This window comes from Osmia bicornis, chromosome 3 (assembly GCF_907164935.1).
Source record: "Osmia bicornis bicornis chromosome 3, iOsmBic2.1, whole genome shotgun sequence".
In the NCBI taxonomy this organism is placed as follows: domain Eukaryota; kingdom Metazoa; phylum Arthropoda; class Insecta; order Hymenoptera; family Megachilidae; genus Osmia; species Osmia bicornis.
Genome location: NC_060218.1, coordinates 491,852 through 613,747, shown reverse-complemented (window position 1 = coordinate 613,747; position 121,896 = coordinate 491,852). Strand labels below are relative to the sequence as shown.

At 36.8% G+C, this 121,896-nt stretch overlaps 2 protein-coding genes and 1 long non-coding RNA gene across 3 annotated transcripts; 2 read left to right on the top strand and 1 right to left on the bottom strand.

The window, feature by feature from the left end:
• The first annotated feature begins 2,045 nt into the window (after window positions 1–2,045).
• On the top strand, window positions 2,046–104,636 carry LOC114876047 (peroxidasin-like). Its single transcript, XM_029187054.2, has 7 exons — window positions 2,046–2,185; window positions 5,983–6,056; window positions 6,785–6,934; window positions 16,459–16,672; window positions 52,798–52,975; window positions 90,760–90,899; window positions 100,633–104,636. The coding sequence occupies exons 1-7, from the start codon at window positions 2,107–2,109 to the stop codon at window positions 100,731–100,733; spliced, it is 936 nt and encodes a 311-aa protein (XP_029042887.1). The 5' UTR covers window positions 2,046–2,106; the 3' UTR covers window positions 100,734–104,636.
• A 7,685-nt stretch (window positions 104,637–112,321) lies between these two features.
• Window positions 112,322–114,948, bottom strand: LOC123987658. Its single transcript, XR_006829249.1, has 3 exons — window positions 113,457–114,948; window positions 112,612–112,735; window positions 112,322–112,538 (listed from the first exon to the last, which is right to left on the bottom strand). It is a non-coding gene; the product is annotated as an uncharacterized LOC123987658 (long non-coding RNA).
• Window positions 114,949–117,319: 2,371 nt separating this feature from the next.
• On the top strand, window positions 117,320–119,446 carry LOC114876044 (UPF0602 protein C4orf47 homolog). The gene is made up of 4 exons (XM_046285117.1): window positions 117,320–117,383; window positions 117,558–117,748; window positions 117,958–118,222; window positions 119,064–119,446. The coding sequence occupies exons 1-4, from the start codon at window positions 117,320–117,322 to the stop codon at window positions 119,444–119,446; spliced, it is 903 nt and encodes a 300-aa protein (XP_046141073.1).
• Window positions 119,447–121,896: the final 2,450 nt, after the last annotated feature.

Below are 121,896 nucleotides of genomic sequence, written 5' to 3'. Positions count from 1 at the left end.
GCGATGCAGAGGAAATTTAATAATCGGAAACGAACCGATGGTAATACGTCGTCAAAGTAGGGGACGTGCACAAGTGGCACGATTCAGTTATTCAGCGATTCACTAGAAACACCCTAATTCCTCGTGTGCCCAATGGTTTACACGGGGGCAGCCGTGCTACCAATGCAATTAATAACTTCCAGCTGGAGAGCCCGCGGCTAATAGCGGTTAGTTTGTCGGGTCCACAGAGGTTTATTGAGCAAACATTGGTCGAAACTACAATTGCCCGAGCTTCCACTGCCAGAACCGATCGATTCGTTGCTACAAGACGTCCGCCCAGAAAAACATTCAAGAGTAAACACATATCTGTCCATCTTCCTATCGGAAATTTCCATATCGGACGCTTCCATAAAGATCCGTAGATTTCATACCCTCTCAAAGAACGTCTCAGATCTAATTAGCCTCGCTTAATTTATGTTTCTGAATTCAATCGATTAACGAGCATGAAAATGAATAAATAAAATTTTTCAAAATCAAAAATCTAAATTCGAATTTTTCAATTTCGAAATATTAAATCCCCAGAATGTTAGAATGCTAGGATACTAGGATAGTACAGCAGAAGCAAAGGAACTATTGGTAAAAGTTAAAAACACGTGTACAAGTGTGCAGTTTATCATGAAATCGATGGTAAAGACCAATTTAACCGTTCGTTTCGAATAATTCGTGACAAGAACTAGCTCGTCAACCGGACAAAGTGAGTCGCCGAGAGGTAAACCACTTTGAACGACGTATGTAGACTCAAAGGGCACGGTAAATCAGACGGTCTGCCCGAAGTCAAATAGAAGATTGTTACCACGAAATTCCACGTGATTCAATTTGACCGGAAGTTCGACCGAAAACACGATTCTCCGTCGAGTTACCGGTGCCGTCCTAATGAATCTATCGGCAACTCTTGAACTTTCAATCCCCTTCACCTTTCTCCCCCTTCCGACAACCCTTTCATCGACTCCATCACCCCTCGTATCCCACCTTAACGTTCAATTCCAACGTGTAAGCGGGAGCTTTTGTACCCGTGAGCCAGGTACAAGCAATTTCTCGCATCGTAGCATCGAAACAGCTGTCGTTTCTCTTTAGACTTTCGAAATTATTTCAGTGTTTCACGCAGGTGTTGCTGGCGCACGGTGTTTCCCAGTTCAGACGAAAGAAAAACTTTCTTTTCTTCTGTGCCTCGCGAAATCCCTGCAACCTGGCGGACTCTGAAGAACCGCGATAGAGACAAAAAGTTGATGATCAAAGTTTAGACGGTCTTTTGTACCTGATATATATATCGCTACGATTGCTTCTGTCAGCGGACTTTACAACTTATTATTAGAAGATGGATAAGTGTACTTCTACATACATATATCTTCAACATGCTCGTGTTTAATCTAAAAGAAGGACATACTTCAGATTTTCCAAATGGTGTAAATCCGAGCCGAAAGTGGTTGGGCAGTTTTTCTAGGACACAGACATTGTGGATGGTCGTAGTAAAGCATTGATCTCTGCCTAGGGAGGCTTTGTGTCTCCGTGAACCCGATTGGGTCAGCCCCAGGCAACCGGAGGTGTTATTTCGAAGTCCAGAGGGATTTCCGTAGGCTTGCTAGGATCGTTTGACATTGTAGACCGAGGAAACCGGCTATAATTAACGACCGCATTCGTCTTGTCCGGTGCTTTATCTTTAATTATCATGCGATAAGATTCAATTTCAGATATCAATTTCGACCCTCCTCGTACGTTGCCCTTTATAACAAATTTATTTCATGTTTCTTTTCTTCGCTGAATTAGAATTAGGATTTATGCAGAACGTTTTGCACAGTATGGGAATAAATAAGAATAAAAATAATAATTATCATAGATTGTCTTTTTCTCGTTAAAATTAAGATTAACATAAACATTGTAATACCAAATGTATTTAACAGAAATCATAGAATATTTTGTTGATTTTTATTAGAGAAATATTAATAAAAAATGATTCATGAAGTAATGAATTTCGATTAACGGTTGTTGTTTTCGAATTTTAGATCAAAAAGGGAACAGAGGTGCCCTGTTTCAAATTTCGAAACAGAAATGAGCTGAGAATCAGCTACGATGTTGAGTCGTCTTTCGGCCGTGGTGGCCTCCATTTTGGTTCACCAGCTACACGTTTTGTGGGCCGCCACTTCATTAGGTGAGTAGACAACACTGTTTACTTTCAAAAATAATTATGCTATTATTTTAATTAATATTTGCAATTCTAAAAAAACTCGTTATTTAGAAAAATGATGCCTTGATTGGAAATAGTGATTTGAGTCACTTTACGTTGCGCGGTAAGGTGATATAATAAAAAGAAAGTTTGATTAGAATTTGATTCATCCTTTTAGTGGCTGATGGTCCTGGTTAGTCCGCGGTGTCCCTTATCGAAAATATCGAGGTGCGGTCGTGAAAGTCGGTTACCCAGTGAGGAAGCAGATTATACACGTTGAATAACGAGCCGTAGGTCGAACGATCGGTTTCCAGACATTGTCCTATAATTTTCCAATTAAGGCATTGGATTCCCATAAATTCTATGACCACCGATAGGATCCATAAATTTGAAGGTGTATTAAGCGACAAGTTGCGTTCTGTCCAAGCCACTTTTCAATCCAAGACAATTTTTAATGTTGGGGATAGAAATCAAGAACAAGTATAATTGAAATTTTTTTTCTTCGAAAAAGAAATCCTTGAGCAAAATAATTTTACTCCATTTATCTTAATTTTACACTGTCCTTTTAAAAATTATCCTTCCGATGTATGAAACTGTTTCATTTCAAAATTATACATTTAACTTTAGATTAATATCCTTGTTAGATCTTTTCTATAGTATAACTCCACAAAATGTAGCAGTTACATCTCGCCATGATTGTTCAGGGATTTCCGGGAACATGATAAAAAAAATGTGTCCATAAAAATTAATCGAATAACGGTAGCTTTTAGTCGCTATATGTTGGAATTTAAAAAATTTTAAAAAAGATTTTTAAAAAATTTTTCGATGCAAAGTTAAAGCTATTTTTACTTTTTTAAACGATATAAATGAATTCAACGACCTACTACAGTATGTCCTTCAAGCGAACTTATCATTATCGTGAAAAATTATTTTATTTAACGTCTTGACTGAAAAATAGCCTGTCGAGGAACTGTCATATACTCCTTTTAGAAATCCTCACATAATTGGTTAATACTTTTTGTAAGTAATATCAGATTGTCTATTCCAAAACAATTCTCTTTAAATCGCACGCTCTGCTCGCGCTTCATTTGGACCCGTTGGGTAATCCCACGGGCGACATTCCCAAGACGTATTTCGAAATCCTGACCGGTAACCGGGTTTATCCTTTCGTAGAGATTATGTGCTTCGTCTTTTCTAGCGGATATTAGAACTTCCTTCCTTCCTTCCTTCTTTCCTTCTTACCTCTGTGTGGCATACCGTGAGAATTCAGTTCGCGAGATTGGTCCTGCCAGAAAAAGACGAAATAGGGGCCAGTTCTTTGCCGTGGCTGATAAATTTCTCCAGGATTATCCCGTCGTTCTTCAAGAAATAGTTAGAACCTGGAGGAAAGAAGCCAGAGAGGAGATTGAAAGGGTCCGAAACCTGGGGAATCAGAGCGATCAGCCGAGGAAAATAATTTTCGGACGCGTTAAAGAAAAAGAAAGGTATCTCCTCGGTGTTCGAGCTGATGAAAAGTATTCGTCGCTCGTGTTCCGGAAGAAGGGAAACCGTTCGAATCGCCGAATTCGATGGAAAAAGATATTGCCCTTTTCGTGTGGTCTTTCGAATTCTACTTTTCTTCCCTTTTATTCACTGTGGTTGGCCTGTGTGTCTCTTTCGACGCGCCTTTATAACCGACGAGATTGCTCGGTTACCACGGTTCCGGTTCAAAGGAGCAGACACGTTGGAAACTGACTTTATTACTTCTTCCCTTTCGATAGTACATAACGCGCCAAGAAAGGTGTGAACCTTTCTATGTTTGAATCGAACGCGGTATATTTTATTTTCTCAAATATGGGAAATGGAGTCTAGGTTTAATTTGAATATGGAAAATTGGTAAAAGTAAGTTACATCAGTAGATTACACTAGTGCCAGTAACTTAATTAGGCCTTCTGTTCCCTTACTATGTACTCAGTTTTTCCTCCCTTTGCTTAGAAACTACATATGTATTTACTTACCTACCTTAGTAAAAATGTACAACAGTGCGATTAAATGTTCAAAATTTATTCAAAGAAAATTTCACGAACGCTTTCGTGTCGCACATTTCAACCGAAATGATAATCGGTTATGCTTTTACGGTAGCGCTTAACACGGTTTTTAAACGTTTCATTGAATCGAGGTGGAAATATACGGAACATCGAGTCGGAATGATAGCATTAAAGCGTGGCGGTTAAATTAACAAATGGAGGCGAGTTTCTCCTGGCTGGAATACAAATGGAAGAGCACGCGCGTGTTTCAATTTCGTCTGTGGCGAATGCTGCGCGCGATCGCCGTGGGATTTATGCAAGAATTGTATCGATGTATGCACGAGCACACGCGTGTCGTTATGGTTGAACCGACCAGAGAAGCACGCAGCTGCGAACTAAAGGTGATTGAATTAACTCGCGCACCGTGTTCACCGACAAAATTGAATCGTGATGAAAGAACGATTAGTCGGAGAATCTACCGAAGAAAGTTTCAAAAGACGATGGTACAGTTGGAAAATTATAACGAGTTACTGCGCTAGTGTATCTTTTTCTCCCCTCTCCTACACAATAATATTTTATTTACTTATTTTTGAAACACGCTGTACATCTAGTGTTTTCTTCAAGCGTACCCCAGTTCTGGTATCACGAAAGTCTCAATAATTGTACGGATCAGGAGGAATATCGACTGCTGTCATGTTTCATAGATACATACATATATTTTTTCTCCGGTTCGCATGAAAACGTTTATTTTAACGAAAGTTCGCTGTTGTTTCTCTGCTATCTGGTTCGTTGTGTAACCTTCCGAGGAGAATACATTTATGTGCATCGTCTTGGAAACTCGCAGCAGAGTCGCGTGTGCTCGTTGCTGATAAGGCCATTCTATCCGTCGACAAGCGGCGAGCAGAGTTTGCCTTCTACTCGGTGGAAAGTGAAAAACTTTTCCACTGCAGTACACTCGTTCTCCCAAGTTCGCGATTGTTTCCATAGTAATTCGATTTTCTGCGTCTGTTACGCTAACGACGTGGTCGCCGCTCGCTGTTTGCCTTCTCTACAAACATTTTTGTTGCACCGCATGAAAATACGAGATAAAGTCACGTCTGACATTGATCACGACTTTTCACAACTTAATTTATAACAGTGTCGCCTGAGAAGTTTTATTAGCTATCATTCTTATCACTCTACTTTGTCCGCATTTCTTCGCAACATTGAAGTGTCATGATAGATGTATTACTAATCTTCGCAAGCTGAATCCAGGATTAGTTTGTTACATATTTCTGTAACTATTGAATATTATAAAATTTATTCAAATGAATTCAAATTTCAAAGTCTCCAAATTTGAACCTTCGCTCCTGGAATGTTGGGTCATTTTGATTTAGCATAAATGATATATTCTTATATGTATTAATCAATTATAATAACATCGTTACGGATCAAAGCAACCTTATATCGCTCATAGAGAATCCGTCTTTTGAGGGTTAATGAAGAAGTGATAGAGCTTTAATTAGATTTAATCGAATTCAATTACCGTGACATGTTTCTTCATCTTTCATTAAAATCTTCATTATCCGACGGAAGTTATAGAACATGGTTCGATTAATCAAGCCTCCATGATTCTATTCATTTGAATAGCTGAGAGTATCGTGCATTAATTATAACAGGAAAGGGGATGGGATAGGGAGTAGTAGTAAATTTACCGGTACGTTTTAATTATATCGTCGTACCTATGTGATATAGCCTTGGTTAGGACACGTATAATCTGATTTGAAATTGTTTCAGGTGCTAAGCCGTTTCCCGGACTGGAAAACCTGCCCAAATCGTTCTGGGATGAGCTCAGTTCGCCTTTTACCGAGGTAAGTCAGCTGTATAATCGAAATGAGCAATTCGAGTGTCTTTTCGTAAGAACACCAAAGTATTTTTAACACCTCTCTGTTTATCTTTTCTTCTCTTACAAAGCAACATCCTCTTCCTGACACCTTTTGAGATCTCTTAAATATTTATGTAACCTTAAAATAATAAAGTCCTTTGAAGAGTTTTATTGAAATTTCAATTTAAGTAAAATTCATCTGTCAAATGCTTATTATTGAACTTTTGATAGAATATATTGTACAAAAAAATGGGTGAATTTTTAAACCCCTGTTCAGGTAATTTTCTAGCAGTGTCTTTCTTATGGTTGCAAAAAATCTGAAAGAAGAATGATAGAAGAGTATATTAAATTCAGCTTTTTGTGCCATCATTTTTCTCCAAAGTATAATATAAAACCGAATCCAAGCGTGTGACCCACCTTGAAACATGTTATCCCAAGTAATATGATTTCCTTGGAAAAATATACTAGTTTGTTTCAGAACCACCTGTAGCACCAGCTAATATTATTTTCCTCTTTCTTTGTACAGTTGAAAGCTTTTTGTCCAGACCATGACATTACTTCTCTCTTCATAAAAGTTTTAATAAAGAAATTTTATTTGTATTTATCACGCAACAGAAGAGTTCTTTCACAATTACGAGAAACGATATTTGTACGAAATGGCAAAGAAACGTTGGCACGTTTGATAAACTTTTTGTGTTCTCTTTTAACTTACAGGTATACGAGGTGGAAAGTTTTGCGACAGAAACTAGCGGCACGCCCGAGCCAAGACCCTTTTTCGAAGATCCAGAAAGCAACATAACCGTGCAACTCGGTGCCAAAGTGTACATGCATTGCAGGGTGCAGAACCTGCAGGATCCTCTCAAAGTAAGTCTTTCTGTCTCTTTCCTTTTTCTCACTTTTTAGCAACCATCAATTCGATTTGCGCGAACAGTGGAAACAAACGTTGTTACACTTTTTCAAAATACCAATAGTGGAAGTAATTATAAATACATAGGTGATCATCAAAAGACTCGTTTACAACTGGGGGGTAGGATTAAATTTAATATAATAATTCTTTGTTCCTAATTTATCCCGATTAGTAACGTATGTATAAATTTATGAAGAGTAAATTTAAATGTTATATAGGAAAGTTGATAGATCAGATATGCTCTGATTCTTTCGTAGCAAGTTCTCAACTATCTTCTCTGTTTTCTGTTTTCCTGCGTTACTAAAAGCTTTGCGTCGTTACCTCTGTTTTCCACGAAGATATTTCGTTGCGTTTTCTTCCGTTTCGCATCGTCGGGTCTTTCTCTTCAGATAGGACTGGCACTTTAACCCGTTACGGAAGTTGCAACGAAGAAAATTCCACAAATGGCGACCCAAATATTTTCCTCTTAATTTCGTGGCAGATCGAGTAGAAAAACCTTTATCGATGTTACATACTCGTGTACCTTTTATCGAGGTAAATGTAACTGAACGGCGCATTACCCACAAGTTAGAGTGGTTTTATTTTATTCTAATGGAGCTTGTATCGGAATGAAGAGAAACTGTTCGTATCGATTCAACGTCAGTTTGGTTTTAATCGGAAAGATAACGAGGTTGATTGAAATTGAAGCGTGAAAATGGTTATTAATTCTTTGATGAAGCTTATCTATCATGGTCTTCTCAATTTGTTCAAATTACAGGTTAATTGCTTAAATTTAAGGCGAATAATTACATCATTTTATGAATTAAACTTCAATTAGGGATAAAGTTTCTAATACTTCTAATGAATTAAGCGAGTAATTTACTTAGTCAATAAACAATTACTTACAGTTTGAGTTAGATTACTGATTGTGAAATTTCAATTTTAATGTTTTGAAATCTGAATGTTATTAAGAAATTTTCAATTGATATCAAAACTTCGCGAGACAAGCAAAAGTTGTTTCCATTGTCACATTGACGGTTCCATAGGACAGAATGACGATAAAAAGACGAACGGTGGCAAGAAGAAGGCAGTAAATGTTTCTGTGCACTTATTGTTGTGGCATGACCGATAAATCGTCGAATTCAGCAATTCTGTACAAAGTCGTAACGACGATGCTTTGGAAGCTGTCTCGAAACGGGGAACGCGGTTCCGTTCACGATTGCTGTTTGGAATTCAATCTTTCTAAGTGGAGGAACGTTAGATCGATCGATCGAAACAGACTGTTTCATTGCGTTTGAACGAGAACTGCCAGCTTTCTGTTTAGTCTGAAAATTTTGCACAATTGTTTCCGATTTCTAATAGAACGAATGGTTCCATCAATGGACTTGGAGAAGTAGTTTTATCCAATAATTGATTAAGGGTGACTGATAACAAACTTTTCTTTTTAATTTAAAGTAATTAATAAATATTTCTTTATAGTCTAATTGAAATGTTTGGTAACAAAAAAATATATCTAAGGTGGTATATAAAAATCGAAAAACATTTTGAAATTTTTGAATTTCCAAATTTTCTGTAATGTGATTTTTACCAAGTTAATATTGTTCAAAATTTTACACAAGGTTTAAACAATGTAGCAATAATATTTTCGTCTCTGATACTTTAAAACATCATTTTTCTTTGAGTATAAGATAAAAAGAACGTGATTTTCAACTTCGATTGAAATCAAAACTTGGCAATGTACCAGGAGGAAACTTTACTCTTTGTTCCAATTATCCCGTCGAAAAAACTTGCTTCATTAACACAGAATAATATTAATGGTGTTGTTGATATCTGGATTGTAGTTACGCTCGGATGAAATGTAAATTTTCTTTCGTTATAAACTTCGAACTACAAACAGAAGTTAGCGTCGTTTTGCTTCGGGCAGTTAATAATTTAAAAACTGCCTAGTTGACTGCGAGAAAAATCAAATTAACTTAATTATTCACGGTATACGAATTACGTGGCGGGATCATAGGAACTGGATATTGAAAAACTTAATAAATCTGAGATTCTCTGCTTTACCAACTTTGTTAAGAAGTCAAGCAAACAATTATCTCGGCAGCACCGACGATATTCACCTCATTAAAAAGTCCATAAATTCAAGATTGCAGTTGTTCATTCTGTCTATTATTCGTCGTATTAAAATCCTTAACGGACAATTAAATTATATTATAGAGTAGTAAGGGCGTACATTCGCAGGCACTAATGAATTGTCAGTTTCTCAATTTGAAAATGTACCGTGCAGAGATGGAAAGAAAAGCTAATATAGCTTGACAGCTAATATTAAGTGTCCATAAACTCTCTCTTCAGCGTGCACTTTCATAGACCATCTCTTTCTAATAACAAAATTCTCAGAATAGATTGTCATTAATTGCCGATCTCTAAAAGGACTTAAAAGTTTCGAATAATAGTAATAATAATAGAAAGTTGGCAAATCTAGAACACTAGTTGCAGAAGCTCGAGTTTCCTAATTATGTATCGCAGAACTTTTCACAAAACCGTAGACAAAGTCTTCAGGTCGTCTGCTGCCTCCTAGAAGATACAAGTTCCTGAAACTTCTTCCGCAAGTCTGTCAGTTGTCTTAAGAGGTTGGAAACGCGATTCTATCTGAAACTTCATTAACAGCAACAAAAGACCGTACTCTACAGCGACGATCAATAATTTTAATATAATGGGACACTTTAGACCCGGCTGATCTCCTGTTATGCCCGTGTTTTGATTGACTCACGCGGTGGGAGGTAATCGACCCATGTCTGAAGTTCGTTAAATGTCCTAGTGGTTTCTCATTATGTTCGTAGAGGTGATTATTTAGCAAATGACAATGCTGTTATTTGTCTATACTAGAATTGGACAATTTGATAACAATTTTAGCTCTTTATACGAGAATTTGTAGAAGTTTAAAATCTACAAATTTTCGATCAAAATCTAACGAATATAATAATAGGTACATACATGTAATACTAAAATGTCAGTCCAAAGTAGAAAATCAGATTAGACGAAGAATCAGCATGATTGGCTAAGTACATGGATCTCATGAACTGATGTTGGCAGTGGAAGTCACTGGAAACTAGCTACTTTCCCACTTATAACGACCAGAGGTGAACTTTTGACGGTCCTCTCGTCTAACAGCCACTAGAAGTTTGTACACGTGTAATTAGCTTAACAAGTAAGCCGATGCTACGTTAATTGCCTGCGAGCGAATCGCAGCGATGCAAAAGAGAGAGACAGAAATACTGGTGAAATTGTTACTGTGATGCTCTAACTGTTGTTTTGTTCTCTACCAACTTATGCAGTAGCACAGCTAGAAGGGTGAGTGGAGAACCAGAAAAATCAGCTGCCCCATATTAAGAAATTAAAATTTCTTTTCCGTATATACTGGAATGTTTCTGAAAATTTTAGATCACATTGCTATGAATAATCAAAAATAAAGAAAATCGGATTTAACATTATAAGCTTTGAAGAAAATTTGAAAAAATTTTTTGTAGGAATATTTTTAATTAAATAAATACAAGAATTTCTGATATCATGGGTAATGGATTTCTACGGAATTGATAGTCAACATGTTAAACCGCAAATTATAAAGCCATACGGATGATGCTTCTTTTTCTTTCATCCATTTTTCCAGATCAACAGTGGTTAATGTGATTTATGTTAATATTGACCGTGTGGTAGAAACGTCGGTTCAGAAAGGAGAGGCGGTATAGAGGGTGCTCGAAAGAAAAGATATGACTGAGACGAGGGTGAGGTTAAAGAGGATTCGGTATCTTTGTTTGCTGCTGGATTAATCCGAGCTCAAGACTACTTTTACTCGGACCCATCTCTGATCTTCTCTCATCCTTTGGATTTTTTTTCATATCTCGTTTTCGCTTCTACGGTTTAGGGCTACCCTCGTACCGAAGGATTTTCCAGGACTTCCTTCATCCTGCTAAATTCTGTCAGTAGTTTCGAAGATATTGTGTGCAGAAATCATGATAATTATGAATTAGAGAAGTTTCTTACAAAAGTTTTGTAGAACAATAGTTGGAATTTTATTCTGTTAGGAAGAATTAATGAAAGAAGAGAGTCAACTTTATTTACTTTTTAGTGGAATACTGTATTTTATTTGTCTGTAGATGATAGCTCGGAGACCAACGATTCCACAAGCGTCCAATTTGGAATTTATGACCCCCAGGCTGTCCAACTTTAGATCTAACCGTACGACCTCGAGGTCATTCAACCTGAGGCTACGATTTCGTTCCAAATAGTTCATTAACTTGATTTATAAAATCTATAATTAAACTATTACCGAAAATAAATTTTGTCTATTCATAAAAGAAAAGAATCATCGAGTATCAAATTGTAAAATCTCTTCATTTTTTATTTCACGTGTCCTGGCCACAGATAGGAAGAGTTAAAAGAGTCGGACAGATTTATACCGTGGAAGATTCATGTCAGACAAGTTCCTATCCTAGTGTTTGCGTTATATGTATCAGTGCTGTCGATCTCGGCTACGGTATAATTTTGCCATAAGCTAAATTAGCCGTCTCTGTAAATTGTTTAATTTTATATCTCTTCACCGAGCGTAGGTAGGTACTCATATTCCATCTACTCGCCACGTCGTCAAATTTTTCATCTCCCTGTGTCCATTGGCGTGGATACTTTTTTCGAAGGATAATTCATAACTCCAGTGATAACAACCGCGATTCCATTATGCTGAAGTACTCTCAGAAAGAAAAAGACTGAGAATTTTTTCCAGCGAGATTGAATCCATGACACAAAGATAACTTTGTCAGCGGATTTACCGCGTTGAATATCATGGTAGAAATAACCATAATTGGTAATGGAATAAGTAGCATAATATTGATTAACAAAAACTGTATTTATAAATTATTATATTTCTATAGATACTTCAGTTTCTTTGCATTAATTCAATGTGTATAGAATAAACTAATTTCAGTAATTACTAATTAGTAAAAGACTAAATGTATAACGTAATTAAACAGAGCCTCGAATAATTTGCAAGATCAAAGAACCGTTTCTAAAATTTTGAATTTATACTTGTTTTGTAGCTACAGTTTTTTTTTATATTAATAAGTTCGGCAAGGATATTAATAAGTTGGCTTAAGAAGGAGTTGGAAAGTTTTGGTTATCACCTGAAAAGACTTAAAGTTTCCTTTTAGTGGTTAGCAAAATTTCTCCCTTACCTAAACGATGCTTGATTTATAATTTATAATGAACTTACAAGGATGTTGCATCTTTTGAAAACACGAACAAAAGTATTAAAAATCATCTTTTTTGTGTTTAACAATATAATAAAAATATGATCTTCTACTGAGAAAAAACCCCATGCAAGCGCATCACTGCGTTACATTGTCATTTTCTTCGGGACATTACTATTTTCCTGGGGGAGCCTGATTTAATTGCAAATGTACAACGATACTGATGGTAATATGTGGCGATTTCCAATTATGTATATTGAAATATTTAACAGTGTGTGAGAGATACTGATCATCATCAGAGTTAAAATTATTCCAATATAATGACAAAACTATTTCAATAAACCTGGAAAATTTAATCAAATCTTCTTCCATTAATAATTCATTAATCATACCAATTCATTATCGTTATATTTCAATTTCTCAATTGCTGTTATTGAATGAAACTTTGTCCACTACCAAATACGAAGTCTAAACATCTAGAAATTATTATCAACGAAAAGCATCCGTTCCAATTAAATTCAATCATAAAATTGAGATTGTAAATAATTCGTAAACAGACAATTTGGAAGATATAAATCAGAGAGTCAAAGGAACAGCCTCCAATGAATTTAATTATTTTAAATGAAATTTAAATAACTGCAAAAAGCAATTTAATATTTTTGACCAATAAAATTGGAATAATTTCGATTTTCACCCTGGGCCTCGCAATCTCTGAGTTATAATTATAATTTTTATCGCACTAGATTATTAACGCACCGTTAATTGGACAATTGTTATGTACAAAGTGTAGGTTCAAACAATGTAAGATTTAGTCGAGGGAGTAATAAAGAGTAAAACAAGGAAGAGCTTTTAAATCGTGAAACGAAGATAACCTTAGCATAATGAGCCTATAAAGTTCTAATCAACCACCGAGGGCTGAATAATAGTTCGGATATAGAACGCCTCAAGGTGCTTCTGCAAACTCTCAAGGAGATTAGATGGGACAGCAGAGGACTTACAATAATTACAATGTCGTATCCAGAAATACACTTCCATTTGACTTTGAGATATTTGCGTGCGTCGAACGAATTCACCTTCCACGATATAATTAAGCTGATTAGATGGATCCTACAATAGACGCATCAATAACGAGAGAAACGTACGTACATAAATAGAAAGTTACTCATACTAATCCCTTCCAAGCCGATAATTTGTAACGAAGCAGTATTTCATTAATTAGAAAAAAAGTACATATATGCTATTGGTATGAAATAAGTTTATTTGCAAAAGTCAGTGGGTAACCTTTTTTTTAGGGGCAGGATTTTGATAAATTGCAAGGTTCCTTTGAATGGAGCTATTATTGCTGTAACGATTTTAATAGAAATTAATAGGAATTCTAATATTTTATCGTTCTATCCCAGTTTTGCACCATTTTGTTGTCGGTGTCGCTGGGTCACCATCGTTTCTTTGCTTTAAGAACGAAGTTTCTCAGCAGTTCGTCAATAGAATCCGAGAGCTAATTAAAGTTTTCTGAACACTATTCGATTGGTCGATCGTCTCAAGGGATCGACCACTTATTTCCAGGTATTTCTAGGTACAACTTTACATAACATTGAATCGAGTAGTAAAATGCATTAAAATTCATAATTTCAATTTAAAATAATTTCATTTATTCATAATCAGCTTGAAAACAATGCAAACAACTCATAAAATTTGTTGCTGGCATTCAATAAAAATGTACTTAATTAATTATATGAAATTTTAAATTTATTAATTACCGAGTAATCATAAATTGTGGATAGTAGTATAACCGAGAATGATTTTACCTCGTAAAACTCTGTTTTGATGTATAAAATACCTTTGGGACAAGCCTGTATAGTACATTATGGTCAATAATTCGTTTTCTCAGGCTCGTTTAGTGGACGTGAGGGTACTACTCATTTCCAGCAGACAGGTCACGTTCGGTTATAACCGATCAAAGATCGATACGATCGATTCGTTCCAGTTTCATCGTAGCATCGCGTTTTATCGGATCTGTATCCTTTCCTTAGCAGAGATCGTTGTCTGATCTCTCGAGTACGTTCAGCTTTCCGTCGATCTCGCATTTTTAAACTGCTGATTCGACGGGCGACGATTTATCTCGGACACTGCAACGACAGGCAAACATTATTACGCCTTGTTATCGAGACTCGAAGCTCTACGTGCTGTACATCGTTCACTTTCTTTTTTCCTTTCCCACCTTTTCACCATTATTTCCCGCCTAATGACGACAGTGCTGTTGCTTTTCACTTACGATGAAACGCGCTGGAATATTCGTTTCTGATCTTTTAAGCAGGTGAAAATAAATAGCAAGTATTCTTTTGAAATTACTGGTTAATTTTTAGAAGACGGATAACACATAAAAACACATTTTATAAACACATATTTTTCTAATTTTTTATTATTTTATTTGGAAATATTAATCTTGCGGAAAAATACGTTACAATTTTGTGTAATTATTAAATATGAACAAAGTCGGTTTTCTCTTTCTTTATAAGAAAAATGAATGGACCAAATGCTCCGAAACTTTTTAGAACACAATGTATATTTATCATCACATTGAATAGTAGTAATGAAATTTAAAGTAAACTTTTCACTCAGCCAGACTTGTCGAGGGTCATTAAAAAACAGAACATTAGATTTCAATTAACAATTTCCGTTACTGTTAATCGCAGCAACCGGGTCAAAGTGTCGCGCGTAGGAATCAAGATAAACGTAACCGGTAGGTAGGTACGGGCTGGGCCAAAGTTTCCTAAGATGTAATTATTCACTGCTGAGTCCTTTATAATAATGACAAATGACTGTAGATGCCCGTTTCAAGCTATCCTTTGTGTCGACGACTAGAAATAGCGGAATTTCAACGATTCGGCTGCGCCTAACGATCCTTTAATTCGTCTGTATCAAACTACGGAACACGAGTACCGTATTAAATCGTACCAATGGCATTTTACTCGAGACATTTTCGATTTTCTCGAAACTCGAACGGTCACAGGTGCTTTTAACAATACTAAACGACAGAATAATAATTGAATTATTGAATACGTATATAGATTTTGTCAAATTATTTTAATAAATTCTAAGGAAAGGGTTTTGAACGTCACAAAAAATCTCATACTTTTTTTTCTATTTTATTTTTCTATAGTTTCATCATTTTCCTTTGCTTATTAAAAAACGATGTCAATCGTCTCGTCCTTAAGATGCAAGATATATCTCATATTCTTTGATATCTGAAGAAAAAAGATCAAGCTTGTATTCTTTCGGCCTTCGGTTGAAAACTAGGACACTTTGAGGGTTATTCCTTGAGGGTTTTTCTGCGTACTTGGGATGTAGCTGTCCATGGCGTACTAGCATTCTCTTTGAAATGTAGTACATCTGAAAAGTGATTATCTCGGAAGGTGTGCATCAAGAGAGTGGCTGTCGTCTATCCAGGAAAATGATGTTTGAATTCGAGTACATACGAGGCCAGGATGTCCGATTTACATTGAATTTACATTGCTATAAGCCGTCTTTGTATTTCAAATTGATACGTTGCAGTAACTCTTACGTCGTAGAATCTCTCAGGAATAGCCTTTCATGTGATATTATATTGCAAGAAAATCTTAACTCTTTTAACCAAATGATCGTGGTTCATGTTTCGCTTCTTTTCTCCATTTATATATTACATTTAGATTCTGAAATTTGAAATTATTGAAAAATTGTTATGATTGGAAGAGATATATGAATTTATCACAACCGGGCCGTTCGGATTGGTCGAACATTTTTTATCCATTGGCTACCAGCCGTCGAGTCCCTAGCCGGGAGCCAATCAGCGCGCGGCAACCGATCCGGTGTCGGATCGTTCTGAAGGTGGTTGCGTTCAATTGCGTCGCCATTACGTTCTTTATGGCGTTTGTCTCTATGCGTTACGTTTTATTTTGTGGCATACATACATTTAACAAAAGTGTTGCCCTTAGCAAACGTTTTATTTTTTACCGGAAATAGTGCTCCAAGAACACGCATTTGCCAGAAACACGAGGTGGGTCGCTGCAAGTTAAATCGGGAGGTTCTAACCTCCCGAAGATCTACCAGCGATGATCGAATATCAAGGTGAATTGATTTTTTTTTTAAATATTCACAAAAATGTTTTAGTGTTGTATTAGGAAATTCTGTTGTACAGTATCGAGCACAGTAGGCTTTGTTAAGGAAAATATTATGCCTCAGCATTCTATTCTAGAACACCTACTAATAATCAGCTTGTATGATTTCAGGTGTCCTGGGTTCGCAGACGAGGCGAGGAGCTTCACTTGCTCACCTACGGTCCGGACACATACTCAAACGACGCCAGGTTCTCGTTGGAGTTTGAGAAGCCGAATGATTGGCGGTTGCTTTTGAGCACGGTGACCGAACGAGACGGTGGCCTGTACGAGTGTCAAGTCAGTGCTCATCCTCCATTAGTCAGAACTGTCCATCTGACGGTATCAGGTAAGTAACTATCTGTATACGTATGTCTGCTAGTGTGCGTAAATGTACTGTTCCCGCACCAGAAGAGTTCGCGCCAAATTCTTTTCTAATAGGTCCACTACGTGACGAAATACGCGAACGAAACTAAATGCGACAAATCGAGTATCGCTGTCTCATTCTGCTAGGTCAAAATTCAGATTTAAAATGTTTTTTTCATTTCAAAGCTTAAAATCGAAAATTCTAGAATTAAATTTTTCGTGCTTTAAAATACAAAATTTCATGCAATATGAAATAAATATTCACTTTCGACGTATATTACACTCTATCCATATTACATTCAGCTTTTATTACATTATATTACCTGCATTCTTTCAAACCATATTACATTTTACTATAAAAGGGTATGCTCGTATACCGAATAAATTTCTCTCTAGCTTGTACTTCCTTATTTGCACGCAACAAAAACATGCATTTGCATGAAGATTCATTGTCTGGTTATCAGGATCGACCAGCAATCACGGTTGCAATTTCTAGCATGGTCGTTGTAGAACGTATGCCCTTTGATCTTGACGACTTCCGTGTCACCGATAAATCAGCCTCCACCCACCTGGCACGGGCACTGTTCAAAATCAGACAGTTTGACGCGATAGATCTTCGCTAATCAACCGTAACGAGAATTTGACGTGGGAAGGGAGACCGTGACGATTATCGGTTCTCCGTTTTTCGTTGCTAGATAACGGGGAATAGCGACCACGTTTCAAATGATTCTGACGCTGATCAGGCGTTAATTTCTGCTTTAAAACGGTGGAACGGTGTTACGCTCGTTACACTTCTTTCGCTCTCTCGTCTTTGATAAGGGAGGATTTGGAGTAGAAAAGGGAGGATGTGAAATTAGGTCGGACCGGTTTGCCAGTTTACGTCTGTTAAGGTTTTTCTTATGTTCTGCACGGAGATTGGATCTCGTGCTTGTTTTTATAGAGAAAAAAAGCACTGTTTCTTTTCGCTTTCGTTAAATATTTATGGTACATGTATAATTTATTGCAATAAATTCAAGATTTCTTTGGAAATTAATGGATCGAATAGTTTCTGAGAGTTATTATTAATTCTTAAACGATATAACAATTAAGTTTTGCAAACGTTTATTTATTTAAAGTTTAATCTAAACACTTACCATGATTTATTAAAAGGCACCTATGACTCAAATTACAGCACGTGTTACTTGGTGGTCCTAATAAGGGCGCAGGGACCATTAAATATTAAACTGCTATGTTCCAAGTGACCACGGGGGTTCGGTTATTAGATACACGCGGTGGTTCCCCGTGGAAACGTTGTAATTTTGGGTTGTATCGTCGAAATTATAATTCTCTCCAGTATCGTTAAATCGGCCCAACTAAAATGCCAGATAGTGTCTCAGTCCACATTTTTGTAGAGGGGGGTTTATCAATTTTCATGAAATATATTGGAAATTTTGAAAAACAAAGGCTCAGGTGGTTAAGTTTGCAAAATATCACGTTTAAAAAGGTTAAACGGTTAATATCAGGCTAGGTATCTCGTTCGTGGGTGTGAAGGAGTTAATTTAATCCAGCTAGGTATAGTTGGTAAAGTTGACCGTTGGATACATAATCCACGAAGCGTTCTGCGGAACATTTTCTGGTGGATCATAAATCACGGAGGTTCGAGTCGTTAGGGTCGTCCTTGTCGTGGCATAATGGCGATCTTGGAGCTGTAACGATGTCCTTGTGGCACTCACGACCCCACGGTACATACACCCCTTAATTGGAGTCCCGTCTGCTCTTTGCCTTTCACTCCCACCTCTTGCTTGCTCTTATTAATCCTGCAAGTTTCTGCAAAAATCCTATGAAAAGGGAGGAGAGGAAAGATTTAACAATGTAGAAATATGTGTTACGCTCATTAAAATCAAGTAAAAACGTTCTGGAGATGTGAGAATTTATTCGAATAGAAATGGAGATGTTTTCATGGGACTCCGAGGGAATTAGAGTTTCTAAAGAAGAATTAATGTATGTTTGAGAACTTTAAATCCTTTTCATTTATTTTCACCATCGTGGTTCGAATAATTTCTTATCAACAAATAAGTCTGCCATTTTTCTAGTATTTTATAATATGTTAGGTCCTATAATAGGTCCATAAACGTGACACGATCAGAACATTCGCTAAAAAATTTGTTGCCTCGTGAAACATTTTTCCCCTGATATTTTCGAATATTCCATTCACGAAGTTTAATTCAATCTGCCGCTAAGCTGGATGGTCGTTAACGAAAAAGTGATACCCAGGAGACGGTTCACAAGCGGTCAAATATGTATGAATTCTGGTGGAAAGTGAAGCAATTGAATGGCACGCTAACGAAAACTCTCGTAGATGGTTCGTGTATGTACAGAGATGTGCGTGCAACAACCGCTGTATTGCTTGCGGATTCAACGATGCGTGTCGTAAAGTGGCGGTTTACGATGGCAACGACTCAAAACCGTTTGGTTCAACTGTGCTACATAAGGATAATGTGTCTCGCTACGAGTCGGCCATTAAACTTCACGTTTTCGTACCCGGGGGTTAATATTCCTTGACCCCGTTTCTCTTCCTTCTTTCTCCCGCTCTGTTTCGCTTCGGTCAGCAAAACATCCTGCTTGCACAGTGGGTGAAAATCACGAAACCACTGGAAAAATCGAAATCTAAACAAAACTTTAGTAACCAGGAACAGTTGGGGGTAAATTAATGTATTTCTTTTTGAAACGTAAATAACTTTTGACAAATATTAGATATCATCATTACAAATAAATTAATCTAATTAGGAAAATTTAAAAATATAGGTAATCACTTGATGTTATATTCTATTATTGGTCAAGTAAGAGCATGGAATTTTTAAGTTGTTAATTTTCTTCTGTTCAAAAGGTGTAGAATTATGATTTTTTTACGGGACGGAAGAACGAACAGTAGAACAAGATTTAAACTGAAACTATGTTTCATAGTCAAAGTGGAAAATGAGAAAGAGCAAAAAGCTTTTGTCGCTAATGAACGTACGCGTTGCCTCTCAAAGTAAATCATTAATTGTGTCGAAAAGGGGAAGAGAGCGTGCATTTTCGCGCTAGACTGACTTCCATAAATTTGGCACACGTACCCACATGGTAAATCGCTTTTTCGATCTTGCATATAAATTAAGAGAATGTTAACGCGTAAATAATTTTAGACGAAAATCGGAAGATAACGATTAAAATAAATTAATTTGTTCATTCAGTTGTGAATTTTCATTTAAAATAAGAGTTAAATCGACGATTTCGAAATTTTCGCAAAAATTACTAACAGGAAAACGAACTTTATTTTATTTATAATTCCAAACCTTTTACGAAAATTTCTAATTAATCATATCCGTAGAATAGAACCGTTTTTTTAAAGTAAATATTCTGAGATCTTGCAAATCTGCATTTTGAATTTGAGAATTTTTTTATTTCACTTTGAAAATTTGAATTTTGATGTTTAACTTAAATTGCTTAAGTGGTACTGTTTAAAAACCCCTATCATATTATTCGATTTATGCATTCAAAATAATGAAATATACATTAGAAGCAAGAAATAAAAAAGTATAAGGGTCTTGAAAAAGTGAAGGATTTGAATCAATCATTATGAAAGTGTTTGATCGCTTATAAAGTGCCACATACATGTAAGAATCACGTAGTTTCGAATCTTTGATACTTTGCTAGTGAATAAATCGTCCATTTATCATGATAAATTGAGTATCTAACCGTAAAAGAATTTTCCAAAGACTGTTGAACGAGACAGGAACACGTAACCTTGGGTAGTTTTACATCTTATGTAAGAAACAGCAATCCGTTGGAAACGTTTCAATCTTCAGCAGTACTTTATGTAATCATCGTTTTATTTTATCTCTTGAAAGAAGAAAGTCAGATAATAAGCTGTCATTGAAGAAAACAATAATGAACAAATATAAATAAAAATAATTTGATTCCGATATGTAAGAAACAAGTATTTAATACGTGATAACCAGTATATCAATTACATATTCAATAAAGAAAAATTAGTTGGGTCTTGAAGGGGTTAAGTCAGATTGTTCAATGAGAAGAGTCACATATGGTGGTATTATTACGATTGGAATTATCGAGAAAACGAATCGATACATCGTTAAAATAGTAATACGCATATTATCAGCTGTGTATCGAGGACAGTTTTAACGATAGCCGCATTGCGAAAAAAGTGGAAGCGAAGTGTAATTTCGCTCGTGGGATTATTGGACGGAATATTCGCACGAATCAACCGTGTAATGACGATTATAACCGTATCGAGGTAATTTTACGGTGTATCGATCGAAAGATTTGAAAAATTGTAGTTGTCCCTTTGAATGGTTTTGCTTTCAAGTTATAGACGGCTTAAATAAGTCGGTTTTTTACATTAAAAAATTATTCTGTCACGAATACTGGTGCCATTACTTTGTTACATATAAATAGTTTATGTAACTTGGAAAGCTATGCTCTTGGTAGTCGGTTAGCGTCAGTGGCAGTTAGTTCACGTCAGAAATTCGGTAAGTCGATTTAACTGGAACTCCGTTATGCTTTGTCCTATCACAAGAAACTATAACCAAAATATGATTTATGGTTACCATGTAACTTGCTATCTGCTTCGCTTGTTCGGATTACCATATAAATTGAAGGTTCAATCTTCTTTTCGTAAACATCCTCGGAGATTCTTTCACTATAATACTTTTCTTCCAGAAAAACATCATTATTTGCATATTTAATATATCGTGTATAATAATATTAGAAATAACATGAAAAATAAACTTCTCGCAGACCAAGTTTCGAAAGTGTTAATATAGTGATTACTGTTGAAAAATAAAAAAAAAATTTTATAATTCAGAATTACAAAATCTGATAATTCAAATTTTAAGATTTTAGGATTTTAAAATTATAGATTTATAGTATTTCAAAATTTTGAATGAATTATTTGCTCATATCTAAAGTTTTGTTCCGACACCTCCAATTTCACTGCGTCATTTAACGTATTAATCATCCCTAAACTCATCTCGCTGAACCAACAAGTTTTATTTACCAACATTTCAAATCAACCGCTCCGATCAAGTGACCGTGATAAATAACGAGCGGTGCAATAATTTCCAGACGATTCGTTTGTTCGTGGCTGCATCGTTTCTCGGAGGTAGAAAAATTTCGATCTCGCCGACGTCGAGACGCATTACGACAAAAGAAAACGCCAATATGCCAGCGATCGTGGCTAAGAGATGGTAGAAACGGACGAATAGGTGGAAGCAATAAGCACGCCAACACGGAAGATATTTTTCCAGCCGGGATCGACGCGATAGACTCTTACGATGGTTATGAAATATTTGACCGAAATACCAGGTGCGGGACGAGCAGAATTTATGCTGTTCCTTCGCGATATAAACGGGGACGTTTCGCGTGTTCAAATGGTGGAACGAACGATCGTGTCCGCGTGTTAACCGTACGTGAGGATATAGGATATTTATCATTGCCCTTTCTATAACCAACGATTGTTCGTATCGATTCCGCTGGAATCGTTGCTTTTTAACGATACGTTGATATCTTAGGTAGCACAATCGCTAAACGATTGCTTGTAGTTCTTCTGTGTCAGCTTTCAATCAGAAAGGATATCACGAAAGATATCGGCCCGTTGCGACGCATAATTACTCCCTAATAGAATCGAGTCGAGAGCCGATGAACCAAGCTAGTACTTGAGTGACGATAAAACCCTGTTAAGCGAGATACGGCTCGTCCGACGATTCTGGATTTAACAACGATCGACTTTTCGATTTACGGCGACAAAGGGGCAGCTTTGCTAGATCGTTGACCTACTTTCCTATGGCGGCGTTCACGTGGGAATCGCAAAATTAAATGATTCGTTCCGAGTCAGGGGTTCTTTGGTCGTCTTTTAAAATTTCTAGTCTACCAGCTTCTTTCAGAAAGTGTAAGCTCCCTTGTGACGAACGTTCAAATTATTTAATTCTTTAATTCTTACTGTTAATGATACACAGTCGCGCAATTTTCAGAAATTAATATAGTTCTGAAACTGTCCGTATCATGAATAAAACAGCGATGCGGTGGTAGACCAAACGCTAGTTCCATGCAGTTTCAAGGTTTTATGTGGACAGAGGAGGGTACCATAGAAATGTCGGGCAGCAGGCATACATTGTCGGTGGCAGGTTCGGCGCAAGTGGTTCCTTGAAACACGTTTCTTCAGCTTTGGAAACAAGCCGGGGGCTAGTCGGGGGGGATACGCACAAACAAGCATCCTCTTTGTCTTTCCGTGAACTTGCGAAATAATTCCTCGCCGGAAGCTTCGCCAGAGACGTGGTCGGCGAGCTTCTTATTTTTGGCAGACGTTCAAATAGTTAAGGAAACTTAAATTCCGAGCTCCTTTTCCCGACGGTGCAAAACTGGTAGCGGGCTCTTCCTCTCGTTCTCGCCTCTGCGAACTTTCGCGAGCCATCCAGTGATCGGATTTCGATAATGGCCAGCTCGTCGATTGATCCGGACACCGTGCCGGTTGAAAGAACGCGGGAAATTAGTATGGAAGAGAGCTCTCTAAGCGCAATCGATGTTCCACGCGCAACCGATCCGACTCACGGGATGTTCTTATTGAGCTGTGAGGTGATTGATCGACTTTGCGCCGGAATAAATTTCATGCGATCGGATTAATCCTGTTATTGTTGAATTAAACTTCGTCCAATTGCCGACAGTCTTATTGATCACCCTTATTTTCATTCAAATAAAACGATCTATTGATCGCAATGAGAATTTCTTAGGATTAATCTTGTGTATGTATTATTAAATTGTCTTCGAGGAAATTCCAAGAAAAATGCAAAAGGTCTCTAGGAATGTCTGAGAGTTCCAAGCAACTCTGAAAATTCTAGGGATTCTTAAGAAATCTACAGAGAAATTCCAAACATCCCTAGGAATGTCCAAAAATGCAGCAAATTCCTAGAAATGTCTAACAGTTCTAAGAAACCCTAAGAATTCCAAGGATTCTTAGGAAATCCTCAGAAAAGTGCAAAAACTCTTTAGGAATGTTTAGTCTAAGGAAGTCCAAAAATTTCGAGGATTTCCAACAAAATCATAAGAAGGATAGAAAATAATGTCTAGGAATTTTCATAAGTGCCAAGGAATCTCAGCAATCTCATGGATTCCTACAAAATCTTCCTTGCTTCCACAGCATAAATTCGAAAAATTCATAGAAATATCTAAGAGTCCAAAGGAATCTCAAAATTATACATTTTTCTAAATGAAATTCCCAAAAGACCATGTTTTTTTATTCTTCTAAATTTTAAACAGACATAATCCTTGAAAATCATTGAAAAACCAGAAAAATCTGTCATTTGCTGTAGAAGAAACGTGTTAATACACGTGTCGTGACCAAAAACGAGGGCGTTTCATGGCTCGAAACGAGAAAAAAATAAAAGTGTAAAAAGTAGAGAAAATGGTGAATGCAATTTCATCGAGGGAAAACTGGTTGTCGCGTTTCGGAAACGCCGGTTAAGAAGCGAATGGCGATAACTGGCCCCGAAGTAACGAGCTCGAACGGCGTGGAGTAAAGGTGGAAAACGAAGGGACAGGATTGAAAGAAGAAAACGAGGCGAGCAAACCCTTTGTAAATAAAGGCGACGAGTGACGGGTGGCAAGCAACGTACTCTGTAATAAAAGCTCGTAACGCTTGGTATTGGCAAGCCTTGATTTATTCTCAGCAACTGTGCCCGAAGCTTTGACCCATTTTGCGTACGGAATGCGAAAGAGACTATCGCGTTTCACCCCTTACCTTCGTTCACCATACCTTTGAATTCTATGCCCTTCGACCATCTGATTTAATGCCCTTGGAATGATCTGTTTTTGCAACCTTTAAATTGCTCTTAAACTTTCCACGCCGAATGCAACGTTACATTATTTTCCAGATGTTTCCATATTACGCTTACCATCGATATATCGATAATATCGTTAAAGTACCATTAAGTAAAGTTCAGCCAAGTTACAACCTCGCCACGGTATTTAACAGTTAAATAACTTAAACTAATTAACCCTTTAATCGAGATTTATAATCATTAATTGTAAAATCGGCTTAGAAAAGACATAGACGAAGCTTCGACATAGCGCTCAGCAATAAACTTCCATCAAGCACTTAATTTCAATCGCAAGGAGGGTGTGCGTTACTCGAAAGTAGGGTGCAAAGTTCGCCGTCAAAGTAACCGAAGTGAAAAGTTTCCTCTGTTTTCGACTTGTTCTTGCCTGTTCCACCGGTTCGAGCACACGTGTAGTCGTGCTTGCTTACACGAACCGAAACTTGAGCCGAATTCCTCCGGTGGCACGAGGGGGTTAGAAAATCGCAAGCGCCGGCAACCACGGTTAGAGCTTTAATAGCCGTCCGTGTTAATAATGACGCTGTTACAAGCACTTTCCAAGTTCACTGCGCCATCGTTGCCGGTGAAAGTAGATCACTGACATCGTTTGCTTGTCAGAACAGGGATGGAAAACGTCCTCGTTTGCTCGTGATTCTAATTGCTAGGCACCGTCCCTCTCCGTTTATGCGTCTTCTAATTTGACGCGGCTGCCTTTCCCAGATTCCTTGATTACTGGCGGCAGAACTTCAAGATATCTGTTTGCAAACTTTCAAACAAGTCGAACATTCTATAATAAATTTCTGAAATTTTTTTAAAACTGAATTTTGCACTTTAAGAAATTTGAGTTTAGTGATTTTGAAATACAATTGGGTCGTATCAATATTATACATCCAATACTTGATTTTACAACGTACGGACTGTGACATGAATAACATATCGTGTACGGCATGTCAATTCGAAGTTTAGAATTTAATGAAAATTATTGTTTAATCGATTCATCAATGCTCCCGCTACAAAATGGCCAGCACGCAATCATAATCAATGAGACGTGTTATATTAGCCTGGCTAATGTTTAACAATTTGATTTTCAATTGTTTATGTAGATATACTGCTACTAATTGAATAGTAAAGCAGAGTGATCTTTCAATAGCAGAATCTATCCCATCGCTAATCTCATGAATATACCGCGTTTAGCAAAGTTCCATTATGGAATATTCGTAGGATAATAACTGTGATCTCCTAGTGATGCTATCGTTATTATTAACTTCGCATTTCGTGTAATGGGCATTAGCAGTTAATAGAATTATTCTACCTATTATATTCTCCACGTCTATAGTAAGATTTTCAAGAATATCTCAGTTACATCGTTTATAAATTTTATTTTATTGCTATATTTGATCAAATTTTTACTAATTCTTTAACGTTAACATTAAAATTAAAATTACAATTAAATAATGAAGTGTATTATTTCTTCTTAAATATATATTAGGCCATTTGATTCATTGAATAATTCTATATTAAATGATGTTATGGACACATTTACATCAGTATCGTCCAGGATATCAATGAGTGGAAATTTATTCGAAATTATATGATAATGAGTAACTTTATTTAATGACGAGGACCGGAACGACCTGTGTAATGCAGAAGCAAAAACAATCGTGCTGAATGTTATAAATACAACCAAGCTGTGATATTAATATTCTCATGGTAGCTGTTTTTGTTCGAAATAGTTCTGGTGGGTTAGAAATTCTAATTGTAAGTTTGATAACCACGGCCCCTAAAGATCATCTTAATGCGGTCCTGTATTAAAAGTTACGGATTCTAAATAATAGAATTATTTCATTTGTCGTAACTTTTAAATCTGATTTTTGTTACACAACCGCGTCAATACATTTGTTAACAGTTCGTCGATTTAGAGCGTAATTTATCAGCTTTACCGTGTCAGCAAATTTTAATATCAATGAAACGATTGCAGAATGTGATATTGATTTTATTTTAACGAGGAAAATTACTTTCTGGATATAATGAATTGGCAGACGGTTGATTTAATGACGCCACGGTCTTGCTTAATTTATAATGGGTTAAAGAAAAATTATTCTTCGGATGCTGGGTTCGCTCATTAAATATCTCGTATACTCGTTAGAAGGGAATATGTAATTATGCAGATTATTTTATGAAGATGCAAACGAGGGAAATGAAAAATTGCGAAATTCTCGCCGTTTTATGATAAATCACTTACCGATGATATTACAATTATTTTTATATTTTGCAGTAATAAAATGTATGAAATACGATATCTCTGAAGCGCTAAACAGTGAATTATAGTTATTACAATACATGATACGCTAACTTTTAACTCTTTGAACTTGATTTGTTTTCAACTTGTTATTGCGCTTCAGCTGTATGTACCTATGATTAGAATATTTATGAAATATAAATTGTTCATCTTAGAAGTGTCATAAGCGTACTTACTTAACGTTATAGCGTGAAGCGTAATGCAATTTAAACGAGCATCTCAAGTTTCATCGAGAGTAGTAGTAGTTCAAAGTTCGATCTTCTTGCAAATACATAATCTGGAGCATAAATTTGTCCCGGTGATAACGGGCAGAAAGCCTCGTTTACACGAGCATTACGTCGCATAATCTAATGCGGTGCTATGCAGCCGAGTAGACGGAAGAGATGCATCTCTCCTTACTTCGTGGAATCTCGTCGCATTATCGGCGTAATGTCCTTACCTCTGTTCCCCTTCATCGAGTTAATGTTTAACTTTAACTTAACTATCAAGAATTTTTACTCTAGAAACTTTCATTCTATTGCAAATTACTCTTTCTCCACCTAATAGGTGATTCAGTGTGGTGTAAGACATACCCTTAGGAATTGAAAAATGATCGTATTACAAACCCTTGTTCGGTGTTATCGATCAATGTACGCAGAAAATATGGTTACAAATACGATTACAAATTGCCTACGTACTGTTACTAACGAGGGAACAGCCGCAAACGTTCGCATAGATCATACGATGCAAATGAACGATACAGGTAAATTACGGGTTTGGAAACGTTAGCCATTTCGACTTCCGACATCGATACCAGGGATTCGTTGCATTGTTACGGTTAATTCTTTCGTTGCGGCGAAACAACCGAATGATTATCGAATTAACGCGTCACTTTACATTTGCGAATTATTTCTGATCCATGTAATATGATTTTATGCTACAATGGATTAATTTAACACGCGAAATAATTGATCTCCAATTGGGTATTTCGTTTCGGATCATTACAGCTGTTTCGAAATTAATACAAAATTGTATAAAATAGCAAATTACAATTTAAACATTTTTTTATTTTAGAAGTCAACAATTTCAGAATTCGAAAGTTCTAAAATTCCAAAATTTAAGAATTCCACAGGTTCAGAATTCAAAAATTCCTAAGAGATCCGGTCCATTAAATCTTGTTAAATCTTCAAGTATCTCTTCGCCGAATATGTACAAAACAACGCGAAGCTTTCTCATTAAATTGAACTACGCATTTGACCTGGTATTATGTATGAAAGGGATTCATTTTTATCAGAGAAAAAGTTTTTGCATCTCGACGATGTCCGTGTTCTTTTACGTCCCGTGCAAAACTCGTCGCATTCTTTGACATCTCAGCAGAGAAACTCTTTTGCTTTCGACTCCTTTTCTATAAACTGTCAGCGAAAAATTCTCCGCTCTTCTCTTCAAACGCTTCACTCTTAATCCTTCAGATGCACCACGCGCTTCTTATAACGGAATCTTTCTTTTCATCCTGCTTAAACGTACTTCCAGAATCCACTCGTATGTCTTCCCCCTTTTTTTCTCTCTCAAAACACTTGGTTTGTTTTTATTGTGACCTGTGCGAAAGGCATTTTTAAAAATGGTAATTTTGTGAATGGAGGTATAGAGTGGCAAAATATGTAATTCAACTACAACGAGGACACGAAACGCAATTAGTCCGTCTTGTTTTTGTCAATTAATGACCGATATCACAGGCGGTCGACTGATAATTCGATTGATCACCGACAAAGGTCCGCGATTTCGAGTGCTCTTGTTGACCTCGCCATTTTCAAATTGCCGCAAAACGGCTATAGGCCTTGTCCCCTAATAATCGGTATCCCTCTAATGGATCGTTGCTGTTTCGCCACGCGTAGTCGAGTATCGCGTTCCTCTAACAAGATTATACGATCGCTTGCGAGAGTACGTCGCGGGTCTCGATGATACATGGCTGTAATTATGCGAGAATGTATCAAGAAACCGTGTGACTAGTTGTGGATCCTCTATTGTGGTTTGGCGACATTTAGGTTTCTGTCGAGATGAGAGATGAACGTAGGTTACGAAGGAAAACATTGATCAAAAACGCTTAACTGCTATGGTGGAATCTTAGGGTATCCTACGCAATCAAATATGTAACAGATAACACTAAAAATTGGAGCATTAAAATACTGGAACACTAAAACATTGGAACATTATATTATTGAAAAACCAGAACACTGGAACACTGAAACATAGAAACATTGGAATATTGGAATAAGTATTTCAATGTTCCAATATTCAAATATTCTAATATTTCAATATTCGGCTGAACTTTAGTTTGAAGGAAATAAAATTATTAATTTTTTCGTTTTACTATTCAATAATTTTCTAACATTCTTCTAATATTTTTTTATTCCAGTATTCGAAAATTTCATCGTTCCAGTACTCAAATATTTGAACTTTCAAAATGATCGAAATGTGAAAATTCCAGTTCTTACAATTCGAAATTCCAACACATCGTACTCATTCATATTCAAAATGATTGAAATTATTCAAATTTTACAGACTGAAAATGTATCGGGTCTCTGTTTTTTTTCCGATCCACCGTATACAGCATCAGAGACAGGAAAGGGGTATGGGGCAAAGCGTGGCCATATTTGCCGTTAAACTGCGAAAGTTGCGAATGTAAATCCGGCTTCTGCCGTCGCGATACACGTTGTCGTGTTGCAAACTGGCACGATTTCGTCGTATAGCCGCATCTGGCCCCCGTTGACTCCCCCGGATCTTCCATAAATAAATGCATGAGCTTGTACACGTAGCAAACCGTACCCCCGTCTACAATGTATTCGACATATGTTGCGTACGTAACGTTCCGATGTTGATTGTTGTGCACGCTGACACACCAGTTGTATTCGTACGTGCAGCGGTACATAGAAACAATCGGTACGCGCATTGCGGATGTGCCTGTATCTATCCTCGGATGGATGATGCATGGTTAAACAATGAAAACGCAATCAATTGCTGCGAGATGGATCCCAAAAGGTCGTTGAGAATTCCTTTATTATCGTGCAGCAAAGAAAATGAATGCAACCGGAACAAGTTGATGAGTAAACGAGATGAATAAGGAATGCACGTTTCTTTGTGACTAACGTTGGGGTAACCAAACAGAGGTCGGGATGAGACTGACCTCCGTAAAAATGTGAATTTGAACAAATTTTAATCTATTTATATACTATAATAATTCAAATATATTCAAAATTTACCTGATCAATTTATAAACATTCACTTATTGATACGTATACTTTCATTAATAACCGTTTTTTGAATCGAATATTTACCATTTACTACGAGCTACACATTTAAACTTTATTAACAATTTTCTTCATATTGCTGCAATTTTATCATCTTTTATAGTATTTCTAAGAATTCTTTTCCTTCTTCTTTTTTTAAAATCTTCAGACACTTCGCCTTGAGTGAAAACATTCTATCTGTATTATTCCTAATTTTCCAATAATCTTAAAAGAAAAGTTAAACAGCGTAATTTTACGAGGAAAAGTTCACTCGTGTAATTTTATTTTCCGAGAATTTTATTGTGATATACAAACTTTTAAAGAGAATGGCTCGTATCCGAAAGCTTTGCGTTAAAACATTATTCATAATGGTTCATTAATCTTAAAAAGAAAATATTTGGAATACTGTTGGTAATTAACGTTATCTGATTTGTAAGACCACAAATATTTAGAAAAAGGGTTAAATTTTGTTAGTATGTAAAATTTTTTCGTTTCTTATGATTTTTCTAAGAATTTTCGGCGGTTTTAAAAGCTCCAGGCAGATTGCTTGTATACAAGAGCGTTCAATCAGAATTTCGATTTACATTTCTCATTGTCAAAACGTTGGTTGGATCGTCAAAGAGTCAAGGCAACGTTATTTCACATACCTACACACGCGTCAGCCTATCCAAGTTTTTGCGGCGATATATTATGCGTTATGGATATATGGATATATGGAAATATGAAAATACCCAACGAAACGTGCATGTCACGCTCGACGCCGAATATGTCGATAGTTCAGCCGAAACAGACCGCCTTTGTTCTCGATCAACGAAATTTTTTCTTTTTTTTCTTATCATCGTGTTCATCGTTTGTTGAATCAAAACGGAGCGACAATTTCAATTCTTACTTTGTAGTTGATTTGTTGACGGATTCATTTGAATAATTTATATTTCGAAACTCCTACAAACTTGTAAGAAATCCCAAGGAATTTCAAAGAATTCTAAGGAGTTCAAGACGAAAGCCATGCAATCCCAAAAAATCCCAGAATTTTTTATTTATATTCAAATCTAACTCAATTTCAAGTAAACTATTTTACTGAACTTTTATGTTATTCAAACTGTATCAGACTGTTGATGTTCTGAAATCTATTACTTAACAAACAACTATCCAATAATTAGTCTATAACCAGTCGGTTAAAAAGGGTTGAAAAATGGTGGTGATTGTTAATCGAGGTAAAATTTCGTTGTATGCAGATTTGTAGATTGACACGGCACGATAAACAGAGAATTTTCGAAATGTCAGTGACGATTGTCACGAGTAAATTGGCAAGTAAATTGGTCGTGGAGCTTGTTTATTTCGAAGTGGTCAATTAAAAATGCAGTTGACAGCTGTGAAATGGCTTGAAAAATATACGACGATATTCTCCGCTCAATTATTTACCCGTTTCCATTGTTTTATACTGCAAATACATATAACGCATCTACATTACAGTTCAAAAGTTTGAAGCCACTTGTATTAGAATTCTAATATTTTAAAATTTGATACCTAAATTTTACAATTCTAAAATTTGAATTTTCAAACGCAGATTCAGCGTGCGCGAAGATCATGAAAATTTGCAAAAAGAATTTGATTTTTTTTTTAATTCAGCAAATGATTACAAACTTTTGAGCAGTAGTGTACCACTTCCGAAATTTCAATCATCGGATTTTCTCTGGAAATTTCTCACTAAACGACCGAGCCAACGTTTTGTTCTACATTCTAATATTATTTATTTGGTTTTTCTTTTTTATGGTGCGGTATGTTTTTGTACGAATCGTTATCCTGCACGTCGCGTCGCGTCGCTTTGTTTGAAATTTCAATGTCGTTTGCATCTCTGTATTATCACAACTGGAAATTCATTATTTTTATGATTTTATAACCTTAGTAAATTTGAATATTTTACTACATTTTTTTAATTATACATATAATAAGTGAATTAATAATCAGTTATGGAAATTGAAAAGGAACGAATTTCTTTGATACTTCGGATATTCAATTTTTTTTGTATTCACCTTTGATTAATTAGAAATTGTCAATTTTATTCATATAATATTTTTCGTTCAATATTTACATCGTTAATGGACAAAATTTTGATATTTTACAAATTTTAATTAGTAATGAAAATATAAAAGAACAGAATTTATTGAGAAAATTTGGTGTACATTTGCTTTCTATTCAGTTTTGTGTAATAAAAAATTGTCTATTTTATTGGTAAAACATTGTTCAATTAATTTTGAATATTGCACGAATTTTAATTAGTCACAGAAATATAAAACAAATGAATTTAATTGGAATATTTTCTACAGAAATTTTCTGCGTGTTCAGTTTCTCGTAACTGAAAATTAACTTTAGCGATAGAATGTTTTCAAACGGTATTGACTCATTTCATCTTTGTTAATGATCAATTCTTTCCGTTTCCAATCAATCCAATCAAAACATTGGAAATTTTATCCAACACTGTATAAATTTCATAATTTATACATCAAATAGCGATTTCATTTTTTTTCAAATAATATTTCACTTTTAAATTAATGAAATAAAATGAAATTCGTACTTTTATAATATATAATACAAATATAACTTCGATTATATTTAACAATCAATACTGCACAAATTTTATTGAATTATCGGGAGTTACGGGACACCCTGAACATATATATGTTTGTGGCCTCCCACCATCGCGTATAAACATTTACGTGAGAAAATTTTAATTGTTATTTGTATTACTATTCAGATTTCTTAATTATTGTATGCCCGTTTGAATTGTTCAAATATTATAGAAAGTAGATTGGTATTTATATCATACAATATTTTTGGTTTAAATGATCAGCCACCATGTATTTTCATACCAATATCTTTTGTCCACATTTTTCCTTACAAATATTCCCCTTACTGTTCTCTACGAGTCAGTCAGGCATTCGTAAATTGCTTTCCAATCGATAGAGTTCCACATACGCGTTCCAGTTCTAAAAAAAAAAAAAAGAAAAAAGAAAAACAGGAGTAGAAATAAACAAAGCAATGGAAAGCTTTTGCGCAGTCGACCATTATATGCACTTCGATATAAATTCGATCACGATTCTCTTTTTGTCGTTCGAAAAGACCGGAAAAGTTTCTTTTAACTTAATGACCCGTGAGCTTGTCTTAATTCAGTTAGTTATTCAAATCAGTCGAGAACCAGACGCGAATTGTATCTTGCATTTTAAAATTGACCAAATCGAATTGTGATGGAATTCTTTCTTCCATTTATCAGAAACGATTTTATCCGATCGGCAGCCTCTGGTTATTCGTCTTCGTAGATAAAATTGGAATTATGCTAGCATGAAACTGGCTACTCTCGGACCGGTCAGGCGATTAGTAACCAGCGATAAAGCAATGGGAGTTTGATCGATGGTACACCATCCAACAAGATATCGAATTTTCTGCGAATCAATTTTTCTTTTCGTACGTTGTTTCCAACGAATCGTGTTCTCTCGTTCGTGAATATCCTCGTCAAAACGCAGGCGAAAATATTAAAGAAAGAAAAAGATTAGATAAAAATCTTTCATTTGTAAAAATTAGTCAAGATTGTCGTAATTTTAAAGATTTATGCCCTTGAGCAATACTTTGAGAACCGTTCAAAGTTTAAGAAGGAGGTTCGGTAGATTCGGTGGAAAAAGAAGTAGCATCGGAACGATAGGAAATGCAGGCAAAGAAACGAGAAAAAGAGAAACGATTCAAATCGCAGGACAACAGGGAAGTCGTGAAAGAGTGGCGGTCCCTATTACCGAACTTTTAGTGTTTTCAAACGGTATTGTCTCTACGATGTAAGATGGAATGCCGCCATTTCGTTTTCTTCGACGAGGCAGTCTGGTCTCTGTAAGCTTTTACAGTTTCTTGATCCTATTTCACGCCAGGCCATTCTATTTCCATATCAAATAGATTGAATTACTTTCAAACTGTCCCGATACTTTAGCGTAGGTACACAATAGCCACGAAGAGTATTTGTCAGTTTTCAAGAAAGTTGAATATCTTAAAGACGATCACGTAGCAAACAAATTGATATTTCAATTTTCAGTTGCTTGTATTGTTTGTTCATGATCGTCGTTCGAACGTAATCAATAGCCAACACTCTCGCGATTCAGTCCGCGCTCTATTTTCACGGTGTTTTTCCTTAATAATTCAACAAAAACGAATCGTTAGCACTAGATTGCCGGAGCGAGTCAATTTGACCAATATTCTGGGACACCCTGTATAACGTAGGAAACGTGGCCAGGATCAAGATGTCGTTTTGACATGGAGCACGTAACATCCGGCAAGGTATTTGCTAGCTGCCCGTTCCATGGCCTGACATGTACATGCACTCCTGGATGCGACGAAAAGAGTTCCTTTCGAAAAACTCCTGGCAACGCAGTGCCACGGACAACGCGAGAAAGCTTCTTCCTTAAATGCGTCGTGATGGAAAATCGGACTACAGCTCTATATCTCTTCTTCGATCTACATCCGGTTCTCGCGGATTCAATGAAAATACGAGATGGGTTTATCGACAATGGCTCGTATTTCGTGTATTACGTTGTTCAACTGAATTTTTATCGCTTTTGTTCCATAAACTGAACATTAGCTTGGTGTTTATATTATTTTATTGTTTATCTGAATGTTAGTATATCTAAAAAATTAAAAAAGAAACAAAAATAGAGAAAAAAATTCAAAATCATTTTTCACTATTATTTTGTGATGGAATGACCCTAATACGCTAGGAACTTGAAGGACCATATTTAATAAAAATACCGTGTCTCGAAGTATCAGGATTCTCTTTTGAATAATCCTGTATCTACATTAAAGAGTATCGGGGGAGAAACGGTTCTTTCCTGACAAATTTTTCGCATCAAAGATGTAGGAGCTTTTGTTTTCACAGAAGGTGAAGGAGAGGGTGGGCGCTGGGGTAGAAACGCGATCCGTATTAGATGAAATCTTGATTTCGAAACGTTAAGGGTTGGAGGGGTGGCGTGCTAACTCGGTAAACTCGGTAACGTATTTTCCAGCCCCTTATTGGCTCGAGCAAGGTTGTCCCCTTGGTTATCGAGGATTTATCTCTCGGATGTGCGCCAGCCATCGATTCCTCTTCCTTAACGTAGCGGAGTTAAATCGACCGTCCCACGCGGCTCCTGTCAAACTACCTTTCTTTCTTCCTATACCAGCACCTTTATTTTATCCCAAAGTATTTTACTCCTACCACGTGCCACCCGCGACAATTTTACCAACGAAAGGCAAATATAGAATTTTTATCTTCTTTTTTTTTTTTATATATTCTCAATTTTAAAAATGGCGAGAAAATGTGGTATTCATGGATAGATGGAGTGGATCTTGATTCGTGTGAAAATATTATCATAAGAAAGTTCTTGATAGATGGAAATATTGAATAGCTGTGTAGATGAGGTTTGAAAGGTTAACGTTTAAAATTTTTTAAACACATCTTAGTAAAATTCACGATCATTACCCATCAATTTTAATACATTATACGTCATAGATATATATATATAATATCGCGACAGTATGGTCGATGGAAGGTGTACGGGTTGATATAGTAGTACCTTGGACAATGATACAGTCCACACACGGTATCCGGAGGAGTTACGAGCCTTTGGGGGTTGATAATTCCATCCGTCCTCGCACAATGCTCTCAGACGACGGATACACTGTTGCTGAACCGTGGGTTCGCTAGCCACAACCCCCCGCCCTTCTAGTAACCTGTATGAGTGAAATTACCCCTGAAATTTATGTTCCTATTGGGGGATGATCATTTTCCTCGTCAAACTGTTGTTTGAAAGCTGTACACTGTACTACCTTCATCGTTACCTACATACTTTTTACCAGCTACATTTGATACATGGAACGAATCATTTGTTGTTAATTTGAAGATAGTACTTACGTGACACCCGAAAAACCCATAAAACATTCATAATGGATATCGATGGCATAATTCACAGCTACAAATATAAGTTTCCGATGGATCTGATAAATGAATAATAAAATGGATGAAATTTGTATGGTTGGGAATATTGAGATTGTCAGGAAACTACTGAAAATCTCGGTACGATCAAAGTACCTTGTACAGGGGAGCGCAAACTTCGCGCAGGCCACAAAGCCGTGTGTAATCCAAAAGTTCGGTAGCTTCAGCACCGCAGTAAATCCATCACGATTCGAGTTATCTCTCGATCGACTTCGAGTGGCCGAAATTCAGCTAGGTGCTCCATCTAAATCCAGCTAGGCCAAGTACGCGTCTACCCCACTGAAATATCGATTAACGATTCTTTTATTGTCGATTCTCCAACTATACCATTGGTCTCCATGTTGGAATTTCTCTTTACTCATCCCCTTTATGACGTGTTTATTGTGAACAGGTACCTAGTTTTAAATCCTTTAACGTCGTTCTTATTCTTAGTATTATTTATTATTTACTTTATTATTTATGAGGGAAGGGGCCACTCCTATTGTCTCCCTCTGAATCCGTCACTGCTATCGCAATTTTTCTACTCGTTATCGCTAAAACGCAGGTATTAAGAAAAGTTTTTCGTACGATACGAATAGGTTAAAGAAATTAAATGCAGGTACTTAATAATTCTGCCAGATTTATCAAAAGATTAATTAAATAACTACATACAATTACGGCAAGATACGAATCAAGTTCAATCCGAGACGATGATTTAATCTTGATTTAAAACGGCCGATATTTATCGCAGTGAAGAAAGGGAAAGAGAAAAAAAGAAACACGACCGTAATTCTCACGGCCTTATCGCATTATCTCGCGTCGTGTTCGCTTAATGCGGCAGACATGTTAAATTAATCGTTCTATCGAGACAAAAGATCACGGTTTAATTACGTAGAGAGCGTTTCACTGGAACTACTGGGTCTATGTTGAAATGTCCGCTGCCGCACGCAAGGCTATTGTCTGGATCGTTTAAAAGCTCGAGTTTATCAAGCTTGCTGCTCAGAAAGGTTCTTACATTCGACTCCATTATCCGTGGCGAATCAAAATTATTCTCTTCTTTTACCTTTTCCCTTTGCGCCTTTGCGGCACGGTTAAAAACCAATTAAGGGAACAACGAACACGCGTCAAGATTTTCTACAGTGCTATCGTCGGTTTGCAAGAATAGCGATACAACTAAAAAATCATCAATTACGAGATACCTGTTTGGAAAAATAAACTTTAAAAATATTTTACCTCGTGGTAAACACGACCCTGTCGTGAATAAGTAGAATCTCTCGTTATATTGCTGCAATTTTCTGTATTTAGTTAAATAATTCGAGCAAAACCTCTAATCGTATTCAATTAACTCGACTTTGAACACCAATCACCGATGAGGTTTCACGAATCCTACAGTATGCCGGAAACTTCGATAGTTTCCTAAGTAGCGGGCAAGATTTTCTTGGAAGTCCAAGAGTTTGGTAAAGAGCCATGAGCCATGAGCCATGATGGTTCTGATAGTTGGGCGAAATCCCAACTGGGTTTCGTTTCGAAAGTCCAGATGTCTCAAGGGTATATAGGAGCAATCCCGGTGGTTTTCGAACCACCGGAAGTCCAATGTGTTTGCCCCGAGATCTTGGTGATCCACACTATTACAGAAACTGGCATATCGCTCGTATATCGTTGTCCCATGAGTACGCGTATGCTGATATCGAGTTACATGCCCTAGCAGATAATCCATATGGGATTTCACGAGTTTCCGATTATCCTCATTAACTTCCTCAAGTTTACAACCCATATTCATTCGGCTTAACTAGTTCGCAAACTGTTTTATCGCGTTACCAGTGTTTTTATTAGACTCGGCTAGCTTACCAGGATTAACAGGTTGATTGTAACAAGGGTCGTGTGTAATAGGTGCCAGAACGGTAAGAAAAAATTTGTACAGGTTTCTGAAGAAGTTCAGAATTCAATAATTCAATATTCAATAATTTACTTTATACATAGTGGCAATATTATTAAATAATTAAGTCCATGAATGTCAAAGGATATATGTAAACCTCTGTAGGATCCAACATACGTCAGGAGTATAAATCTGCATAGGGCTGCATATCTGCAAGTAATATTAACTCACGTATAGTCAGACAGATGTAAGTAGTACGAAGCCGTGTGCAGACGGCCAAATGCAAGTGGTACGACCGCGTGCATGTTCAGCCGCTTTTAAGTAGTACAACCACGTATACAGTTCTCTAGCGTAGGGATATTATACAAATGACTACGTAAACAAGTATCTAAAGTTGTTTTAATGTATCATAACATAATACAAATATTGATATCTAATAATAAAGTGTAATATAATAACATAATATTGAAACATATTAAGTTTAATTATAAACGCTGCATAAAACATTTATGTTGACATTGCAAATTTTATTTATTTCTTACCTGCTTTAGCATGCTGTGAATGTATAACCGGATAAACGAATTGCTTCAATTCATTTATCTCCTCAAAACTGCTAACTGTAGACGTTCAAGTTGCAGTTGGAATTATTTATCTTAGTAGCTGGTGATCTCCATGACCGATTCAATGTGCACCGTGAAATTCAACCGTGTCCGTCACGTAACCGTGCAAGTGTATTTGCAGCAATCCCTCTTGACACAGTCGGAATCGCTAATAAGCTGTCGTGGATACGTCCACGGGGTCGAAGGACCCTTTCCAGCTGACGTTTGAAATACGTAATATCCGATGGCAGGCTCGGTATCGTCAAAAGGTCGTCTCTCATCGAGGATACGTCGATCCGATTCCCTTTTGGAATCGTTCAATTTACTCTGATGCAGCAATTTTTACTTTTTACTGCAGAATCGTTTTTCTGTAATTCGAATTTCTTTTTTCCTGTCCAGTGATGGTCGACACAGGTTTTTTTTTTCTTTTACTAGATCTTCTATAAATTTATTCACGTTATATATTTAGGGTTCATTTATTTTGAAAAATACTCGAAAGTTTTCTTTGTTTTGGGTTGGCTGAATCACTTAACTGATTAATCAGTTAGACGGCTCAAGTATTGTATAAGTTAGTTGCTTCTTACGTCTGTACTATGTAAGCAAAGTCGATAGTGATGTTACGAGTACCTTGGTAAATACAAATTGAACAAAACCGAAACGTTGCAGAAGGTTAGTTTACGGGGACAGACAGCAGTATGTAGAAAGGTGTCTGGAAAGGGCCTCGGTTGGTGAACCGCATCCGGTCTCATTCCAGAAGTTCGTTGAATCGAAGCATGCGGCTCCACCGCAAAGTCGAATGCATTTTCATCGTACCAACGTTGGTATGTTCGTTCCCCCTCGAATGTGGGGAATGAGGACTGGAATTTAGATTAACGATCGTGCGTGACTTCAAAATCGTCCACGATGCCGTCACACCTTCCGTTTTATATTTTTCTTCTTTTTCTCTCTCATTCTTTCGTCGTCCTCGACATTCTCCTTCCTCCTTTTTTTTTTATTCGTTCTCACATACCGTCACTTTTCTGGTTTTCTGTAGTGTTCTGAATATTTCCTTTTGAATTTATGGTTTAATGAAAATAAAGTTTCTTAATAAGTAGGAAACAAACCTTTTGCCGCGAAAATTGTTTATTTTTGAATTCTTGTGAATTTACAGTGACAGTCAACAGAGACGTTGACAAGTTGCATTACTATATTACGTATTTACATCCACAGAGCGTGCTTGATGCTCGTAAAAGGAAAAATGCAAGTGACGAGACTAGAAGGAAAATAAGGAGACGGTTTCATACGAAACGTGAGTAAGATCTGTCGTGATACTCGACTCAACATATGAGATGTCACTATTCAACGTCCATAAATCGATTTAGTTCTTCAGTATACGAGGAGAATATTTTTTGAAATTCAATAATTAGATAGTCTCATTTCTATAAATAATTTTTTTAAGTACCAGTAAAAGTCACAGCGGATGTATTGGATTTTATTCTACTAGTAATTACGTGTATCAATTTCATACTTAAATACTCGATCAATTTAACTTAACACCATTTTAATAGAAGCCTTAACGAAAATTTTAAATGCTGTGCGTCATTTAAATGCATTACGCTATAAATGAGTTAAAACGGCGATAAATGAATATTATAATTGACATTTTCTATTAATCATTTTAATACCTCCTTTTAATCACTGTTTAATGTACCGTAAAATTAATAACTGCTACGTGCTGACATATATTTCTTAATGAATATTATAAAATTTCAATATTTAGATAATTTTTCGAGTATATGTTACCAAAATTAGAATAAGCTACATTTATAGTAAAAAGCATTATTTCATTAACCTTCCATTGCACTAATCTTTTTCTAGTTTAAAAAATGAAATCTTTTGAAAACTGCACTACTACAGTTTTCTTAATAAATTGAAAAGTTCAAATGCATCGATAAAACCAATTCCCTATTAAAAAGCAGAGAAACATTACTCTTACCGTTTAATCAGTATAACATAAAATATGATGGAAAATTATCGCGCAAGTATAAATTTCCATATGAAAGACAGGCTACAAAATGCATACAAAGGATCAGTAAATTGACTTGGTTGTAACATTTTTATCGCTAAGGTTTTCGTTGCATAAATGCGCTATTAATCATAAAAGTGAATGACAGGTACACGACACGAACAACGTGCTTACGAGCGAAAATACTTAATGGAGAAATTTAAAGGGTTGACACGTAACCATCAATCGTTGATTGATCAGATATATTTATCACGAGCTCGTTAACCATTCGCGATCCGGCCGTGAGCTATCACCGATGCGTGATTAAAGTACCAGGCTAATTGCGTTTTCATTTAATCCTGTTATCGAAGCGATACAATTGGATTCTAATTCGATTCGATGAGCACTAGAGCATACTCGACTAATTACTAATGGGATTCTGTTACCGTCTTCGAGTCTCTAACACCAATTTCCTAAGCTTCTATTCAACACCTTCTTTTTCTCTCTATTATATTTTAACCCTTTAACGACCGAAGCCTGAGCCGATCATGATTTAAATTTGCAAAACATATACAAGAATATTAATTCCAAACTCGAATGTAGCTGTAACTTTTAAACGAAGGGGTTTCATATATATTAGAAAAATAATTTTAAAAGAATATTCACATTTAATAAATTTAACAATTTAAACTTATAATAATATCAGTAACAGTAGTGCAATTATATTTAAATCAGTAATTATTTTTTTAGATATATTAGTTTTTATATCTTTTTTTTTAATTTTTTGCTGTTACTCAAAGCATAAATATGCAGTAGCGTTGCCAAATTAAGAATGTTTTATGCAAACAACTCGTTCGTACGAATTCTTGTCTCTTTTATACAGAAGCTATGAAATTCATATCTGTCTTATTAAAATTATAGACAGTGTGTTCGCTTAGAACGAGGTGTTTTTATTAAAGCTTTTATTAAAGTCTGTGAATATAAAGTGATAGATAAGCCAAAATGAAGAGAGAATTTCCGACGGTTAATGATAATAAGGAACGAAACCGTAAACTTGGATTTAATTAATAATGGATAAGACTGTCAAACTAACTATTTTTTCTAATACGGTATTAGAAGTACGATATGTACTTCACGTTCAATTATTCAACTTCTGTTATTTAAAAATTTATTTTGAACATTTTGTTGTAAATTATGGTCGACATTATTGAAAATATTTAATTAGGAACAGATAACCTTAAAATAGATTCTAATAAAACTATACCATAGCGCACGTTGAATAGATTGCCAGTTTCAAATAAATCTTGCAAGGGATTAGCTAGTCGTGTAAGGCACTAAGAAGGAAACAAGAGGAGGAAAGAAAAAAGTAGAAGGAACGGCGCCAAGTAAATGAAGGTGAAGGAAGAAACCGCTTTATGGTAGCCCATATAAATTTCCTTTACAAGAGGAAAGGGAATGGTAAGAATTTATCGGGTGTCTTCTGTGAGAACAGTTTTAGAGCAGTCGAAAAACCTTTGATCCGGTTTAGAACCCTGATTTTTCTATGTATGTTCATTATTTTCTCGCAAGAGTCATTCGCATAAGATACATAGTAGGTTGAACAGTATCAATTCTAATCGCGAATTTGCGAACATGTTCCTGTATTTGTATTCCGTGAATGTTCTGCTAGTAGTACAGGCCGCGGATGTACGTATCAATGATCGGCTATTGATTATTCGAGCCGGAACGCTGGTACACGCGTACAATCCGATCTGTGTACCCGTCTCGTTCCCTTTATCAGCCTTGATGATTGAAGAACCATACGTGGGAACGATCGAATTCAGTTTCCGGTTGGATCAAAGTTCTCGTTCTGTCCGATGAACGACTATCTCACGCGGAAATGGAGTTACATAAGCTTTTCCTCTTACATTTCGATTCGCCTGTTGGCATTACGCGAGCTCTCGCACTGAATTTTTCTTTTTGCAATACCTTCTTATAATAATACCTTTATTCTTTATCCTTCATGCAAACACAGAAAACACGTTCTTCGCTTCGGTGTCCTAATAATTTGAGTAGCCATTGTAAATTCATGGGTCCCATAGAATATACGAATTTTGTCGACTGTGTTCCACATCGCCAGTCTTTCACAATGGTCCGATAAACAATGGATGGTTATCGTGTATGATTCAGCTATAAGTGCAACACTCGAGGTATTGTTATACAGTCTTGTATCAAATATGTCACGATTCTATGCGTACATTCAACGCACGTGTACTCTTTTGTTCGTTGGACACGATCACAAACAACAGGAACGATCATTTTCCGTACGTAACAAAGTCATTTCGTTTCTCTTTGTTAGAAAAGTCCCCTTGCCGAGATTCCTACTCGATATCGTACTCATATTTCCACGGATTCGCTGAAATCAACTATCAGATTGGGTTTCGAAGGGATGTGTACAAGTTTGTAACTGGGTCAAGTTGCTATCTCTTAACTAATCCGCATGTATAAACATTTGTTGTTTTCTTTTTTATAAATGTGTCTGGAAAATTCTGCCTTCTTATTTATTAATAATATCTTCTATTTCTTCTATTTCTTCTATTTCTTTGTATCCTTATATCAAGGTTTATGAAGTTTTGATTGCAAAATTTGTAACATAGACAAACGGTGATCTAGCTCGTCTAGTATTGATTCAGTGTACACAAGGCACGTGAAATTGTAGTTGGTTCGTCGAATAGCAGTTATGGCTGCATTGTTTTCAGCCATGGTCGTTCAACATTCAAAGCTGACCATCGAATCGACCATAGATTGATTGCTGCGGTGTTCCAAATCATCTACATTGTTTAACCGTCTAACACCGAGAGAATAATTATGATTGTTGAACTTAAATATATTTTAAATTTTATATCAAATTTTGATCTGGATTAGATCATTTATTTCTCTGCTCAAAGATTAGGTTTTTTACTCAGAGTTAAGTCTGAACATGTCCCTAATTTCTTTGAACAACGGTTTTATTTTTTATTACCTCGATCGCGAATTAGGTCTGTGTTTGATTAAATAGTAGCCTAACGAGGAAGTCCCTAATCGGCTTATTGTTATAAATTATTCCAAGAGTCGATAAAACAAGAAACGTTGACAAGAAACTGGATACACTTTTTGCTTGAACGGTTTGTTCTATACACGACTAACCGCACGGACAGCATAGGGTGCATCCTCATTAGTCTACTCTGACTCGGTCTGGTTAACTGATTGGCTCGCCAGTCATTATCTCCATTTCACGCATCGCGGAATCCAGTGTCTGGTATACTCACGTTGAACATTAATAGCAACCGTGTATCGCAGATCGATGCTGTTCGGTACAGGTGACAATGAATGCGCTTAGTAGTTTTACCACGAAAGAATGCTGTGGTCCCCATTCAATTATCTACTAGAAAACTCTATTTCCTGCCTCAACTTCTACATGTGATTGACAGATCCACCTTCCATAGCTGTTAATTTCTACATTCACATGAGATTCGTTGCAATTTTTGAATCTTCGAATCTTGCAAATTTAGAATTCAAGAAACCTAAAGTTTTTGAAAATATTAAATTGAAATTCCAGAATTGTGTAAATCTGGAAATCGGAATTAAAAAGTTTTGAAATTATTTTGTAGAATTAAAGAATTTTAGGATCTTAAAATCTCAGAAATTTAGAATGATAAGGAGGTCACTCTTTATATACATATAGAGAGAGACGGCAGTCCACATTTTTGGGTGGTCTAAGCCTTAACCTAGTTATGCCAATGATAAAGCATGACTTTACTCATCCAGATAATTTTGCAATTCATATTCAGAGATGAAAAGGAACCGTGTCTTACGTCTAGAAAGGAATATGGTAATACGGCATTAAACCTGCTGAAACAATTAGAAACTCGTGCATCTCAGAGGATCGCCTGGTGAACGAGGATAGTTTAACAAAGAATTTATATCTGAAAGCTTAATATCAATTTTTCTGAAGGAAAAACTCGAACAGTGGATAAAACTTAAAGAAGGTTGGATCATTTCCTTTTTACTTTGCATTCCATATTTTATTGCGAAGATACTTCAACCGAGACTTTCTCGTCTACGTTGCGTCTTAAGAATTTTATTAGCTAAAGGAGTGTCCTACAAAAGCGAAACTTTGTCTTACATGCAAATGGAGTCATTCTGTTAGGATAATTATACTTTCTCTCGAAGAATCGTTTCACAGAAAGTTTTCTTAGCTATTCTGATTCTTCGGTTATTCAGTACTGGTCAAGAACTTCTGATCGCTGTCTTCTAGCACCTTAAATATTCTTTTGACTTTTGATTAATTATAATTCCCTCATCGTATATTATTGCGACAGAAACTGTACTTTCCAACACTATCACATCCAATATCATCACTAACACGTCTTCCAGTAGTAGTCTCTGACGGAACTACACTTTCCCTCATTGTTTCTTCTTTTCCGTCTCTTTCAGTGCACAGCCACAATACACGGAAAAGGTTCCAGATGTGATTGTTCACTTAGCGGTGGTCGGATTTGAATTCATTGTTTGAAAGAGCCGGTTACAACGGCTACCCGTGGACGATATATTATCTGTTATTGCAGCTCGGCCCGAAGCCACAATGGGTTGGGCTTTGCCGTCCGGCTTGATCTCCATATTTTAATTAAAAGCTTTTCGCGACGCGATTGCGTTCCGCAACGTGCGTGCGTTTTCCTCGTGAGTCGTTAAATGAAAATTCGAATGCATATTCTAGATGTACGGTATATATACCTACAATACTTCTTCGTTGAATCTCGCGTGAATTGAATCGGAACCGACTATATCCAGCTCGGCCTTCGCTTCGGTGTAAGTGGAAAATGTAATGCCGAGTGTAGAGGAGATTTGCTACGTGTATAGAGATCCTCGGAGAAAAGGGATCCGAGGATTTCAAGACGTTCGAGTATTATTGTGAATGTAAAGAAGGAAACGATCGGTGGAAATCTGTTTCCATGGCGACTCTTATCGAAACGGGGACAAGTGTTCATTATAAGGGAAGGAAGATTCTGGTTTCCATTTCAACGGTAGTCTTCGGATGTATTTTACCCTTGAAATCTTTCGCAACAATGAATGTCGTAGACAATTTTCGTATATTTTGACGGGGAAATTAGGTCAGGTTTCCTATCCGTATCGTTTCAACAGAGATGACGTTTTAGGAAAAAAAGGGGTTTCTTTTAACATTTGTAAAAACCTATAAAAACGTACATATTTTTGAAACGTTGTTGCTCGATTGGACCCGATTAGCCGAATAGTCGGCGTCGTCTCGGTACAGCTAGCAATTTCTCGTTATCTCGGTTCGCGTTTCTAATAAAAGTAGGGTGGCCTTGCCTATCGAACAAAGAACAACCGTTTCGAAATCCGGCGCTACTCCGCGACCCCTCGTCTCGCTTTATCCCATCCTTCGTTGAATAAAAAACTTAATCTCTCAATTGCCATTGGCTCGCAATTTCCAGCATCCCCATATATATATCCGTAGGAACGCTTACCCGAACGATTTGCGGTTATCGGCACACATTCAATCCGCAGTTATCCCACTTTTCCGGGGCTCATACAGACCCCGGCAATGCATCCACGAAAGAATCTGCTAATGGATCGTTCGGAACGATTGCATTCAATATAAAGCATCCGAATGAGCAAGAACGAGAAGCTAAGGACGCTGAGAGAGGAAGACGAAAGCCGATCGAAGGACAAAGGGGCGTGAAAATGGAGTAGTACGAGGAAGAGAGGGTGTCAGAGCCTAAACCAGAGATTAGTAATTTGCTTCCTGTGCGACGACAGGTGAATTCTAATCGAGCTTCTCCGGGATTTATATTCTATAACTCAATGGGTGGGAGGGGGTGAGGGGGTTGTATCGTGTAACTTGAATCTGAGAGCTTCCAATTACTAGTACTCTGCTTCTCACGGACCAATGGATTACCTTAGGATTTTCTGTATCAACTTGGAACAAGGTTCTATTCACATATTTATTTGTAAATTGTACAGATATAAATTTAATATATAAACATAAAGAGGAATTAAAACGAAATAGAAAAATAAAAATATGATATAAAATATAGAACTAGAAATAAATGTAATTACAGAAAAGTTAAAATTAAACATTGAACGGTGTCTGGAGTCTGGAGTCTTGGGTAAAGATTTTCTGGTTGTTAGAGTGATAATTAGAATGAAACGATAAATCTTATCTTAATACATATTTTTTAATAATTTGTCAAGTGAGAACCTGACGAATTCACTCTTGCGCGGGGGACGGCAGTTTCGAAGATTAAGTATGACGAGCACGAACTAAGGAGACTGCTCGTTTATATCCATTGTAAAAATATGTCTGAAATGTCCCATATATGCGAAAATAATTGGTCGTAAGACTGGAATGTCTGGACGGGGTGATCGTAGAGGGTGTGGCTAGACGTGTAGTTCAGGGGTGAGAGGTGGTGGCATATGTCTTATACGGCGCCAACGTGATTCCCATGAATACTCTCCCCCACGTTCCCCAGCGAGCTGGCGTACATCTAGACCTTGGGTCATCCTTATGCGCTTGCATTTGAAGGGTTCTAATAAATTTTTCGGATTCAGTAAGCATTGAAACTCTATAATAACGATATTCGCTTAAAATCAATACCAATAATATTACTCTACAACAGTGATATTTAACTTAATGATAAAAATGAATAATTAGTAACAGAAAAAATCATAGAAACTCTGGTCAGCGATAATATGACGAAGAAAGGCTAAAAAAAAACTTGCTTTGATTGAATATTTTTGATGCGTTCGTTTAAAAAAAAAAATTATTATTATGCCTTGAACATAAATTGTTTCTATGTTCTCTTGTAAATGTTATGAGATATAACATACGCTTTTCCTTTAGACACTTATTCGTTTTTTTTTTTTTTTAATATATCTTACTACTGATGTTTATTTTAACTGTAGCAGTCAACAGTAATTTGTCGAATTGGAAAGAAAGAGGAAATATTTTCGAGAAAATACACAGGCACAGCCGTGTCTACGATAGAATTGAAACAGGTAGAACGTCAGAAACAGATATGTGGAAGCGATACGGAAAAGTTGAAGGCGTAAACTTGAAACTGGTTGGTGGCTGTGGTCTATGGATGCTCGATAGGAATTCCTGATATGTTCTTGTTTCCCATCGAACTTCTAGACTTCTCGTGTGTTCCGTCTTTTGTTCGTGTCCCAGTACATATGTGCTTCTGGCTTGTCGTCTCGATATAAGCAATTCCTCTTTTCCCTGTCCCTTCCGCGTTACGTTCCTCTTGCTCGTTCTTCTGTTACCTTAATTCGATTCTGTTTAACGAAAGCCAAGACAAGATAAAATGAAATTTAACAAAAGAAAAAAATTATATTATCATATTTAGCACACTATAATGTAACACTGAAATTTTCAATCCACAATAATTCTGTAGAAAGTTTAAAAAGGGGAAATCAAACTTAATGTTTTTATCGATTTTAAGTAAAACGCGGAGATAATAAAAAAGAAAGGGTAAGGTTAGGCAGGAAAGAAAGAAAAGAATGGAGATAAAAGGAAAAGGAGAAACAAGGAAATCCGGTTGAAGATAGAAGATAGGAGAGACAAGTAAAGTATAGTAAGATAGAGAGGGTAGTTTAAGAGGAAAGTAGAAAGGAAATCGGGAAGAAAAATAAGCGAAGAAAACGAGAGGCTGAAGATTGAAAGAGGTGAAAAGGAAGGAAGAACACGTGGTCTTAATGAATTCAATTCGCTTCTCGCGAACATTGCAATTTCACGAGCCCCGCTTCCATGTAAATTCCCTATTCGGGTTACCGTTGCAATTATTGAGGATGAATTATGCGCCCCGAAAAGTTTTTCTCAATTTTCCACTCGATGGCTGCTGAGATATTACATGAATACTCGACCTTGCTCGTGATTCTCTTAGAAACTTTCTATGTTATAATAATGGTGATGGTATTAGATAATATGTAGAGGAAACTATCCAAAAATGGAATACCATTTTATTTTTCTAATGTCATTCTAAACAATTTACATAAACAATTTACAATGTTGATCAAAAATTAAAAAATTGCAAATATTTGCAATTAAAAATTTAACTTAAAAATAATTTTTAATATACTTAATGATCCATGTTGTGCTTTAGGCATAGTTGTTCCTACTGTGTCAGTGAACGTGTTAATCCTTTCCTCTTTAGACAGTTCTCCTCAAAGAACCGATTTAATCGCGTCACGTTCTCAACGATATGCTTTCAAGCACTGTTTCAGGGAGACATTACACGTAGTGCTTGTCGCAGATATACATCTGTGTAGTGTAATTCGCACATTTACTGGTCTGAGGTTGCAAATCTCGGGTCATAATTACGGGTATGTAGTACCGGCATGAAATCCAGCCTCGTACGTGTCTCAAATACCGTGACAACTGTTCATACATTACAACAGAAATAAAATAAAATTTATTACCTTTAAACTGTACGTTGAGTGTTTAATAATTTGCATTTCATTTAATTGAAATATAATTGCTGGGGGATTTAATTATGATTGACACAGAAATAACAATTCAATAATTATTTTATCCGGTAAATAAAATGGTTTAAAAAATACATCATTTAAATTTTGTAAATATTTGTTTTAATTAAATAGTACTTCAGTAATAAGAGTATATTGATTCAAATGACTGAACAAATTAAATTTCAGTATCGTGTTGTCCCGTTTGCAATATTATTATATAATAAAACGAAGCAATTCGTGACTAACGAATCACTTTTTAATCCAATAATTTTTTAGTAATTGGAAATAACCTGTAATTTCCCTTTATTTGGCATTTTTAACAGTAATTTTTATTCTGAAATCGTTCATATCTATTATCTTTTATTACGAAAAGCTAAAAACGAGTTAATGGACAATGTCATACAACTCACCGGACAACCAATTTAACAGTAGATACACAGTGTCGGTGTCATTGAAAGAAAAAGAAGTATTCTTTATATTCGAGTGCAAATGGGCTGCTTTTTCGACTGGATGTTTTAAAAGTTTGCAACTGGGAGGCATTGTTTGTCCGACACTGAGGGAAACCGAGGGTCGAGGCTTTGATTAACTGGTGCCAAGAGGAGAAGCCCTTTTCGCGATTGTTTGCCACCCCTGGTTTGTCTTCCTTTCTCTTTTATACCTTTTCGCCTTTCCAACGTGGCGTTTGTCGTTTCCGGTGTTGTCCTTGTTTTCTTTTATTTTTTTTTTCTATTTTCGGTGCAACAGCCATTGATTCGTTTCTTCTGTTCCTTTTCTTGGCTTTATCTGTCGCCTTTTTTTTCTATATTTCTCTTTTTCCCTCGGTGTTTGAGTTGCACGTCTGACGAGATACTTCAATTAAGTTCAGTCTAGAAAGCAAGTGAAACTACTTTTCGTACGCATCCGGTCTGTTTGTAAGCTCCGGTTGCCTCCGCTTCGTGAGCTGAAATTCATTTAAACCTGCCACGTTCTAAGCGAAGCGATTGATTAGTTCCCGGCACTTTGTAACCGGGCTCATGAGTAATTTCGTGCGTGGAATTATCCTATTTTGAGATCTTCGTTTACTGTTGCCTCGTCTTTCAACTGATGCTGGGGTCATCAGCATTTAAGATAGTGGCCTTAAGATGAATCTACCGAAATTTTAAATATTCTACGAGTCTAGGGAGATTATAGAAGGAATCTAAAAAGCACCTACAGAACTTCCCGTTCGATATCTTTCAATAACAAAAACATTAACACAATACTAATAAACATCCGTTTTTCCTGGCTAATCTTATTTTTCATTTAAGTAATTTCCATTCTATTGATCTCACCTCCATTTTCTTACCATTCACGGCGAATCACTTCCTCTGTATTATTCTTCCTTCCATATTTCCAATTTCTGTATTCAATGAAACTAACCGAAAATAAAGGAAACTCGTTTCCTATGCGTTTTCTTTCTCCTTCCAAATTTCGATGCAACTCCGACTCGCCCTCTCTGATCGTTTCATTTACTCGAATTTTCCGCGAACAAAAACGGCAATGTATGAAAACAGAAGCAAAAAGTGGTTGGAGCGTTATTTAAAAAATCAAAACTCTTTCAACGAAGCGTTCCCAAGCTATTTTATTAAAAAGCTGATACAATTACGCTCTTGTTTCCCCGTTTTCGACGTTGTTTCGAGGCAAATTAAAACGCGTTTCAATTTTTGCGTTCAGTTCGTGTTACACGTTAGTACCGTGGAATAATTGGAAGCAATTTTCACTTGACCCTTTGCACGTAGCTACATAGAAAGTGGCGGCCATTAAATGGTAATGACCGCTTAGCCGAATGAAATTACGCCGGTTAACGTACATCCAAAATTATTCAACTTGTTCCTGGGGATAGTAATCTCTCTCTCTCTCTCTCTCTCTCTCTTTTTTTTTTTTTAATATCGCGTTCCATCGATTCAATTTAATAGTAGAAAGCTTGACAGAGATATTCCGCTTTTTTTCCGTTTGTGGAAATTAAACTCGACTCGTTGTCGATGTTTATTCGACGTACAAAGTCGATTTTTAAATTTAATATCATGATAAAATAAAATTTCTAAATTATGACCTACTTTTTTGTATAGCATATACGGGAATCAAAGGTATGTTTCGTTCCTTTTAAGAGCAACAGGTTTGTTAAAATAATCATTCCAGTTATTTGGGTTAAAGCTTTAAATATGAAAATTCATGATTGTACGGTTAATTTTTAAATATTTCAATGTGTCTTTTCTTCTGTCCTTATCAAAACTTTTTTCAAGTGCTTTTGGGCAACAAGAGTGTTTGGAAATAAATGTAAGACTCAAAACTCAAAAATTTCACAATTCCAAGCTTCCAGAATTTCAAAGTCGAAATAAGCATTAGTCAGTTTCCTTAGGCCGAATTTCATCGGCGAAGCAACAGTTGAAAAACGGAGGAGCGAAGATAAATTGATAGTCTTATCAGGATAAAAGAATCCAGGATGTTTGCTTTTTGCTGAGAGTCGGGTTTTAATCTTGATCGTATAGAGTCAGTCGGTTTCCTGCAGTTCTCAGGCTCAGTCCATCCTCAAGTTCACCCGCACGCCGAAATTAATTCCAGATTGTTGCTTCCAGCAAACTCCATCGAGGCGTGCACTAACTTCGTACTCAAATGGGCCGTTCCATTATACTTGCCTGCATCGACAGTTAAACGAGCCACACATTCTGCTGATCTCGTGTCAATGGTTAAAGATGGCTGGCCTCGTCCATTGACTTCTAACTCTTTAATCCGTTTTATTTGACTTTTCAAATAATGCTCGCATAGATTATTATTTAGGTAATATCATTTTTCTTTTTTGCCATTAGCAAGTGGAAACTTATTGTTCCACGACGAACGTACTCGCTCGCGATCCTTTCCATTTCTTTCTTTTTTTCTGTGGCTCTGTTTCTAACGGATGCTTCGACACTGAGAAATTTCAGCAATTCCTCTCGCAGTTAACAGTTCTCGGGCACGTTTCTTGCAAGCTGCCTCCGAAACGAACCGATGACTGGAAGAAACAACTTATTTTCTAGGGAAGTTGGGGTCCTCCACGTGAATGCACTTTTTCTTCGGAGTTTTGAAAGGAGCTTGTAAGTGACCGTTTGGAGAACTTGAAGAATGAGAATGTTTGCGTAGAATATACAAAATATTATTCAGAAATATATCACGTTCAATTTTTAGAGTCGGTATACTATTTTTGAAAGCTACTGTACCTTTTTAAAAGTTGTTAATTAGCAAGTTCGCTAAATTGCCAATAAATGTTTTGATGTGTTTCTTATAGATTTAGTATTTGAAAACTGAGGGTCCATTTTGTAAAAATTCGTGAAAAATAGGGACTAATACTAATCTCAATATTCGATGGTTCTGAAGGTTTTCTCAGTCCTAATCGGCCATTTTTCTGTGACAGGCATGCTCAAACGTTCATTTTGTTTTAGTCTTTCGTAGAGCCTTAGGTGCTCTTTTCCTATTTCTTCTTTCCACTTCTTTTGATTTAGGGTAAGGATTTTTTCATTCTTTACACTTTGTAGCAGTACTTCAGTTAGTTATTTATTGTAAGTAATTTTTCTCTTGATACGTATAGGTACTTTTTTCGCAGTAAAAGGATTAATTATAATTAAAATTTTCTTTCCGTTTTGTCATCAGTGACCATCATGAGGTCATTTCAATCTCCCACCGTTTGACTGTTAGAAATATTTGCAAGCCAAAAGGCAGAACGTAAATTGATAAAAATGATTCGTTGCGTGTTACAGTACCGAGGGTAGAAATTGTGGATGAACACGGCGCGACGGCAGGTGACAAATTCTACAAAGCGGGCAGCACGATAGAATTGAAGTGTGTGGTCAGCAATATACCGCAACCCACCGGGTACGTTACGTGGCGGCACGGATCCCGAACGCTAAATTACGACATCACTCGTGGAGGAATCAGGTGAGTCTCGAACATACGATTTAATGGCACAGAAATTGATTTCACTGCGCACTCGGCACCAGTTATAATTTTGTGGATATTCGCCCTGTTATCAGGCTGTGAAATCGAAATTATGCCACTGCTGGAATTTCATTTTCCCATCATTCGTAAAACTATTGAGAACACCTATACGTTAAATACCCCCAGAAAAAATTAACCTTCGGTAATATCGGTAATTAAAATCAATTTAATTTTTAATTTTATCCAATCATAAGAAAAAAAAGTGTGAAAAAATTTGATTATTATCTGCTTCAAGTTTGAGTATATAAATACATATATTAAAAATTTGCAGCTTCGGTATACGTGTATATGATTTTCTCGGATGTATAGATTATAACGAGCGGTACAAAAATTCGAGTTCCCTGAAAGTCGGATCTCATTAGACGAAATCAGAGACTTGTAGTTTTTTTATGAAGTTACAAGGGGGTAGCATAAAGTTTCGTTCCGAGATTGGAGAACTTTCAAGCTACTCTAAACTGCTATTGTAAATGTGAATTTCTAGTTAAACTTCAGATGATCGTTGGGTGGATCGAAAATGCGATTGTTAGGGTTTGTTAGCCAGGAATAAATGTCTTTCGTTAAAGTGCAATCAAACAAGAGATAATGGAGATGCTTCAGTTTAATATTTATAGAGCAAGATATTCATATAAAAATGCAAATTCATTTTAAATGGATAAATGGATGCTACAGAGTGTGCCAAAAATTTAGTAATTATAAATACAATGATTATTAATTGTTATGTGAGTAATGGAGTATATTCGCGATCAGATCTGACTTCTGTGGGGAGGATAGCGACATAAGGGAAGCAGGAATTCTCAAAATCTTCCTTTTAATGATATAGCGATTTAGAAACAAAATAATATAATTTTTAATTCTTGAATATTATAGAATTTAATAACCATTTTTTACTATTTTATTTCTTTTCTTTAATTAAAGCAAACCAGTTTGATGCAACATCTGACCGCATAGACAATATTCAAATATGATTTGCGGCCAGCCGATAGTTTATGCAGGCTGCATGGGAGATTCTAATTGCTTCGATAAAGAATGGAACGTTCGTTGAATTTTGAGAGGCTTTCATTATAGTTCTGTGAACCGGCAGACGTTGATCGTCAACGTGTGTGACCTAATTGGTTATAGATATGACAGAATTCATGAATTTTAAATAGCTTCGTTCGGTTACTCTCGGCCTTTCGATCACGATCAGATCCGTCGATAAATCGATTCGCGGCCATGCATCTCACGTTTTAATGCGTTCACTGTCACGCGAAGGCGACTTCCTTCTCGTCAATTTCGAATTTCAACGAAAACCGTTTGACGTTCTTCTGACGGAACATTAATCGTGTGTCTGTTTCGTCAGTTTCCTACATTCTGACCACGTATCGACTCTTTCCATTTGTCAAAAACTTGTAAGAAAAAGAAATGTAATTGTAACCCATGATTTTTCGATTTTGCGATGACAAAAGCAAAGACCTGTGATTAATAATATTTATGAATCAACAAATGTTGATTGTTATTCGAGATATTACAATTTTTTTTCTTACACGGTAATAGCACAGTCTTTGTTTTGATACAAGATACATGCAAAAAAAAATCTACCCAACTGGGCTCGAATAAGATCAATTAATCATCTTCAAAAATGTCTTCATGAGATTATCGATTCGAAATCTTTCGATTATTTTTCATTATTTCAAGTTATTTTCATACGTTTATTCCGAGATACTCTTGTCACGGGCAATATCACCGTCAGCTAAAATTCCATTTTTCATTTCATCGTCGATGCATACATGAACTTATTAACCTTTTTTTCCCTGCGTGTCTGGTTGGACGCGTGCTATACGTATAACTCGATTTAACCTACCCACCGTTCGAATCCGGGATTTGCAATTTATTTGCTGAGCTCTATTCACCTTTAATCCGCCTATGATCAATATCAACCTCGCATTCATTTCAAACTTCATTAACGACACGCCGCCTAATGGCGTGGCGAGAATTCTTCGATCTTTTCATTTCCACACCGACGATGCTTTCGATTGGAAATAATCGAAAATAATACGAATCGAGAAACCACCCAGTTTCATTTCGATTTATCTTTAACCGTGTGATTAAAAGAGTAAGAAATTCTTCTTTAATAAATTATATCGGAATATTGGCCATTACAATAGATTTCTTATAATTTTCCGCACTTGGGGCTGTAGGGAAGGAAACTTTTTAGGAAACGAAAGCTGAAAAAGTGTCCTCATCATGTCGGACAGAAATACTCGGTTGTCGTGTAAAGAAGCTCGGAAAATTTGTAGAATAATTGGAATTTTTTTTTGTTTTTGTCAAGCTTTACGTTTGAATGTGGTCCAGTCAAACGATTGAAATAATGGATTTATCCAGCCTCGCGTGGCCATGTTTTTTTCCAACTGGTATTTCATGAAATAAAAGACATCCGAAAAACCGCTGCTCTTTTAACGTCAACTTGTGACCGGATGGGCAAATCATTTCAAAAACAATCGTTCTTTTATAAAAGTGGGTATGAATTAAAAAAAAATTGACGCAGGGAAATGGTTTTCAAATTGTTCATTGTTACCAAAAAAAACCTGTACTGATACTGGTATCGTGTTTTCATTTGTTGTGTTTGGTTAGTAACAATTTTCACTGCCTATACTGTGGCATTCTATATTTGTTTGTATTTTTTTTTTTTTTTTTTTTTTTTTTTTTCTACCAGAGAACTACTAAATGATTATAGGTACACTTCTCTAGGGAAAATAGCTATATGGGGAAAGTATGAATTCTCAAAATATTTCCATGATTTTCTCTTTGGTATACCTTCAGTCTTCTCTCAGCCTTATTACCGATTGATACCACCTAGCCCGTGTATATTCTCCTCGTGCTCAAGCAGGGTTTGTGCTTCTGTATAATTCACTACTACCTACTAAAGATTTTCCCACGGGATCAGAGTATCCAGGTATTCGTCCATTTCCGAGAATCTCTAGTTCTCCATAATATAATTCTATGCAGTTCCTTGTCACGGCGTTTGCGCCGAGTATGGAGCCAACAATGCCATTTTACCTCCTTAATATAATCTTAATTTAACCGGTTAGTCCTGTCTTAATATAGCAGTGACTTTAAAGGATAAGATTACTCGAGTCTTAGTGGATTAACGTCGATCGTCCGTTTAGTTCGTGAACTTAGCGCTAATGAAGATTCGAACCATCGTTGCTTCTTGGATTTTAATTAACCTCGAGCATTAAACCTCGAACCTAACTTCTTCTTAATGGTTGATTCTTGATTTATCACTGTTTGCAACATTCTATTTTCTTAAATAATCGTATTTTGAATATTATTTATAAAGGTCTTAAATCAGATGAGTTTCACGTGTTTATAATTAAAATCTGTATGATACAATTGTATCATTTCTGTATGATTATTCACACCTCACTTGTGCTCTTAGTTATTATAATTCAGCCGTCCGTGTCAATTAAGAGTTTCTGAGAAGTTATTAATCGCGAAATTATGTCGTGACGTTAGAGTCATCCAACTTTCTCTCCACGGACCGACAATTTTAAATGTTTAAAGTAGTTCGCAAAGTAGAAAGCGTACTGTTCACTTCTCTATTCTACCTATAAACTCAAGTTAACAGCTTTCAGTTCTAATAACAGAATTAAAGCATAATTTCAGCTTAACAACGGTACCTGGTTAATATCACTCGACATGAGATTAGAATTTCTATTTGAAAATTACTTTGTATATAAAAGTATTTAATACCTTTAATTTCTGTAGACTATAAACGTATGTAAAATTCAATATTATAATTGGAATTTTGGAAATTTCTGGAATTTTTTAATTTTAGAATGTCAGAATGATTTAGTTCACATTTTGGAGAGTGGTTAAGAGAGTGGATAAGGAAACACCTAGGAAAATCGATGATAACTCTGATAATAAATACTTCTCTTTCTTTATTTTGTCCATATCATTCGCTCTTTCTCTCGTGGGAAAAAGGAATTTGTCGAGCGTATCGTTGAAAATTTAATCATTCCCGAAAGCGTTCGATTATTGTGCCGCAACACGTGACGCACGAGCATGTTCTCTATTCACCGTTATCATCGGAGAGGGATGAACGAGGGGTTGCTGGTAGGGGGAGGTGAAGGGGGTATTGAATAATACATACGGCGTTTCCAATAAATTCGCGAAAAAGCGACGGCCTATTTCAATTATCAGCCACGTATAGGCAATTGTACGTCCAGTAATTTTTATAGCTCTGAACAGACATTCCATGGATTCTTGGTTGACGGTTTAACGTTTATGAACGCGTTGCGAAAGGAATATACGACGATCCATGTATTTTCACTTTCAATCGAATTCTTCGCTCGAATAACCATTTTCAAATGATTTCATTCGAATAACGGAGAGATTTGATGAAAGGACCCATAAAATGCTCCGGTGTTCGAGCATCGAAACCATCAATGTCTCAACGAACAATAAAGCTGTCACGATCACACGACTCTCGACTCGTCGACGGATCAAAATCGAGGTAAATCCCGGTGCATTATGAACCGAAGGCCAGTCATTCGCGATAATGACGATCGGATAACCGTGACGGACCGGTTTATCGGCCATTTACAAAAGGAGCAAAGTTTCTGGCGAATTGGTAATGCTTTTCAAACGATGCGCCATTATTGAGTCGACACAGGCACGTACGATTTATCCAGAACATTCCATTACATTTTGATTGGCTCCTGAGAACCATTTTATCGAGATCGTTTAACCGTCGGCGTCAAACGCAGCGCTGTAAATAAATGGACGTTCCATCAAATCGTTCTGCGTCTCCACTCTGCCCGGAACATCGTCCTGCGCGTTAAACGGTGTAGTCGAACTAACTTTGATCTCATTTGTTAAATCTAATTTCATTGTCAAAGTTAAACAAGTTACATTGAATTACGAGAATTGAATGTACAGTAAACTTTAGCTGTACATAGCGTTGGCTACAGAGCTGTGCGGGCGGATAATCCCTGGAATTGGCAATATAGAAAGCGCAAACGTTGTCTCAGTGTTTGACGGACGATTTCGCGATTGTATTTGTCGATGAAAAAACGATTCGTAGGGTCTTATCTAGCATGCGGCGTCACTTGGTCGCAGGGCTGTTAGGGCAGCGTGATAAAGTTGCTCTTCGACACTTCACCACGAATCCAACGTTGGTGAAACCTAATCCAGCTGATTGCAGGTGCTTCAACTTGGCTTTCTATCATCCACAGCGTCGTCGCTTAATTATTCAGCCAGACTGCACGACAGACTTTAAATAAGATTCCCTTCACGCTTGCCTTGATGCGTTAATTTCACCAAGTTAGACGCGATTTAATTAAAATCCCGCGTTCTACGATAAACGATGCGCTATAACCAACAATTACAGGAAATTGAAAATTCACTGGTAGGGATGAACTTCAAGTAATTCTCTTACGATGTTGGCTTCTTTCATTATCAATCTTGCAAACGATTATCAGTTACAACAGTGGTCCAAATTACTGACATACCTGATGCGTCACCAACACCCTAATGACGGGAATATTCAGCTCGAAATAGTCTGAATATTTAATTAGAAATCGTGATCTGGTTACAAGCATAACCGAATGAATCATGTGACTGATATGGCGGTCGCAGCGCCATTTGGATTACGTTAGCCGACAAGATGGCGCACGCTGCAGGCATGTGCTCAACGGACTTGACCAACTTCCTAAGGGTCCACGGTGAAGAGTAATAGACAGAAAGGTGGCGAAGCATAGTATACGGAGGATACGATGCAGCAGAATAATGCAGCGCACGGCTGACTCTATAATAACATTATGGTGCATCCTAACTTTATCGATGAAGTTCGAGACACGCTGCTGCCCCTCTCTCCAATCTTTGTCGATTTCGGCAACTGTATAATTCATGAAGCCAGTACACGCTGAATCCTTTCGTTGCATCCCCGAAGTCACTACAATTTTTATGAATCATATTTTCTCTATGATAAATAGAAGGTGATAGAAAATGGTTGATGCTTACGGTTTCGCCGACAAGCAGAATTTTAATAGGAAATGAGATTTTTAAAAGAAATTTTCGTTAAAAATTATTTCGAATTGATACAAATTGCGGTCCGTTGCAAAGTTTCGTTAGAAACACAGCAGGCTGATTAGCCTCGTGTATGCTTTGCTCTGTGTTTAAATTAGGATATAAAATGTTTGTTTAAAGTTCAGGGAATGCACAGATGTCGCGAATGGTTCAAACTTTTAAATTATGCACGCTCTCTTGCCTCATATTAGCGACATTTTGTTTTAATCAAAATTTCATAAGCTCTTTATGTAAATTTAATGAAGATAAACGAACGTTTCGTTAATCTCTTACGCGACTAGTATACGCGTCGACCGCACAGAAACAAAGTTTTGCATTTACGTGTATACACGTCGAATGGAGTTAACTGGTTACCTATTGTATCTCAATATTGAAGTATTGTACAATAATCTTGAGGATAATTTCACAAATCAAAGTTCCATATGGCATATAAAAGTTTGTGTTTCGGCATGGTATACCGATTGTGGAACACATCACGAAAAGAAGACAAACTGAAAATGTGTTCGGTTTCGAATATACGTACACCGTAGACTGTACAGAGTAATACAATTCGCAGTTTGTCGACGATCCTTCGTAAGTGTCAAAAATAGTCGCGTGACGAACGAGGTGGCCACAATCGAGCCCTGTACACCGAGTATCGTTGACGTCTGTCGAGGTACCCGTCCGTTTTGGGTTATTTAGGCGAGCACGCTCGTTTGTCCCGCAAACCGCTCAACAATTGCCCTTCCTCTATGAAATTTATATCCGTATTCTGTGAACGTTTCGATCGGTTGTACAAGCACACCGTTGACGATCGTGACAAGTAAGCCCAATCATTTCTTCGGTCATCGACACGTGAAATTGTTCAACCGGTCGCGTATTGGATCGCGATGGCACGCAACCGATCTGGTATTATTGCTGGACGATGGTTCGGACGGGTCAGCAACGGCTGACAGTGCGCACTGGCCGATCCATTACTCGGCAAATCAATTAGGGCACAGGCACGATCTGCGTGAGGGGTAGTGGAGAAAGAGAGAGAGAGAGAAAAAAAAGTGGCGAAAACAAAGCGTTTAATCGGATTTTGTTTTATCGGCCGCACACAACGAGACTACGCCGACGAAATATTTCATCGGGAACAACGGGCAACTCTGCTGCCCTTTTTCTCTTTTTTCTTCCCTTCTTGTTGGTGTGCACGGGACACCTCTATATCGATGTCCCAGTCCGGCTGAAATGGGATGTATATTTCAAAAATTCTATACCAAGGCTGATTGTTTTTTTCTGATTGTCTCCTGGTACAGCATCTTCTTTTACTCCATTTCGAGTACATCTCGAAGCCACTCAAGGAACTCGCCAAATTTATCATCTTACCATGAAATTGAGCGAAGAAAAAGCAAGGGTAAATCACATTGGGTAAGGTGCAGCAACCGCAAAGTCGAAAGTTTTCATCCTCCGTGAACTTTTACGATACTTACACGGCGACTTCTTTACGACTTCCGGTAGAAGGTTGCCGCGTACGCGGATTCCGTTACGAAACAAAGATAACCACCGAGGATTTGTCGCGCGTAAGTGGCGTCTGCGCCGGAAATCCGCTCGTGTGGCCAACTTTCGACGTTTTACAACGAACAAACGCGTCAACCATAAAATCGTTGGGTTGATGAGAAAATGAGAATGTAGATTTCAATGAACAGGTTGCGTTTACTGCTTTTTCTTCCTTGAAGGAACTCCAAGAGCGGATCGATAACGTTGATAAGAGAGAGAGAGAGAGAGAAAAAGGATTGGTAACTTTTTACAGTAAATACTAAAGCATATATCTTTATGAATTGTTACACTTTTTTTTCATATTTGTTGACAAAAGTGTAAAATAGTAATTGTATTTTTATGTTGACTTAAGTTGTTCTTTCAGAGAACGTTTCAATTGTAGTTTCATTGTATTTTTAATGATTGCGGGATAAAGTTTGATTGAACACATACACTCGGTAGATTAATAACATTAGTGATACTTTTCTGAGAGTGTCAGCTGTTGTACCTTTAAACTTGAGCTTTGCAGGAAAGATCGATGGTGATTGAGCCGATGTTGTAAGTAGTATAATAAAACTTAAACGAGGCAACCACCATAGTAAAGCACCTGTTCTCTTCTAATCATTAAAATTAAACGACCTACCCATGATTAGTATTAAGAACAGTAATTGTCTTAATGGTTTCGTGTGCCTTTTGCATTACTGGTTCGAAATTAATTTGAAATTCTGTATCCTTTGCTAAAAGTATAATTTAAAAAAAAAAATTGAATTTTTTTGGGTGTATTTTTTAAAAATTTTATGTTCTGCAAATATAATCAAAAAACCAGATTTTCTTTGCTTTAAAAAATATGATTTTGTTTGAATAATTAAAAAAATTATTTTTTTATTTTTTTATTCATTTTTGTCCGGTTATTACAGGAGAGAAACGAATGTATACGAGGAAAATCTAATGGTGAATGGTTTAGGGGCTCCTGCTTTGAGTGTTTACGTTAACGAATGTTTAAATTTCCTCGATCATTAGCAACGCAATATTTGACTTGGTTCGTGCAACTTTCTGCTTAGCCAACGAACGTTATTATTATTATTATTATTATTATTATTATTATTATTATTATTATTATTATGCTTTAGACCGCAATGATTGCTTTGCGTTCTCATTAACGAGTCCACGGAGCCAGTATCCATCCACCGACCGAGAAACAATCCTACGTTAACAAGGAATGCAAAACAGAACGCATAAAAATTTCAATAAACACTGGAGTTTAATGAGAAACCGTCTCTATTCTGGTCTGTGTTCCACTTTAACAGTGAAAAACTTTTGAAAAATGTAGAAATCAGTATCGCGATTTCTACAATTTTACTCAGATGTCATAAGGCCCGTACTAAAGTTCAAATTAACCTGCTTACCACTTTTGATTCGATTGAAACAAAAATGTTCAAGATATAAAAAACCTGTGAAAGTTACAAGTTGTTATAGAAAAATTGCATTTCCTGATCTTAGGAAGGGTCGCAAGGATCAATCCGTATTAAATCCTCCCTACATACACGTCTATAACAATTGAATCTGTTTTAGCCGTTTCACGGCTCTCTTTTTATTGTTGTCGCGACACATTGCTACCATTCACAACCGGATCCGTTCGTCAGGATCTCCATCGTCGGACAGAGAAGCAAGCATTGTGTCGCTGGTATCAGCCTGGCTGTAACCCTGTAATCCGTAGCTGCGAATTTCACGATTGCATAGAGCTTCAAACTGGGCTTGATTTAAGTTGTCACGTGCACGTACGTACGCTCGAATGGACGGGCAAATCGTGTGAGAAACACTATTTCAACTTACTAGAAACTCTTTATTATATTAAATTGTTATTACAGAAAACATGTTAAACAAAATTTGCATCGTGGAAAGCATCAGCATAATTGAATATACACTATACAGTTTAGCATAAAAATAGGAAAATAATATATATATCAATGTTTCAAAATATAATACAAAATTTAGAAATTCAAGTTGAAGATTTTCCACCGAAAGAAGGTTGTTTTTAAGAAGTTGTAAGATCACTTACAATAAGTTTGTTAAATACCTTACCTATACGTTCTACCCTTCATAGTCTAATTTTGTGGGTTTCTTAAAAAAAGTTCGCTAGGTTATCCAACCGACAAGACGTTACGATGGCCAGCCACGCAGAATGATTCAAAAATATTTTCTACGAACGAACGTTTTGGCGATGGTCCAATGTAATTAGCAGTATTTTCGCGCCAAGTGGCTTTCGACGGTATCGCAAATATTCCCCCAGTTTTCTCTGATTTTGGCATGGGGGTGGATCGAACTATATTCTTTTTTTTTTTTTCTTTCGTGGCTTATTAAAAGCTGGACCCGCATTTATTATTCCGAGCCGGTTCTTCCGGTAAAGTAATTCGAAATTTTGGACGAACACGATCTCGTATGAAAGTCGAAACATTTGGAAGTAATCCAAGCTACCGGTTACTCGAATTTTCTCATAGAGAATTCCACGTTTCTGGCGAATTATGTAACCGACGCATGAAATAGTGGGCCAGTACTGTCGTCGACGTTCTTGTTCATCGATTTAGGAAAATGTTCGCGCAACGATTTCTTCCAAGTACATACATTTCAATCTTTATTTTCATGCTATTTTCATGCCATTTTCATGCCATTTTCATGCAGAGCAACATGTACATCTAGTACCGATAACAAATTAGCGTGGTGTCAGGAAGGTACACAACATCGTTTCATTACAAGTTCTTCAACTTTTCCTCGTAAATCTTCATTCATTTCGAGAGTGGAAAAAATAGCTGGTTCAGTGTGCTGATAAGTTACGAGCTACGATCATTTCCAGGGAAACACCGTTTTTCTTACGATTCCATGCACACTGGAAATCACCACTTTTCATCGTCGGTGAATGAAAAGTTGACGCGAGGAATTCAATGTGTGAATACCATGATGACAGATATTAATACACGGTTTTATTGATTCTGTCCTGAATCATACATGCAGCTCGTATATGCGTTACGAGCGAAACGACGAAGAAAAATGTCTGATATTAACCGATCGACTTTCGATGGATTATAAAAAACACTTCGTCATCCTCTTCGACATACTAATTATAGTATTATAATTATTTTATTTTTGGGGGGGTGTTGCATAACAATTTAAACCAGGCTTCCCCAGAAAAAATTATGCGCAGGGTTCTCAGTAGCTGATATAAAATCGAACGGGAAACAATGGAAGGCATAAATTCAGTTGTTGACGAAGAGGGTTGAACAACAAATTGTCGGGCAAAACGTTGAAACTAATAGCTCATCGTGTTGTTGATGTGGCACACGTGAACCTGACAGAGCGTCGAGAGAAAATAAACTCGGGCAATCCAGTCGGAACGAGTAAACGTGACTCAAATTTAACCGGAAACTTGGTCGCGTTACGAACAATCGTCACCATGGCGAATTCAGCGTATACTTCTCCGCAGTTTCAACGACACGAAATAAAATGAATTTTCGACGTTTGAAAATAATCATTGTTACGTAAGGCGACGAGCGTCTGATTAAACACCGAGTCGCGCTACTGTTGCCAGCATAAATGCATAAATTTGTAACTATACTGTTGGATGGGAGAAGAGTCTCACTTATGCATGAACTCTAATAACTTTCGAATAATCTCTTGACTTCAAGCAGGATGTAATAGTCAAGAATGTCCTTGAACCGATTTCATATTTCAAAAATATGTCGAAAAATGCAGATTATGAAGTTTATGCTTTCTGAAGGTAAAGTTGCCTTAAACTGTATTTGTTACTTATTGAATTTGTGATATCAAAATAAGAGAAAATAATTATTATTTAAAATTACATAAAAATTTTTATGTAAACATAGAAAAACCTTTCGTGCGATTTCTCAGGAATAAATGAAAACTGAGCAAGGCGGTGGTTGTAGAAAGCTTGTAAAAAATTTTTACGCAACCACGAATTACACCATAGCGGGGTTTCGTGTCTGACATAAGAATTCGAAGTCGCTCAGTCGTGTTACCTAAGACCCGAGGGATGAATTCGTAAGATTGTCGGACCGTTGAGAAGTTATAGCGTTCCCCGTAAAATTCAAATCTCAGGGCTGGCCGAGTTGATCGGTGGTAACCATTCAACGAACCGTTGTAATGGCTCTAACTTCGACGTGGTGTATTGAATATTGATGTTTAAAATGTAATTGAAAATTTGCATCAAAAAAGAAAGATACGCAAAATTAATGTTCAAAATACAAATTTGTATATTTAGAATATTTCCACCGTATTTACTTTGAAAATTTATGCCATAGTAAATTAGTTTAAAATCGAATAAATTATACGTTTTATCCTGTGCTTTATTAAATGCGGTTATTTCTACTATATGGGTCAACGGGTTAATTATATTCTATTTAATTCCATCGATAATTTTATCGATAAAAAAGGGACCGTTTTTTATAACGACCTGATTATACGTTCGCTTTATAGAAAACGCAAGAGGAAAAACGAAAGTTAAGCAGAACTTTATCGGTTCCGACGATCGAAGGAAATGAAATTTAAGGTGGATGTCATTGGTTTCCTGTCTCCTTTCGATCAAAGCGGCCACCTTCTTGCACAACGTTGAAAAGTGATACTTCTAACGCGAGAAAATAGAGAGAGGTACACCTAGCCGTCAATTTCCATCTGTCGACTGTCGCGTCTCGATTTAAAGCCGCTCGAGTGTACACTTGCGATAGCATTATGTCGATTTCCTCAGTATTTTCTATCGCTGCCAGCTAAAAGCGTGAGTAAACCGGTATACAGGGTGTTCGTGTCGTTAAAGTACATTTTCGTGTGACAGCAAATAGCAATTTTTACTGTTATGGTAAAATTATGTTGTGAAAACTACTCGTTTCTACCAGTATAGTCATTTACATTTTTGTTTTGTTATTATTTTCACGTATAAAATACTCTGACGAGAGAAACTTGAGACACCCTGTATACACATATTTACTCGGTCCATATTTGCTTGAGAAAAGAACACGACTAGGCGTCGCACGCCCATTTACACCCAGCTGTTGGAAAGAGGGGGTTGGTTGGTTGCTGCGGGGGTTGGTGAGAGGCACTCGAGTCACAGACGAGTTACAGAAGGTAGAAAAAGAGGGTTCGAAGGAGGCGAGTGGCTGGAGAAAAAGAAGAGAAAAAAAAAACAAGCAGGAGAAGTACATCTTTCCTCTTTCAAAGCTGCTAGGTGTACCGTGTGTATCCTCTCTCGAGCATTGCCCAGGGAATTTAATTCCATTTTCAATTTACCTAAACCCCCTTACGCAAACTCGACTCCTCGGCTCCTGGAGCACCTCTGGACTTGCCTCTTTCGCGCACCAACCCCCTACTTTCAACCGTGTGCCCACCCTTTTCTTGCTTCTTACGGTTCTCCTTCGTTGCTTTCTTTTCTATTCGAGATCGTCGAGCGAGAAAAGCTTGTCTTCTTCGTCTCTCTTTTACTCGCTTTTCCTTTCAACTACCTTGGTAATCGTGAATGGAGAATGAGAGAGAGATGATGAATGGACGTGCAAGCAACTTTAGATCCGTGGCGTCGTTTATACCTCTTTTTATACACGGAAACGTCTTCCACTCTAGTCGGGTATTCAGAGATTCCTTCGCCAGAGCATGGTGACTGCTTCTTCTTTTCTTTTTTTTTTTTTTTTTTTTCACACCTTGAAGTGTCGTGCGCGGGCACTAATTAGCTTCCAACCACTTCCTTCCGTGTTGGTTGTTGTTCTCCATGGCATTTTGCGGAGCATACTGAAAGACTCTTGAACTATTATCATCAACTTTTCTCGGATCTCGGTCAATCTTGAGCAGTTAATATTCCTTAGGTTGCTTTTTTCTGCTGTTTTTCATGGAAAATGAAGTTATAGTTTTTCATGGAAACTAGGAATTATTTGTATCATCGTGGAAGATAAATTAAAAAGGCAGTTTTAAAGGCAAAATTATATGAGAAGAAAATATCAGAAATTTACAATACCACGGAGACTGTACACAATAAAAATTGCTTGGTTCGTTATAAGCAAACTATAAAAACAATATTGATCATGATGATGACGATGGTGATAATAATATTAATAATAATAATACAAAGTTAAGAAATACTAGTGCATAAAAATATAAAATGGCATAAAATTGGTTTTATAAATTAAAAGTGCAGCCAGTCGCTTGGCGCGTCAAGCACTGAGACAATGCGCATGCGTTGCGCAGTATGCTACTGCGCAGCCTCAGTAAGTTCTACCCCCACCCCGACACGCGCCTATATAAGTGACGGACTGGACTGATAGGCAATTCATTTTGGATAAGATCTCCTGAGCGCTTAGTTTTTTAGAAGTTCTTTCCTCGACGGTTCCAACAGTAAAATCACATTGCGGTGGTAATGTGCTTATAATCTACCATAATACATTTAATAATTGATTAACTTTCTTGCATTAAGAAATATCAAATACACTATCTCCATTAAATAGAGTGGTCCATTTAAATAAGGACACTTAAATATTTTTTGTAATTCCGATGGTATAACAAATATTTTACATGCAATTTGAATGGTATCAAAGGATTAACAGACTAAACGAATATTTTTTTGCTAAAAATTATTTTACTCGGATTATCAAGGTCGTCATATTTTTCCTGTTTTATTTCATAGCTGATTCAAATACGATGTATAATAACATCAGCTTGAAATGATTTTAGACTCAGAAAAAGAATTTTATAAGAATTCTTTCAAAGCAGAACGAATACAACTTTCTAGGGTCGCCTTCGTAACTCGACAATCCGCGCGTGATCTATTAGAAATCCGTGACTCTAACTACAGTCAAAATTTACGGTTCCGTTGGTAGGTGGATACAGGTGCGCGATAAATTGAAATGTCGTGATTCCAGCAGAAAAAAGAAACTTCCGTAAATTGTAACTAATATTTTCACCTAAACTTGTTAAATCGCGAATACAGCTCACTGCATCGACCATTACTTAGCCGAATGAATAAAGTGTACTATCCATTGGCCATACACTTTGAAAGATTTATAGGACTGTGATGTATTTCAAAGACAAACAAGCGCTCAATGTGCCTCCATTGGAATGGACGGTCGTAAAAAAAAAAAAAAATGGGATCCCTGATGGACCGAGGAACGTCAGATTTATGTTTATCGTTTCATTGGCAGTTCACGGTGACGTTAAAGAAGAAACATGTGCTGATAGAATTTTCATGGCTTATTATCTGTAACATTCCTCTAACTGTAAATAGGTTGAAATACTGCAATTGACGGAAACATAATGAAGTAACGTTACAGACGAGTAGTGTAAGTGAGAGAAAAAGATAAAGGACAAAGAAAAATAATTGATGGGGTCGAGTGAACAGAGCTTGATAACGGGATAGTTCAAATTAAAAGCTCTTAACAAAGAACACCAGTATAATAGTACTTGACAAGATTACACCTTTAAGAAGAGTAAAATGAAGTCCCTCTGATGATTTTGAACAATGTTTCTTCTTTTATCAAGTAATTAAGAAATTAATTAGAGAAGGTTAATGAGAAGAAGATTGGAAATTGGAAGAAAGTAGAAACCTACTTTTCATTACAAATTAAATGAAGAATGACTTATTGTATTCTCATTACTTTATTATAGTCTTGAAATAGAAAACAATTAAACTGGAAATATAGAATTCAATATTGAAATTTCAGAATTTTAGAATTTTAGAGTTTTTCAGTGTAAACGTTTACACACAAATAAGTGGGGTCCCCTTCCCCTAGATCGCTATTTGCCCTAGAAAATTCTATCGTGCTCGATGCTGTACATTGTACACGCATTTGACCTGCACCAATGTACGATGATCATTAACCGTGCAACCATAATCCCAACAAGTTTTATTGTAGTTAGAATTAACTGAGTATCAAGACGGAAAGCAACGAGATTAAGGAAGTATGAGCATCCTGAGATTAGGTGTCGCAGTTAGTATTCACCCAAAGTCCATATCTCGACCTATGAGATTAGAGTACCGTTTATACCATGAATAGGTATACATTTGCACAAGAAATTTCAGATTTATCTTCACGTAACGTAAACCGTTTCACGGTAGTGGCCCTGCGAGCGTAAACTCTCTTACGTCTTCGGGTCTTCGGTGTTGATCCTTGAATGCTCGAATACGGAATCACTTTCAGAAACCGAGTTATGACGGTATTCTTCTCTCGAGAACATACGATAGATTTAACAACGTCGAAAAATTATCGAGTTTCCTTGCAACTCTCCTCCTAGATTTCCATATTGTCTGTTTCAAACGGATCTCACTGACCGGGAAAATTAGAAATCAATGCGGATATAGAAGGTGGCATGTAACTGATGGAGCGAAACATTTTTACTTGGGAATTTAAAAATTCGATAATTCGAATATAATTTATTACATTCGGCGCGAATCTTTTGTCAATGAGCGTGGCCATTAACAGGAATTAAAATGCAATAGAAGATACGATCAACGTCAGCGTTTTGATTAATCACAGTGATTTGGCGTAACGCACGCACGCGGAATACTGCGGACCAGCAACCAATATTAATCACGCTTAAACCGGATGCGCGCCTGTAGCTCGCGTGTAGCCTACTGGAAGATCACCGTTTGCGGTCTTTTTAATAATAATTACCGTTCGTCGCCACGATAATTTCTTTTTCCAAAAAATAGCCATAAGATTCATCCTGACACGATTAATCGTCGCATATCCGAGGCCTACTCCATTCTTTCTTCCTACTTCCGGTTTCTTCTTGTCCACTTGCGTTAAGGGTGAACAAAAACGCGACAGAGCAAATGAAGTTGTCGGCTTTGAAGTCTCGTTAAAACGGCTGCCGACCTGTGGCACGGCGCCAAGTTTATCGCCCGTGATGGATGGTTTTCATACTTCCCTTTCATACGTTCCTTCTTTTTTTAATAACCGCCCGAAGGAAGGGGGGAGAGGTAAAAAGGAAGAACAAACGGGGCAGAATGCGCCGCTGCTAAATTATATATATTAAAAGTTGGCGGGGATATAACTTCCTGACCCGCCACTAGCGTGTTCGTTCTAACGCCTCTCCGCTGGCTCTTTTAACAAAGAGTTATAACCGTGGCGTATGGATTTTATACCGTCCCGGCGATTGTTCAATTATACGACTGTTAATTTATTGCCGCGAACAGTGTGACTTATCTAAGCACTGCTCGATCACCAGCTATGATTCATTTTCCACTTTGCACAATAGGAGGAAGTTGAATGGAACGGGGTGAATGGGTCAAACGGTGTGTTATTGTTATGGTAATAACTGCAATATGCGACCAACACGTCGTGTTAGATTTGACTCTCTTTCATGAAATTTTTTCATCAACCATCAACTCGAGCATAAAGAAACTAACGATATTCTATGAAAATACAAAATACGAGTATGTATACTGTTGGAAAAAAAATTTCAAGGTTTTTTAAATTTTACTAAAATACGTACATTTTTACACGTTCCTAAGATTTACGTACACAAAATGAATACGCAAAGAGTTTGCGATAAAATCTCTGTACACTACCATGGACGAGTAGCAGGTGCATCGTTAAAGTAACAAGATCTACTGATATTTGAAGATACTTAAGATGAAAGGGGTATCAAACTAGAATGGCGATGAAAATCGTTACAGAAAAAGCGTCCGGAAAAGAAGGAAGGGAAAAAAGGATGGCGTGTAAAATCGAGGAAGAGAGGAGGGAAGGGGATAAATTGAGTCGCGGGTAGAGGGAGATAGGGTAGGCGAGGGCGAGGAACGAGTATCGCTTTAAGAGCTTTTAAGCTCGTCGTTAAGCTGGGATTTATTTCTGACCTGTTTACAACGGGGAAACAATTGACCCCGTGAACGTCTTCGGTCAAGCTGTACACGAGTGCCTACTTCAAACAAACCTGAAGCGACTCGTTCTGTCTGACTAACGGCCACGGTTTAGGTCGCCACTCACGAAAGAAACGGTTTATTCGAGCTAAATGGACCCTCAGGGCGTCACTCTTGTCTCGCGACCTACAGGACCATCGTTTAACGATCAAATTATGCCCACGTGTTCGAAATCGCTTAATCGTTTTACGGAAAACCTTCTTGCTATTATGCAAGAGAATTTGTTTGTGACCTGTAAAATTTTACTATTAGTATTGAGATTCAAAACACTGCTTCTGGCAGCAGTTACTCGAAGTAGAAAGGATTTCCGAGAAATTGTAATACCTTGACAATGAAGAGTCGGTGCATTTCTCTTAATTGTTTGCAACGAGTGGTCGCTGTACTTGACGTTAATACTATCGTAAACATTGCTTGCAACGTTACGCAGGAAGTCAGACCTTTGTAAATATTATACGTAAAATGTGGTCGAAAAAAGTATTCAACCTGTTGTTTATAGAAGACGTAATTTGCAATACAAAAGAGAAGAAAACAAAAGGGTGAAATTGAAACGAAACATGAACGACAATTGTATTTTACATTAGCGCAGGATAAATAAACGAAGGGAAACGTATTAACCTCAGCCAGTTTACGTTTCCGTGTCGTATGGAACAGTTACTGTATACAAAATTCGCATGATCGCATCGGTGGAACTAATCACGTTAATGGCTAACTATACCGGAACGTGTAATTACAATTCCAGATAAATTCCTCGCATTTATCTGGTATTTACGCAGCTCGATCGGCGTTTAATTACAACATCCCTTAACCCTTGAAGCTAGTATTGCTTGGCACACTGTACACCATGGTAATTCTGTGTTGAACTTACTGTGAAATTGTCCGTGTAACAATGATACTGATTCTTACACTATAAAGAGATTCGTTCTATTTGTTACTTATATAATACAGACTAACAAAACACCGAATAAATTACCTGTTTAAAATTTCCGTAGACTAAAAATGTCCTCAGCTGGCAAAGTTAAGTTACAAAACAAACAAAATTTGCCGTGCCTAAGTTACACACCACAGCACTTTGCGACCCCGATTGTGTTCGACCTATAGAGTTCTCGTTACAAGAATATTCAAGCAGGTATACTGAACGAACACGACGAAGACTTCATAGTGTTCCACCGGTATATTATCCGCGACTTAATCGTCCGGGCTTGCAAACTTTTTATGGACCATTATTCAAAGTTTTCACAGGTATTCTTTAAGGGGTAAGAACGCGGTCCGATGATCCCGGAAGTCTCTCCTTTATTTCAACGTGAAGAAGGTACGAAGGAAGGATACTCTACTGTTTCATTGTCGCAAATTTTTACGACCTTCGCCAAGCACAGAAACCTCGTTTATTTTGGCAAAGATTCACTGTGTCGCTATTCTTGTTACGGTTCCTTCTACCACCGGTGGTTTCGTTGCATCTCGTTTTATTTCCATGAAACTTCGATCAGGTGATTGAAATTTATTTTATCCCTCTACCTTTTACGCGCAACCGTATGTTATGAGGAAAGTCAATCCATATTATTATGAAAATCAAAGCTATGAATCAATCAAACTGATTCGGAGATTAGTTTATGTATGAAACAAAGCAAACAGCGAACGATCTATCTTACTACAGAAATTGATCTATATATTGCTGGAGATAAAACAGCTGTCGAATTGATTTATAACATCGCGGGTGGTTGATTTTCTCGAAACTCAGGCTCTGTGCAAAAAATTTCATTCCACATTTTTCATCAGCTACATATTTTGTCTTTCAATAACCAAACTATCAGGGAAATATTTTCATTTTAACACAACCTAAATTAAATTTCAGTTATTATATTAATCGTGGTCCGAAGCATCATTGAAATCTCTACGAAAATCGAGAGATTTGTTTTTAATTACAATATTATGATACACGTCCGCTGCAGCTGATAATTGTTCACCGTTGTTTCACGAATCACTTGAGGAAAAGCGATCGCGCGTTTTCCGCACGAATGAATCACGTTGAAGCAATAAACGAGCCGTAATCGGCTCGGATTCTGCATAAAACTGCCGTCCACGTCGTCGCAATTCGACGCACCGTGACCCAGAACAATGACCGTTCCGGTTGAAGGGTGGATGAACTCGTTACGGGGAAAATAACGTTGATCCAAAGTTTCTTGAATATTTTAGAAACGAATCGGTGGTTCGGAAAATTCCTGTTATCCTGGTACACCGAGTTCCATCGATATCGTTTTTTTACTATGAAATAAATTGCATTTCAGATGTGTCTATCGTGTTAAGATTAATTTGACAGGAATTGATATAATTTTCAATTTATCGAATATTATCAAATTTAATATATAAAAATGCCTTTTTGTAGAACAAATTTTGGTTTTTCACAATTTTTTCCAAAAAGCACTCTGCACGTGTGAATATCATAATTAATATCCTTTTCTTTTAAAATTTCGTTCGAAAAAAGTAAATTACTTTTCCGTGTTTGGCTGTTACTTTCCCAGAAGTGCTAGTGTTATTCCTGTTGACTCATCAAATATTTTGCTACTTTTATCATAGATCGCCATTTTCTCTAGAAAAGTCTATTACGGCTCTCGTATAGTCTAGTCATAAACAGATTGCAAACAGTCAATATAATTGAAAGAACGCTCGAGTAACTGGCATTGAGACGAATCAGGCGATTCGTAACACGTCGGAGTTGGACTCTCGGTTTCAGGATACCGACCTGTGCTGAACGATCCTCTTAATCCTTTCGCAGTGTTACATCGAGGCTCATTTAACCCGTTACGAACCGACGCTGGAATTTCTACCGATACGACAAATAGGTCGATCTGGTCTACAGATAAGAATAAATCTGCGGTAAGGCTGAAATCCGTGCAAATTCCTTGAACCGGCCGCATAATAGATCGCGACGTTGAATGCCATGGAAATCACTGATCATCGACATTTCAAATTCAATTTATTTAATTTAATAAAATACAAACATTCGGAATCAATTTTCTCAAAAAAATGTATTAAAAAATTAATAGAGTTTAAAATTTGAAATTTGAAATTAAGTATTTCTATTCTTAATAATTAGATCTTCAGTGTGTTCAACGTGTTAATATTTTCGCCTTTTGTTTCATATGGCATTTCATTTTTTTTTTTTTTTCTTTTTATTGGCGATTATATTACTAGTTAAATGATACCCCTGTATGTACGGAATATCTCCTCGGTGTTAATATCATTTTCATACGACACGAGAGTGAAAATGAGTCCTCTGACCAGAATAGTCGATCAACAAAGCCACATTTTTTTTTTTCTAATTCTTTTCATGCGATTTTAATGAGATCATATCAACCTCCAAGTGTTCCGTTCGCTTTCTTCGGCAAATAACAAAAGAAGCCTGTTCTTCCCCATTCTTTTCTACCCACATTCAAGTGTCTCGAAAAGATCGAAAAATTCATTCCGAGGTAAGAATCCACGTGCATACACGTGAATGAGAGATCAAAGGACAGGAAAGAACGGACCGAACAGATTATTGCCTTGAAACAGAAGCCGCTCCTTTCTTTCGGGAATTTTCTTCCTTGCAAACTTGGAATCCACCTACTTCCTGCTCGTTTCCTCGCTGAAAGGTAAGGGTGAAAGATTAAGGAAGGAAATGTAGCCGTTGGGCGGTTACCACAACCCTTTCGGATTTTGTCTTTGAGGTTTAGAAACTTTTGGAAAGATACATCTTCGTTTCATACGTTTTTTAAACGCACAAAGTTATAATACTGGAAGTACTTTCATCAGTTTACTCCCCAGATTTTCGAAATTTACGTTGTGTGTATTAACACAAAGATATAGGAGTTCACTTCTTTCGCGTTACACAGGACATAGAATATTTCCACTTTGTCGATTTTCCGATTTCTCCGATTCACCGGGCGCAAAAATTTACGAGCGCGAAAAAATGCAGCCATGGAATGGAAACTTCTGTGTTTCATATCGACCGGCGGCTCTTTTTTTCCTTTCCTTGCATAAAATGCCAGCTTCGGTGCCTTTTCCCGGAGCCGGTGCAACGCTGCCAGGAAATTATACGACGGTTACAAAGCCTGTTTGGTCGCGAGAGACTTTTATGTTTCCCGCCTGAAATTTCAGGTTAATTATCGTGGTCTGTCTATGGTGTGTATTCAATAATCGTGTTCTTCTTTTCTCTCCTCTCAGATCGTAGAAAATACACGATTGCAGTCCGATTATTTAATCAGTATAATTGTAGGCGTTTTTAATAAAAGGATTCGTATGGTAAAATAACGAATTGAATAAATTGCATCAAAAATTGTAGTTCTACTCTTTTCTATACTGTAGATCTTTTTTCTAGAAACGTTTTCAATTTCCCATAATCAGTTACAAATCATTATTAAAGTCACCAACAAATCCGTAATTAACACTTTGACTGCCGCAGTAGAAATAGACGTGTGTGATCAGACAAAGGGACGAATTCTGGCCATGAAAATTCAGGAAAATTTCCGGTACTAAATAAAAATTTCACTCTGAATTTAGAAATTAAATTCGCTTCTATGATTTACTTTTTTTTGTGTTAGGTACCTTTATTAATTAGAGACATTCTGCGCATATAGAAAAAAGTAAAAAAATGTTCCATTTTATCAATTGAATAAACGAGCGACAGTTAATTCCGTTAAATTTAACGATGTCCATTTTATTCTTTCATCCTTTTTTATCCGTTCAATCGAAATGCGTAAAAAATCGAAAATTTCGAACGCAATTTTCCGTCGGGTACTTTTTTTTTGTTACAATTTCATCGAATTTTATACGTTCACTGTTTCGCGATGGAATTATCAGCCGTCTGTCGGTCTTTAATTATTATTCCCACTCGTCAACGATTCTGGTTCGTAATATTCTAATTTCTCCGGTCGGCCAAGCTGACGTTTTTCTCTTCCATCGGGAACGACAAGGGAGCAGGGATTCTGCGAAAAGGAAAAGGCAGGAATAATTCGTCACAGGTGCGATCAGAAAAATTTCAACTCCCGGCTGTCCCATTTTTCTTTTTTCTCCAGTGCGAGGGAATTATTAATAACATCTTCCGTGCTCCATGGCGTCGCGTTGAATACATTAATAATAATATTAACGAACAGTAGCAATATTAATTTTTCTAAAAGTATAGAACTATCTCAACATACCATTATAATATCATTATATCGAATAAATTCTTGCCCCATTGTGTTTAATGGGTCAAAATCTTAACGAATGGCCGAAAAAGGGTTGGCTCTAGAGCGAATCTTGCCTGAAACTACCCTGATATCACCCTGATATCGTAAGTCACACATATTATAATGCTACTATAATTGTCTATGGCGAAGAAAAATATGGTTAAAATCACGAGTACCGTCCAATGGCGACTGGTTGGCCGTAGAAATGGAAGACGTAAGTCAAATATGGCGATACAGACTCGTTCGGTGTACGCGCGGAGCTGAATACAAAAAAGCTTCGAAGGTAATGTTCAGCAATCACGAGGCAAGGGAATATATGTATCCGTACACGTCCACGTGTAGGAACTTTTTTGAAATTCGATGCAACGTTTCGCGCGAACAGTAGCCATTTACTTGGTACGCCAATTCTGGACACGTCACCTTGGATCGAACGGATACAAATCGGCGAAAGTAGGACAAAAATCTTGGATATATCGGTGCACGTCGAACGTTGAATTATCTACATATATGTAGCTCTCTCGCAGCAGGACGTTTTCGCCGTTTTGCGGCGGCTGTGTTTTATGCTTCGACGAAGACGTCGTTGAATTCTAAGCAAGATGCTCAGAGAAATCCATGCTTGCTACGCGTTTGATCCTGAATCGTAGCTCTAGGCGCATTAGATTTTTGCCTTGTATTTTCAACGATATGGTGATACTATTTGTTTATTGGTGATACGTTGTTTCTATTCGCCTCAATAGTAGATAAATAAAAAAACCTTAGTAATTCAACCAAAATTATATTAATTTTATAAAAATTAATTCTAACATCAATATTTTGATAATTATTATTTTTCATTTAATTATCCCTGTGTTATTTAAGTCTTTAATATTTTCATATTTAGAGTAATTTATTCAGAATGTCTAGTAACCCCGGTGTATTATAGCGAGTAGTGGGAACTTCTTCCCCTATATTGCCATTTTCCCCTGGGTAGCCTATCATGCACCGCGTTGTACAATATCTAAGTGGTGTTTATGCAGGTGTACCAAACAAACGTTATTACAAGCGTGAAATAGGTTCACGGTAGAGCTGGTGTTACGATCGTATCAGAATTTTCACGGCGCGTTCAACCGGACGTACGCGAATTCAGGGAGTTGTCGGTTTACGCGAAATATGTCCAGCCTTTGTGAGTCGAGATAGGGTGAAAATGGCATTTAATGGACGACCGGCTGTCGAACTATTTGCATAAAGTGTAGCGAACAGAATGCGCAGCGTACGCTCGCTTTGTCGATCCCTCTTTCGAACACCTCTTCTCTTTTGTTGCTAATTTAGCACCCTTCCTCTCATAGCATTCCAGATTTTTATTTGATATTGCACTTGCATCGTGCGGTATGCGGTTCACCGAATATATGCCGCTCTTTTCCTCCCTTGCACACGGATTAAAGGGTATCATCATCGGTAGTTTCTCTCCCCCTCCACTAAACTCCTACACACATTAATTAAAATTTCAAAAGAATCGGCATTTCAATTATCTTGTTCCAGGTTTTGTTAAAAATGGTAGGTAAGAAAGATCTGCCGTTGGGACTATTAAGGCTCGTTTACCATTCCCTTATTTCCTGTATATTTATCTTACGATCGTAAGAAAAGACGGAATACGTAGTTAGTTATCGGATACGCGTACAAAGCGTTCCCGAGGCGCACGGTATAATTTTGCCGAGCTTTCGTGGCGATTCATTTCACGGGCACAAACATTGTTACACGGAGAATGCTACCTTCTTCCTTGAAAACCCTTCTTGCCGTCTGAGTTACGGGCCGGCTAGTGTTCTTTTCAGTTCTAGTGGATGGAATCTGAGCATACTTGTATCTTGGCCAAGGAGTTTCTTGCGCTCTGAGATACAGACCGTTTCGCTCGATTGCAAACTAAAATTATTACTGTAACATGAGAACTCGGGGAATTTTTGCGCGAACTTTGAGAACTTGGCAAAAGTATAGAAATAAATAGGAAGGAGGATTTCAGATCATTTAAAATAGTGAATATTAACAGTTAATACCAATTAGTTGTTACTGCGATAATTGGTATGAATAGTTGACATCTGAATAGTTGATGAGAATAATTAATAGTACCTAAGTCACAATAATGTATATGTATAATCATTGAAGATATATGTGTACATATAGGTACTTTGCTGAACGAAATCAAAGCAGAGTGTGAATAGTGATCGTGACTTTCCGCCTTCATAGAACCTGAAACAACACAGGTGTTCAGCTTCGCATCGTTTTGCACTAATGGCAGAGCTATTAAAGCTATTAATAACAGGGCTAAGTGGTGCATTCCTCATCCAAACGTCGACGATCTATGTTAAGCGGTACCAACGGCTAACAGGCAGGAACATATTTTATCGCCGTTTTTTTATCTCGCCTGAGACGAGAACACGCGAGGAACAATTAATTGTCCTCTACGAAAAATAACAAAAGGTAGGAAATCATCGACACAAGTTTCAAAGAAGAGTTGGTAATGAAAAATTGACAAGTAATCAGTATCAAGCAAATTATAGCTAAATCTTTTCGTGTAAAATTTTTTATTACATAATTACTCGATTTAAGAGACTGATTGGTCTGCAGAGAAACGACCACCGAGAATATATTAATGAGTTTGCGTAAAGCAATAAGCTGTAATGGCCTCACCGATGAAAGGAAAGAGAAAAACGTAAAGGGGGTAAAAGGGTCGAGCCATTATTCGTTTAGCCGGTAATCCCTGGAGGGGCCGTGGGACGACGTTTGCAAAGGAAGAAACGGTTCCGAAACATCCGTCACGCTGTCACCGCGTATTGTGGTGACAGACAAGGACTAGCTGCTTTGTTACTTTATTAAGAACATTCGTATCCTGAAGGGAGACTGATTTTCCTTTATATTATAAAACTTGAGCACGTTCAATTGTACGGGGAACGCTTCATTGAAATTCTTTATCTGCGGATAAGCAAGAAACGAACTGAAAAATATCAGTTTACAGTACATATCGTTAGTTAAACTACCGATGAAACAATGATCGATTTTATATCGTAAAATCGTTATCCCTATCGTTAATAAAAAAGAAAAAAAGAAACTGTGAAACACGGAATTTCGATCGCAATCTCGAGACGATGAAAAAGATAGCGGCTCAAGGAAAGTAAGACGCGAAGTTATAACGAATGCAAGACGCGAAACGTAATTACTTTCTTGTGTCCCGGTATACAAAAGGACGAGGTAGAAGGTGCAGAGACGAAGCTCCGGCGATGGAGAAGTAGAAGAACACGGCGGAAACTGAAGAGTTCTTTCGTTAATCAACATTTCAAAGTTTCTTGCCTTTCGAACTTCGCGAAAAGGAATATTACTTTCTTATTGACACTGTACGGTGTCTTGTGACACGAGGACGTGTCGTTTCGTAGGAAATTACTTTTATTTTCCTCGTTCCGTTACTTCTTCTGCTCCTCTTAATTATGCGACGAGAATTTAATCGTCCACCAGTTTTTACCATTGCCGAGTAATCATTTTACTTTATACTTTAATATTGCATTAATACTTTTCCTTGCGTATTTAATCGCGAGTCAAAACGCGTACATCTCATCGTCATTATTTCTTGCACGCAACAACAGGTCGAGGATGCTCCAATTTTCCTGACTTTCCGGTCAGCTCTTTAATTTCCCCGCGGTGTAATTTCTCCGATTTCGAGGACGCCGCGGAAGAAACATTGAAAACGTCGCTTTCTTTTTCTCCACCATGCGGTACTGATTAAATGGAAGCTTCGGTAATAATCAGGCAACGTTCGTTTTGTTCGAACCTTCTATTTTTTTGTCTTCTTAAAAAAAGATCACGTCCCCCAGGTGTAGTGCTCGTTGCGTTGGTTCTTATTCCGAAGTTTAGTCCGGTAAATCGCGTGGCTGTGGTGAAAAGTCGACGCATAATTCCCACAATGTTTCACGCGCTGTGGCTGACTGCATGCGGTTCGTTGACGGCTCGTGTCCGAGCGGTAACCCGCTTTAATCTGCTGCACTCGTAAATATTATTTTTGCCCAGTTCTCACTTTTTCCGACCTATTTTACGTTCCTTCGATGGTAGAATGTATTTGCATGTTTTTTCATGAAATTATGGCCGATTAACCTTTTTAGTACTATCAACACGTCGCGTCGGGTCCGATACTTTTCTATGGGGCCAATAAACGTTTCGTAATTTATAATATAATTCATTATAATTTGTGAGATAATTATGTAGCGCTAATGATAGTAATATTAATAATATTAAAAGCTCTTTATTTTCAGTCTTTCGGTATTACCCCTTCGCTGCATGATTATTTTTTCATTTTGAAACGAAACAATTTTAAACGTTTTAATTACAAATGTTTTAAAGATGGAGTAGATTCGCAACACAATGGAACAAAGGGTAAACGCTTACTCTCTCAATGCAAAGCCACTTTGACCTGGTATACTTTAAACCATCCATTGAATCAGCGCGATTAATTAATCCTTACACGTCGAATGCAGGGCCATTTTGATCTCGTGTGTAATGTATACTGGGTTAGGTGAGTTAGGTTTTGAATTTTGAAATTCGAAATTACCAATTTCGTGAAGCAATTATTTCTAATAAAAAATTAAAACAACAAATTTTATATAAAAAGTAATTTTTCTAGGAAAATATAATCGCAAGAATGCTTGAGCTAGGCAATAAGATATCGCACACACTATATGAGCGCAAACTAAAGCTCCAAAGATTTATAATACACTCGTCGGTGGCTACAGGAGAAAAGCAGCATAAATAATATCTACGAGAAAAGGTAGTGGTCGTGAAGATAAAGATTCGTATGAAATTCTTACATAAATAAAATATACCTATATTCTTTGCTCCTTTCTTGTTGTCTAAAAAGCAGCGAAAATCGTTTTTATTTATAACGTGCCATTTTTAAAAAGTAAACGCAAAGAAAATATAATACTAGTCTAAGGGGTACGTCAAAATAAACAATTCATAACCACTGCTCTAAACATTATCATGGCGAAATTGTACAAACTTACTTTGTATTAGATGAACAGATGACAGGAAAATTCGAATCTCTATAGAAAGAATTATTCATTCTCTTTCATTCACTTTTATACCTCTTTCATACCGGTCAATAGTGAAACATGTACTCAAATGAATGAGCATGTAGTGGTTTACACGTTCGCAAATACTCAACAAGCTGGCAATTCTTCTCCGTTCACAATCAGGAACGCATTCATTGAAATTTCAATACACATTCGATCGATGCTGCTGATGAAATTTTTATTCGTTCGGGTTTCATCAATTTAAAGCGGCGCATCCATCGTTAGAGGAAGAAAGCAATCAGCATTATCCAACTTTCTAACGTCTCTTCGATATTTGGTGTACATTAGAAAGCAAAAGTTAAATTATGCGCATTTTCGAAAATTTTGCAAAAAGGTCTTTGTTAAAAAATGTACAAATCCATCGTGAAAATAATAGAATTTGTTGCTATTTATTTTGCTGTTCAAACTATTGATAGAATATAGACAGAAAGTGAAGAGATAAAGTTGGGGTGTAGCTGGTCAGCAAGAATAATGTCCTATGTCAGCAAGAAAAATACACGAGAAAACTGATCTCAATAGCATAAAGTGGTCGTAAACAACTGAAAAAGCGACAGCTGTATGTCGATGACAATCTGTAACTTCCTGTAAACGCATCACAAAGCTTTCCAAACAATTTTCGTAGCTTCGAATAGGTTTCAATTACAGATCTAAATTAATTAAAATCTAAATTAAATAAAAGGCTGAATAATTCACAATATCCAGGAAAATATTATATAACAGTAGTCAATTGTGTAACACCGACTTTATTGAAAGTTATACGTTCAAGCACATTCTTCTCCGTGTGCTTTCATATTACAATGGAAAATCCAGAGGTGAACGTATTACAGTATAACGCGCAAAAGTGATGACCCTTGTCATAGACGCATTGTATAACGGAAGTGGAAGTCGTGGACATTTTCTTGCACGACGTGGACATTACGGTAACTGCTAAAGGGTCATCCATTGTCGATAGGTGTGCTTTGTTTTACGGTCTGACAGCTGACATGACGTATCACTATGAGGCAATTCTTCTTTAACCCGTCTGTTGTGACCATTTCCGTGAAAAAACATTTTTATACGTTTACTTGTGTATAAAGTAAAAATAATTTTATCTATAAAATTCCATCCAGTACTTAGTATTTAGTACTCACAATCAGTTAAGTAAATAAAAGAGCTAGATTAACGATAAGTAATCAGATTTTTTAAAAAATTAAAAGTACTTTTAAAAACAGTATATATTTATTTCTTCTAAATCTCAATCAAATATTATACTGGAATTATATAAAAATCAGATATTCCATTGAGTTAAATCAGGTAAAGGAGCACAAAATAAGAGTAAACGACGAGAACAGTATTTTCAATGGTACAGGTGTCGGCGGAACAGATGTCAAGTGGCAATCATCGAGATGGTAACAAAATTTTCAGCTGGAAGTGCTAAAGGAATTTTTGCTTGAACGTCAGCACGTGGTTTCTGACGTTTCGTATAAAGTGTTAGGTATATACGCGTGATTCTATGAAAAGGATACTTGAACCTACGCATACGTAATACGCTTTAAGAGAGCCATTCTCGTGCCGCTTTCTATCTCTTTTTATCACAGACAGCTCTTCCTTTTCCAGCAGAAAACTTCCCGTTTCACATCTGAACGCGTTTCTATATTATGTATATTTCTGTGAAACGCGAAAATCCGGAGCTTCGACGTATGCTTGTAACTTTTCGAGGGAAAGCAGTGAAAAGTAATGCTGTAAGATAACGTACTCTGTTCGCTAGACCTTTAATCATTCTATAATTCAAAAATTCAGAAATTTCAAGATTCCAAAATTCCAAAATTTTAAAATTGCCTCAATTCTATATGGCTATTTTGACCATCTGGTTTTTTTCTTCTCTGAAAATAATAAAACAAAGATGTCCAAAGAATGCCATCAGGAAAAATCCCGATATTCTCTAAAAGGCACTCTGTTTACTTTGGAAAGGAGCTAAGGTCCAATGGAAAGGGTGGTTTGGATCGGGAAAAAGGGTTGGGTTTTCGATGGTAGGGGTCAGGTGTGGGGCAATATGCGGCATCTGGCGTTACATGGTTCAAGCTTCGCATAACAAGCTTGAAGCTTGCTGCTTGCTGATGGGAAAAGTTGTAGCTTGCATAGCCGGATGTGTCTTCCTTGGCCGTTCATATCCTTCCTTCCTCTTCTTCCCTACAAGCTTTCTCTAGCCGCTTACATTCTGCGTTCCCTTTGCCACATCCATGACTACGTAACGCGCTTATGGTGGAGTCTACGGCAACGTAGCCAGAGTAAAGTCTTGCTTCCTTTTTCATTTTGGTGCGAAGCAACGCACACTTTGTGCTTTAATTTTCTTTGACAAAGGTGATCGTTAGAAAAATACACCGAGATAGTATGAATTTTATTATTTTGCGATGATCGTTCAGTAAGTACATCAGTGAGAAAGCTCGTAACCGCTGAAATACATTTCAATATCTTACCTGTACCCGAGCACTTGTCCATATAACAATTTCAATCTCTGAACAAGTATAAAATCTCTCGATAAATCAACGCTTTAATTTTGTTTCATAAGAGCGAGAAAGGATCGTAAACCTCTTACGAGTATATCGGGTTTTTCCTCGTATACGTTGCCTGCAGAGAAGCTACGGGGCCGTTTAATACGTTAGATAATAAAACGAGTTGCCCGGGAACGTTACTTTCATCCGGCTTAACAATGTTTCGTAAAGTATTACCGTGCTTTTCCTTTGGAACGTGTAACATGTAGTAAGTTATTGCAGTCTCTGCGGAGAACCGCGATCTACATCACCTTCTTGTAACTAATTAAAAGGCACCCGAACTTATCTTCAAGCTAACGCGTTACATCTTTCGAAAATTGTACAGTCTACGAGAGTCAATTAGTTAGCTTACAAGGAACTGTACCGAAGTGTCAATCGTCGATTTTAATAAATCAAAATTAAAAGGTTAATAAAATCAAGAACGATATTATCAACAGTCCTTAAAAAAGATCCACTTTCCACTTTCGTTTCTTGTTTCAAATCGTTCAAGCTGTTCCGTCTTCGGTCAAAGAATTGAACGTTCTTCTTTTTTCCTTTTTTTCCTTTCGAGCAGTGAAGAGAGTGTAAATCAAGTCGCGCCCTTGGCGAAGCTTCTGCTAGTGACAGATCGACCGCTCTTGCAGACCAACCTCACCCTCGCTGAAGACTTGAAATGGAAGGTCGTGGGTCATATTACGCCTCCTTAAAACGGCACCGGTACCGGCCTATCCAACGTGAAACAGTTTCATTCGATTTACGAGACGCGCCTCCTGGTAATGACGTAACCGAATTTACGGGTATATCTTGTATGCCAACGGTACCGTTCGAACAAAATTTTCTATGGAGAATTTTCTTCCGCACCTGCGACAGCATTGAATTACAAACGGAAATACGATCCTCTTGCATGCGATAAAATCAATTTTCATTATTAACTATTGTAACTAATTGCGTGAAAGCAATTTAATTTGTCGAAGCCGAATACGAAAATTATTTATTATTTTGATTGACTTATGCGACTTACGACAGTCTGCCATTTTATCCATCTGCGATTTAAATTCGTTCGCGTTAACTTGGGTTGTGTAATCATTGGGATTAATGGCAAGCGGCGGCAGCCGTGTCGAAGCGCTACGATACATTCATTCGTTCTTGAGCCTTCCTCGAGTCAACACGTAGGTATTGAAATAGGGAGTTCAAAATCACACGGTTTCATTTCTAACCCGCCAGCACTATTTCAACCAAAGCCAACTATAGGAAAGGACTGAAAGGAAATTTTTCTGGTGAGTCAGAATTTTTTTACAACTTTTAGGAAAAGAGAAATTAATTTTAAATGAAAAGAAGGCAAGTAGAGGTAAATTGGAGACCCATATAGTATCGAGCACGATAAACTTCCGGAAAAAAAATATAGCAATATAAGGAAAGGAGATTCCACTACGTAAATACTTACTATAATATTAACACATTGAGCCCGGAACGATTTCTCAAAGTTTACCCTGGGCTTCTAAAGCTGTAACATTTGTATCTCCTGTGGGGTAGATTTACGACTTTCGCCCGCAACGTTTTAAAGACTTTTAAAGATTTCAAAATTTCGACTGAAATTTTTGAAGAATTCCAATTCCAAGATGATAATTAAAAGACACGACCTCAGAAGAAAGTCCCCTTTCAATGAAAGATCCTTTACATTTATATTCTAAATCGGTTAGTTGAGAAGGGGATGGATAACGAAGGGGGTGAATCATTAAGCAGAAATTACACGGAATTTCTTCTGGATATGACGCGGAAGGAAGAAGCCGGAGCATCTAAGGAGGTCTACCGGATAAACGAGCAAAACGAAGATGCCGCGAAAGAAAAGAAAAGAAAAGAAAAGAAAAGAAAAAGAAAAAAGAACAGGGGTGGTGGTGGGAAGAAGAAGATGGCCGGGAAATGAGGCTGCTGCTATCGCACATTCCACCGGTTTAAGAATTCATTCGGATCGCCGGGATATAACTCCCTTTTCATCCCCCGCAACCTCTTCTTCGCCTTCGAATTGTTCGACTCCTTTGAGAATCGTCTCGTGAAGCGCCGCGAGGGAAACCGTTAGGGCGTTAAGAGCACTTGTTGCCACGCAGTTATCGTTACTCTTCCTACTGAAGCCGCTTTCCCTTTCGTCTTGCTGAAAACCAACCCTTGCGAACCTTTCCTTAAACGGTTGCCGCGTCTATGAAACGAACATCCGTGAAACGTAGCTCGTGAACAGCGGTAATTTATTGGCCGCACACGTCAATCCCTTCGCACGGAAACTGCTCGTTCTACACAGGCCGAGGCCACTTAAATGAGATACTTGTTTTTTAAGACTGAAATAAACAAACTCGTCGGACTGATTTTGAAACTTGAGTCAATTGGAGGGGGATACTAAAAGAAATTCTTACCCTAGCATTTAATTCTACGCATTTCACGTTTAACCATGAAATTTTTTTTAACCGGCTAAGTTATTCCTATTCGGACCAATCGTGGTCGTTCCCCTTCGCTTGATCTCGTCACTGGAGAACACGTGTGTGATAATAATTGCCTATCGAACCTCGCGTAACAAAGCTCGTGACATCGATCCATAGGTTCCGGGTCGACCTGAAATCCTCTCGATTGACACCCTGCGACAGATATCGACGCCATTTATCATACCACGATTATTCTCCTCCGAGTAGAACGCGAGCCATTCTCCCCTTCGTGATACTTTTTAGAATGCTTCTAAACGACCCGGTGAAATTGTAAACTTTCGACAAATGGGCAGGAAAAAAACACACCTACACGAGGTTGTGTTCTGGCTGGTTTGCAAATGAAAATCGATGAAAAGTTTGCGAGCACTAACTTTCTGATGAAAAATGGATGTGGCAAAGTGGAACGGGCCAGTCGATTGCGGTGCGCTACGCTTTCCGACCAGTTATTCGTGAATTTGTGGAAACTGTTAAATTCAATTTCGTTTAAATGTTTTCAGCAATACGAATTCGTTTTTCGCGTTGAAACGATAACAATTGTGGTAATAAAAAGAGTATTTGCTATTATACGTATGTTAATAACCGGAATGATACGAATTTTCATTAATTAAAGTAAATATCAATTTGCAAACTTTCTACAATTGTCGAGTAATATTTGATCAACGTTTCGATCGAAAACAAATTTTATTAGCGTATTTACGTACCTATCGTGCACGATAATATCAGAAATGTAGAAATTGTAGTAAGAAAGTATACGTATAAAACTAGAAATTGTCTCTCATTATATGTTATCATCTGCTACGTCTTTTGTCAAGGATGTCAGGGTTTTTCTTATACTTTTTCCCTTTTTCATCTTTCCGTCAGCCAGTAAAATAATTGGCGAGTTCAACGAATTAGACGACTTGAAGTAGAGGGTCGCAGTTGGCTAGGACAGTGCATTTTTAATAACATTCCCGTGTCAATCTTTCTCGCCCTGGTTCTGTCTTTAATCTCGTCCCTCTGCTTGTCCACCAAAGTTCGGAAGCATTTTCTTGCTACTCTTAAGTTATCACCTCATATTCACCGTAATTTAATATCACTGGTGTTAAATAAAAAAGAAGAAAGGAAAATAGTAGCTTCAAATTTTTAATGAAATTGTGAACCAATGATATTTTCTTGAATCATACTAATTTTGGTACGGTCAATTTTAGTAATGGTGCGTTTAACTAGGCATGCACATAAAATTCTTCACAGTCTCATTTTCAAGTGTTAAAATACCATTTCTAGTGATAAATATGGGTTATAAACAACAAGTAGAAATAAATGACTTATCTCGTAATCTTGTAAATGAACTGCAGAATTTTTCTGTTTTGTGAAACTTTCTGGGTTAACCAGGATTTACAAGAAACTTTCAAACTCTCTTACACCAACTTACCTTTCCATGATCATGAAGTGGAAATTTGTTCTAGTTATGAAAGTTTCAGCAAAGTATTCGTTGATTAAGAAAATTGTCGAGAACCTATTCGCACTGATAGCGTCGGATTCCTTTCGATAAATTAAATTATTCTTATTCATTGCAAAATTTATTCTCAAAATCTAAAAATCTAAAATTTCTTTAGCTGCACCGGTTTCGTTTTCAAAGTGACAGAATGGTGTTAATTGTGTTTTAAGTAGATTTATAGGTACTTAGAGTTTAATTAAATTTATAATGTAAATTTCGTATCTGTTACGTGGAACGCAATTAAATTATTCGTTATAATTTATAAATGACTGGTATTGCTGACATGGCAAACAAATTGCAGCCGGTGCGTGCTATACAATTTTGTTCATGGCAAGTGATTTATGCAGATAAATTACAGTGCCAACAGTTTAAATGTCAGGTATACTTTTTCACGTCATGTTTTCACTGTTACGTTTCATAATTATTCCTTTCTCATATTTGATACTTTGATCAATTTTTTTTTCAACGGAAAAAAAGAGAGAAGGAAACAACCTTGGTGAACCGAATGGTCAGTTTATCGCATTCTGAACGATACATTCCTGCTGTCTAACGATGCCTGAAACCTCGCAACACGCTTTTACCCTCTTTCCACCGCGTGGAATTTAATTCCAATCGTTCTGCCACGAAATTTACCCCCGAGTTCTCCCCATTTCTGCCCTTTCACCCTTTCACAACCCACACTCGACCCTCTTCACCCTTCCGCGACTCCACCTACCTTTTTCCACGCCGTTTACGAAACCACAATGAATTTCACTGGTTGCCACCAGTATCTGGAGATTTAAAGGCACAAACTATGTTTTGTTTCACTATGTGAGAATTTTTTTTTTTCGAGAAATTATTTTCCATTGTATCTACAATACTGTTTAAATTCTTCTGATTCTTTTATCATTTTGTCCAGCAATGTATGTGTTACCTGTCTAGTGCTGTAGATTTGTCCACTCTTTTGAAGCACCCTGTATATTATGTATTTAGCAGCTCTTTTCCTCAGCTGCTAGTTTCTCCTTTATCTGTGCAAATAAAACGAAGAGACTGAAAATCTTTCCTTCGTTTTCCGAGTTCAGCATACAACGAACAGATTGTACCCGACTTAAACTCGAAGACCGAGGTGTGTATTACACGAAACGCCGTAGAGAATTCACGAAAATCCTTCACCCCTCGCTTGCCCATGGAATTCTACAGATTATCCTGGATTTTCTCGACTCTGTAGCTAGTTTCCATTCCTTCTTTTCTTTTTTTCTTATTTTCTCGATTGGCATCCTAAAATAGGTGCTTGTTGAAAGAGCTACGTTGTGTAAATTTAATTTTTCAAACGTACACTGCTATTCAAAAATTTGAAGATCATCATAATTTCAAAACAATAAAAACATAATGTCTTTCTTAAATATTGTGGTGTATATAAAAGAAGTGGAGGAATGAATTCGTGGCTATAATCATATGGCAAAAGGGAGGGCTTAAAATTTTTATGAGAAAGGAAAAAAGGAATTATGAAATCCCTCACGTACGAGATTTTCGGATGAAGCTTGGTACGTGATTTATATAGTATCCATGAGATTTTATATTTCTGTCGCAACTGGAACGCGTTAAATCCTTCGAAACGGAGCTCAATACGATTTTGAGAGCTCTTCTATTATTTACAGACAGTCGTTGGAAATAATTAGTCTAATTAAGTATTTATACCGCTAATGACACTGATATAACGACATATTCAGATATTTGATATCTATCTTTTTTACAGTGCACGTTTTATTTTTGATAATATTATTATTATTAAAATAAGATTACTTCTGCAGTATTAATCTTAAAGGCATAAGCATCAATAAATAATATTTGTAAAATGTCCTAGCAGAGAAAAATAACATATTTTCAATATTTTCTATCCGAGGGATTCTACAAATCCTTCCTATCCTTTTCTCCCAATCCCTCCAGGACTAATACTGCATCGAAAAATTCTGAATGGTAAAGTTGAAAGTTATCATTAATGTACAAAAATATTTAAAAATCCCATTGGTTCACACCGAGAAATGAAAACTGGTCTGTCTCTTTCATGAAAAAAGAAAAAATGTAAAAATGAATTCTAGCTATAAAAATGGCCAGTTTACATGTAGAACAGGATGGAAATATGAGAATCCAGATGGAAGGGATTGTGGAAAGGAGAATAGTGAGAGGAAGTCGGATAGTGTGAATTGAAAAAGGACAAAATGAAAATCTATTTCTCTGTTAAAAAAAAAAGGAAAAAACGAGAAATGGGAGTAGAAAATCGAAAAGGTCCGACATACATCGAACAGTTATTCGACAAGCAAAATGGGGACAAGCGAAAAACATAAATCGAAGGATTATTTGATTTACATGGAAGGGAAACGTTGAATCGAGTTTTAAATTTGGACAAACAACAAGCACAGAGAAATACACGTTTGGAGATTACTTGATTAAAGATTCTTTCGATTAAATATTTGTCGATTAAATCATTTCAAATGACTTCGTGGAATTGTAAATCAGCGGTCGATGATCTTTCATTGTATTATCAGATCATTTTTATTTACAGATCAGTTTAACATTCATTATCGTGTTTTCGAACAATGAAATCAATTTGTTGAAATGAAATTTTATTTTATTTCGTGTTATTTTATAAAGAAAGAAATGGTCGAATTTCCAATTGAATATTAGTAGCAAACGTGTTAAATAATGATTCGTATTGCAAATCTAAATTTAAAGCATATTGGTCATTATATAATAAAACTTCAGATGTGGTTTAAAACGATCAATTAGACTCTACTAAGATCTTCTATGTCCTAAATGAATACCTTAGCCTACGTCCTAGTTTTTGCGATCATATCGTTAAAACCGGAGTTAAATTCAGAAGTAATTGTTCAACGGTTGAAAGTTAAATTCTCGTGGGTGTAAACGATAATGCTGGTCGTTGGCCAGCTCCACCACGAAGGAAAGGGTTACATATATTCTCACATTACGCGATTAGGCGACCATTCTTGGAATTTATTAAGCAAAGACCCGGTGGAAGTGTGATGTAATTACGGTTATCGAAATCGCTGTAAATTAGCCAGTCTACTTTGCCACAGTAAAACATCGTCCTTATGATAAGCTCGTTTGTAGGCCACGCTTATTTTTTCACCCCTGAAATGAGCAGATTATTTGTGAAACTTTTAGATTCCAGAAAAATATGGAACATGTAAAAAAAATATAGGACTATTTTCAGCGACTTATTGCCTCAAATTAAATTGAGACGCCCTAATTTTGTTTTGTTATCCTCTTATCATCTCTCAAATTTTTTCGCCCTTCTCTATTCCTTTTCACACACGACCGCCATCGTCCATTTCTTGCCCGCTAGTCTAAGCTGTACAAACTTCTTTTGTCATTTCCTACTTGTACGTTTCTCCTGCAAGGCTAACAGGAAGTAACCACCGCGACATCCAGCGTCTGCTTTTCGTTTAAACGAGAGGAAGCTTTCGACTTCCGTTATACAAGAGAATTCTTCTGCTCTCTGTTCCAGTGTGAAGACGGACATGGGCACCAGCGGTGCGACATCCAGGCTCTACATTGCGAACGCGAACAAAAAGGACAGCGGAAACTATAGTTGCGCCCTAGCTGATGTGGCCGCTGCTACCACGGTTTCCGTCCACGTTTTAAATGGTAAGTTTCTTTTTCTTTTTCTTTTTCTTTATCTTGACAAAAAATTGAATAGTCTTAAATGTTAAGAATTCTAAAAATATCGAATGAATTATGATCGATGCTCGATAATTTCCCGTTCCTTAGAAGTAGCCACCTTCAGAGCCTCTTATGTTGAGAAACACTGTTCTATAAAATAAATTAACTCGAAAGTTTATCGTAAGAGTTATCTATCGAAAAGTTAGGATGAGTGCAAGGAACTCTGTTTCCCAGTGATAACGGTATTTGGGAAGGAAAGGGAAAGGTTATAGCCAGCCTGCGATATAATTTTCCAGCCTTTTGCTCGCTCGATAATTGATTCCCTATGGCTTTTCAACGGCACCGCTGTCTATTATCCTCCCCTTTTCGTTCGCGTTCATTTTTATCCTGTTTATAAAAACCAAGCCGTGAACTACGGAATCATGAAGATTCTGCCGATGACGTCTGGTTGGATTGCGATTTTCATTTCCTTCAAGACGTTTGCATAAGCCACGGAGTTATTGAATGGCAAACTACTTGAAGAAAATGGTCTACCGACTGCTAATAAGCATGTTGGACCGGAAAGGCACTCGTAGATGCTGAATAACTTCCGATCGGGAAACTGTCCGTTCCGTGAGAACTCAGGAAGGATCTGTTTGTGACTGGATCATGGTTCAATCTTCAAGTTGTCTGTTCGCTAAAAATTCTATTCAAAAACAACATTATTGTGTCTTTTTTTCTCTTTATTTTCCAACCAATTGTGATAGGTGAAACTTTTACATTTCAAAGTTCAAAATGCAATAATTCCTAATATTTTTTACTTGGAATTTTCCAATAATTATTGGGATCTTTTAGGATTCCTTGGAGTTTATTGTCTTCATCCTCGAATTCTCTAAGATTTCTTAAGATTCCTTGAGATAATATTTTATTCAAAATTGTCAAAATATAAACACGCTACCAGGTTTTTTCTATCCGTGGATTAATCACCTGTGATATATCGAGAAACAAGAGCAAGTTTAGTAAAAAGTATAAAAATAGAATACAAAGCGGTATCGATAAAAAAGAGATACAAAGTATTACGAGTTCCGCGCGGCAGAAAGGAGCAATTCAAAGGCGAAAAGAATGTATCTGAAGGTGAAATCACGATGAGATGTGGAAAGGAAAGAGGAAATCGGTTGAGAAAATCGTTGGAATAGGAGCAAAGTCGAAAGAGGGGAAAAATGGTTGGACTTTGGATGTCTTTGTCAGAACTTTACCGTGAATACGCTATGCAAGAACACTAAAGAGAGGTCAGCTGGATGCGAAACAGTGCGGTTAGCCCGGAGGATCGGAAACCGGAAGGACGGTTGACGAGGTCATGGCAAACCAACCAACGAGAGAATAAATTTCAAACTTGCCGATACAAAAAGAATTTTATCTAAGTCTAGAAAGTTTGGCAATCAAAGAAAACAATTTACAACAATTTATAAGAATCTTATCTGAGTGTAGAAAGTTTGGCAATCGAAGAAAACAATTTACGACAAATTTTATAAATACGAATAATTTAAACCATTCGAACCATATCAGTGAGAAGTCGGAAAATTGCTTTTTCATTCAACTCAAATAGAAATAAAGTTGCAGACGTTGTATTGGTATATAATTGCGAGAGTCTGTAATATTAATGCATCAAAAAGAATTTCTTTGGGACGTAATTAGGTTATATGATTGATGTGCTTTGTTATTTTCTGCGGCACTGTGTGTAAGTAGATATTGTTTGCTCTTCTTTTGGATGTTCCATTTTATTCTCTAATTCTTCTTCTTCGTTGTATCTCTCTTGTACATCTCGGTTTTTATTTCACGTGTACAGTAGCGATAGAAAATATTAGAACAGTTGTCAACTTTCTTGTAGATATAACTTTTGGAAATTTGAAACTTTCTAGACTGCCCTGTATTGTTTTTTTTGCTTTGAATCAGTTTTTCGAAAAGTTTTAATTTTTCATATTATATACAATTTTTTCCTTGGTTTATAATTCTCATCTACAAATTGCATAGTTTCAAAGAACATCGTGAAGATTCTAAATTATAGACAAAACTGTGAACCTATAGAATTTCGTATTGTTTGGAGCTGCTGAGAGAATTGAAAGAAAGCGCATGAAAATGAAAAGAGTTATCTTACAGCATCGAGCAACCCTATTTCGAATTCTTCGATCTTTCTTCGTCCTCGATTCATGGAACAACGTAAGCCCTTGGTAACTTTTGTATCCGAAGGAAAATCGCATGTAAGTCGAATCGATGAGGATTACAGCTCCGTCAATACGTACCGCTAAACGCAAGATCCAAGGATAGAAGAGGCTTTTCAAGTTTCACCGAGGGTTTCAACTACTTTCCACAAAGGCTTTTCGCGGCTTCCAGCAACGGAAGTATCGAAAGTCCCGCGGCGGAAGCGTCGTGCATTATTTACCACGGATTACCATGATTCTCGACGCGGCATTTCGATCGTATCCGCAACCACGCGATTTCTGATTTTCTACGGGAATCACGCGAATAATACAACCTTTTTCCGCGATCCGGAATTTCATTTCGATCTGACGAAATCAATTTAAACGGTGAATTTAATATTGGAAAGCAATTAGAAAGATTCATGCAAATACATGGATATGCTATTGGGGAAAATGAATATAAATTGCACAGTACACTTGTTTCGAATAAGGAAATCAATCCATCAAAGGATCGTAATTAAAGAATAATACTTCAATATCTGCTTTTCGAAGACATGCCATATATAATAAGCAAAATTTAAGGAATTGGCAGTCTAGTATTATATTTATAAAAGTCTGCGGTGCACAGAATCAGGAGAACTGTAACTGGATCGAAATAGTGCGAAATTCGAACGAATCCATCTAGTCTTCTTCAGTCCGAAACGCTTGTTCGTAGAAAATGCGAAGAGCTGTGTTCGAGGGCGAACGATGCTCGTTCAAGATCACGTCCGTTTCCGTTTTATCGGTGCAGCTCGACTTCTCTCGCGTTCCGTACGAGTACGCGCGATGAGTATGCGAAACGGCGCGAACCGAAGAGTTATTACCACCGGTGTTGTATGCAGGTAACTACAAGGGAAACCATAATTCTGGAAGTAATGCGAATTTGCTTGACAAGTAGTCGGTGAATCGTGGGTGGCATTCGAAATCAGTTCGGTTGCCGGGACGGAAAATTTCTCTGGCTCGCGTGCGACCAGCACGCTTCGTCAAATGTTCTTCCGCGTCGTACGTGTGTCCATCGGCGATGGTCAACCGGTTTCTTCGTGTGAAAATAGCCGCGACCCTAGAATGCGAATTACGATCAGGGCCGTGTGCTCTCCATTGGCCAAAATCGTCCGGGCATTTTCAAGCTGAATTTCCATGAAACCCTCGCATTTTCGACGCTTTATCGAAAGCCAGCTTGCACGCGAGATGACTACAGATACGAGGGACTGCCGTTAGAACGCCTGGGATTTAATTTCTTGGAAAATTTTCCCTCCCGTTGTTGTTCCATAGAGACACGTTTGAGGTTAACGCGGAAAATGGCGGATGTAATTTTCTTCTGGTAATTTATTATAAGGATTTGAAAGTATAATTCTTACTGAAAGGAATTCAGATATGCAGTACGTTTAAAATAGATATAAAGATTTCCTGCTACTTTTTTGAGGGCCTTCAGTTTACGACTAATTAAATTTCTGATAGAGGTTTGATTTTGGCATAAGAAAATATTAGATATTGCAATTGGAGTTAGATTATTTTCATATTTTTCATTAAAAATAAGATCTCAGTAATTTGCTTTTTAAAATATTAAAACCTTTAGCTTCAACAGGAGCTATTAATAGGATCATTTACTATATCTAATTAAAGTCCACTTTGATACATGTAAATAAGTCAAATCCCGGTCCCTAAAGAGTTCAAGAATTCCCTCTGTGTTTTATCGTGAAGCGCATCATTCTGTGGGTACACGGTTATTCCCCTAGCCCATCAAATCGGTTAATTCCCTGGAGAGGAAAATGAACGCCAAGAGCGCAGTTTGTTTCTCGCGACACACTCGACGTTCAAAACGTCGAACGTTTTCCACCGACAGTGGTAGTTTGCGCCGAGGTACGTCGAGGTCACTAAAAAAGCCGTATGCGAAATGAGCTGCCAAGCACCCTCTCGAGGATTCCTTCTATCTATTATACATGACCGCGTACGCCGCTTCCGTTAACTATGTCTCGCGAAGAGAAGAGCTTTGCAAACTCCTCACGCTTCTCGTTGCCATCGTCGTCGTCGTCGTCGTCGTCGTCGTCGTCGTTGTTGGCGTTGCCGTAGTGCACGCACCGTGAACAGAATCAAGGAGTTAGGGATGAAAAGGATGCTGGTAGAAGAAGCATAACTCTAAAGTAGGATTGAACCAATATTGTTGGGTTGTTCTGCATTTAATTACTAACTTTGATGCGTAAAATAATTATATTCTTCGTATAAAATAAATATTAATACATTACGTTAGGATCTAAAAACATTTTATAAAATCTTCCTTTTCTCGAAAAAATGATTAATGACAGATACTCCACTATTATTCTAAGTGAAATATATATATATATATATATAATTAATGAGCCTGGTAATGAATTAATAATTTTATTGGTTCAAGAAAAAAAAAGAAAGGCAGATAATAATTACTTTAACATCCTCTGAGCAGAATAGAGAATCATCTCCTTCCTTTTTTCTAATTAATATACATTACTCTCGAGATACATCGTGGTTATTAATTAAATGTGACCCTCGTTGAAGACAAAGCACATTACTCGACACTATCTAGCAACAGTGCTCCCTCGAATCTTCCTGTCTGCTCTTCGACTTCCTTCTCTGTCCCCTCCTCTTTCCCTCTTCTTATCGCCTTCTACCGTCCCTGAATTGCTGAAAACTTTTCACAGAATTATCGTGACCGCGGCTAGAAGTTGTCGATGGCCCCGTCGTTTCCTAAACTAATTCGAGCCAGCGACGCTTTAAGGGTTGAAACAGGGTAATTTGACCGCAAAGGGGTCGCGAGGACACGTTTCACAAATGAATTTACCTTGTCACTTGGGAGAACCTTGTAACGAATTGTTTCACTGTTATTATTTCGAGTTTTAATCGTCTTATAGGAAATTTCGTGATGTATAAATATTCTTTGAAGATGAATCTTTCATTTAAACGGTTGATCATATTTATTTACATTAATACTCATCAAAATTGTATAAACTATATTTGAATTTTGTGGAATTTCTAGAATTACGAATGGAGCTTAATTAAGAATAAATGTATAATTAATTAAAAAGTAAGTGGAATCTATTGGTTGAAAAGAATGAACATAAAAGTGGGTAATTAAGTATAGAACAAATAAGCAGACGGACGTGAATGCGGTTTAAAAGTAAAAACGACGTTGTATTTAATAATAAGCTTTGTGTTTTGTCGAAAGCTGTATTTAACAATGCATTTCATTTAAAAAGCTTCTCCTTTTTAATACTTTTTACCATTCAACATTTGCATATTCATAATAGAAGCTCTTATTTACGTTCTCTTTATTCTCTTAAATTGCAGAAAATATTTCATTTATGGTCTACAATAGTCGTGTTAGAAATTAAAATTGGATATTTATCCTCGAACGAGGGATCACTGAGACAGTAATAATTTAAGTTTCATTTCAGTTTCATTTCATTTTCATTTTACGAATAAACAAATATTATACAGTGAATTATTTGAGATGTAAGTGTCGTATGGTAAAACATGCTTTCAATCGAAGCACCGTTGTATAAATTTCGTAGGTGTGGGTGACGATTGACCTACCATCCACCATCTGACATTTAAGAATAAATTTGCGGACAACAGGTCTGCCTAAATCTGCTCGAACCTAAATAAACAAAAAGAAGAGATTCTCCTTGAAGAACCTCCACTTGGAGGACTATTCAGCAAGAACTACCTTCGAAATTTCCGCGATTCTCCTTTCCGTTCAGTTTGCACATAACAAAAGAAGTCGTAAAAATGTGGAAGAAGGTGGATCGTGGCGCAATCCATGCTCGAGTTCCACCGTCAAAACACAGAATCCGCCAGACTCCGTAAAGGATAATTGTCTAGAGACTAAAAGAGAGAGAAAAGCTTCTCCGGTCGACGGAAAAATGGAAGCAAGAACCTTAACGAACGTTGAGAAGAAAACGAGGTGGACGTAAGTGGTCAAAGAAGAAAAAAAAAAGGCGAAAAGGTTAAAACACGAAGTCTCGTTCTTGAAAATGAGCAGTTCTTGGCCCAGTTAACGCCTACGAGGAGACAAGCGACTGAGTCTATGGAATACGATACTACCTTGGCGAGGTTAGCCAGGTTATTTCGTGGGATGTCACGCCCGACCCATTAATAACCCGTACCCGCAAGCTCTCTTAAAACTAGAATGTCCCCTCTCTATTTCTTCTTCTAGCTTCTTTCTCCCCTTTTCAAAGTAGATCGAGCATTTATACCATCGACGTATTAGTACTTTTACTCGTGATTTTTATTGATTGCAAATACTGATAATTACTTGGTTTTGATTAAAATATTAAAACATTAGAGTCTGACGAGATTTTGGACTCCAAAGAAATTTAAGAAACCCTAAGTAATCCCAAAAAATTCTAAAGAAAAGGTCAAACAATCCTAAAAAAAATCCCAAGAATTCAATAAATCAGGTCAAACTTCATTTGCTACACAATAATCTCTATCATTTATAATATTTATCATAAGAAAACAACAGTTTCCTGTTAACACAGCTGTTATTTAAAACACAATACTGAAAAGACATCATTTCTCTTTGCATTCTCAAACAATTCACTGACTCATGAATACTAGTGTACCTTAAAACAAAAGGAACAACCAATTATGGTTCATTATTTTCGCATTAACTTGAAGATTTCCAGCAGTTTCCGTCAAGCTAGATACGCAACGAAGAAAAAGGAACAAAAGGAAAGCAAGCAGCAACGAGGACGCGGCTTGAATTTTAATTGCACCGAGATCCTATGGGAGTTTCCGCGTTGATGTTACAAATAAAATTGCCTCGCGTATGAAACAACGCGATAGTTTCGGCGAGTTTGTTCATCACGCGAACATTGTCGTCTTTTATTAACGGTCGCTCGCCGTCCCAGCAAGCTCAGGTGAATTTAATTCGTGGCAATTTGTAATATTGACTGTGCAAATTATTTTCCGGCCGTGACAAGGTGCTCCGACGGCTCAACAAGTTCAAGTGCCACTTCCGGGATTGCCACGAGTGCTGTGACTGCACTTCATGAAATATACATTCCGTCCTCGTCGCGGCCCTACCTTCCGTTTCGTCCTCGATGTTTTAACTGCGTTTATTATAAATCGTTACGAAACTTCCCTTCTGCCTTGGCTTAACGAGACACCCTTTTCTGTGGTGTTCTTTTTTTCGTTCTTTCCGCTAAGCCATGGCGTTAACTGCTGTACAGTACCGAGCAGCGGTGGCTCTCAACTAAAATACATATCACTTGGTCATTTAATGAAAATTCACAAATAATTTTTTTTATTTAATATTTCGATTTATTCATTTTGACAAGCTTCGAATATTATTATGTGCAGTAAAGTAACATTATTCTGATTTTATCGTGTATTATTAAGTTCTTGTTGAAAATGTAAATAGTTGTAGAAGTGTATCTTAAGTACATTTAAAAAGTGCAATATTGAATGGCATATTAAAATTATTTATTCATCAATGTTTTACAGCAGCGTAAAACTCGCAAATTGCCTCGCAGCTTTCAAGTATCGAGCTTTAAATCCTTCCTTGAAAACTTTCTCTCCGGTATAACAAGTCCGATGAAATGCCTTAATTGATTTATATTTTGCTCGGCAAACTTGTAAAACACCATTCTGTTAGCAATTTGTTAGCATGTTTTAAACTGGCGTATTCAGTAACATTTTTTATGTCAATTTTTATAAAAATTATATAAAATATAGATATTAATAAGCGTGCTTATGGCGGCAACTAAATTTGCGAATTTTTCAAGTATTTTACTACTCAACTACTCGACCACTCAAATTTTATTGCTGAAACGTTGATAAATTATAAATATAGAAAAAAATTGCTTTGCTTTGAGTTGCCTTGAAATATTCGGGAAGACTGACTGTGCTGGGCGTACACATCCAACTCCAAATAAGGAAATTATCGAAGATGGAAACGCAACAAACGTTTACCAATATAAAATTCTAACAGATCATTTCACCGACGATCGGTCTGAATTCGATTCCATTTTCCAATGTTATCACCTCGCTCAGTATCTCATCGACTCTAGTAAGTTTTTGTTCCAATTAACTGCTGTTCGAACCGCGACATCATCGAGATCTTTTCCTTTTATAATAGATGAATCTGATTTCATAAGAAACTTTCGTTCAGGGGAGACGATCAACTTCGAATCGATTCTACACTATGGCAGTTAGGAAAATAGGTTCGTTTCCTTTCCGGATGAACGATGCCGTCGCGTCGCCGTGTTCCATCGACGCAAGTTCGAGAGATCCAATTAACGAAGCGAAGATCCGAAGCTAATTGCGAGAATCGGCTTACTGGAGTCTCTTGTAAATAGGGTTGTAAATTTTTCCAAGAGCTGTTTAATTGAATCTTGAAAACGGCACGTACTTGTTTACAGTTACTTTTTAATCGAGTCACCTGTGAGAAATGGCCCGTCCTCTTATCAACCGTGCCACTTTCGATACATTCGGATTCTAACAAAAGTGCAAACACCGATTGCTTGCTCACCTTAGTCTACTTTTACTTACAAAATGTAAAATCCTGAAAATTGACCTGAATATTCAATGTTAATTTCAATCGTGTCGGCTTACATATAATTACCAGAGTAAAATCGAATTAAAAGTACTTAAGCTGGCGAAGGAAGATTACGGATTAGTAAAAAATCAAGAATCGTACATTAATCCGGCCCAAATCTGGGTTTCACGATATTTCTCTCTTCTTTTCATTCCGTTTCTTCCTCTTTTTTCCCCCTATCATTTCCTTAATTACTGATCCCAGCACTACCCTCTTAACCGTGGTTCCTTATTTCCGTTTGAAGTGGAATAAAAACGGTTAAAATGTTCCGTATTGAAAATATTCATTTACTTCAATATTTGATTTATTCATTTTCTTAAAATCAATTAAGTACCGCTCTTGAATGGTGGATTTTAATTAAAGCATAGGCGTGTCTGTTTTTATTTTCTACAGAAAATCTAAAACTGCAATTGTATATGGTTTTAATCGATAGGAAAATTTAGAAATTTTTCATCTTTTTATGCAGAGTAATTTGAAACCAGGTTCATCAATATTTCGAAAATTTAACGATTTCACGCAGATTCGTAATTTTTTGAAATTTCATAAAATTTTGATTGTGTCATGTAAACGAATGCGGATTGTTGATAAGCATATTTTTCTTCCTCTGTTCTTGTTTGTTTCCCGGAATAATTCATGATTCAGGAAACGTGGATAAACAAGATACGAAATTGCAAGCTGAAATTACTAGGCACTATCTTGAATTTGTGAGAGACATTAAAATACGGTGGGAGATGTTGTTTTTACACGAAAATGAAGTAAAATAACGGTAGTTGGAATAAATTACAAATTACAGAGTTTCAAAACATTACTATAATTTAATTATAGTGGGACTGACCAAATTATTATTAACGCTTTGAAATTCGAATCGATTATCCTACAATACGTTTAAATTTTCTTTATTTAACATATCATATATTTTCTGTTTCAGGCGAGAATCCAGCTGCCATGCAACACGGCGGAGTATCAAATCAAAGAGCAGCCTTGCTCATCGTCGTTCTCTTAACACTATTATCATCGTTTCTGAGGTGACCGTGATGACCCGATCATTCCACGGGCCTGCAATTCGAATGGTGCTAAAAGTTTCCTCGTTAAAGATGAATACATACCGAGAAAACTGAAGGAAACGATCAGCTTTCGGGCCCATATCCCCCCGGTGGCGAGCATTTCAACGACCGAACGCACTTTTGTGCTCGGTATCAAACATTTGTACCGAACCAGACGAACAAACAGAAACATTTTCTCTCGACCATACACGGAAACGTTCTGAACACGAACGAAACGGTACGTATGCTTCTACAAAATCGTTGTGTTCGACGAAGAAGCTTCCCTTTTTCATTGAAAACATCGAAGTATACGGAAAAATTCTTTCGAGACGGATAACAAAGTTTCTCGTCGATCAAGATCAATTTTCATTGGTCACTTTTAAACGTACCGCTCGGAACTTCCGCTTTCATCGTGTTACAACATTGTACACACATCAGTTTTTAGAAATCGTCGAGGACGTTTCTGAGGAAAGGGACATAAGCTAAAAATGACGAATTCAGTGAATCGTGTTAGTGATCTTAGCTTTAGTTTTTCTAATATATTGCTACGTTTGAATTGTTAATGTTGTTATTCCCATGAAGTATATATAGATATATATGACAGTTAGTTGAAGACGATTTACTGAGAAAGGGCCCATAGATCTATGTATAAATGTTCTTTTCCAGAAACGTCCTCGATTCCTGACTGGTCGATGGTAAACACGAAACAGAAGGAGGGACATGAATTATTTATTGATATTTGTTGATAAGTAAGATCGAGGCGGGAAGGATCGAATGAGAATCACCGTGATTTTTTGTTCGAGCATATTAACATATCAATTGATGTCTGAGTAAGAACTCATGATTCTTTCTCTTTATTTTAATCGATGAAGATGAAAATATTTTTTTTTATTTTTCAGTAGTATTTGTCAAACTTTAAATATGAATTTGATGTACCATAAGTCTTATATCATGAGATTATGTTAAGAAATCATCTTCGATGACCGATGATAAAAATTTTTTCATTCAAAATTCGTAACAATGAACGTGTCAATAAAAAGCAGTTCCTAAATGAAAACTTAGCGGGTGGTAGGGCGATCAAACTACAAACTACTATGTATAGTAATATGACGTGATGGTCGTGAAAATTCATCATCGTAAGTCAGATTAGGTGGACAGGTGGGTAGAACCGTGTTATCTTTCACCAGTGGGGTAGGCCACACGGATGAAGGTAGGAAAGGGATGAAAACTGAAATTCATCGAGGCTGGGGTTGAAAAAGCGATTAGCACACGCGATTGGTACGTCATAGGGTGGGCGGATGTGGATTGAACAGGATCGATCGGCCGTGTATCCGGCGTTTATACAAGCACGTTTGGCCAGTCGTAGCCGGGCCCGGTGACCGATGCAAAAATCATTGTCCTCCCAACGGTCTGGTAATCAAAGTGTTTAAATTTGTAGTGGCGAAGGGAAGGGAATACAAATTTGCATACTGCTGTATACGATAAACAGTGAAGGGCGATGGAGGGGAAGGAGGTTGGCAGGAAGTGATTTCGAGATTTTATGAGCGGTCATTGTCTGCGTGGCTGAGTGCTCCCGGCGTTGTAGGAACTCGCTTACTGCTTTATACGTGTCGCGTAATAATTTCGACCGGTCCTGCCCGACCATTATTCGACGCTTCAACTTTTCACGACCAGCCCCGTGTTTGACGTTGTTTGGGTTTCTAATTATCCGTCGGAAAAATTCTTTTGTTTCCTTTGGCCGACCCTGCGTCGCTTTGTATTTTATTTTCCTTCGAAAGGAACAAGTCTACCGTTAGAGGATACGTGAAATGCCTAACGCGATTTCATTAGATAAAAGTTAAATGACGTTTCCGTTGTAACAAGTGTAGTAACTGTGACAGAGAGAAGAGAGAGATATATATAAAATTTGAATTTAAATTTTAATGGAAATGACTATGGAGATCCTTCGTTAATATTCTTGCAATTAGCTTAAAATGGCTGAATGTAAAGCTTTTTATAAAGGATAGAAATATTCACCTACAAAAAGAAACATTTCATTTTTCATGGTGTTCTCTTATCCCCATAAGCCGTTGTCCGCCCAGAAACGATCCACGCGAACGATGAAATCGAAACAACAAAGGGCCATTTCTGTTGAATAATTACAAGCCCGTTTTTTAAATTACATATCGCGTCCCTTTTTGTTTGCCGAGCACACGCCCGTTCGGATTTTCAATCATCCAAACGAAACACGAATAGCAAAAAGAAAATAAACGAGAGAAAAAAAGAACGCTGCTACTAAAACGTCATAGCAATTTTCATTTCTCGTTTCGCGTCCCCTATTCTCCCCACACGCGTAATCTGTTTTTCTAGGGGGGGAAAAAAGTATCAAAAATGCAACGAGAGAGTTGGAAATCGCGCTTTCGTTTCATTTCCCTGCTCGTTTCTCTATTTGTACATACAGTTCTTTTTGACTAGGGATGCTGCTATCCAAAATGATATACAAAATTTCTTCTCTTAGAGTTGTGACATTTTTTATGCCCTTCTAATTTGCACAGAACTGAATTATTTTCAGTTGTAACATTATTTATGATTCATTTGTATGCGTCAAATGACTGGTCGCGAACCGCATGGAATACATAATAGGTTTTCAATTTTTGCCCACTGATTTATAACATTGTTGATAGCAGCATCTCTGCAAGTGTCCTAAGATCTTCACTTGAAAACGCACAATCACAGACGGAATCGAGCGTGACACGGGTAAGAATCGATCACGAAATGGAAATCGACGATAGATTCGACTCGGAACGGTTAAACGGCTCGTGACGATAACGTAGAGATAGTTGAGTGTAAATCAGATGTTCCTGGCTGCTGGGTAGCCAGCTTGTATAACACGATAATTTAGCTGAGGCATTATTGCACACGGGCAGGTGCAAAATATTTCACCAAGTCGAATTCCCGTGTACCGGTGCACAAAAACCGCATATACGTGTAATCAATGCCCATGATAAATTTGATTATCAGCTGGACCGTGTAGAAGTATTTCGAAAATCGTCAAATACCCAGCTTTTCAGAAACTCAAATTCTCTATGTTCTTTCTTTTCAAAGAAAAATTGCAGTGGAAATAAATACGGCTGTAAGTTTTATTTTGTACGTTTTATTTTTCAATGCAATTAGTATAATTTAATAATGCAATAGTCTATTTCTTTGGTACTTCAAGTGACATATTTGATTTAATACCATGATTAATATTAAAATTTGTTTATATTTTAAAAAGTTGTCCTTTCTCTCTTCTTACTTACTTACTTACTATCAATTTATATTTCTCGAAGAGCGAAATGTTGTCAACTACTGGAATTTGAAACAAGTTACATTTGCGAATTAATAGTAAACACTCGATAGCTGAGCTTCCACGATAAGAAACGTCCATAAGAGGCTGAAACAGAAAAGTGGTCTGGAAAGTGCGTGGACGACAAGCTTTTTCAATTTAATATTGTAAATAGATTTAATAAATTATTTAGAAAAACAGGTCATATCAATTTGCTTTAAAATGGCATATTGTTTTTAAATAATTCAATTCCTTTTTTTTAGTTTCATTTAACCATTTCTGTTCTTAATTCAAAAATTTTGTAAAAAGTCATTTGCATTCTTTTGGTTCTAAGTGACTCATTTTTAATTACAATTTTGTGCATCAAAAGAAAAGATTTAATCCTAAATCTAAACCAAAATTGACGTTTCACTATAATAAAAGTTGCTGAGTTTTACGGCTGCAGAAACACAAACTATGTGATTCATAACTACCGACTAGGTACTAATCCCTGGGAAGCTAAAATCGAACATCCGATTGCTTTTCCATGTTTGCCTGAACATTTACTGCGCCTCGGATGATTGTGTTTGTTTTACCGATTGTGTCCAATGGTAGCTTTGGAAATATTTTCACGCCATTTCGTTCTTTAATGAAACTCGCGTCTACAAGAAGCACGTTTCAACGATCAAAATAAACGGGAAAGAATTTTCAAATGCATCAAACATGCGATCCTTTCATTGATTTGTTCAAGCATATAAAGACCCTCCTTTTGTCGTCGTCTTCGGATCCTTAATTGTCATTCGATCGAACAAGCAAACGACAAGATTTGTACGACGTGTTCTATAATATCCATCGTCTGTAACAGAGATAGGCATCATAAAATAATAAGCTCTAGGTGACATGTAAAATTGCTGTCGTGGTTAGTTTGCCTCACAATGCATTACTTTATTTTCAAAAATTCTTCTGATGCCTGTCTTTGAATTACGCCATTTATGAGTGAGAATGTTTTCGTATGCATGACCGTGTACTACGTTCGTTTGTATGGATGTTATTCGAGTACGGATAAAGAAATACCCGTGTAATGCGTTTGATAAAAGAATAAATAAATAAAGTAAGTAAGTTATAATTAAGTAACGTAACATAAGGAAAACAAAGTAATCTGAATTTAGTAAAAAGTAACTCATACTCGACTCGTTTCGACGATCGAAAATCAACAAGTTGAATAATTTTCGTTAATTAAAGCTGTGACAAATGTGATTAGATGAATTTTGAAATATTTATTGTTTATGTGTACTAATGCGTACATGAATTGTTTTATATTTTTATATTTTAAATTTTATATTTGCTAAATTTTGAATTCATTAATAAATTGATAGATATGCATTCATGTTGATAAGTAAATTCTCATGTAACGTCTGTGATCGACTACTAATTAATTAATTTTTAATTATGATACCTATCGATTTTGATTTTCGAGCGATACATCGTTGACCCGAGTGTATATGTAAAAAATGAAGAGTATTCGTGTAAAATAGACCTGCACAACACGCTGCCCCTTTGGATAATGACAAACTAATGATCACGCGTTGTTTTAACTATTAATCAGCTATTTTTATCGTATAATTAAACAAAATTAATATCTAAATTATTGCTAAATTCAATTAATAATTTAATTATTAAATTATTATTAATTTCAATTATTAATTTTAATCTAGAATATTATAAAAATACATCTTTTTTTTTTTTAACATGAAGAAATCTTGCATAAGACACAATAGTGGCACCCTCTGCCCGGGAGGTGCAATTTTGTGCAGGTCTAATGTAAAGTTTTCAGCTCGATATACTTGCTCATCGCTAATCACTCATCACCCATAGTAATATAATGTATCCAAGATAAAGTAAAATAAAAGTCATGTCTATAAGCATCTATAAGCGGTACTATTAATGGTCATTAATACGAATAATAAGGGACAAACATTGTTATAAGGGAATACCATTTCGAGAGAGATAAGAGAAACGAAAACAGAAAAAGAAATATAGGAAATCCATTTAATGTCGGTATTCGCTGTTCACTATTTGTAAGTTTCGAAAAGGTAAATACAATAAAATTCATAGTACCTAATTGACCTTGCATTTTTTGTCAAATTGACCTTGCATTCCTTTTTTAACATGTTACAGTAATAAATCTGCACCTTCCCCACCCAAAAAAATATGGACTGAGACTACAATTTTTTAATTGTAAAATTTAAAAATTACAGAATTATAGATTTTCAAAATTTTAAATTCTCCAAATTTCACATTTTCTAGATATACTCGAATAATTAAAGTAATATATACATAATTATAAATGGAATCGTCAATCTGATATTTTGCGCACAACAGACACCTCCATTACGATTTTATATTTTCGTTCCATTTAGATTTTCTGTTCTTTTATCACTTTCCCTTCGTGTTCTTTCGCCATTTTGCGGTTGGAACAGAAACAAAAAAGGATAGTACCTTTCCGTCATAATTTCGCATCCCGATGCCACGAAACTACTGTGTCGCGGCTAGAATCTCTGGATGCATGCCGGTGGTTGGCCATGTATCATTGTGACACCGCTTCGCTGGCTGAATTTAAAAAAAAAAAAAGAACAAACCGGAGAAACGAATGGCGTGGGTGCGTTTCGCGGACGTCTGACCCTTCAACCAGACCATACTACCTTCGAGTTTCTGCCGATTTGTTAGAAACAGTAATGTTTCACCAAGAATTATTGTTTCAAAGAATATGCTGAAAGAAGAAATTAAATTTACAGTAGATTAAATTGGAGAACACTATACGTATGTACCGGTTAATGTTTTGTGAAATAAAGAAAGAATGTTATTCTTCTTCTACGGAATTTTATAAGTATCGAATAAACGAAAATTATAATAACTTGAAATTGATGTGACATTTTTAATAAATGAGTAAAGGTTCATCAAATTTTCAGTATCAAAAATTAAATTAATTGTGTTAACGAACAGATTTTCATTCCATCGTTGTATTATCGCAATCAAGAATTAAAGAATTTATTTATAAACTGAATTTACGATTAAGTTTTAATTGTCAATTGAATTAATCATTTATTATTAAAATTCTTTTCATCAGGAAATTAATACAATTTATTTAAATAGGTACACAACTGTCGCTAGAAGTGAGCTCCTCATATTGCACTTTTATATTTAAAATTCCACCTAATTTTCCTAATGGCAATGTAAAACATAAAATTGCACAGCTTGTTCTAAAAAAAGAGGAATTTCATGTTCTTTTCACAGGTGAAAATTAAATTAAACTGCATTATAATCTCATCTTTCTCTCGGTTAACTTTACACAAAACTCTGAATTTTTCGGGTAAAATTAAATGAATAATTCCACTCTCTTCGTTATAAGTTAGAATAAACATATAGCACAAGATTGATAAAATAATAAAATCATGAAACCGTTTATAACCGAATTAACGATTCAAGCGAGAGAGTATCGGTATAGTTGTGCGCTAAATTAGAAAATTACATCTAGCTAAATTTAATTAAGTTCACCGTATCCGCGGCACTGACCGTGAAACAACGAGAAATTATTGCGTGAAAACGTAATCGCAGAAACGAGTCGGCCAGACGAAAATAAACGCGTTTCAAGCCGACTATACTACACGAAACAACGCTTTCCTCCTAATGAAAAGTGACTTTCGTTTAAATAATTATACACTAGCTGCTCTACGATAATCTGTACATCTGCTTGTTCGCAACTTTGTAGAGCGGTTAATTGAAAACGAGAAACACACGCGTGTTATATGTTACCTTGTAACCCAATTTTCTCACCATTAACTTACAAAATTGAATTCCAGTACATACATATGTTATGGTAAAAGGGTAAAATTTAGTAAACATATTTACTATAGTAGGGTCTTAGAAAAATTTTTATTATGTTTCTTTACCAACAATATACAAAATATATACAAAAATTAATTTCAGAAATCCCTTTACATCTCTACATTCCTTACATCCCTGCATTCTTCACATCTCTACATCCCTTACATCCCTGCATCCTTTACATCCCTGTATCCCTTAGGTCCCTGCATCCCTTATAATAAATATATTATAAATATAATAATATATTATAAAAACTGGTTCGAGTAAAGGTAAGTGAAGGTAAGTAAAGGTAAGTAATCCCGGCCTCACGTTTTGCAACTCTGTTACGCCCCCTGACGACAAAAATTTCAACTAATTTTCGATGTCGAATCAGCGCCCCCTGGTGTTAAAAAAGGAACTAACTTACCTTTACTTACCTTTACTCGAAGCAGTCTTTATAATATATTTATTATAAGGGATGCAGAGATGTAAGGAATGTAGGGATGAAAAGAGTGTAGGGATGAAAAGAGTGTAGGGATGAAAAGAATGTAGGGATGGAAAGAGTGTAGGGATGAAAAGAATGTAGGGATGAAAAGAGTGTAGGGATGAAAAGAGTGTAGGGATGAAAAGAATGTAGGGATGGAAAGAATGTAGGGATGTTAAGAATGTAGGGATTTAAGGGATGAAGATATATAATGAATGTAGGGATTGAAAGAATGTAGGGATGAAAAGAGTTTTATTTTTTACAATAAATAAGAATTAAAAAAGAATCAAAGAGAGTAAAAATTGGGTCTTTTCAGATGTCAGCGTGATGTGCGGTAAAAGAAGGATTGGTATAAACCTGTAACGAATTTCGTAGTTCTAGCGTTAAATTAAGTTTTGTCTATTTTAGAAATTTCAAACAATTTCAATTCTTTTGTGAACATCTGTAAATAAGAGCAGAATCTCCATCAATTTGTTCAAATATACTCATAGCCATTGATGGTCAACGAAAGTAGTGAAACGAGAAACGTCGTCCAAAGGCATCGCTGGCGAAAAGCGAATGCTATTGGATTGCACAATGGAAATACAAAAAAAAAGGGGAAAAACACAGGTGGTTGTAAATCAAAGGGGAATTCAATAGAGAGCTTGAAATTTGTTCAGTCACGCATCAAACTGTTCATATAAAAATCTTTTCAAAGAAAAATTCTGGTAAACATCTCGCTAATTTCTATTTATTATTATATACCTTAAAGATAAAAATTTTAAAAACATTTAAATTCTTAAAATGCAAGTTATTAGTTATAACAATTAGTATAGTACACTTTACTTCGTATCGTTAATTAACCCTACATTGCATGATTCCTTTTGTTTTAATTTGACAAATTTATTGGCAACTAAAATTGAACGTATGAGGCAAATGCAGTTTGTCAATAAATATTTGAAGCACTGTCAATATTTCAGTACTGTCAGTACCATAGACCATACATGGAAATAGATTGACGTATTATTATTGTTTGAAATGTTGACGGCATGTTTGATAAAAACCAAAATATTTTTATTGATAAAATTCCTTTTGATGAAACATCGTTGTATACTGAAGAAATTCTCAAAATTTTAATTTTGACGATATTAATATTAAAAGTAATTTAAAAAAAGAAAATATAATTTGTGATTATTAAATATTATAAAATTAATAATAAAATACTCTATCTTCTCTTCGTTGGGAAGGGATCCTAGGACTTAGGGGATGCCTATGGGGAACAGCGGGAATCTGAGACATCGCCATTTTTTCTTAGGGAGACCTGATTTGATGGAAAATATACAAGTATATACACTTACTTATGTATCTCATATTAACAACTGCATAGAGGTGTATATATTAGGAAGTAAAAATAAAGTTAATGGCGTCCTACTGAAACCCTCGCGTCGTTTTTTCCTGGATGGTACTCTCGTACAGACGTCGTTATAATTCTTTCCAATAATTTTGAACGTTGCTGCAGAATTGCTATATTTCCTAACGAAAGTACCTACTATTATCGCGGTACCATTACTCTATGGGTGTCAATAGTAGTAAAAGAGGATATCACTCGTAGAACTTTTTTCGTAAGACTAAAATCCTCTTTCTAACTGAAAGGGGACGTTTTAAACCATATTTCTGAAAGAATGAAAGAAGTTGGTGGAGGGGAAAGTTGAAAGAGGAAGGAATCACTTTATCGAAAAGGAGTTTGATAAGACTCGATAAGAGAGCAAGGAATGCAGTTAATAGGGTTTGATCGGAATTCGAAGCGGTTCCGAAACTGAAACAAGAGCAGTCGGTCTAACGGCTAACGCATATACATAGACAATGCAGCAACAGTGTACGCAAAGGATACACGTAGAAAGCAGTGTGTACACGTATCTGTAGCCGACTATGCCAAGCCTGTAATACTCTCTGCCCTACGTGTATGTACTATTACCGTGTATATAATCGGTACGGGTCAACACGTCGACAGAGAACGTCCATTACTTCATCAAACCCCGGTCATCGTCGACGGATCCGTCCACCGCCAATTTGCCAACAATAGCGAGGCTGGATCGTGTATATAAACGGCTTGACACTTCGACCATCCCGAATGGGTACACCCTCCAACGACTATATCGCCTCCATCAGGTGTCGAACAGAAACAGGCTCTCCCTCGATATCTGACAACATTTTTATTTATCTTTCAAAAGCTGATCATTGATTATAAATTGTTATTTTAATATTTGGTCTTCAATTTTTTTCATTTTCAGATTTGATTCGATAAATGTTGAAATTTACTTTACATATTAAATTTTCTAGGATTTAAATGATTGAAAATTATTATCGATAATGACGTAGAAATGTACAATTTTTAAAGATTATCATACGTTTGAAAATACATATGCATTATTTCATGCAGTAATGGAAATTGTCTTATTGATTTCTATGCTATTTACATTTTGCTTGATTCCATTCACGTTACATATATATGAACAAATATATTAACTTGTTAATCACCAGGTCAATGTGCTCCGCAATATTGCTAACGTGATATATTGCACAGTATTTGTTACCATCTAGATATCGTGCATTATTATGTTGCACAGTATTGATTACAACTGTACGAATTCTACCATCCGTGGGATGACATCATATGACGTTGATGAATGTCATTATATTCTCATATGAATATAATTAATTTTTACTTTTGGTTCATTATTATAATGGAAAATGGAATAAAAGTAGGTTCCTTCCTCATATTGTATTCCTTGTATTTTATATGTAATTTCATTGATGTCAAAATGTGTAGTTCATTTATTATTTTGTTACGATATTTATAACACAATGTAATAAAAAGAGAGCTCTCTCGCTCTTGTGTTGTCTTCACTCTATGCAGACTACCTCTATAAGGCTATGGGAACATACATATATAGATAATCAAGAAGTTTGTCACGAACGCGACCTATCGGATATGTATGGATCCGTGGAAGGATAACGAAGTTAAGGAAACGCTGCTCGATCCTGGCTATCGGTCTACAAGGAAGATACCGTTGCCCTAATTCGATCTCATTAGACCAAAAGACTGACGCTCGTAGCAGCAATTCCTTGTGAATACTGAAGTACGAGTTCCAAGATAGCAGATCACCGGCAGAAAGCAAAAGACTATCTTTTTTTTTACCCCAAAGAAAATTGACTTTTCTGTAAAAGTCAATTTTCATTCAAAGGGTACAATGATATTTGATAGAAACTTTCTTAATATTTTGATATTTCATTAATGAACTATAGAATTTTCGAAAAATTTTAATCTTTATTCGAATAGGCTACTCGTGTATCGTGGATAGGCTAAAAAACAAATAATGAAAGTTACATCGATATTATTACCTGTAAGTTCAGATTTCTAATCTGAACCGCTCTAATTCTACATTTGTTATGCATAGTTAGTGTCAACTATTTAAAATTCTGGTTATGTCAAAAATATTATACTTACTCTTACTGACGAAGAAGTTTCTTTAGTTACTTAAGCAATTTCACCGAGGTTCTCGTGTAACGATTTTCCCGTAAGAACACTTCCCAAAGAAAGCTTAAAGTTTCGTTAAATAGCGTGAGTTTAACCGTAACGAAAACATTTTGCTTGCCATTGGTCTACGATCGGTCTAAACGCCCGAAACGACTTTTAATCATAATACAGTGTCGCCACCCAAATTACCAAGCTGAGCTATAAAAAATTTAATCAGGAAAGTAATTAATTAAATGAATCTCAGACACGATAACGCGATCCTTCTTATTCCCGGTGGATTTGTTGCATTAACACGGAATATTATGTTAGCGATGAAAAAAAATTTGCTGAAAAATGGGAAATTCGTTTTTCGATAAACAAATTAAATTTTATTTTGATCGAGCACTTCATTAAAGCAACCGCCTCATGGAAATTGCTGTTCTTATTTTTAATTATTTTCCTATTTGTTTCACTGCGTTGCAGATTTCATTTTTGGTGAAATTAATATCAAATTGAAATTTGTACATATATAATTTCCTTCTGTACATGGTGTAGATTGTTTGAATGGCATGCGTCCTAGGTCCAATGAGAAGGGCCACAGAACTGCAGAATTATCGATGCCGTGGTGGCATTGCGGTGTTGTGTCCACTAATTCAACGTTAGCCTAAGGGGGCTTTAAATAATTAATCCCCACGTACCACCTGCTGCGATTAAACGATGCGATTAAACTGACCCACCGGTTTACTTCACCAAAGATCGTCGACCTCATGGGCCAGTGACTTTCTCTCATCCCTGGAATGTCCTACCATCTGGAACGTCCACTGATCTTTGCCCAACCGCTCGAAAATTGCTGGAATACCCCTGGAAATTGGTAAAAGATAAAATATTTAAGAAGAATTCTATATTATTACGATTATGTACCATGTACGAATTGTCACGTATCAAGTACCTACTAAATAGTGAATAAATCGAACTATTAATCAATTTTTTGTTTCAAGTGAAAATTACTTCATTAAATATTCCGATGAATGTTTCCTCTTAAAAACTGATCCTTCACCGACCTCGGTGAGCAGGAATCAGGTCGTGGGAAGGATTACTTAGGGCGGTGCTCTAATAAGTGCAAAAAGAATGGCGCCAAGGAAGAACGGAATAAAAAATGGGGTGGGTAGAAGGAACGAAGGAAAAAGACAGCTCGGAATTTTTAAATTATCTATTTTTCAATGTACTCGGTCCCTAGAAAGAGCGAACAGCCCGGAACTCTCGTTAACACATTAATCTACCTGGCTCCTCGAGCTTCTAATCATTTTTTTACCGTACCACTTGGTTTTCAGTTATTTAAGTCTTAAGAGCTAAAGAAAAAATATATCATTAAATAATTTAATGATTTTAAAAGAATAAACAAAATTCCGATTGTAATTATTCATTCAATATGATGTTCCTCATTTTTAATTATAGTTTAAAGGTGGTCTTTGACAATCTTAAATCTCGTCGCGCGATATGCAGAAACGTATCATGATTAGTCTTAATAAGATATGATATGCCATATTTCGCTAAACAATGATATAGTGATTGTGAGACATACCATCTTTAATTTAATAGTATCTCTAATGGTTGGAGTACGTTTCCCCTAGCAGAGCAACAGAGAAGAACAATTTTTAGACAGTTCGTGACCAATTCGGCGATACTCACATGCTCGAGTAAGCTAATTGCTCTTTAACTGCGTTAATAAAACGAACCACCCAACTTTTATCGTAACGTCGATGAGGCTTGAATGTTGTTAGAGCATTTACGAAAGAAACAGCACAGCTTGGTACGTATAAAGAGGAGAGAGGATAGGTGTACGAAATAATTTGTCACGCGATACGTTCAAGCGTGTTCTGCTGCAATTTCCGCGCTATAATTGCAACTGTTGCTCAAACATTTTAATTAGTAACGGCGCATGATGACTACGTGGTCGATGTTTAAATAATTTGCTTCGCTTCATAACATGAGGGGAAATGTAATGCATCTCTTGTTAAACTTATTTATTTCGCCAGTTCGAATTTGGCGACTGCTTGAAACAAATAATTTTACAAATTGGAGTAGCCGAATTTACGCTTCTGACTGAAATTGTACTTCAGTTCCAACATTGATCCGCATTCTAAAGTACTCTAATTTCCGTGCGAAACGATATCTTATTTCCAAATATCACGCCATCAATCAGAACAACCCGAACCCATGGAATCTACTCCTCAAAGTAGTTTCAACAGAATCCATCCCCATTCTAGCTTCAGCAACAATAACCAAGGCGGAGGTTTGGCAAGGAATTCGAATGCAACGAGGCGAGAATATTCCGTGACCAAACGCCTCACCTGTCACCCCATCCTCCTTGAAGAGGGGGACAAGAAATAGAAGGACAGGACAGAGTGACCACGACCCTTTCCATTTGCAAATTAAACGGCTACGTCGTTGATTTCAATCCGTGAAACCCAATCTCAGCTTTTCCATTGTAGCCCGACTTAAGCCGGCCAACTAGGCGTTTAATCTTAATCGATCTCCCGGAAGGCAGATGAATATCAGTGTCTCCTTTTCTAGTTTTCCCAGCACCGTATCCTTTACCCCCTTCCTTCTCACGATCTTGGCTTCCTTTCAGAAGGATCGTCTCATTTCGCCTTCCTTTTCCCAACACTCCTCCTTTCCCTCCTCTCGATTTCGTCACGCTCTATCTCTCCTCCTTCCTCTTCCTTTCGTCCCCTTAAATGCTGCCTTCTCGTTCCCTTTTACCGTCTTATCTTAATGGTTCGCCCCGGCAATCGAAAGTTTAGTTATTATCGTGGCCGTTGTCGCTATGGTTCGCGAGCTGCCTGCCGGCGAATCTCATGAAAATATGGCTGCAGATAGGTCGAAGGAAATTGGCCGGTACGACGCGTATCCGATTCCGCAACACCGAGATCCAAGGTGCCGATCGTTGCCGAAGATTCGCCAGGAAACGATCCACGACCACGTTGAAAAGGAAAGTTGTATTGCCACGCCTCCGGATAATGGAGTTCCCCGACTTCTTCTGAATTTTATCGCCACGGAGTTAAACTACTTTTCGTGAGACTCGGTGGATTTCGTATACAAAGGATAATGATCTTCGTAGAGGTTTTATAGTCCGGCCAGTCACTGGACACACCTCCTTGGACTGGTGTTCATGAGGTGGGGCTATGCCGTGACGAGAGCTTATGGTAAGGTGCTGTTCGTCCGCGACAAGATGGCTTGCGATATAAGTGAAAGGCAACGTAGGATCTTCGTTGGCTCCGCCTCACCCCACTCTTATCGTTAATGCCTAGCTTAATCCCCACCCATATGCCACTACTTTTTTCGTCAAGCGATTCGACCAATTATGAAAATACTTGTGAGGCGAAGTAGGGATATCGGGTAGCGGAGTATAGTTTTAGCCATGCCAATTTCAACGCTTTTTTAGGCTTTGACACCAATTGATGCTGACGTTCCCAAGATTATACGCGTCCCAAATAGGTTCTTTCCTCAACAAATGTACCTAGTGGAAATTTATTCGAAACATTGGCGTTAAGTGCCTTTTCGCTCCCATTTCAAGCATATTCGTAATGCAACCTCGGGACGCATTACCTTAAAACATTCGACCTTGAACGTAACACCGTTTCCGGCATCGCGACATCCTCGTTACGCAGATTCTCTCGAAACTTAAAGTAATAACCCAGCCGGCTCCAAGCAACGTGCACTAACAAGCCACTACTCGTAATTTCCGTCGGAGTTTTAACGTTGAAAGCTCCATTTCGCGTTTAACACACTAATTTCACTATACCCGAATATGCAAGTGTCTCCGGCATTGCTGTAAACATACCTTTCGCTTTATCTTGCATATAACTTTGTCATTACATCTGTTTTAGTCCGAGACCTTAACCGTGGTAACCTTAGTTACGTGTGAGAACGCAAGCACGTGCACACACGAAGTAGACTTGTAAATTGCTGTGAAATAGGACTTTATCTTGGCAGAACAAGCTCAAAAGATGAAATGGAGGATTCTCTCTTGCGTATTCTTGCGCTTTTTTATTGTTCCGCGGCTTTAGAAATTATGTCATTCCACCTCGATTTCAAAATCCAGTAGAAAATTATTTCGTCATCTTCAAAAGTTCTAATTCTTATCTTGGTAAATCCCCCTTCCCAACAGAGTAGGTGGAAATCAAATATACCTAGTACGTATCTTAGTAGTTCTTAAATCACCGGCTTCAGCGACCCATTTTCCGCCATCAGTCAGAAATAGGTAAACGATGTTCCTCGTTAGTCTGTTCCAAAGTTTGAAGCTGATATCCTTGACGATACGAGCTAAACTTGTCTTGCAGATCAGAGAATCGCTTCGTCCCTAGAACGGGAACTCGTACGTCGGATGATTCCTGGATAAATCATGCGCAAGCAGGTAAACGTTCTCTACAAACAATCCGGTAATGAAATGTTCCAACTGTTACCGCGACGAATGGGTGTCTGACAACATCAGCCCATTAAGGACAACTCATTACCAAGAAGAAGCGACTACTACATCAATGGGCTGAATCTCAAAACTCGACGAACGACTGTTATGTAGACCGGTCGATTCATTCGGCAAGTTACACAGAGAGATTTCAGAAGAATCCGAAATTGGTGATGGTGAAAAGATCCTCTTAGCGCCTGGTGTGTCGACTGTTGGAAAACGAGGATCGTGACTGTGCGATAACGTGGCTGAAGTTCTCCGTTCCGAGGACTCTTGCCGGGAACTCTGAAATTCTTGGTCTCTAACAAAGTTTCATTTCCGTTTAAATTTCCTAACTTTGCAAACAAGTACTTCGTGGTGAAAAATGATTAAAAATTGTTATGAAAGGATATACATATTTGTATCATTCGATGCATCATTATGAAGAATACATTTATATCGATTTGCTCATTCATCAATTGCCTAATGTAAAATATGTATGTATATCTAATATTTCATTAGTTATTATTTTTACACTATTATGAAAATCTTCCACTTGAGAATTTGAATAACGCATTGCATACGTGTCATAGGTGTGGTTTGTAACTATGATTCGTCCACCGTCATTGTAGAGTTAATTATCTTAGCCCTGACACGTGAAAATATTAAATTTGAAATTTAAAATTCTCAAGTTCACGGAACTTATAGATATCGGGGGAAGGGATGTTTAATTCATTACCCTGAAGACTCTGGAAGTGGCTCGAAAGTGTTACGTACAGTTACAGCACTCAATTTAAATTCACCAACTTCAGACCCATTAAAGACTCGTTAACGTCGAGAATAAAATTACGTTTCAACATAGCATTTATTGATTCTGAACTTGTCCCTTTATTCTCGGAACAATTGACTTTGTATTTCGAGTCTATCAGAGATCAATTAAAATTGCAGGTTACTTAACGGAATAAAGTGATAGAAAATTTTCTGGTTTTAATACAACCATGAGAAGAAGACAACTAGAGCCTTTAGGTCAACGATTTGGGCGACATGATCTCGATCGATTAGGTAAAATATTTCATTTTTTATTTTAAATGCATGGTAATTGGTGCATTTACTTTGTCTGTCGATAATTGTTCTCAATGGGATACAAATAACGCACCTAGTGTATCATAATCTTCGAATAAATTGATTAATAAAATTTGTTTTAAATTAATTAATTCTTCTTACTTATGTTTTAAGGCTATTTCCACGACCCAAATCCGGCACCGTTCGACAAATATGAAGGAGTTCCCGTCCGCTTTCGACAAGGCATCGAGAAAGGACGTCAAATGATTCCAGGACCTCCTACCGATTTATTCGAAGAGCAATTCGCGAGAATTTTGTATGGAGAGGCATTATACGAACCATGGCGTTTCGAGGCTAAAGAACGGGTAATCGTGTGATATAATAATGTCGAAGCAATTAATCAAAGGTACCTTTCAGTATACTGTAATTTAGGATAAACCGGCAGATCCGTCAAAAGTGATATTTTATTTTAATTCTAGTATATTACATAATAACAAATAATAGAATGTTTTTTCTTGCGTTTAATTTTCATTAAAATCATCTATATTACTCCTGATATACTCATGTTACGCAGTTGGAGCGCGAACAAGCAAAACTTGGAAGTCATATGTTACCACCTTCACCTGCCAAAAAGCATGCAACACCTGGTGATTGGCACGGATGTTTCGAAAAGGTCAGTTATTTCAGTTCTGCTGTGAAGCAACAAACCAAAAAAAAGGAACCGGAACTACCGAACCCGAAGATCAAACCTAATCCTCGTGGTGGGCCAGGATATACTGATATTTGTCTGAACCCTTTTCCACCATATGCCCATGATCTTTATGATCCTCAGAGGACAGGTAAAAGAGGTAAAGTATATTTTTTAATATTACGACGTTTCTAATTTTTTTAAAATTCAAAATATGGGTCATTCGATATTAGACTAATTATTCAGAACAAGGCCGTTTTAAATTTTCTTGCATTTGTATGCAATTAAATACTAAATAAAAATATTTGAAGCAATATCATAGTATTATCCGAATTTTAATTCCCAGTTTCCCAGTCGGTGTTTTTGTTCTTCACTTTTTGTTCATTACCCTTTTCTGGCTACGACAGACAATATTGCCGAGGAAGAAAGTAATATAAAGAGAGCTCGTAACACGAAAGGAGATTGGAGACCGTTACTTTTTCTACCGTCCTTTTTTTCTTCCGCTAGAATTTTGTTTCCCAAGCCAACACAACTAATTACATTTTTGTCGTAAGGAAAGTTGGAAAATGAAAGCTTGCTATGTTTAGACACTCTTCTATTTTCTCCCTCTTCTGTCTTTGCGCTGGGTGCAAGCTTTCAAAGTACGGTCGAGAGACTTTAAAAAGCGGAATTAACTAAATCGACTGCTTTCATTGGGTTACCTATTATTAAGTAAACGCGTTAATTAGCCACGGTTGTGTTTTCAGCGCGTTCGACAAAAATGACCCAGTCACAATCAAGGGATCAGGTGTTTCTTAGGATATTTATTTTTGATCCTTTCGTTTTTGAAATTTTATGTGAACCAAATAATATGTAAATATGAACAATTTAGGAAAGAAAAAAAGACAATAATATTATATATAAAACTACAGAGACACAAAACAATATACATATTTAATTCAAACATAAATTAATATAATTTAATACTGATTTATTTTTCTTTGATGTAATAGAACGTGTGGGTCGATTTTTGATCGCCAGTGCACCACTAGACTTTTTCCCACCAAACCCTTACCTAGACCAGTCTCCTGGACCCACGTACGTAAGACCTAAAGAAGTTGCAGCGAAAATGATAGGACCCGGTCGAATTTACGTTCCATTTCCTAAGAAACCTGGCGGGAATTATTCGGGTTGTTTCGACAAGTACCCTGCGTACCACAGTGATCCTTACAACAAACGTATTAAGCAACAGAAAGTGGAAGATAAATTCGTCTCAGGTGGACCACCTCTACGAACAAAGTATACTAACAGCATTATAAATCAGGTTACGGACGTGTCTTGTAACGCGACAAATTACCTAAACTATCGGGAAAAGGTTTACGCTTTGGATAAGTAGGGTTTATTAAATTTGCGATTACATTCACAACCTTTTTCTCTATAGGACTATCTATCGAAACGCCCTCCGAAAAATATGTATAATAGTTAAGTAGGTGCAAAAGACGATCCTTTCAAAGCGTATCATTCTGTCACGCTCGAACTTACTAATGAAATTCTAAGGAACGTTCCATGCTGTCCAGTCGACTCCCAACGGTCGTAATTAAACGTTCCTGGCAAACATCGCGTGCCAGAACGACAGACTCGTTGCGTCACTTAAACTGCTGGCCAGCCTTCGCTAAGGTCACCGGTGTTTGACTGTCGACAAGGTCTAGGTAATTAACGACTTGTTTTGCCTGTCCGAGGGAAAAACGGTTGCTCATACTGAACGACAAGTGACGAGATCCTGCAGATACCCGCAAAAACATTGATGAGAGGAGAACCAGAAGCTGCTAACAACAGGAAGCGCAAATAAATTTATACTGATCCCCTGCGGGCACGTATATCCTTACGGAAATCGTAGCATAAGCGCTCAGCCTGGTTTTTCTACAATTTATTGTAGAATAGCATTTTTATTAAGAAACTTATGAATCATTCTATATAAAATCGAAAAAGACAAATTGAATTACGCAAATCGAAGGGTAAACATTCTACGCCCCCCGTCGTCTAATCTCGTCCTTTCGCACGAAGAAACAGTCATGGAAATGCAGGATCGTTCTTAAAAGAAAGAAAGAAGCGAAACAAAAAAGGGAAGGATCCTAGGATCGGAGCGCAATAAGCGTTTTCGCTTCGCTAGCACGTTGAAAAATTTTCAAGTGGGCGTTTACTGGCAGACAAGAAATGGCAGCAGGTAGGTATGATTCCGCGAGATTTATTCCGTGGCTGAAGCCGGCCATTCCTCCGTGCCGTTTCGTTGCACTGGTATTAAACATTCCAAGCATTGCGATACCTTCTACCACCAACCCCTCCGATACACACTCCCTCTATTTCTACCTTGGCCCAGCACCAAAGACAGCCACCCTCTCCACACGTACATAAGTACACGGATTCCCAACGAACATATACAGGGTGTTCAATACTATAGAATACATTACTGTGGTACAGGGAACACGTGACAAATAAAAGAGAAAATTAAACGTGTGACATATTGAGTTTTAAGTAAGAGTTACTAGAGGCATGCAAAAGTTTCTACCGCTCTCGTGGTTTCAAGTTGTTTATTTTAGTTTATAAATTTTAACGAGGTATTTTTGCTGAAATGTATGTTGGCCATTATCGAGATAAAGAATGGATGTATACCTATATTAAATTATGTTTGTTCAACATAAAAATTAGTGTCCATCGTCAGTAGTTTGATCAGTATCAGTATTCACCGTCGAATACAACAAACAATACCCTGATGACAATTTATACAATGTTTGGTAATATTTTAATAATTGCATAGATGAAAAAATGTATTGATAGTATCAATTTTACAATATTAACGTTGCAATAAAGATTGAATCACAATTCAGAGGGTAATGTGACTTCACAGACAGCCAGTCTCATTTACCTTGCGGATGCAATGGTAAACTCAGACTGTGGTTTCTGCCAATACCTCGCAAATACTCGTTCAAATATACACTTTTTTATTCGACGTGTAAACCGTTTGCGACGATTCCCTTGGCGTTCGGTTAGTTGATACTGCACAGGGCAAAGGAAAATCTGTCCACATTCGAACAGAGTCGCTTTTACGAATATTTATTCAGTCTTTTGAGAAATTCCCATGGAAGAGGTTACCCATCGGATAATTCTCTTTGAAGTATTCCTCGTTATGACTGTCTTTTCGATGTTTATTAATCGACAATTGTGTATACCCGTCCATTAAACGAGATCCAGCTTCAGAAAATTATCATTCAGTCAAAGCGCATAACTAATCCGCAACAACGAGTGTATAAAAGATTAACAAAGATTAACATAATATTCGTTTGATATGTTGACAAGATTTTTAGACACGAAAGAGAATTATGTAGAGTTTATTCGGATAAATTAAGTTAAAGTGAATAGATAATAAAGAAATTATTTATTGCGAATATTTCTACTTTTTAAGTATATTGTTACTTTTTCCTTTCCCTCCACTAGTTTTGAATTAGCAGTAATTGAATTAACAGTAAAAAATGTTAATCACATTTTGGAACGTATTATATGTAGAAAGGAATTTGTGTTCCAGGGGAGCGAAGATCAAATGGTAAAATTAAAACTCATCAATGCGTGAAGTGGACCAGCAAATTCGATTGATAGAGATTTAATTAAAACGCATTCATTCGGTGTTTACCGTAGTTGGCCCGTGTGGGACGTTTCTGTGCCATCGCGAATGTATGTATCTACATACCTTTATAACGAATCTACTCGGCTGTAACGATATGCACACCGATATTTCCATCTATTATTGGTGAAGATCGAAATATTACGCGGTTCGCTGTCACGTGCCAACAG

Excerpts from the sequence above, each read along its gene's own strand:
- LOC114876047 (XM_029187054.2), top strand. The coding sequence starts at position 2,107 with ATGTTGAGTCGTCTTTCGGCCGTGGTGGCCTCCATTTTGGTTCACCAG. Across the intron at positions 6,057-6,784 it reads TCAGTTCGCCTTTTACCGAG|GTATACGAGGTGGAAAGTTT; the intron begins GTAAGTCAGCTG and ends TTTAACTTACAG. Across the intron at positions 90,900-100,632 it reads TTCCGTCCACGTTTTAAATG|GCGAGAATCCAGCTGCCATG; the intron begins GTAAGTTTCTTT and ends TTTCTGTTTCAG.
- LOC114876044 (XM_046285117.1), top strand. The coding sequence starts at position 117,320 with ATGAGAAGAAGACAACTAGAGCCTTTAGGTCAACGATTTGGGCGACAT. Across the intron at positions 117,749-117,957 it reads GTTTCGAGGCTAAAGAACGG|TTGGAGCGCGAACAAGCAAA; the intron begins GTAATCGTGTGA and ends CATGTTACGCAG. Across the intron at positions 118,223-119,063 it reads TTATGATCCTCAGAGGACAG|AACGTGTGGGTCGATTTTTG; the intron begins GTAAAAGAGGTA and ends TTGATGTAATAG.